A 144,179-nucleotide genomic window follows, 5' to 3' on the forward strand; every position below is an offset into this window, starting at 1 on the left:
CTCTCGCCTGAACTATTGCAATGCAATCTACAGTAGATAGGGCTACACTTGACGTCCATTGGGATGCTTCAGCTAGAGCAGTTTTGGGGTGGGGAGCTAAAACTAGTGATGGGCTCCTATGGGTACAGTTAGGTATGCAGAATTGGTAGAAAAAAATTGAATTTTTTTCTTTTTCCCCCCTTCCGGGTTCTGGGTATGTTTTTCCTACTGCAGTAAATGAGGTTTGAATATGTATAATTTTAGAAGAGCTGTGCGTGTGTGTACATACACATATAGTTTATATAGTAGATAATGTATATTTTTGTGTGCTTATGTGTAACATGTATGTACATATATTCAATGGTGGGCTGCCGCCCAGATAGGGGAGAACGCAGTGGAGTAGTGAAAAGGGAGCTCCACCCCAGAGCACCCAATTTGTACTGAAATTGTTGAAAGAAAATGCAGGGCATCCTGCATAAGCCACGGCCACAGTGTGGTAGTAAAAATTTTGGTAGCCCTTCAGTCTGTAGGCATATATGTCTACGGAGTCTACAGAGAGGGGCAGCATACAAATCTAATTAATAATAATAATAATAATAATAATAATAATAATAATAATAATATGGCATATATACATAGAATTAAATAGTATATTTTGGATGTTCAGTAATAGTAAAGAGATAGGGAAATTGTATGTCTTTGAGGCGAGGAAAGGCCAGGCACCCTAACCCTAATCCAAACCCTTGGTGTGAGGGATGTCAAGTTGACCACCTTTAAGCCAGTCACATGACCTTTAAGCCACCCCGGTCACATGATTATGAAACCACTCCCGGCCTGGTCACATGGTTAGCAAGCCACACCCAAAAAGGAAGTCATGCCCCAGTGTGCTAGTAAAATCTTTTGTAGCCCTTCACTGTATAGAACAGCCCATATTATACCTCTGCTCTGCAAACTTCACTGGCTACCAGTGTCCTTTCAAGTGCAAGGTGTTGATTATGAACCTTAAATCCCTTCAGGGCATTGGGCTACCTGATGAACTCCCTTGTTCTGCCAGAACAAACCCATCCTACTCATGCTGGCAGAGAGAGCCTACTTCAGATCCAGTCGATCAAAGAAATCTGACTATCAAGATCCAGAAGACCCTTTTCTGTTACAGCACCCACTGTTTTGTTGGGAGAAGAAAAAGATATATTTACACCACTCCATTTTTACTCATGTCTGAAACAGGATCAATAGAGAGTTTTTATCTTTATCTCAGGAACTCTGTTTTCTTCACTGCAATGCTCTAAAAATAATGAGAGTTGTGCAGCTAGGCTTTTCTTCATTATTAACCATTTTCCTTCTGTATAAATTTATTATTTTATTTATTTTATTTATTCATTTGTCCAATACACAAATACATAGGAAGAAAAATAGACATGTAGTAATATATATAAAGGTAAAGTGAACTTAGAGGAGAGGATATATGAAAGAAAGAAAATATATATGATAAGTGAGAGAAAGGAAAGACAATTGGACAGGGGACGAAAGGCACACCAGTGCACTTATGTACGCCCCTTACTGGCCTCTTAGGAACCTGGAGAGGTCAATCGTGGAGAGTCTAAGGGAGAAATGTTGGGGGTTAGGGGTTGACACAATTGAGTCCAGTAATGAGTTCCATGCTTCGATAACTCGATTGTTGAAATCATATTTTTTACAGTCAAGTTTGGAGCGGTTCGTATTAAGTTTGAATGTGTTGCGTGCTCTTGTGTTGTTGCGGTTGAAGCTGAAGTAGTCATTGACCAGTAGGACGTTGCAGCATATGATCTTGTGGGCAATACTCAAATCGTGTTTTAGGCACTGTAGGTAGAATAAAGGTAGAATTCAACTTACAGTCATTCATTTAGCAACCATTTGAAGTTATAACGGCATTGAAAAATGTGACTTGCAACCAGTCCTTGCACATAAAGCTGTTGCAGCATGCCCGTCATCACATAATCAAAATTCAGGTGCTTGGCAACGGGAATGTCTTCAAAACAGTTGAAACATTCCAGGGTCAGCTGGTTGCCATTTATGAGGTTCCCAGCTGGCTTCCAACAAACAAAGTCAGTGGGGAAAATTCAGATTTGCTTAACGACTGACTGATTTACTTAACCGCAGTGATTGACTTAACAATCATGACAAAAACAGTCATAAAATCAGGTTCAACTGATTTTTAACAAAAAGTATGGTCTAAATTTTAAGTCAAGAATGACCTATACCAGTGATGGCGAATCTATGGCATATGTGCCAGAGGTGGCATGTTGCCCTATATCAGGTCCAGTGTGTGTTTGTGCACACTGGTCAGCTGAATTTCAGTCTTCTAGAGCAGTGTTTCCCAACCTTGGCAACTTGAAGATATCTGGACTTCAGCTCCTAGAATTCCCCAGCCAGCATTTGGGAAACACTGTTCTAGAGGGTGGGGTAAAGTCATTTTTGCCTTCTCCAGGCTTCAGGAAAGCCTCCAGAGCCTGTGGATGGTGAAAAGGGGACCCAACAGGGGTACCTACAATATTGATTGTTTCTTCATTGCTTATTTGACCCCTATAACAATCATTAAGTGTTATACCACATTATTCTTGACAAATGTATCTTTTTCTTTTATGCATGTTGAGAGCATATGCACCAAGATAAATTCCTTGTGTGTCCAATCACACTTGGCCAATAAAATTCTATTCTATTCTATTCTACAAGAAGTTCATTTCTGAACTTCCAATAGCCCATTGGGTCATTTTTTTTGCCATCCACAGGCTCTGCAGGCTTTCCTAAAGCTTGGGGTGGATGAAAAATGGCCCAACAGGCCAACCAGAAGTATAGAGGCTTCAATGAACCCTGTGTGAACGTGTGGGAGGAACAGTGCAGGAAGGTTGTGCAAGCATGCACAGGGGGAGGGCACTGCATTATGGGTGTGGGCACTCACGTATGCGCTATCATGCGCACACCTTTTTGGCACCTGAGCAAAAAAAGGTTTACCATCACTGACATATACTATAGTCCCATCCCCTTCGTCCAGTCTGATAAAATTAGGTATGAGATTGCATGGTGGCTACTCAGTTACAGATACCCAACTTTAACTACCACAAATTGTTGTATCTTAAGTGATGTATAGTGAAATGTTTTTATAGAGATATTTTTATGACTGAGATGCATCTTCCTATATTCCTCCCTTATTTATATTACACATTATTTTGAACTATTATTATTATTCTTTATTCTTTATTAGATTTGTATGCCGCCCCTCTACGTAGACTCGGGGCGGCTCACAACAACAATAAAACAATGTATAACAAATCTAATAATTTAAAAGTCACTAAAAACCGCTTATTAAAAAAACAAAAACATACAAACAAACATACCATGCATTAACTGTATAGGCCCGGGAGAGATGTCTCAATTCCCCCATGCCTGATGGCAGAGGTGGGTTTTTAAGAAGTTTATGAAAGGCAAGGAGGGTGGGGACAATTCTAATCTCTGGGGGGAGCTGGTTCCAGAGGGTCAGGGCCGCCACAGAGAAGGCTCTCCCCCTGGGTCCCACCAGATGACATTGTTTAGTCGACGGGACCCGGAGAAGGCCTACTCTGTGGGACTTAACTGGTCGCTGGATTCATGCGGCAGAAGGCACCAACCTAGACAAATCCAAGGAAAGTTCTAAAATTATGGAATTACATAATAAAACCACCCAATTCATTGGACAGTGTCCTGACTAATAAATATTTTCCTATTGAGTATGAGCAAAGGAAAAAAACCAATGACTTCATCTCTAAAAGTTTTCATTCTCATAAGTCAGGCAGGGAGTTGCAACAAACACACCAGAGAGCTAGGGATTATCGATACATCCGTTGTCTTGCCTGTCATACACCTTATTTAACCAATTGAAAGTAAATGTCAATTCTTTAAAAAATGTCAACTCCAGTCACAACTGAAAAAGCTTCTTGGATGAGAAACAAAAAGTCTTCAGTGAAAAACAAAAAATGTCCAGTTGCCTCTTGACCTTTGGGTCAATTCTTAATAGCACCAATTTTTTTTCTAATTACTTAAATATCTAGGAAATGTACACAAGATTACTTTAATTACGAGTCAGCATGACTAATAATGCCTTCATTTTCTTTTTAAATGCAAGTGATCAAACTATGATATGGTTACCATACCATATTGGCAAGCTATTACCTATTTGAATAGTTTTTTGACACTACACTTTTATTTCAAGAAGGCTATCCTATGACAGGTGTTCCTTGTTTAATTATGACTCATTTAGTGACTGTTTAAAATTATGATGGTACTGAATGAATAGTACTCAAGACCACCTCAAAATTCCAACCATTACAATGACAGGATTACAATCCAGGCATTCATGCCCAGTTTGTCTTTACAACAGTGGAGTGTCCTATATTCACATGATCGCTATTTTGCAACTTCTTTGCCAGCTTCCTACAAGCAAAGCCAATGAGGAAGCCAGCAGGAACTGTAAAAGTGATCAGGTGACATTCTCATTTAACTACCTGTGGTGATTCCCTTAACAATAGCAACTGTTGTGGTGCAGGCATGAAATTGTGCTTGATGACCGCATTGCTTTCCAAAGAAAATCCCAATAACAATTCCTGTTGCTAAACAAGGATTGCATGAAATATTTTTGTTCAGTATTCCCTTGTGTCACAAAGTGGCTTACAGTGGTAAAATCCTATGCAATCAAATAAGAAATATATAAAATCCAAGCATTTATAAACCTTCAGATCTAAAATCACCAGTTAACTATTTCTAAAATAAAAAAGGTTAAGATGCCCCAAGTTGAATTCAGCTTATGCTGACTATTTATTATTTATTGATTTGATTTGATTTGATTTGATTTGATTTGATTTGATTTGATTTGATTTGATTTGAATGCCACCCTGTCCAAAGACTCGGGGCGGCTCACAACAACAGAAACAGTACAAATCCAAAATTAAAACAATTTAAAACACATTAATATAAAAAGAATCATACATCTCATACAAACCATACATAAAGTGGAAACGGCCCAGGGGAATCAATTTCCCCATGCCTGACGACAGAGGTGAATTTTAAGGAGTTTGCGTAAGGCAAGGAGGGTGGGGGCAGTTCTAATCTCCAGGGGGAGTTGATTCCAGAGTGTTGGGACTGCCACAGAGAAGGCTCTTCCCCTGGAGCTTGCCAGACGACATTGTTTCGTCGGCGGGACCCAGAGAAGGTCAACTCTGTGGGACCTAACCGGTCGCTGGGATTCGTGAGGCAGAAGGCAGTCCCGAAGATCTGACTATAGACTATATGGACACAAACAGGGTTGGGCTACTGCCCGGATGGAGGGAACGCAGTGCGGTAGTGAAAATGGAGCTCCACCCCAGAGCACCCAATTTTCACTGAAAGATGTTGAAAGAAAATGTAGGGTGTCCTGCATAAGCCACGCCCACAGTGTGGTAGTAAAAAAAATTGGTAGTTCTTCACTGGACACAACCATGCAATAAAGATAAGACATAAATGCAACTTTGAAGAATTCAATAAAATCAACTCAGGGAAAAGCTTGAAAGAAAAAAAAATCGATCTTCCGAGTGCATATATTTTGGGGATCGTGCAACAATTAGCACTAGGAGGAGGAGGATACTTAGAAGGAAAAGGGAATAACCGTAATTTTGTTATGCACAAAACTTAATACTGAATGCCATTTCTTTTAAAGCATCTTGTGCTTTCCATATTGGAATGAAAGTTTAAAAAATGAAAAGAACAGCGTCCATTCACTAGTGACTTGAATGCACCAGTTTTCCAAAGACAGAGTTGTACATCTGTGGAGACGTTGCTGGCAACGGTCAAACTCTTCCTCCTTTTCCCCTTTGCCCACCCCCTTCCATACTAAGCCCAAGAATGTGGCTCTCTCACTCTTGTAGGCTGTCACCTGTCTAAATCTGTCCTTGTGTCAGAGGCATATATGGAGAAAGTGAGTCTGGCAGCCAATTGCCTTCTGCTTCTAAAATAAACTCCGCTCCTTTTGCTCTCTGTTAAAACAATGTCCTCCAGGGAAAGATTCTTCAAAGGACATTTGATCTTGCCAGTTTTGGAATTCTTTTGAGTGACCTAACCCGGAAGCAGCCTGATTCTGAGCTTATGAGCTTTGCTATCGCCAGGAGATGAGCGCCACTCTGAATTATAATACTTTTTCTAAAGAGCAGCAAACTATGGATAACTTGGAGAAGCAGCTTATTTGTCCCATCTGTTTAGAAATGTTTACTAAACCAGTGGTTATCCTTCCATGTCAGCACAATCTCTGTAGAAAATGTGCCAGCGATATCTTCCAGGTACATTGATTTAAACATTTAAGCCGTCAGTTAATATTATATGCTGGTCTGTTCTGTTGTTGGGGTAGATCAGGGTGGGGAATTTGGCGAGTGGGGCATGTTTTGGGGATTGTTTTGCGTGAAGAGTCTAGTCTTTAGGTGTTATGTGAATTTCATTGCATGGGTATACTGTGTATATACATACAAAGACAATAATAAAGTATAAAGTATTTATTATATCTAGCTTAGTGATCTCATGCTATAAAATCAAGAGAATATTACAGGGTTGGTATAATTGCCAGGATTTTATTTCTATAAGGAGAAAATTAATTAGAGGAAAAGTTGTTTGTTATTTATCTTATGTGCAATTTTGGATCCCTTGCATTTGGAAATGTCCCTTTTATTTATATGAACTGAACTGTTATTTCAAGTATTTAGAGCTATTAACACATAAACTCATTCCTGTTGTTCCTCAACACCTCTAAAAATGGCAAATTTCTCTCTAGCTTACTTTGTCGTATTATTAGCTTCCAAGCATTGAACAAAATGATACTGAAACTTCTTTATCTTTTTTTCCCTACCTTTTCGAGATCCGACCTCATGTGAAGTCCACTAATACCCTAACAGTGACTACATTAAAACATTAGATCATGCCTTAAGTAGATGGTGTGATAGGTATCTTGTGATGTGCAGAATGATTGAGAAATACAATTACAACTTTGTTTTACTGCTTGGCAAGAACAGGCCTCCAATCCATACCTGCCAATCAGAGGAGGCACCACTGTGGCTTCAGGAGGTCGATTTCGCTGCCCCTCCTGTAGACATGAAGTAATTCTCGACAGGCATGGAGTATATGGCCTTCAAAGAAACCTGCTGGTGGAAAATATAATTGATATATACAAACAGGAATCTTTCAGGTAATTAACCATTTTTATCTTTGGAAGATCATTTGCCAATCCCATTAAACTTAGTGATGTTTGCCTTTGAAATGCATGGAATTAGATTTCTCAAGAGTTAAAAGCAGAGAATTCTGGAAAATTCAGGCTCGGCAAGTTTAATGTTAAGCAGTTGCAAAGGGAAATTGTAATAAGTATGAATAGCAGTCTTCATCAGGTCTTTCTAACTGCCCAAGAAGTAATTCTAGACACTATGTTTTGTTTGCTATCATTATGTGTCCTGTAGGCCTATCTTGCCTGTTCTGTCTGGGTCCCCCCAGACGCCAACACCAACCAAGAAGAGTAGCCAGACACACTGGTAAAAAGCAAAGGCAGTTTATATAATTGAAAGCAAACACAGGTAACAAAAACTGTTCTTACAGACAGGAACACTATGAAGCTTCACAGAGGTTTCACGAAGGCCAGGCAATAAAACAGGATTCTTGCTGGCAAAAAACAACGCTGGAGATAATAAAACCCACGCCTCCCCCAAGTCTTCCAGACTTCTAGGCCACAAGCCAAGATCAGAGACGCCAAGAATCGAAGCAAGGTCACAGGACTCCCAGTTGATAACTCTCCACAAAACTGTAAGGGCGGGCCTGCCTTTTCAACCCTGCTGAGGAGAAGCACACCCAAACCCAGCTGTTGCCAATTCAGGGATGGAAATACCTTTCTAATTGGCCCTGTCTTTGAGCTGCACGTTGCTGCCTCATGTCTATTATAGCCTGTGCGTCTTCATCCAATGAATCCAGGCTACTAGCTGGGGAGAGTCCCCCCCGGGGGTCTCAGGCTGCTCTCCCTCCTCCTCTTCCTGACGTTCCTCTCCCCCGTCTGCCTGGTCCTCCCCCTCCTGTTCACTGTCCTCCTCCTCTGGGCATGGATCCGGCAGAGCTCCAGCCGGTCCCTGAGGAGCCTCAGGCTGAATCACAGCATTGCCCAGCATTACTTTTTAGAGCAGAGGTCTTCGAACCTGGCAACATTATTTATTTATTTTTTATTTTTATTTTTTATTTTTTATTTATTGTTAGAGTTGGAAGGGACCATGCAGGTCATCAAGTCCAACCCCCTGCCTAAGCAGGAACCCTATAGCATCCCAGCCAAATGGCAGTCCAATTTCCTCTTAAAAATGTCCAGAGTATTGGAGTTCACAACGTCCACTGGTAGGTTGTTCCACTGGTTGATCGTTCTGACCGTCAGGAAGTTCTTCCTTATTTCCAGGTTGAATTAAGACTTGTGAACTTCAACTCCCAGAATTCTCCAGCCAGCCCGCAAAAAGAGGCCTAATAATTGCTTCTGTGCTCTTCCCCCCCCCCACACACTGATTGACATCTATCTCTTAAATATATAATAATATATAGTGATGTGATGGTTGTATATTACGTTATAGTTCATTCAAAGCAATATAATAGGCATTACATGAAATACCTATTCTGAATGAATTCTATCATGAAAACAAGGTCTATTTGTTCTTCCACAAAAAATTATCTTTGTGCCTTTTATTAACTACATTATAAAATGATTTATTGAAATGAGTCACACCGTTGCAAATGATTAAAGTTTCATAAAACTAAACAGTTGGCTTAATTTCAGAATGTGCTTTTAGGACAGTTTGTTTAATATGCATGTCTAATATAGTAAGGAGATGTGATGGAATGTATTCTGGATTCCCAAGAGAGACGGGTTGAGAGAAAGAAAGAAAAGGCAGCTCCACCCTAGCAATTTTCAGAGCATATCTTTAATTATGTGAGTTGTTGCTTTAGTTTGGCAAGATTTGTGTCTGTAAGTGAGGAACAATAAAGGAAACTGCTTATTTATTTATTTTTATTTGTTTGTTTGTTCTGTCAAGTATGTATTGGTGGTATACAAAGATGTAACTATATTTATATACATGATACTAGTAAGAGAGAAACATTAGGACAGGGGACACAAGGCACACTGGTGCACTTATACCAAAGTGACCAGATTTAAAGATTGGGAAAGAGGGACACCATTGAGCGCAGGGGGCGGGGGAGGCTAAAAAAAGTTTAGCGAAAAAAATTAGCAAAAAAAATATTTTTCTCTCTCTCTCTCTCTTCCTCCCCCCTTTCTCTCTATCTCTCTCTCTCCCTCCCTCTTTCTCTCTCCTTTCATTCATCTCTTTCTTTCTTTCTCTCTCTCTTTCTCCCTCCCTCTTTCTTTCTCCCTTCCTCTCCTTTTTTCTCTCTCTCTTTTTTCCTTCCTCCCTTTCTCTCTCTTTCTCTCTCTCTCTTGCTCTCTCTCTTGCTCTTTCCCTTTCTCTTTCTCGCACTCTCTCTCTCTCTCTTTCTTTCTTTCTCTCTCTTTCTCTCTCTCTCTCTCTCTGCTACACACCTCTCCTTTCCGTTCCCCTCCCTCCATCCTCCCTTTCTCTGTGTCACCTGCCTCCGGTTGTCGTGGGCATGGCCTGGCCATTTCCAAGAGAGCCACTTCAGGAACCGTTCATCCTCCGCTGGCGCAGTGCGTCTTTTGCACCTGGAGTAAGCGGCGACCCTTCCTAAAAGCCAGACAGGTTCAGCCCAGCTTGGCTCAGCCCGTGCATCCTACCCACCCACCGCTTTCCCAGCTTCTCTCCCGCATCAGCAGCTACCTGCTGGAGAAAGAGAGCCCCTCCTCCATGTACCCCGGTTCTGTGCGCCACACGGGGGGGGCTGAACTTGAGCGCCTCGCAGAACTTTGTGGGTGCCCTGCAGTATACGGATTACAGTCCCTACCATGTGCCCGCCGGGCTCGGGCTGGACAATTCGGCTCAGTCTCCGGGCTTGCCCTGGCCGGTCACTTACAGGGTGCCCCTGCAAGACGACTGGAATGGCTAACAAAACATTGTGAGACCGGAAGCAGAGCTTCCTTTCTCACAGTTTCCAATTTTTTTCTGGGCACCGGATAGAATCTGCTGGAGGAAAAACTTGGAAGCCACAAAAAAATCGGGACTTTTAAAAAATTTCCCGGGATGCAGGACAAATGGCTAAAAAGCGTGACTGTCCTGCTGATCACGTTAACTTATGCATGCCCCTTACTGACTTCTTAGGAATTAGGAGAGATCAACAGTGGATAGTCTAAGGGTAAAATTTTGGGGGGATAGGTGATGATACTAAAGAATCGGGTAGTGAGTTCCATGCATCAGCTACTCGGTTACTAAAGTCGTATTTCCTGCAGTTTTTAAGTTTCTATCTGTTTTGTGCATGTGTGTTGTTGTGGTTGAAGCTGAAGTAGTCATTGTCAGGAAACATATTGTAGCAGATGATTTTATGGGCTATGCTTAGGTCGTGTTTAGGACGACGTAGTTCTAAGCTTTCTAAACCTAGGATTGTAAGTCTAGTTGCATAAGGCAGTGATGGTGAACCTTTTTTCCCTCGGGTGCCGAAAGCGTGTGTGTACACACTATCTCACCTGCGTGAGTGCCCACACCCATAATTCAATGCCTGGAGAGGGCAAAAATTGCCTCCCCTGCCCCCCCCCCCCCCAGAGGCCCTCTGGAGGCCAGAAACAGCCCATTTCCCAACTTCTGGTAAGCCTGGTAGGCCTATTTTTCATCCTCCCCAGGCTTCAGAGGCTTCCCTGGAGCCCAGGGAGGGCAAAAACACCCTCTGGAAGCCGAAAGTGCCCTCCCAGAGCCTCTGTATGAACCAAAAATCAGCTGGACAGTGCGCATATTCATGCTGGAGCTGAGCTAGGGCAACAATATGCGTGGTAGCAGATATACACGTGCCACCTGTGCCACCTGTGCCATAGGTTCGCCATCACTGGCATAGGGTATTCTGTTGCGAGTGGAGGAGTGGAGAGGACTTCTAGTAAAGCATCTTTGAACATTTTCTAGAGTGTTTGTTTGAAATGCAGTTTAGGGTTCAGACAGATGAGCTGTATTCAAGTATTGGTCTGACAATTGTTTTGTATGCTTTGGTTAGTAGTGTGAGATTACTGGAGCAGAAGCTACGTAGGATTAGCTTAATAACTCTTGAAGCCTTTTTGGCAATGTTGTTGCAGTGGGCTTTGGCACTTAGGTCATTTGATATGAGTATTCCAAGGTCTTTAACGGAGTGAGGGTTGTCTGTAAGGTTTTGTTTGTTCATCTTACATTTGGTGTTCTGATTCTTTTTGCCAATGTGTAGGACACAGAATTTTTTTGGTCGAGATTTGGAGTTGCCAGATGTTTGACCATTCAGACACAAAGTCAAGGACTTTTTGGAGAGTAGCTGTGTTATCGGTGGTGTTGAAAATTTATTTTACAGCCGATAGATGACATCCATCAGTTGGTAATGGCTCAGGGAGATGGGCACTCACCAGATATTAATGTATTCTTTGCATTCTACTATTAATCTGACAGAAAGAAAGATTGTGAAGTCTGATTGGTTTATGGCATCCAAGATCTTTGTCTGAATATGAACCTCTTCCCTGTTGAAATTGAGATAATTGCTTTGTGACTGATGGGGAATACGATGGAACTGCTTGTGGCATTGAACTGGTCTTAGACTTCCCTTAGGTGGAAGATGCTTTAAGATTGTTCTGCCGGGCTCTCAGGTAGGAGCCTCCCAAAAATTCAAGAGCACAAATTGCAGACACACAGACATTTGAAAATTCAAAACAATGTTCATCACAAAATTCAAAATAAACTAAGCACTCTTTTTGTATTGCAAAGAGTACTCGTCCCAAAACAACCGGACAGTCTGTACAATTTCCCTTAAACAGTCATTAAGTACTTAGCTAGCAGCTGTGAAAAAACTTCACACCCCTTCTTCTTCCAACAAAGTGACACACACATACATACACACACACACACACGTTGCTCTGCTTTGGTTTCAAAGGCGTGAAAAATCAACAAACAAAAGTCCAGAAAACAGCAACACACGATTCCTGAAGAACTGCAATCAGATACTCTTTCACAATGGCCAAACCCACACACTGCTATTTATAGCAGCAGCCCTAATTACTGGATCCCCACCCAACCACAGGTGGCCTCATTTTCTCTTGTAATAATCCTTCAGTTGTTTTCTCCTATGCATCATTCTACACATGCGTGGATGTGTCATTAATTCTTGTTCAGAATCCAAGGATGATACAGATGATTGATCTGCTCCTGGGCTGTCTGCCAAACTCCCCTCTTCCCTGTGACTCACGCTTCCTTGGTCAGAGGAGGCTTCATCGGAAGATTCCATCGGGAGCAAAACAGGCCTGACGCATGTGGATGTCTCCCCCACATCCACCTGCACATTCCTTGGAGCAGGAGCTGGGCCAGAGCTAACCACAACAAAGATACTGCCCACAACTATATTAAAAATGTTTTATATTGGTGCTTTAGCATAAAGGGGCAAATTATTGTGGAAATAAATAGGAGGAGGAAGGAATATTATATATAATTGCCATCTTGAGTTATAACAAAAGCAGAATGAATACTTAGTAAATAAATTTAAAAATAGGCATTTCTTTGCTCCTCCTATGAACCCAGATAGCTACTGTCAGTCTCACAGTTACTTTCTAATCTAAATGGAGAAATATTATCTGCCTCTTTGATTTGATCTTTAGTTTTTAAATCATTTTGGTTTGGATTTGCCTTTTTTCTCCTAAATTTAATTCCATTCATAGGCCTGAAAGAAAAACGGAGCAGCCAATGTGTGAAGAACACGAAGATGAGAAAATTAATATTTATTGCCTGAATTGTGAAGTGCCCACCTGTTCCATGTGCAAAGTTTTTGGTGCTCATAAGGACTGCCAGGTTGCTCCTCTCTTGAATGTGTACCAAAGGCAAAAGGTATAAAAACAAACCAAATCTTTCTTTCTTTTTGAATCCTCAGTCTGCGTATTGTATTGGCAGTTCTGTGTTAGCAAAAACTTCAGAAGAGAAGGATTTAAGGGTAGTGATTTCTGACAGTCTCAAAATGGGTGAGCAGTGTGGTTGGGCGGTAGGAAAAGCAAGTAGGATGCTTGGCTGCATAGCTAGAGGCGTAACAAGCAGGAAGAGCGAGATTGTGATCCCGCTTTATAGAGCGCTGGTGAGACCACATTTGGAATACTGTGTACAGTTCTGGAGACCTCACCTACAAAAAGATATTGACAAAATGGAACGGGTCCAAAGACGGGCTACAAGAATGGTGGAAGGTCTTAAGCATAAAACGTATCAGGAAAGACTTAATGAACTCAATCTGTATAGTCTGGAGGACAGAAGGAAAAGGGAGGACATGATCGAAACATTTAAATATGTTAAAGGGTTAAATAAGGTTCAGGAGGGAAGTGTTTTTAATAGGAAAGTGAACACAAGAACAAGGGGACACAATCTGAAGTTAGTTGGGGGAAAGATCAAAAGCAACATGAGAAAATATTATTTTACTGAAAGAGTAGTAGATCCTTGGAACAAACTTCCAGCAGACTTGGTTGGTAAATCCACAGTAACTGAATTTAAACATGCCTGGGATAAACATATATCCACTGTAAGATAAAACACAGGAAATAGTATAAGGGCAGACTAGATGGACCATGAGGTCTTTTTCTGCCTTCAGTCTTCTATGTTTCTATGTTTCTTTTTAATGGCTTCTCATTTAGAGAATTAATAACTCTCCTGTTTATAAAATTGAAGTTATCTCGTTTAGATCTTAGGTCCTTGAAGGATTGTTTTTTTAATCTATTCAATCTGTTGCTCCAGCTGGCAGGCACACAATTACAATTAATATGAAATATTTGATCCCTATGCTGCTGTTCCAAATATGGTGCCTTGAAGAGGTAATAGACTGAAATTCTCAATATCACAAATAATCATGATGGGGGAAAGTGAAGTTTTGTTTGAGGAATTTCCAAACTAATTCAATTTTTTTGCCAGAACAACCACTGTATGTTATTGGTGTACAGATGTCCCATGCCATCTAATGAATCCAAATGGTTACTGGAGAAATGTTCTAATTTCATGGCTTCCAAATTGGTCTGGTATCATAGAAGCATTACTTTATGTTTTTCACAAAGTTGCCATCATATAACATCCTTATAACAAATACCTAATTTCTTCCACATTTGTTCCCTATGAGACTAAATTATTTACATCAGTTTCATTTCCATATTTAATGCAACTTCCCATAAGCATCTATTCTTAACCCTAACAGCATCAAACTGATGAAATATGTATCATATCATCAAGAAGGAGACCTTTACACACCCTTTTTGTGTTTGTATTGCAATATCACATACAATACAAATAATGTGCATAATGGACAGTGTAACAATGTCATGTCATGCATTTTACCACTTTCCCCAACTACACATCCCTTCCAATGGATGCCCATACAACCCAGCACAAAATATCTTCTGGAGGGTTTCTTCAGATGGCCAAAATCTGCAATATGGTGGGCACAGCATTGCAATAAAAGCTTACCCTATTTGCAGCAGCATTGAATTTGTATACAAAAAGGGCAGATTTTAATCATACCCCAAAGATGCACACAACTCCTCCATCAATGAGTTTCCCTGACATTTCACACTAACATAGTCTGCATCAGTGGAACTGCTTTTTATCTTTTCACAGTGTTCCTAAATGTGACATGAAAGCAGTATAAATAGTAGGTTGCAGATGCTGTAAAATTTTCACTGATAGCCTCAAGCAAGAGCAATATACATGTACAATATACAGTCTTCATCAGATTGAAGTCTGGATGCCACAGGGAAAGCTGAAACACTTGTTCCACCCACTCCGGGTTTCTGTTGACCGCAGTCTTTCTAATTATATTTGATTATATTTCTTCTCCTCTGAAATATTATTAGTCTGAATCTAGCATTCTTTTAAAAAGTTATATCCAAATATCTTCAGTCTTTGAATTCAGATTCTGGCTTTTATTCTGAAGGTGCCGCTATCTGTCGACCAATATATTTCTGTCTATCTGATTGACCGACTGTTATTGTTTTTTAGTCATTAAGAATTTTTTTTATTTTGCTAATAATTTTTTGGACATGGAATAGAAAAGTTCAGTGATGCTCCCAGACTCCTTTGCTGCCATCTGTTAAAGGTCTATTTATTTTTAACACAGCATTCATGAAACAGCTGTTTATATGGAATATCCTCATGAGAAATGCAACACAATTTCTTGAAAGCCTTGGTGAGGCTGCTATGATACAGAGCCAGTTTATAAGCAGAGATTTTGGAAGAAGCCCATTATTATATTTGTCAATATTAAAGCTGAGTACAACTTTATCCGATCGGGAAAAAAAATGTGCTTTTTTTCAACCTGCTAAACATTATGTTTTCCTATTCTGAAATAACACATGAAAAATAGTGCTTAGAAAAAGTGTCTAAATAGAAAGTGTTGTGCTTATCAATCACTAGATTCCCTACCACAGATTTCAAGAAATATAACTACATTGTAAATATATAGAAGCTATGGTTGTTGTAAGTTTATAGTAAAATTTAACGTTGTATGCTTGTTTCCAAAATCACAGGAAGCAATATCAAAAGATCAGAGGACAGAATAATTAACAAGAAACTAAAGTATTTTAGTGGGAGAATTAAATCAGGCAAATCTGATTTCAATATGAAAAAAAAACTTCAGTTAAATAAATTTGTTATACTAACTTCATCTTTTGCAAAAAAATATATATATTCAGCCATTTTATTTACGAGAAATTTTATAAACTCCTTACTAACTAAATAAAATATACATTTTTTCAGTACCCTTTTAGAAAAGTTTTAATAATTGTAAAAAATGCTTTATATCTTTTCAAAGTATATGTTTATTTTATATCGCAGTCTGAACTTAGTGATGGGATCGCTGTGCTTGTGGGAAGTAATGACAGAGTACAAGGAATTGTAACTCAGCTGGAGGAAACCTGCAGAACAGTTGAAGTAAGCAAACATTATTTTGATACAATTAATGCAAGTTACTTTTATCTCCACAACAATTTGAAGTCATAGCTGCCAATTCTTTTAACTGGTGTTGACCTTCATATGCATCAAAATCTCCCCAAGAACCTATGACACTGTACTATATAATAATATATTTACAGTATTTACAGGTAATAAGAGCTTTGTGACTATGCAGCTTAAAAGTAGTGTTTTGGTTTTTTGTTCCAATGTGGTCATCTATATCAGACCTGGGCAAGATGCGGCCCACGGGCCGGATGTGGCCCGCCTGCTGTCAGTGACCGGCCCACAGAGGTCGGTCCAACTTTTCTAGATAAGAACCGGGTGTTCAAGATATAATATATAATATATAATATGTAATGTGTAATGTGTAATATCTAATATGTAATGTGTAATGTGTAATATCTAATATCTAATAATCTATAATCTAATATCTAATATCTAATATCTAATATCTAATATCTAATATACAATATACAATATACAATATACAATATACAATATACAATATACAATATACAATATACAATATACAATATACAATATACAATATACAATATACAATATATAATATAATTAACCCAGTTCTACCCAATAATATAAAGTATTGGGTAGAACTGAGTTAATTATATTAGTCCGGCCCTCTAAAACCATTCCAATTTCTCATGTGGCCCTATGGCAAAATTAATTGCCCAGCCCTGATCTATATGGTGTGTAGATGAGGAATTCCACAGTTTTAGGTTGCATAGATCTGTCTTTCTGAGAAAGAGTTCTTACTGCTCAAAACCCACTCTATGCAACTTCTACAAATGTTGTCTAGAGCAGTGATTTTCAACCTTTTTTGAGCCGCGGCACATTTTTTACATTTACGAAACCCTGGGGCACATTGAGCGGGGAGGGGGGCGCTAAAAAAAGTTTGGACAAAAAAATTCTCTCTCTTCTTCCCCTTCGCTCTATTTCTTTCTCCCTCCCTCTTTCTCTCCCTTCCTTCCTCTTTCTTTCTCTCTCTCTCCATCCCTCTTTCTTTCTCTTCCTTCCTTCCTCTCTTTTTTGCTTTCTTTCTCTCTCCCTCCCTATGTCCCTCTGTCTTTCTCTCTCTCCCTTGCTTTCTTTCTCTCTCTTTTTCTCTCTCTCTCTTTCTCTCTTTCTTTTTCTTGTTCTTTCTCTCTCTCTTTCTTTCTTTCTCTCTAGTTCTTTTTCTCTCTTTCTCTCACTCTTTCTCTCTCTTGCTTGCTTTCTCTCTCTCTTGCTTTCTTTCTCTCTGAGCTTCGCGGCACACTGACCATGTCTCGCGGCACACTAGTGTGCCACAGCACACTGGTTGAAAAACACTGGTCTAGAGGTGCTAGCCTTCTGGAACCAGTAGGCATTTTTGAAATTTTTAGTTGCTGTAGTAGTAAAACAGGTCAGGAAATAAACACCACAGGAGGGCTAAAACTACTTTTATGGAGACCTTGCAAGTTGGATTTTGCTGTACCTCTTCCCCCTCCTTATATTTTAATGAATCAAGATAACCTCTGATTCACTGGAAATGTTCTTTTGTTTCTCACAACTTGAAAAATGTTTCAATCCTATTTGTTGATCTGAAGAACTAAGATCCATAAACCTATCTTCCTTGCTCTCTATAATACAGTATGTGCTCTCACAAAAAGCTACCAAGGATAGGGATCTGCTGCTTTCATCATAATGACAAAGACAGCACTGCTTTGCAAAACTCTTTTGGATGTGAAAGCAACATCAGAACCTGTTTTTCTCAAACTGACCACTTGCCTAGTAAGCCCACAGACAAGAATGCTTCCAAGGGGATTGGACCACTTCCCTGTCACAAAATAGCTGACATAGAGGAGATAACCAGTTACAGGGTATTGTTAAAGAGAATGCTATTTGACATCCATTTAGTACTTCCCCATTTTCGTTTGTTTAACTTTCTGTCTGTAGTTTTTTGGGGGCAAACAGGCCAAGCACAAGACCACAATTGCCCATAATTACGGGGGGGGGGGGGGGGTTTCTTGTAAAAATGCATTGGGTTTGGTTCCAAGAATATTTTTTTAAAAAATAGCAAAAAAACACATTTATGCAAATTTTATCCCCAAATGCAAGATTTAAAGGGAACAAAATGAGGTAAAGAATATTTACATCTCAATATGTCATTCTAATTTGCAAAAAAAAATCCATCAGAATCCTTTCCGTAATCAAAACCTACGAGAGGAAATAATATATAAATAATGGTTCAAAATTGTTCAAATTTCTAAGCCAAGGAACATCTGGGGAAAAAATTAGCACTTAAAAGTTAAGACGTCACATATTGCAAGTATGCATAAAGGAAGTCTACATATTGCAAAGATGAAATGTGTTGGTATCAGGAGTTTGCAGACCACAGCAAGCCTTTCAAGTACCTTCACGGTAAGAATTAAACTCTCTCCAAAGGAGAGATACTGTAATATTGAAGTTTTAGCAACTTAGGACTCTTCATTACAGTCAAGCTTAATCCCTGAGATGGTAGAAACCTATTTGGACATAAAACTATATTGACATAAAAATAGCTACCCCTGGTGATGACCCTTACTACCATAGAAACAATGCCAACAAATTGTGTTGTCTATTTACAGTGTACCAGGCATGTTAAGGATGGACCTCGCCATATTTCACTGCTTTGTTTTTCTCTCTTCCTACCAAATGTCAGTAGCTGGCAGGCAAACATATATCCTTCATTTTCCTTAACATGGAACAGAATGTGGAGGGAAGAAATGAAAGACAAGTTTTATCAGACGGCTAAACTGCTAGGTTTAGCTGTTTGCCAAAACATGGTCTGGCTTTCTACAAGTTCTTTCCGTGGCTGAGTTCAAAGCAGCCCAATTCCCAGCTGATGTTCAGAAGAGCACTAAGTAACCCAAGCAAAGATGACATTGGGATGGAAGTTGTGCTGGAAAGCAACAGAGAGCGAACCAGGTCTGCCTCTACCATTTACTGTGATGGGAGGCCTGACAGGTGAATCTAAATAACCAATAGCTGTTGGGCTGATTCACCTTTTAGAGATCACCATATTGCACTACTGATAGCATGCATGGTAATAAAAATGCAAAACTTGTATCAGAATAAGGCAAAAAGAGAGAGGCAGTGATAGATTTAAGGAGACTTAATGCCATTTTATATGTGGTCTAAGAATCCAATGAACACAACAGTTAATTATGCATAGATGCAAACAAAGAAAGATTCTTAAACAAATTCAAAGCCTTTGCTCAATGCTTAGCATTTTACAAAACAATCCATTAGGAAGTAGAAGCAATCACCAAGACTGATATTATATATTTTCAATAATGACTTACATATAATTCCCACTTTTTCCAAATGCTTTCCAGATCTAATCTGAGAAATGCAGATCCTCATAAATCCATAGCATTCAATAGATTTAGCATCCATATATAATGCGTAGTATTTTGGGAAACAGTCTTCCTTATGTTTTTCATATTTTGTTTTCTTTATTTTTGTAATTTTTTTTTTAATTTAGAAAGGCAATACCCCAAACTTCCAAAGTGTTCACACAACAGAATGATTTTACCAATTAAAAATTCCCAAGTGCAAGACTGTTTAAATATAATTAATGTAAAACTGAAAACATGAATATAAGAAGGTTATATTTAAAAACATCAGATCAACAAGAAACACATTTTTCTGCTCAACAAAAAAGCAATACAGTTGTTCTGCCCCAGCACCAGAGCACCAAATAATTATGCAACACACAAACTTACCAACACAGTCAGTAGCAAAATCGCATAATAACTTCCCATAAATGCATACAGAATAAAATAAGCAGAAACTGTTCAAAAAACCCTAGTTGTTAATTCATTATCTTAACAGCTGGCCAAAATCCAAGAGATAATTGGCAAGTCTTACTGTGTTTGGCACAAGTTGCAAAACTAGCAAATGCAAGACACAAAAACCCATACTGGACTGCAAAATGGTAACATAGAAGTCAAGAGTCAGAAACTCTGACTCTCTGCAAGAAACTAGAACTGGACTGGAATGCAAACTGGCCACACAGGACTCAAGATTCAGAAACCACGAGGTAAGAAACAAGATCTAGGCTAGAGTGCAAACTGGAACCATGGTAGCCAAGATTCAGTAATGATGATGCAAAGTGGACCCACAGGAGTTAAGATTCAGGAGGCAAGACTCAGGAGTCACGATGCAAGATTCAGGAATGGTGTTGTTCCCTGCAACCTAAGTACTAAAGCCCACTGCAACAATATCGCCAAAAAGGCTTCTAGAGTTGTTAACCTGATCCTACGTAGCTTCTGCTCCGGCAATCTCACACTACTCACCAGAGCCTACAAAACTTGTGCCAGACCCATCTGTCTGGAACCCATACCACATCTCAGACATTAACATCCTTGAAAACGTCCAAAGATATTTCACCAGAAGAGCCCTTCATTCCTCCACTCGAAACAGAATATCCTACGAAAATAGACTAACAACCCTGCGTCTAGAAAGCCTAGAACTACGGCGCCTAAAACACGATTTAAGTATTGCCCACAAGATCATATGCTGCAACGTCCTACCGGTCAATGACTACTTCAGCTTCAACCGCAACAACACAAGAGCACGCAACAGATTCAAACTTAATACGAACCGCTCCAAACTTGACTGTAAAAAATATAACTTTAACAATCAAGTTGTCGAAGCGTGGAACTCATTACCAGACTCAATAGTGTCAACCCCTAACCCCCAACATTTTTCCCTTAGACTATCCATGATTGACCTCTCCAGGTTCCTAAGAGGCCAGTAAGGGTCGTACATAAGTGCACTAGTGTGCCTTTCGTCCCCTGTCCAATTGTCTTTCCTTTATCTCATATATCATATATATTTTCTTCCCTTCATATATCTTCTCCTCTTTCTTCACATTTATCTTTATATATATTACTACATGTCTATTCTCTTCCTATGTATTTGTGTATTGGACAAATGGATAAATAAATGAATGAATGAATGAATGAATGAATGAATGAATGAATGAATGAATAAATAAACAAACAAACAAACAAACAAACAAACAAACAAACAAACTAGGCTTAAATAGTCTCAGGGTGTGGCCAATTAGCCTGCAGCTTTACTCTCAAGGAGACCTCCTCCCAAGTAAACCTTTCCCCCTCTTTGAAGCCCTGCATGCTCTTGCATTCAGGAAAGGAGTAGCCCCACCTTTCCCATCACTGCCAAGAGGTGCTGGAGGTTCCAAAGGCTTTGGCTGCACAGGTTGCTAGGTGGTTCACAACAACCGTAAAGGAAGATCCAAAACAATCTAACAAGGACACATCTTTCATAGTCTGTGTGACCAAAGAAGCTCTTTTTCATAATTCTAACTAACTTTGTGTGTCTCGGTAGTAGAACATAAAGACCACACCCTTCCTTCTCTCTATGGTAGTAGCTGAAATATTTTTCTTAACTTCATATTAGAGGTGAGTTTTTCCTGATTCAGACCAGTTTGCCTGAACAGGTAGGAACCCGCTGCTGATGTCATGATGATGTCATGGAACCAGTTCAGTCAATACTAGTCTGTGGACACTACCATCTTTTTTTAATTTAAAAAAAGGGGGGGGATTTTTCCCACTTTTTTTCTTCTGAGCATGTGCAGAAGCTGAATTTCCAGCACTGTACATGTGTCGCCATCTTGTTTTTGTCTTGGGGAGGGGAGGGGGGTTAATTTTTTTGGGTCACTACACATGCATGCGAAGCGGGCAGGAGCACCCATGATGTGCACCCACGCAGTGCAGGAGGAAGCCAACCGGCAGCGAGGTATGTGAGAACGCAAACCTGCTTCATATAATGTTTCTGGCAGTGGTGTGTTGTTGCCAGTTTGGACTGGTTCGCCTGAACCAGTGGCGGGAATTGGCTTCCGTTCACCAAACCAGCAGCGATGGCTGGCTGTGCACGCCCCTAAAATGGCTTTTGCACATGAGCAGAGGGTAATTTGTGCGATGCGATGGGGCGCAAAACGCACACTTCTGATGCGATGCAAACCACTAGGGGAGGTAAGTAGAACCCACCCCTGGTTTATGCCCATCAGACACCAATGTGATCTTGAAATCAAGTAGTCACTTGGAACTTAAATACAATCTTTTTCCTACTGAGTAAAAATACAACCTTTCTTTTCCTATCCGGAACAGATAGCATATTTTATGACCTTGCTTAAATTGGCTTTCGAAAACCTTAAATAAGGCATAGCTATTAAAATAGTCTGATTATTCCCTTGCAAGAGAAAAATATATCTTACTAAACTATATTTAGTTCTGGAAATTTTCGCAGGGTTTTTGACTGTTCAATTTGTGGAAAGGAAAAACTTATTTCAGGGTATTTAAAGTGGCAAAACTGTATGACGTACCTGAAAAGTTATCATATTTCAAAAGAGATAGCCAGGGCAAAGTCATCTTTGGAGCCTAAGGAAAAATAAATTTTGGCTTAGTTTAACAGTATGTAATTACATTGTATTAAATTAGTTAAATACAATTACTAGAATTACTTCTCAAGATTTCAATATCTTCTATTACATTTATAATATAATAGAAGATATTGGAATCTAGGGATGTAATTCCAAAGTAATTTTAATAATTTACAAATTACATTACATTATTTATTATTTATAATGCAATGTAATATAATTGTAAATGCCAATGTTTTGAGGTTTGGCAGAATTTGCAAGTCACCCTGAACATTTTTAGTATAAACAGTTCTTATAAAAGCTATTACAGTTCACAGTTTTAGAATATTTATTCTAAAATTAAAATGATCTTGATACTTAAATAGAAATTTTTAGAGCTCTAACATCAGCATTTGAAAAAGTTTCATCATTATTATGACAGAAGGAAAAGGGGGGACATGATTGAAACATTTAAATATGTCAAAGGGTTGAATAAGGTTCAGGAGGGAAGTGTTTTTAATAGGAAAGTGAACACAAGAACAAGGGGATACAATCTGAAGTTAGTTGGGGGAAAGATCAAAAGCAACATGAGAAAATATTATTTTACTGAAAGAGTAGTAGATCCTTGGAACAAACTTCCAGCAGACATGGTTGGTAAATCCACAGTAACTGAATTTAAACATGCCTGGGATAAACATATCCATCCTAAGATAAAATACAGGAAATAGTATAAGGGCAGACTAGATGGACCATGAGGTCTTTTTCTGCCATCAGTCTTCTATGTTTCTATTATTACTTATTATGAGCAAACTTAGTTGGGTGTTTGCTTGAAATGTTCAAAACTCAAAATTCCCTCTTTGTTCATATAACCTTCGTGATTTGTCTCAATCGATGAAGTTTGTTGGCTTCTACAAGATACTATAAAAGGTTAAAAAAAGAAAAAGCTTTTTCAATGCAGAGGCATTTCCCTCAATTTATAGAAATAAAAACAGACGCAGTCGACATAATCCTTTTAACACAAAGTTAATGATTCATTCACAGGAATGCTGCAAAAGGCAGAAGGAGCAACTATGTGAAAAATTTGATTATTTGTATGCAATATTGGAAGAACGAAAAAGTGAGATGACACAAATAATCACTCGGAGCCAAGAGGAGAAATTGGAACATGTCCGGTCTCTGATAAAAAAGTATGCAGATCACTTAGAGACAGTAGCAAAACTGGTGGAATCAGGCATCCAATTTATGGAAGAGCCAGAAATGGCTTTATTTTTACAGGTATGTGGCAGAAAAAAGTTGTTTTAAAATGAGAATACATTTGTCTAATTAAACCTTCCCTTGTGTTAAATCTCTCAGAGGAAAATGTCTTTTCCTTAGCATTTTTCTTAGCACTATGGAAAGTACCACTTGAGTGTTCATCGTGTACTTCTCAAATGTAAGTTTTATAGAATATCTACCTGTGTAGTAAGGTTCCATATTCAATCTAAAAATTATATTTTTGCCCATCCCATGTACAATGTATGGTACTTTCTTAAAGTAGGAGAAAATGGTTAAATAAACAGCTGCCTTGAGTCTTCAGACGGAACGGTATCGAAATCCAGGAAATAAATAAATACATTTACAGAGAAAGATGTTTTTCAAAGTGAAAAACCAAAGAGTCATTTGAGAGGCCATTAATCCTAGGGTTATTAAATGAAGATAAAATAAAAACCCTTTGGAATGCAATACAGCATACTGTATAGAGAAATAATTAGATTATACTATGTTTTATGTCAAAGTGACCCAAAATTCCCCTCCAAATTAAGTTTAAATTTAAGTTTGAATTGATAATAGAATTTTCTTCGGAACAGTTTATATTCCAAACTGCAGAATTAGATGGTTCTTATTTAATTAGAATTTCCAACTTTGTGAAGATCATTTTCAAGTTTCTTCAGATTTTGCAAGGAGGTGACAGTGTAGCATATTAGAGCGTGTATCTTTATTTTTAGTTGGGAGTTCTCCCAAGTGAGAAAGTTAGAATTTGATAATTTATTCAGTTAAGTAGATCAGGTAAATTGAATATAAATAGTCTGGTATTTCCTAATATGGAAAATTCACTAATGCTATACTCCTGTCAGCTTATATTGATGCATATCTTCGTCATTACTCTATAGTGCAAAAGAAGCAAGAATCATAGCTACAGAGCAATTTATGAAATTAGTTGGCCTACATTATTCATTAACCCAAGGAACAAAATTACTATATTTTTCGGAATATAAGACGCACCGGAATATAAGATGCGCCTTAGTTTTTGGTAGGAAAATAGGGGAAAGAATCTGCTTACCAGGTATTCAGCTGGCTAGCGTTCTTTGCCTAATCAGCTTCAGCACATTATTTTATCCCCTGGTTAAGGGCTTAAAAAATTATTCTGAGAGAGTAACAATGAAATACCTTGCAAGCCAGTAATAGCTGGGAACATCATTATAACCTAGAAAGAACCAGTCTGAACAAGTAGAGCAAAGGAAAAAAATCCCTGCCAAGACTTAGGGCTTGGAAACCATTCTTCTTGGCAGAGAGCAACAATGAAAGAGCTTGCAAGCTGGTAAGAGCTGGGAATATTGTTAGCACCTGGTTAGGGCTGGAAAGAAACTTACTCAGAGCAAGTTAGAGCAATGAAAAAAAAAACCTACAAAGATTTAGGGCTTGGAAAACATTCTTTACAGAGAGAAACAATGAAAGACTCTGCAAGGAAAGAGCTGGGAAGATCGTTAGCAGCTAGTTAGGGCTGGGGGGGGAAGCTACATTCAGAGTATAAGATGCACCCAAATTATCAGCCTCTTTTAGGGAGGAAAAAGGTGTGTCTTATACACCGAAAATATGGTATTTGCTGTTTTGTATTGAACTAAATGTTCAGGCTGTGATGTAGCAGGACAAACCTTAAGAGCTCGTAATTTTTTCAGCATGATTTTAGAAATGTGTACATCAGTGTGTAACAGGGTTGGGGAATATGTAACTGCTTATATATTGTCAAGTTATACGTCTTATAACTCTTGACATCCATTGAGGCTATGCTAACTGTAGTGCTGGAAGTTTTAATTTAACATTCAGAGGGTATCTTGTTTCCCAAAGTGAGCTAAAGAAATTAACACTCAAAATATCTTTCTGGATCAAAATATACTTTCTGGTTTGGTTTACCTCAAAAGGTTCACTTTCTCATTGCAGCAGAGGTGGAGTAACGGCACGGACACAGAGCTGGATTTAAACTGGGTCATTTTTATTAATTAAATTAGCATAATTTATTAATTAAATTAGCATAAATTTAATTAAACCTAACAAGGACCCGCAGGGTCAAACAATTACTTCCAGGGCGGAAAATGACATCATAAAAACTTCCGGGGCAACATATGGGCATAGCTCCATGCTGATCCAAGTGAAGGACCACGCCCTCACCTGGATCCCAGCCATGCACCTGCATGTGGGAGGTCTCGCCGTCTAACCCCTGCAAGGGGATAGAAATGGGTGAGACCCAAAGGCAGGTTCCCCCCAATTGCCCAGATCGAACTAAAGGTACCATGAGCCCTTGGAGAGAACCTGCCAATCATCCCCAAACATGCCCAATGGAGAACACGCAGTTGATAAACACCATCCAATTTCTGCCCCTAACCTGCCAACCCAAATGACCAAAGGTAAGCCAATTAAACTGATCGGGGAGCGAAGCACCCCCTAACCATCCATCCATCACCACAGTGTGGACTAGGCGAAAAAACGGTCGCAGAAAATACCGAGACTGCCCAAAATTCCTATTCGGCCCCCTAAAGGCGACCCACAGTAGCACACTGAAAGATAGGGAGGGCGGGCGGGTGTTCGCCTGCTCGTCGTCGGGGCGAAAAGGAGGCTCCAAGCCTGCGCAGCCTCTTTTATAGAGTTGGCAGGCTCCACCCCTGATGACATCATCGGCCTGGGCCAATGACCCAAAATGACAGGGATCTCACGAAATCTCGCGAGATCCCAGCCTTCCAACATGGCGGCTACGCCAGGAGCCGTGTCTCCCTGGCCCTGCTGCAAATCCAGGCCGGGGATTAGTCACGGGCCGTGCATTATCTTGGTGCAATATCTTGTCGTTTGAATTCCAGATAGCATTGATTAAATATATATTCTAATATGTTTATACATGAATTAACTTTAAATCTGTATGCTGAAAAGAAACGTAATAAGTTATTAAATAATGTATTTTACTGACTGTATTTTGTTTTTCACAGAATGCTAAAGCATTGCTACAAAAGTAAGTAAAGATGTGTTACCATTTTCATCGCAGGCCAACACTTTCTAACTGTTCAGTTGCGAAATAATGCAATGGTGTTTCTATTTTAGAATTACTGAAGCTTCTAAAGCCTTTCAGATGGAAAAAATAGAGAAAGGCTATGAAAATATGACCCACTTCACAGTCAATCTTAATAGAGAAGAAAAGATAATTAGAGAAATTTACTTTTACAGAGGTAGGTTTCCCTTTTTAAAAAAGCTTGTTTTTCTTTTCGCTGTAAAGTGTTCCGTTTTCGTGAAGACATCCTGTCACAAAAATAATTGAAAGACCTTTTTGACATTCCACAAAAGTGAAAGATATATTTTACAAGTCTAATAATCAAAAGTAAACTCATGAAGACTAAGATGATGTGCTGAAATATATGGGTTTTTTTCATAGAATCTGAGCTTTAGCATTAGTGTTGTAAATCTTTCAAGATTCCAACATTTGGTATACATCAAAGCTATTAACCTTTGTCTGATCTGTTTATGTGACTATCAGAACCTTAGCAATAATTAACAATAGTGATTCATGATAGAACATTTCCTTGAATAAAGGTAGTTATCAAGCTTGGTTATGTGTATTTATGTACCCAAAGGATGTTAATTACTACCAATGTTATACTGAAAAATATTGACAGGTTATTTATATGGGTGCACATGTGTATCTATGAGCATGTGTATGAATTTATATACAACAGCCAATAGTATTTATCCAGTGTTTACAGCCATTGTAAAGAAAGAATGTCAATTTTATTGATAGTCAAGGTTCCTGGAATCTTATTGAAAAAGTGATAATTGAAAACTTCTCATTCTCTAGTTTTACCATGTTGTATTCATAAATGTAGTGGTAAGTGAAGAGTGAGGAAAAAACAACTGTTTTCAATAAAATATTTTCAGAGTTTGTTGTGAAATTAAATCCAGAAGGTATACACAGGTAAACCGATTCAGCAAGATTCATTAACTTCTTTATACAGTGGTACCTCTACTTACGAACTTAATTTGTTCTGTGAGCAGGTTCTTAAGAAGAAAATTTTGTAAGCAATATTTCCCATAGGAATCAATGTAAAAGCAAATAGTTTGTGCGATTGATACCCTTGGCAACCCCGTATGTCTAATGTATTCTTATTGTTCCACTGGAGACCTTTTTATTTTAAGTAACATACAATTGCAATGATTAATAATTTATCCATGGATATTCTGACCAATGACTATATCCTGGCCATAATTACATTTCCCACTTTTCCTAGAAAGAAAGGATGCAGTGACAAACATCAAAGGACTCAGGAGTGAAAGTCAAAAGCCTGCTATGATAGTTCGTCCACTGTCTGCACAAGCTTCTTCCTCTTATTCTGTTCTGATACTTTCTGCTTCTAAAAAAACCCAATGTGCTAACCATTCTAGGAAATCTCAAAGTCCTTTGGGAAGGTTTCACAGAAAAACAAGTTGCTAATTTTATTATGTGTTGAGAGAAACAACTATGAACAGGAACTGATGCAAAAATACTATTCTGCTGGCTGTGTTGGGTTTTTTTAATGCAATTCCTTTAATAGGGCCAGAGACAAATATTCCTTCCTAGAAAAGGATAAACTAGAACCTTTAGAACCAAAGATTTTTATTAACAAAATTTATTTTAGAGGAAACTAATTAAGTGTATGTTCCCTTTTATGTTACAAAAGAGGAAGAGGAGGAAGAGGAGGAAGATGCTACAGAAGGGAAAACATCAGATGAAATTCACACTGAATCATCAGGTGAAGAAGATGAAATATCTGAGCAAGCAACATCTCAGCAACCTCAACAGGAGATGGCATTGAAAGATACACTAGCAGTATCTCAGTGTAATCCGGCACTGTCATTACCTTCTAACCCATTAGTTAATACTCCTACTACAGGAAAACAGGTAACCAATATTCTCATAACAGTTATGTTAAATATTTTATCACTTTGTTAATCCCTTTATTAATTAAATATGCTAATTCATTAGGTCAGTCTTCCCCAATTTTGGGTACTTTGAGTGTGTTGGTCTATAACTCCTAGAATTTTCTTGCTGTTTGGTAAATCTGGGAATTGCCAATCAACATATTCTAACCCTAAAGAGATCAGTGAAAACCTGGACACTTCATCTCCAGCAATTGGAGTGGTTTTCTGCATACAAAAGGCCACCGTTGGATGCAGCCCTTACATTTTTACTTAGAACAGACTAAAAGAAATCCAATAGCAATAGAAAATAAACCTCACCTAGCCTACCTTTTCTCTTCTGATACAGTACTCTTAAAACTATAATTCCTGCTAATGTCATCTTAAAGTAAAGCCATAATCTAGAAGAAATAAAAACCAAGACCATCAAAAAAGTAATATTATGTAAAATAAACATAATAATAAATAAATAAATAGTAAATAAATAATAAAACAACTAGTAGAATTCAGAATGTAAAAAAGATTTAAAACCTACTAAGTGTTCCTTTTTGACTTTGGCTGCAGAGGGTGTATTTAACAAGCAACTACAAAGCTGAGTTTACATTTCCTTAGTATGACCTTTAATTATCCACTGCTGAGTTAAAATTGTTGTTCCTAATCCTTGAATGGGCAGAAAATTATACTGGTTTGACCTTGATTGTTCCCATTACTGATTCCTGTCTTGTCTCTGTTTCGGTTGTTTCAAATCACTGAAGTCACCTGCATTCTTTCATGTAATGAGAAGTGATAGTTATCAAATTTTATGTTTTTTTTAATGTCTTTATTAAATTTCAAAGCCAAACATTAAATTATAAACTAACATAAAAAGAAAAAAATTTAGATATAATAACAGGACAAGTTAAAAAGTGACAAAAAAACCCTGATTAAATAAATATATAACAATAATGACCCCCAACTTTTTTTCGGTAGCGATAATAATACAATACAACAATCTCTAAGTTTAAATAAATAATACCAAGTCTTAAAATATCCTAAAATATACTGATCAAGAAAATAAAGGGAACACTTAAACGACACAATATAACTCCAAGTAAATCAAACTTCTGTGAAATCAAACTGTCCACTTAGGAAGCAACACTGATTGACAATCAATTTCACATGTCAGCACATTCAACTTTGTACAGAACAAAGTAGGCAATGAGAGTACAGTGTTCCCTCGCTTTTCGCGGAGGATGCGTTCCGAGACCGCCCGCAAAAGTCAAATTTCCATGAAGTAGAGATGTGGAAGTAAATACACTATTTTTGGCTATGAACAGTGATCATAAGCCTTCCCTTAACACTTTAAACCCCTAAATTGCAATTTCCCATTCCCTTAGCAACCATTCAGATTATTACTTACCATGTTTATTTATTAAAGTTTATTTTTAAAAAATTATTAAAGGCAGACGAAAGTTTGGTGACGACATATGATGTCATTGAGTGGGAAAAACCTTGGTAAAAGGAAAAAACCCGCAAAGTATTTTTTAATTAATATTTTTGAAAAACCGTGGTATAGACTTTCCACGAAGTTTGAACCCGCGAAAATCGAGGGAACACTGTATTTCATTCATTCAGATCTAGGATGTGTTCTTTGAGTGTTCCCTTTATTTTTTGAGCAGTGTACTAACACAACATTCTAAAGAACCAGTACTCATGATACTTAATAATACTTATTATTCACTTAATTTTAATCTAAGATATTGTTTATTGTCAATAAGAATAACCCTATAATTATAAATCCACAATATTTCTCTGGTCAAAAATTTTATACTCTTGAGACTGCCCTTTTGTGGTGTTGGACTAAGGTAGAAAGCACTCATGGATAAAGCCAATATGAAGCAAAAAGATATTGCCAGGACATGTTAATGTCATATGTTGTGTTTTGTTATGGTTGGGGATAAGTATGGAAAACCCCTAAGATCTGCTGCACTTTTCAGTAATCAATAAGTATAGTTTAGAACAGGGGTCCCCAAACTTGGCAACTTTAAGATTTGTAGACTTCAAATCCCAGAATTCTCCAGCCCAAACAGCTAGCTGGAGAATTCTGAGAGTTGAAGTCCACCAGTCTTAAAATTGCCAAGTTTGGGGACCTCTGGTTTAGAATATCAAGTATAGAAAACTAAATTATAAATATTTATGATGCTGCCTTTTCAGAGAGAAAGATGAAAAGAGATGGAGGTCGAAAAAAACACCTCAAATAATTTGCATTCTATTTTTTTCTTTTTTTAAAAAATATTTTCTACTTAGGATGAAATTGTACATACTAGTACAGCACAGCCTGCAGGACTAGTAGAGACTGGACTACAGTCAAATGGAGAGTCCTTCGATCCCTTGTTCTACCCTAGTTGGTATAAAGCATCACCACGACAAACAAGCAGTTCAAATCCAGCTCCATTGACCGAGACTAGGCAGGTAGGGCCTTCCATTCCTGTAGAAGTGAATGGCAAGAAGACAGAGGCTCCCGAAGCAGCTTCTGCAAATACAAACTCTGCTGTGTGTGGTAAGGAAGTTAACCCATCTACAGATATTTCACAGGTTAGTATAATTCTTTGAAGGTGTTGCATTCAACCGCAATTTTCTATGAAGTAGTACCTCTAAGAGGGAAATGATGTTAGTTCCTCGTTAACTCTAAGATATGCCAGTTCAGTCCTATAGAATCCCAATGAAATCTTAAAAGAAAATTGGAGAAGGAAAGCTACATTCTACATTCTACATACAGAGACCGTTTTGTAAATTTTTACATCAAGTGCAGTATATATAGTACTTATATATACAGTGGTACCTCATCTTACGAATGCCTCTTCTAACAAACTTTTCAAGATACGAACCCGGTGTTTAAGATTTTTTTGCCTCTTCTTCCGAACTATTTTCACCTTACGAACCCAAGCCGCTGCTGCTGGGATGAAGGGGTTTCTTTTTCCCCCCCCTTTTTTGAAGAAAGAAAAGGGAGGGATGGCTTGGAGGGGGAAAAGACTCCATTTAAATAACTAGGAGAATAGCGTGTTTGCAGGCACTGAAAGGGTGTCTTTTGAAGAAAGAAAACGGAGGGGCGCCCCCCTTGCCTTTCTTCCTTCCCACTCACCCCTTAGCCTAGCCTTGCTTCTTCGAACCTGCCCCCTTTAGCTGCTCCTCCCTGCCCTCTGTTCGCTTCCCTTCTAAAGTTTGGGATTTTCCTGAAGGATTTGCACGCATTATTTGCTTTTACATTGATTTCTATGGGAAACATTGTTTCATCTTACGAACTTTTCACCTTACGAACCTCCTCCTGGAACCAATTAAGTTCGTATCATGAGGTACCACTGTACTGGCTTTTAAAACCTAGTGCAGCCTTTCTTGATGTAATATTCCTAAAAATACCAAGAGATACTAGGAACTGTCATTTGACACCTCTAGAAGACAGGGGCATTCACAAGATGGGGCAGTGACATCAGATGTATCATGATATCAGTGTGCAATTGATGCCAGCAATGTGATTTGTGTCTTTCATACCATGATGCATATGACATTCTTGCTTATTGTGCAATACCTTTACCAGACAGCATTATTTTGGGATTAGCTGACTAGGCAATTTCCTCACTCATAATTTGTAGTGCCATTGAAATACCTCTGTGCATATATATAAGTAGTAAACACAGCACTACTGAGTGACACTGGCCAATGCTACAAAGTTTTAATAAAGAAGTGTCCACAGTTAAACACTTTAAAAATTATATATATTAGCGTCACTCTCCAAGGCACATTATTAGCAACCATCACTGCCTAGCTCTTTTGCATAGCTGTCGTCAATCAAACTCCAGATTAGGGGAATTTATAGATAAGTAACTATATCCACCCCCAGTACCAAAGAAGCTTGCCTTTCCAATGTCACTCTTATGTCTCTGGTTTCCTTTATCATGTTGGACCAGTTTGCATCACTTTTAGAAAGGATGATAGTTTTAAGCTATTGTTTTATAGTTTTATGCTTAGGCAAGAACTGAAGTTACAACAGCAAGTAGGAAGATCAAGACTATGTCTTGATTATGAGGTCTCCATTGAAATGCTTCCCTTGTGAGTTGCTTGATAGTTCTGACTACAGCTTTATTGGCTGTACAGATATATATATGATGCTATCAATCAAGGTAACATGTATTGTAGACTAAAACCTGGCTGAGATCTCAAGGATGTGCAAATGGTTCTATGAATCAACAGATCTTTAAATATAAATTTGAAAAAGCGCTGAGTTCTAGGCAGCCATCCTCTCTCCAGAAAATCTTATGGGAAAATCTTACAGGAAAAATTATGGGAATTTTAGAAAAAATTATCTCTCTGTTGAGGAGCTGTGGTAGTGCAGTCGTTAGAGTGAAGCATTCTAACTCTGTTCATGGCCAGGAGTTTGATCCTGGATAGCTTAGCCTTCCATACTTTCGAGGTCAGTTAAATGAAGATCAAATAGTTGGGGACAATGTACTTGTAAACCACTTAAGAGAGTGCTGTAAAGCACTATAAAGCAGTATATTGGCTAGATGCTATGGCTATATCAATAAAAGTTATCTCAATAAAAGCTTTGAAAACAGTTCTAATATTATGCAAAAAGACGGGTGAAAAATGAAGGTATGTAATTCAAATGTATGGTATTCATGAAAATACCAAAACAAATTTTCATCTGAATTATTATGTTTAAATTAGGCAAATTAAGTAACTTTGCCCTGGTGAATATGTATCATGAATTCCAGTTGCATTGTCTTCACACAACTGGAAGAATACTTGCTTAATTCTTTCCACATTTTATATTATTTATATCATGATGGTTGAAACCTCATTTTCAATAAGCTTTAAATTATATATACAGTATTTATATATGTATGACACATATATATGTCACATGTTTTTGCTGAATTGAAAATTAAGGGAGACTAGGATAGATCTATTTCGGCCTTATTTTGGCCTCATCAGCTAGCCATACCCTCACTGGGACTTGAACCTGCAACCTTTGCCTTGTAAGGCAGAGAATTAACCTCTAGGCTACAGTATCCAGTCCTTTCAGCTCTGTACCAGGGAAGGCTTACATTTTGTGTCGAATCACCCTGGTATATTGAAGGAACATCACAGCTCCTTTTTTGCCTCTCAGCCCAACCCAGGGCCATTTTCAAGGCAGTTAATTTTATTGATAGCCGTATATACATGTAGATTGTTCTGAGTTCGGGTTTTGCCCCATGTAATATTTTGAATGTGTATGCGACGTTTCGGTGAAATCACATTCACCATCATCAGGCTGAAGTTGTTAGCTTCGTGCTGCTGTAAATATAGTTAAATATAAACTATATTTATAGCAGCACGAAGCTAACAACTTCAGCCTGATGATGGTGAATGTGATTTCACCGAAACGTCGCATACACATTCAAAATATTACAGGGGGCAAAACCCGAACTCAGAACAAATATCAGAAAGCAGTAAGTACATAGGTGGGATCTGGATATGTGCTTAACTGCATATATCAATAGTAATAGCATTTAGACTTATATAAGTCTATATAGACTTATATAAGTCTATTTAGTCTATTTAGACTTATATAAGTCTAAATGCTATTACTATTGCTATATACCGCTTCAAAGTGCTTTTACAGCCCTCTCTAAGTGGTTTGCAGAATCAGCATATTGCCCCCAACAACCTGGGTCCTCATTTTACCCACCTTGGAAGGATGGAAGGATGAGTCAACCTTGAGCAGGGGGTGAGATTTGAACTGCTGAACTGCAGCTAGCAATTAGCTGAAGTAGCCTGCAGTGCTGCACTCTAACCACTGTGCCACGCTGACTCTATCACTCCACAAGAAGAAGAGGAAGATAAGGATGTAGCTTTCACCAGTTCCTTTTAGTTTTTGCAATTCACAGCCCTACTAAAATACTGCTCTGGAGCTTTGCAGTCTGAGGAACTCTGGGAGTTGAAGTCCATAAATCTTAAAGTCACCAAGGTTGGAGACCCTTGCTCTTAAACACTATTGAAAGTACTTCTGGAACTAAACAGAACTTTAACAGATCCTGGATTAAGCAGGGGATTGGATATTATGTCCTCTGATATACTATTCCATTTCAGTACATGGTTCTGTTAAAAATTTTTTTAGCAAAACATGCTTCCCCACCATTTTTTTCAAATGGACAGCCTCCCTTGGATTCAATTGGCTCTTTAGCTGGAAGGAATAATTTTCATTGTCAAATTGGCATGTTTGGATCTAACCTCATGAAATAACTAATGATATTAAGAGAAAATCACACTGAGTTCAAATGGGTTTGTCGCAGAAAAGAAATTATTGGATTGGAGTGTAATTTAGCACATTTGCAAATGTACGGTAATGCCTGTGACACTGATGGTACCTGAAAATCATGACTTAATAAAATCAGCTGCATTTCTAATCGAAAGTTAACATTTCATCTTTGCTAATTCCAAACAAATCCTCTTATGTAGTTCTCAGAGAAGAGAGTTATGCTGAGGCAAAATTCCAAAGTCCATATGCAGTTTCTAAAGTATCATGAACTCATTTTTGTATGGGTGAAGATCTTGAGATCTATTGCTTTAAATGATTTGCTAACAGTTCATTTATGTCAGTGTTTCCCAACCTTGGCAACTTGAAGATATTTGGACTTCAACTCCCAGAATTCCCCAGCCAGTGAATGCTGGCTGGGGAATTCTGGGAGTTGAAGTCCAGATATCTTCCAGTTGCCAAGGTTGGGAAACACTGATTTATGTAGTGCAGATAAAGATTAAGTTAAAATAAGGGGATCACCCTAAAAAGTAAACCATATTTTTTTCCTCTGCCTACAGTAATGGTATGAATGCGAAACTTTAGATATACATTATTTGAATTGTCAGGAGTGTGTGTGTAAATTTTGCGTTTCTTCAGACATATAGCTTAGCTGCAGCAGTGTTTCAAAATAATGTCTTTAAGTGATGTATGTTACGAGGCTTGCCCAGAAAGTAATGTACCACATTTTTTTTCTTTAACAATTATTTATTGAACACAATGAAACTTACACACAAGAAAGAATTATGTTTCTTCTACACTCCCTATTTTTCCATGTAATCTCCATCCCGTTCTATGGCCTTCCTCCAGCGAGACACAAGGGCTTGTGTCTTGTTCTGGTCACAAAGCCATTTCTGCACTGCAAATCACCTCTTCCTCACTTCTTTTGCTGATTGACAGCTTCAGTGCCAACTGCCGAGTCCTTATGTGTCAGTCCTTGCGAATGAGCACATCAGCAATCTGCATCATGTCAAGTGTGACAGATGTAGCTGGCTGCCCCGAACGCAGCAAATTTTGGAGCTCTGCCAAACCATCTTCTAATGGCCTCACCCTCTGTGCCCAGCGACTAACCGTACTTCTATCGACTGCAGATTCTCCATAAATTGTACACAAACGTTTGTGAATGTTCCCAACAGTTTCTTTCTCCGCAGTGAAAAATTCAATGACAACACACTTTTTGTAACGTACATCACTTACAGACACTATTTCAAAACACTGCTGCACCTACGCTATCTCTCTGAAGAAATGCAAAAAATTACACACGCACTCCTGACAATTCAAATAATGTACAGTGTTCCCTCGATTTTCGCGGGTTCAAACTTCACGAATAGCCTATGCCACGGTTTTTCAAAAAATATTAATTAAAAAATACTTCGCGGTTTTTTTCCTATACCACGTTTTTCCCACCCAATGACGTCATATGTCATTGCCAAACTAATAATTTTTGCAAATAAATAACAAAAATAATAATTATTATTAATAGATAATTATGTTTATAAATTTCAGGATCGCTAAGTGTTTTATTAAATGGTGAGTACCAGTAATAATGGTGAGTAAATGGTTGTTAAGGGAATGGGAAATGGAAATTTAGGGGTTTAAAGTGTTAAGGGAAGGCTTGTGATACTGTCCATAGCCAAAAATGGTGTATTTACTTCCGCATCTCTACTTCGTAGAAATTCGACTTTCGCAGGTGGTCTCGGAACGCATCCCCCGTGGAAATCGAGGGAACACTGTATATCTAAAGTTTCACATTCATACAATTACTGTAGGAAGAGGGGAAAAATGTAGTGCATTACTTTCTGGGTGACCCTCTTATTTTAACTTACTGAGGTCAGAACTGGCAATCACACAGAGATAGGAGGAACTTTTTCTCAGGGAGGAAGCCTTTTTTAGGGATACCTGTTCAGAAGGCCCAAATTATCAGTTTGGGTGAGTGGATTCAGACTATAAACCAAAGTCAAGTAAACCACAATAAGTATTATTTCAGTTAACTTGAGGTTCTGTCAATGGTATGTCCCCTACTGAGTCAATTCACTCCTATTAAGAAAGCTCATCACTGCTGGGCGCCACAGTTTGAGCCAGCATTTTTTTTTCTTTAGCTTAAAATTGGGGCAGGCAAAGACTGAATAAGATATTCGGGGGTCTTTATTGTTGGCTGACATTTTAGTTTGTACATGCTTCTTACAAGGACTAATCTGGCACAAAGTTTACTTGATATTGCTTGTTTAACCACCTGACATTTTAAAAACATGACTAAATGTATACTGAGAGTGGAATGTCTCCTTCACCTGGCTCAACCGTTATGAGCAGATTATTTTGGTGGCATTGATAAAATCATGTTTTATTATTTCCTCACAGGGGTTGACATTCTGCCTATCAGTTTTGGCTTTTCTTATCTTACTGCACCATATCTGGAATCAGATTCAGTACATGGTTTTTACTTTGAGGGGTAGGAACTGTTTTGTTTTATCTCAACTAACAGCACCAGGTTTTTTTTCTCTAGCAATGCCTGCAGGTAGTTTAAGATACAAAGATCCCATTTTTTTCATCTAAAAGGTCCATATCATGGCATTAATGCTATAAAGCTTTTCCTCCTCATCTTTCCCTCCTCTGAAATGTTATCCTGGATGTTACACCGCATGATTTTAAAAATGAGAGCTTGTAGTGAAAGAAAGAAAAAAAAAGATCTTTGAGATCCCATATTAATCCCACGGACATATATTTCAGCATTTCTGGAGATGTTTAAAATGGTGGATACCTTTCTTCTATCCCTATATCTCTTCTTCTATTCTTTCATTGATATATTCTATTAGTATATCTTCTTTTCTATTATTTCTTAGATATATTTTACTATGAGTATCTCCTCTATAAATTTCATCATGTATTTTACTAGGTGTATATAGATATATACCCACTAAAACCCTCATTGTGTATTGGACTAAATAATAAATAAATAAATAAACAAACAAACAAACAAACAAACTTTGCAATTAAGTGTATTTATGGCATACATAAGTTCACCAGAGTGCCTATTTCCCCTGTCCTATAGTCTATATCTCATATTTTTTCTATCTCTTCTATCCATTATATCTCTTCTATCTCTTTTATCTCTTATATTTTCTGCTATTCTCTCTAGTTATATTTTACTCCTATATTTCTCTCCTATACTCTTTTTGATTCATTGTACTCGTATATATCGTCTATTATTATTGTGTATTATTTGTATATATCCTCTATTATTGTTGTGTATTGGACAAAACGAACAAATAAATAAAATAAAATAAATAAATGTAGCAAGGTGCGATTTCCACATAAATAAGCACCTTAATCATGATTGCCCATCCCAAAATTATGCAAATTATTTTCAGCAAAGAAGGTCCAAGAAGCAACATTATTTGTCCTTATAACCAGCTACTTCTGTATTTTTTCTTGTCGTGAACAAAATATATATTTCAAAATAGAAAGGAATTAAAATTATGACTGGGTTCACACATCACACTAACTACATTATGGCTTAGCATGTTAAGTGAACTAACCAACATGTCCTTGCTCCCTGACTTTAAACCAAATCTTCTCATTAGTACACACATTTACTATAAGTAGGAGGTTTCCTATCAAGGGGAAGTATTAAAACATGTTATCTTTTGCATGCATTTCACATTCCCATATGTGTGCCACCTGAATTCCCTCCAAATTTTATAGTTCAGCTTTTTGTTATATTAACCATGAGACACTAACGTTCTGTTTTATGGCAAGAATTGAGTAGAATCAATTCCTTTGGATGCTTTTTGATGCTGACATTTGGTGGCTTTGGTCCATTTTAAAAAAGATTAGGAAATCTAGATGGAGGGTTTTTTTCTACTGTGCACTTTATTTTTTTTAAACCCTCATGCATTTAATTAACTAGTTTTGTCCCAAAGGTGTTTTTCCAAGAGGCAACTGGTCTTTCTGGTTTTTCTTTGAAGTCATTTTACTTAGAAACATAGAAACATAGAAGTCTGACGGCAGAAAAAGACCTCATGGTCCATCTAGTCTGCCCTTATACTATTTTCTGTATTTTATCTTAGGATGGATATATGTTTATCCCAGGCATGTTTAAATTCAGTTACTGTGGATTTACCAACCACGTCTGCTGGAAGTTTGTTCCAAGGATCTACTACTCTTTCAGTAAAATAATATTTTCTCATGTTGCTTTTGATCTTTCCCCCAACGAACTTCAGATTGTGTCCCCTTGTTCTTGTGTTCACTTTCTCATCCAAGAAGCTTCTTCAGCTCTGACTTCTTCAGTTACCTCTTGAAAAAGTACCTTTGGGATAACCATGACCTGGAGGACTGAGAATCTCCATAGACATTTAATAATAATAATTATTATTATTATTATTATTATTATTATTATTATTATTATTATTTATTAGATTTGTGTGCCGCCCCGCTCCGAAGACTTGGGGCGACTCACAACAATAATCAAAGACAATATAACATTGCAACAAATCTAATATTAAAAGAGAAAGATATATAAAGCCCCAACAATTAAAAACCATGCAACACATACATACCAAAACATAAAATATAAATATAAAATTTAACTAGTTTTGCTTAATAATCTTTGCAGGGCTGCTAAATATTTATCACTATTTGGTAGTCTTTTGTCTAGTCCTAACAATGGTATTATTTTATTGTTACCAAATGATTTTCATGTAGCTGAGCAACAAAATATTTTGAAATGTGTATAGCATTTTAGAATTTTAATGTGCTACGGTATTGCTATTGTGGACTCAGTTCAACTTACATTAATATTTGTGCTTCTTTTCATTTCCCCCCCAATTTTGGACTTTCTAAAAATAGATGGAGAATGGAGAGGGAGGGAAGGAGGGAGAGGGGAGAGAGAGAGATGAAGTGGGGGAGAGAGATCTTCCAAAATGCAATGCAACTTTTGTGGTTCTGATACTATTCTGAAAACCAATGAAGCTTAATAGCTGATGATGACTCCACAGTTCAACCCTATATATTTACATAGTTTTGCTGATATGTGAAAAGGACATGATTGTTCAACAGAAAAACAACCATATATCTATATCCATGTCCATGTCCATGTTCGTATCCGTATCCATATCCATATCTATATCTATTTATCTATGTTTTCGTAGATTTTCACAGGTGTAGGTATGTAGGTCTAGACATGTTTGGGTCTTTTCCCATGCAAGGTTATTGACTCCTGGCGACTTTTTGACAAGGTCCCACTCAGCATCTTCAGGCTGTTGTCTTCAGCTTTGTGCTCGGGCAAATGTGTGTGTGTGTGTGTATTATTTTCTATTGGAGCTATGTGTTTTCAGGTTTATTTCAAGCATGAGATGGCTATACATAAAGCTACATCTCTAGGACTTTATTATTCTATGTGTCGTAGTGATATAATCAAGTCTAATTGATTGTTTGACTTGTTAAGAGCAATGGAAATGCTAGTTGTAAAACTCACATATACAGGCAGGGGTGAGCTACTGCCTGGACAGGGAGGGTAGCAAAAATGGAGCTCCACCCCAGAACACCCAATTTGCACTGAAAGAGGTTGAAAGAAAATGTAGGGTGTCCTGCATAAGCTACAGCCACAGTGTGGTAGTAAAAATTTTGGTAGCCCTTCACTGGATACAGCTGTCTGCATAGTTAACAATATTCGATGCATTTAATAGCATGTTGGTTAAGCTCTTATGTCAACTGTTGGAAGAGGTCAAATTTATGATATGGAGGTTTTAAACATGTGTTTTGTAAAGACCATATCTCTATATAAGTGCTTCCAAACCTACTAAAATTATAAAGCAAATTATACATTCATTTAAAAATCAATATGAAGCAGTTACAGTAGTTCCTCACCTATCGCTGGTGTTACGTTCCAGACCTGGCCGCGATAGGTGAAATCCGCGATGGGGAATTTATCGACTGATAGTACTTATTTAAGTATTTATATTGTAATTGTTTGGTAAGTTTTCATTGTTTTAAGTGTTTATAAACCCTTCCCACACAGTATTTATTTTAGATACAGTATTTAAATACAGTATTTACAATTTTAGATTTTTATTTATTTATTTTTGAAAAACCTGCCGATCAAGTTCGGCGGGCTGTTTAAATCTGCCAATCGACTTCCTCAGAAACCCGCGATGAAGTGAAGCCGCAGTAGGTGAAGCGCGGTATAGCGAGGGACTACTGTAATTCTATTAGAGCCATGGTTCTATTTATGGCTCACATCACTTTTTTTCTTCTAAACAACCACTTTTTTGTTACAATTAACTGTCCAGCAATGAAACTAATCTGTTTTGTTACTGTTGTTTTCCATTTTACTGTAAATGTTCTCCACTCTAATCCCATCTTTCAATTATCATTTTTCTCCTTGGTCATACAGCATAGTAAATATTTACCGCAGTTGCAAAATGGATATTTTATTTCGAATTAACATTTTTAAAATGTATGACTAAGAGATGAAGCATGCCAAATGTCAAAGGAATCAACTTTATGCTAAATCTCCGACAACTGCTAACCATGGGCTTGTACTTCAAGTGCATGCTGGCTAATAAGATCATTAAAAGAAAGGACTGAAAGATCAGACAGTAAATTAACACCATGCTACATTTGAGTTTCAAGAGATAAATTGTGATTATATTTTTTTAAAATTTTTCTAAATTGCAGGCTGTCGATTCCAGAGTGAGCTCAACTGTTTTAATGAACATGTTAGGGTTCAATTTTAAAAGAAGCTTTTAGTATTTCAATCTTTCCAGACTTAATCCATCAAAAGTGTTTTATGAACGCTTCATCTTTTTGCATATAAAATATATATATATAAGGAACCCTTTTAAAACCTTGATTGCTTTTAAGAGTCTCAGCAGGAGTAAAACTCCATGAAAGTCTGTTTTAAAATAAATAACAAAGTAATGCCATGCTGAATGGTTTTGAAGTTAAGCCATAAATTTTGTGGCAATTAAGTATAGCAGGATCCCTACCAGTGCTTTATAGCTTGTTCAGTATCACTGAACCATCAATGTGCTGATCTAACAATGACAAGCTTTATATTCCCTTGGCAATATTTTGGTGATTCAAGGAAACACTCTAAAGTTAGTAGAGAAACAGTCTAAAGTAACATTGTGTTTTTCTTCAGTAGATACTTAAATCAAAAATCTGGTTCCCTCTTTAAAATTAAGCTGCCCTTTTATTTTCAATTTTCTTCTTATCTACAGAGGCAGAGATGGTCATTCCATGATGGAATGGAATACCTTATTTCAATCTTTAAGGCAGGGGTGAAAATCATTTTTTTCCTTACTGGTTCTGTGGGCCTGACGTGGTGGGCATGGCAGGGGAAGGATACTGCAAAATCTCCATTCCCTCTGAACTCCTGGGGGAAGGATATTGCAAAATCTCCATTCCTACCCCACTCTGGGGCCAGCCAGAAGTGGTATTTTCTGGCTGTCCGAACTACTCAAAATTTCCGCTATTGGTTCTCCAGAACCTGTCAGAACCTGCTGAATTTCACTCCTGCTTTAAAATACATGGTACATATTACGTAAAATCTATTTAGCTATATAGTGGTACCTCTACCTGTGAACGTCTCTACTTACGAACTTTTCTAGATAAGAACCTGGTGTTCAAGACTTTTTTGTCTCTTGTCAAGAACCATTTTTCACTTACGAATCCGAGCCTCCAAAACTGTAACAGGAAAAGACAGGGAGAAGCCTCCATGGGGCCTCTCTAGGAATCTCCTGGGAGGAAACAGGGCCTCCACCCTCCCTGTGGTTTCCCTAATCACACACATTATTTGCTTTTACATTGATTCCTATGGGGAAAATTGCTTCTTCTTACAAACTTTTCTATTCAAGAACCTGGTCACGAATTAAGTTCCTAAGTAGTGGTACCACTGTAATTATCTTTAGTCAATCTGTAAAAGAGCAACGTAAAGAGGTAACTATGGCCTATTCCCCACAACAAGCAGAGGAGAGATAATGTATAGAGTTCATTTTTCATTTGCTTGCTTTATTTGCCTTCTGAGCTTTTTTAAATTTCCGCAAGGAATTTGAAAGTTGAGCTTGTTCTGGTTATAGTTGGTAAGGGAAATAATAGGAAAGAAGATACTTCAGAGAATAACTTTTCTTTTCTATCTCTCTAATCCAATTGCCCCTTTGAAGGTTTTCTGTTTTTGAAAAAATAGTCAGATGTTGGTGTTTCAAATATATAGTACTTTTCAACATAATGTAGCATGTTTTTTAAATCTGAAAGTGTGTTCTTGAGTTTTTCCTTTTTTAAAAATTAAGTCTTCACCTCTGATTTCTGGAAATTGCTCATATGATTCAATAACACCACGAAAAGCTGTTGCAAAGACAAAGAATTTTGTAACAGTTCAAAGCAATGGTGTTGCTGTAATTAATTTTGTCAGTGATTCCTACCTTTAGCTTTTAATAGTTACCTCCACAGACTATGAGTCACAACATACCTTCCGGCATCTGAGTTTAGAACTTTTTTAGTAATTTTATCCAGTATAATGGAAGAAAGGGATTTCCTCCTAAAATGAAATTGCAGCCGGGCTGACCTTACCTTATTATTTTATCTCATTGAAATCTGAAAAATGTCGAATTCTGGTCTCTGTTAAATTGCTTCCTTAAAATAGCCTGTCATCTCCTAAATTGCTTGTAAAAATAATATAATGTAACAATGACAAGTCTCCTTTTTAAAGTCTCTTTCCCTCAGAAATGTCGACTTCTACATTTTGCCTTAAAATATATGTATTCCTTGTGGCTACAAGGAATGTACATTGTCCCCCTTTGTCCTATGCTCCACTTTTTATGTCATCCCTCAGGCAGATGTTTTATTGTGGTACACTTATATTTTCAAGTATTCCAGGCTTTTTTATTCATTGGTCATTTCCTTTGGGATGTCCCTGCTCCGTTTTCATCCACATCTGCTGGATATTGTCTGTGACATTTCCTTCCTTCCTTCCTTCCTTCCTTCCTTCCTTCCTTCCTTCCTTCCTTCCTTCCTTCCTTCCTTGTTATCCTCCTTCCCCCTCTAGGTACATATAATACAACTTGGTGTAGAAAACAAAAGTCAATTAGACCAGTTTGTTTTTTAGGAATACATTAATAATCAGTACTTATAATTAATCTATTGGCACATTTTTTTATTTCACTATTTTTATATTTGAATGCAAGTCTGTTGTCTCTTTATATTCACTCAAATGTTTATAAAGACTTAGGGCATCCTTTGCTCTGATCACAAAGAGCTTTCATATATTAAAGCTGTTCCTTTCTATAGGACAAATCTTGTCATTTTTAGACTGTTTCACATTATTTGTACACTGATTGGTGATTGTGTCTCTAATATCCCGCTTATTCCTCCTGTTCACAATAGATTGCAATTAGACATTTTGGTTTGTTTATTTGTTTATTTCATATATATGTCTACCTACATCAACATATGATTCAGGATGGCTAATAATCGAAACAATAATGAAACAAACAAACAAACTATCATCACAGTGGATTTGAAACACTCACTTGAAAACCTCTGAAGTAGACGTCACAAAAAAACCAAGCTTTTAGCAAATGGAGGGAAATGTACAGGAGGCATGAGAAGGGATCTTTTATGCTTAATTTTGCCCCTCGTTCATCAGTGGTATTGAAAAGAGAAAAATCAGTTCATCCTGAGCATGTTTCCCAATTCCTTTATTATATAGACATCCGCAACGATCCAAGTATAGCTATTAAGTACAACTACTCTTCAATTTCCAACTATTTGTTTAGTGGCCATTGAAAGTTACAATAGCACTGAAAGAAAGTGACTTATGACCATTTTTTACACTTACAACCATTGCAGGATCCTCGTGGTCACTAAATTCAAACCCTTGGTGTTACATACGGATATAGGTCAGAGTATTTGCATATTAGCCACTGATTGGCTGATCAAGCGACAGGAAATTAAAACAACTGTCAGTGGTTGGCAGCCTCCAGGGAAACCCTTAAAAGCGGCTTCCCTGGAGCCTGCCAGCAGTTCTGCTACTGCTACAGCTTGGTGAAAAATAAAATGCTGCATTATTATTGCAGCTCACATCTTCAATTATGTGCAAATCTAACACTTGGCAACTGATTAATATTTAGGACAGTTGCAGTATCTGGAGTCATGTCATCACCTTTTGCAAGCCAAGTCAATGGGGAAGCCAGATTCACTTAACAACCATGTTACTTACTTACTTACTTACTTACTTACTTACTTACTTACTTACTTACTTACTTACTTACTTACTTACTTACTTATTAGATTTGTATGCCACCCCTCTCCGAAGACTCGGGCCGGCTCACAGGATACCATATAAAACAGTGCTTACAAAACGAATCTAACTAGTTAAAAACTACAAAGCTAAAACCCCAGTATATTAAAATAAACCAGCCAATTCAATCACAGCCATACATCACATTTATTGGTCAGGGGGTCTAGATCTAGTTGCCCCGGGCCTGGTGACATAAGTGAGTCTTTTTTAACCTAACAACTGCACCGATTCACTTAAGAACTGTGGTAAGAAAGGTTTTTAAATGGGGCAAAACTCAGGTTACAAACGTTTTGCGCTCAATTGTGGTCCCAGGTTGAGAGCTACCTGTATGTGTTTCTGCAAGGAGAGTAGGAGAGAAGAGTCCAAAATTAGAGGAGACCCCCCCCATTCCAAAGCTTTGGCACCTTTGTGGAACAGGAGAAGGAATAGTTTACTTTGTTTCCCTTTTAACTGCTTGTCTCTCCTTGGTTGTGGTATATATTTCAGGAGTTGTAGAAGTCATAGATGCTGTAGATCAGGGGGCTCCATCCTTGGCAACTTTAAAACTTGTGGACTTCAACTCCCAGAATTTTCTGGCTGAGGAATTCTGGGAGTTGAAGTTCACAAGTCTTTTGCCAAGTTGCCAAGGTTGGAGACCCCTGCTGTAGATTCAAGACGTTCTTAACTCCTCCAGTAACCTGAATGACTTCTCCTTATCTCTTTTGACAAGAACTTGAGAGCAAAATAAACTTCTCAGGCATTTGGCAGGAAGTTGTCCATTAAGATAGAAATTATTTTCTCTCTTCCTCCACGCCCTCATTCTTTAATGGGGAATTTGGACATTTCAGAAAGTTCATGGAACATCTCCCTGGGGCCTTTAGACCACAAGACTGCAGCCTTAATCAACCATTTTACGTTATTATCCATTCTGAACATAACTGCTGAGCAAAGGTACAGTTCTAATCTAGCAATACCCATATCAGAATCAGAGAGGGCAGAGAGCACATCTCAGACAAATGAGATCAAAAGTTGCAATTGGAAATTAGAGAAATCAATGTAACGATGTACGGTGAACTCTTTCCAATTATTATGTGACTTCAAGAAATAAGAATGGGATTGAAGCCTCAACAAGATGCTCTATTTACAGAGCTCTGACAAAGTTGGGCTGATTTCCACAGCATATACAGTGTCTCTGTGGTTGTTATGTGTCCCTCCTAGAATATTTTAAACATCTCAACTCAGTCATTCATTCATTCATGATCAAATGATCCCTGCATCCAAACGCAACAAATTATTCAGTCTTTGTTATTTGATCCAATGAATCCATGGTGCAAACTCTGCTATGAGTCATAATCTGAAATGGTAATGGGTCTCATTCATCAGGCCCTTTCAGAGAGCAATCTATATTTTAAAGTGCTGTCTGCTTCCTAAGTGGCAGGCTTAGACTTTGTTCTGCGTCACTGCAGGAATATCTGCCCTTCTTTTCTTCAATGAGAGAAAGTTTCTTCTGGTCGCTCTTTGCAGTTTACTTCCTACAATACAAAACCCTACATTACACAATCAGCTAGTAATCCACCAATTAGTTCACATTATTTTTATGGCAATTGCTTTGACAATAGTATCTTATGCCAGGAGTCTCCAAACTTGGCAACTTTAAGACTTGTGGACTTCAACTCCCAGAATTCTCCAGCTATCTAAGCTGGCTGGAGAATTCTGGGGGTTGAAGTCCACAAGTCTTAAAGTTGCCAAATTTGAAGAACTCTGTCTAGGCATGTTCTGTAAAATAATTAATGAGCCTGAACAATAATTCAGTTTTAATTTGTCCAAAATCAAATTATTATTATATAAATTATTGCAGTGCTAAATAATTAACTTTTATCGGCGTCGATTTATCAGTAGAATTAAATATACCCAACTAAGTTTATTTCTAGACATTTTGTTGGACTAAAAATATGAATAAGTGCGGGTAGTCCTTGACTTACAACCACAATTAAGACGAAAATTTCTGTTGCTACACAAGATAGTTGCTAAGTGACTTTTTCTCCCATTTCACAACCTTTCTTGCCACAATTATTAAGTGAATCAGTACTTTTGTTAAGTTGGTAACATGATTGTTAAATGTATCTGGCTTCCCCATTGACTGTGCTTGTCAGAAGGTTTCAAAGGTGATCACATGACCCCAGGACACTGCTGTTGTGGCTCGTCAGCAGCCCATGAAGCTGGTAGAGGATCCCACCAGAGAAGAGACTGATTTGGTGATGTGCCAGTGGCCTTTGAAGCTGACACCTGAGTCAGACAGAGAAGAGGCTGAGAGGACTCAGTGCCAGAGGCAAAGATTCAGTCAGAATCTTCTGGAACATCCCATCACTGACGAGGAAGAAGAGGAGGAGCCTATTCTTAATGCACGGCCACACAGAGCTTCCAAAAGGCTGGAGTGGTTCCTCAGGAGGAGGTCTCCTCGTGAGTAGGCTTGCAGCTTACTGGCCACTCCCCTAACCTATTTAAAGGATGACAATGCAGGCAGCAATTTGCAAGGAACAATGTTTGCTCATATGCCTTTGTGTTTTCAATTCTGAAACGTCTGCTCAACTCTTGTTCTTTCTCTTGGCATTCTTCCTGCAAATGGCTTCGAGGCATTTTGCCAACTATTGTAAGCTTCCTGATATCTCCAAGACTGTTTTCTGAGACTTGATTTATTATTTCATAGACTCGTGCTGGCTGTTAATGAAGTTGAATTAATAGCCAGTGTTCATCAAAGACTGTTTTACCCTCTACTTTTGTTTGCTGACAATTAAGAAAGTTCCTTAGTAGCCTTTAATTTAGTAAACGAAGGTTTGGACAGAATTTGTGTTTGCTGCATTCTTTATGGTTCATAGCTGGGGTAGGAAAACTGCAACAATGCACCAGTTGCCAAGCATTTGGATTTTGATCATGTGACCACAGAGCTGCTGCAATAATTGTAAGTGTGAAAAATTGTCATGCCACCTTTTTAAAAAAATACCGTTGTAACTTCAAATGGTCATTAAAGCAACGGTTGTAAGTCAAGGACAACCTAATATAAAATTATACTCCCTGTCTCTTTCCACAATGTATCAAAAGCATATGATTTAGTCTTTTACTTAATTCTGGATGGGATTATCTTGCAATTGAGGGGTTTATTTGTTTCATCTGAAGTTGTTTAGAGAGCACATCAACCAACTAGAGACGGATCCTCTCCTATCTGGTTTCCTTTGGATGCAGTGTGCAAAGAGTAAGGCAGTGGAAAGAAACAGTGTATAATGGCAAACTACAACATGGTCATGGGAACAATTCAACTCCTTTCCCAAAGGGAAGTCATCCCTGTGTGGCAAGATGCCCCTGGGACATCAGTATATTAGACTTTCATAGATATAATACCGGATACAATATGATTATTAGCAGAAATATTCAACATTTCATTTTTTAATGACTATATAGAACACTGGATTTGGGATGCAATAAATTGTACAATTTTCAGGTGACCTCCAAGGGATTTTTCGCATTATGCAGTCTTTCTTAAGAATTCTCTTCCATGAAAAGAAAAGAAAAGAAAAAGATTTCTCCAATAGTTTAAGTTTCCCAAAGAATGCTTGACATTATATCCTTCAGGGAACTTACCCAGCCTACACACAAAGAGGAACACTGAATTCATTTGCTCTGAACTATTTTTGGAATTGTTAAGGTTGTGTGAAATAAACAGCATTACATTATCCTTTTGCCACATGGCTCTAATTGTAATAGAATGAAAATCTATTTTGGTGAGACAGTCAGTCCCCATGGGTGCAAGAAGTTCACGACCAACCACCTTGCTGAGAATTGAACAGCTAATCTCATGATGGATGGAGTTTGCTGGTGCATATTTTACCTGCCTACAGTTATGTAGTTGAACAATTTATTTCATAAGAAAAGAATTTCAGTTGGCTTCTAGAGAATTAAAAATAGGCATAAGGAAAGAAATCTTTGAGGCTCTAACTATGTTGTTTCGATAAAAAGTTGAGAGCTATAGAAAGTTCTGCTGAAGCAAGGATAGTACATTGCACTATAAACAGAAACTATATAAAACTTTGAAACTATTTCAAAATAACTTCTACAGATACTCCTTGTGAAAGGTCTGCTTGCCCAGCAATTGTTTGAACTTACAATAGCACTGGACAAAGATAATTACAACAACAGATCCTTGTATTGTAGTTGTGACTGGCACAGTATCCTTGTGGTCATGTGATCATGGTTTAGGTGCTCAGCAACCTGCTCATAATTATAACATTGCAGAATCCCACGATTTTTATTTGCAACCTTCACTGCTGGCTTCCAATAAGCAAAGTCAATAGAGAAGATAGCGGGGGGTCGCAAATGGTAATCATGTGATCACAACTAATGCTGACAATTATAACTGCCAAAACTGGTTACATAAGTTGGCATGGTTATGTGGCATTGCATCTGATGACTGCATCCTTTAGAAATAGAGTTCTCAATCTCCATTACTGTCAGTAAGTGAGGACTACCTATAGCTCAGGTTTTCACATCATTCCATTGCCTGCAAAATGTTCAGTAGCCAGAAAGCAGTTCATTGCTATCAAGAATAAACTGTTATATGCACAATAAACCATTAGTAGATAATTTATATTATAATGCTGAGATGTACATTTAGAAGAGAAGTGAGAAGACAGAAGAGAACAGAATAGAATAGAAAAGTTGGAAGGGACCTTGGAGGTTTTCAAGTCCAACCATGCTTAGGCAGGAGATTCTATACCATTTCAGATAAATGATTGTCCAATCTCTTCTTCCAGTATTGGAGCCTTCGCAAATGTGACAGATAAGATTTGATTTCATAGCTCGGTCTTCACATAACGTGCTTGAAGTAAATTAATTTGAGCCTTAAGAACTTAAAATCAAGAACTCTGGGTTGATTTGTTTGATGATGATACATTAGTTTGGTTTTTTTGGCTCCCCATTGTATCTTCAGGATTTTTCTCCAACATCAAAGTTTAAAGGTGTCAATATTCAGGAAGAGTCTTGCTTCTTCGAAGTCCAACTTTTGCTCCCGTAATGTCACAGGGAGGGAATACTACAATTTGTGTGATTCCGATATTTGTAGGTATGGGCACATCATAGCTTTTTCCAAGACTTTTCCAAGGCTACTCTACCAAGCGTTATCCTGCAGCATATTCCCATGACTGCTTATTTCTTTACTGTTGTGGGTTGATTCTAAAAGGCATGAGCTATCTTCCACTTCAATATTTTAATTGCCAAATCTGGTTATTCCATTTGTTCCTATTAGTTTGGTCGTCTTTATATTTAATTTTACTCCATTGTTTTTCACTTTTCTCCTTGATGTACAGACTCAAGCTCAACCCGGGTAAGACGGAGTGGCTGTGGGTTATGCCTCCCAAGGACAATCCCATCTGTCCGTCCATCAACCTGGGGGGGGGAATCATTGCCCCCCTCAGAGAGGGTCCGCAACTTGGGCGTCCTCCTCGATCCACAGCTCACATTAGAAAACCATCTCTCAGCTGTGGCGAGGGGGGCATTTGCCCAGGTTCACCTGGTGCACCAATTGCGGCCCTATCTGGACCGGGACTCATTGCTCACAGTCACTCATGCCCTCATCACCTTGAGGTTCGACTACTGTAATGCTCTCTACATGGGGCTACCTCTGAAAAGTGTTCGGAAACTTCAGATCGTGCAGAATGCAGCTGCGAGAGCAGTCATGGGCTTACCTAGGTATGCCCATGTTTCACCATCACTCCGCAGTCTGCATTGGCTGCCGATCAATTTCCGGTCACAATTCAAAGTGTTGGTTATGACCTTTAAAGCCCTTCATGGCATCGGACCAGAATACCTCCGAGACCGCCTCCTGCCGCACGAATCCCAGCGACCGATTAGGTCCCACAGAGTGGGCCTTCTCCGGGTCCCTTCAACTAAACAGTGTCGGTTGGCGGGCCCCAGGGGAAGAGCCTTCTCTGTGGCGGCACCGGCTCTCTGGAACCAACTCCCCCCGGAGATTAGAACTGCCCCTACTCTTCCTGCCTTCCGTAAACTCCTTAAAACCCACCTTTGCCGTCAGGCATGGGGGAATTAAGACATCTCCCCCTGGGCATGTTTAAATTGTGTATGGTATACTTGTGAGTGTGTCTGTTAGTATATGGGGTTTTCTTTTAAATCTTAAATGTTTTAAACTTGCTCGGATTATTTATGATTTGTTTTCTCTGCTGTGAGCCGCCCCGAGTCCTCGGAGAGGGGCGGCATACAAATCTAAATAATAAATAAATAAATAAATAAATAAATAAATAAATAAATAAATAAATAAATAAATAAATAAATACTAGAGCTTGTAGATCGCTTGTATTTTCAACTATCAGCATATATTATCAGCCTAGCATAGGTTACTGATATTTCTTCCTTCAGTTTTAAAACCCTACTCATCTTCCAATCCAGCTACCCTTAATTTATATTCAACATATAAATTTACAGATATCACACTCCTTTGCCAACCTGTTTTGCCATGTTCTGTTTATGCTGTGCCTTCCTAACCAGCATTTAAGGATGGTGAGATCTTCTGCAATTCCCATTTTTCTGAACATCTCCACAATTTGACACGATTGACATAATCAGAGACCTTTCACTGATTGATAAAGTCCATAATCACTTCTCTATGGCATTTTTTGATTTTGTCAATTATCCAGGAGGTATCAGCATTAATGTCCCATGCTCCTCAGACTGTTCTAAGGCCAGCTTGAACACCTGGCATTTCCTTCTCTATGTAGGATTCTAATAAGCATTATTTTGTTATAATTAAGTCGCCCTCTTTCATTCTCCACATACTGGTACTTGATAGATAAAATTCAAATCAAAGTAGCAAATTTTACTATTTTTTCATCTCTGAATTGAGTTTGACACCAATACTTTTGTAATATTTGAATTCTTTAATTCATTTGTAACATTTTTAATGTAGTAAAATAGTCCCTGGACACATATTCAAGATTTGGCATTCTGTTTCTCCTTGTTAATACAAAACATGAATTTAAAAATACTGATCTATGTGGCTCATCAGCATGTACAGTTTACATTCTTAATTAAGAATGGATTATGGATGATTTTCTAAAATAACGTTGTAGTGCACTTACCAATTCAGTATGCTTCAAATGAGGCTACAGCTCTCAGATTTCCCAATCATTGGCTCAGGCAGTGAAAATTCTAGATGTTTAATTCGTAATACAATTTAGAAGACACCAGGTCAGGGAAGACGCTTAATATAATCCAAGCGACAGTTCTGTATAGACTTGAATATATGCTTATTATGCTGATATCTCCCTTATGCCAGAAACACAGAGCTTGTTGAATATCAGAGTCAAGATGCACATTTATCCAAAGTGATGTGATAATGCTTTTGATGGTCTGATAAAAGATTGTGTGTTTCATATTACTTATATCAAAACATTATGTGAAAATAAGCCCATTGAAATAAAAATAAATCCTGAAACTCTTCAAACTAATGCATAGTGCAAATGTATGTGATAAGTGGTATCTGTATATTTCTGCTTTATTGGTTATTGAGACAATTTCCTATTAACCTAACTTTAAGCACTAATTCTGACTTCTAAAAAGCTTTTGGTTTTGTTATGTGTAAATAAGATTGAAGAAGTAGAAGGCTGTAGGATTGGTGGGGAATGAATTGTTCGGGGGGGTTTCTCCCTGGCACTGAGATGAACAGAACTTACCGTATTTTTCAAAGTATAAGAAACACCATAGGTTTTTGGGGGGGGGAATGGGGGGGGGAATTTTGGGGGGGGGGAATAGGGGGGGGAAATAGGGGGGGAGGTATTCATCTGGCTAGTGTCCTTAACCTGGTCAACTTCAGCATATTATTTTATCCCCTGGTTAGGGCTTTAAAAAACCTTATTCTGAGTGAGTAGCAATGAAAAAAAGCCTGAAAAGACTTAGGGCTGGAAAAAAAACTTCTTCTGAAAGAGTAGCAATGAAAAAGCCTGCAAACCGGAAAGATTGTTAGCACCTTGTTAGGGCTGGAGGTAAAAAACTTCAATAAAGCTACATTCAGAGTATAAGACACACCCACATTTTCAGCCTCTTTTAGAGAACATAAAGATGCATCTTGTACTCGAAAAATATGGTACATTAGCCATAAATAACTTATGCTGTTACATTTAAAACATGGTCTCAGTCTGGATCAAACCCAGCATTTTCTTGACTATTGTCTGAGGACAGAGTGCCTTCTGCTTTTATTCTTAAAAATAAATAATGTAATAAATCATCCCAAAATATCCCTTTGGTCATTTGATTATTATCAATCTCAACTAAACTGCAGATAAATCTCTGGCAGTGAGATGAATTAAGTATGAAACTAGCAATACAGTTGTTCAGCTTTACATTCTTCGCACCTATATGTTTTTAAATAAAATTTACTATTAATTAAAAGTATATTTTGCTGAACAGTCTATAAATAGTTCTGATTTTTAGCTCTTTGTGGCTTGCAACATCATCCCTCCCAACCAGATTTTCCTTATGCCGTGCATTCAATTGCAAATTGGTTCTTCCAGAATTCCATCCCACATGAGCTCAAAGAGATGAAAACCCGGAGTTGTGTCTTCCTATTGACAGTCCCCATATTCTACCCCTTGAGCTAAGAGACACTTGACCTCACATGTTGAAAAGCAGTAGTTTTGTTCAACTGGACATTTGATGTAGACAATGGATCTGGGATGGATCTGTAATTTATTTGATATTGTGTTATAATTATGAGTTATGATGGCTTTAATTTTTCTATTATTTAAATCACCTTGACCTTGTAGAAATAGAAAGATAAAAGTTTCTTGTTTATCAATGAACTGCAACTAATAATTGGCCAGCAGGAATCAGCATATTCCTGGGCTGTCATCTAATGAAATTACCATATTTTTCGGAGTATAAGACACACCTTTTTACACCACCACGCCCAAAAGAGGTTGAAAATGTGGGTGCATCTTATACATAAAATGTAGCCGCACCTAGCCACCCTCACCCTTTGATCTCTGACTCCCAGCAATTTACCTCCTTGCAGCAAACGTCTCAGATCCTGATTAGCACAAGCCACTGATTATCTGCCTTCCAACCCTCAGCTGATTGATTGAAGCTGCAGGCAGGCCCACATGCTAAAATGAAAGTGAAACTAAAGTTAGATGGAGGCAAATTGCTGGCAGGGAAAGGCAAGGCAGAATTTTATTTTATTTTGCTAATCAGACTGTACTGAAACTGGCTGTTTGTTGTTTGCTGTAAGGAGGTAAGTCAACTATAAATGCCTATAGAATGTTCAAATTATTAGACTTATTTTTAAAGATTCATTATTATTGTTCTAGGCAACTTAACAAACTGAAGAAGTTTTTTAAAATAAATGCTTAATAAATGTAGCATTGGTCCTGTTTATTATTAAGATAAGGCAGCTGAATTAAACCCTGACTTAGTCATGTTTGGAGTAGATCTATTTAAATAATTGGGAGGAGTTAGTGTGACTACATTTAAGAAAACTTTCTGGCATTAATATACTGCCATAATGTACATTTCTTTAATTCTTTGCTATTTCTATGGGTCAGAAACACATGCAAAGAAATACAAAACAAATATTGAATATCACGTTTGCTGGTTGCTGGGAGGCAAATTGCTGGGAGACAGAGGCAGATTTGTTTTTTACTTGTTTTCCTCCTCCAAAACTAAGGTGTGTCTTATACTCCAGTGCATCTTATATTCCAAAAATACTGCACCATTCAACTTCCCAGTGGCATGACATAGAAGTAGGAGGATATACAGTATATATGGTGTGTTTACAGGGGTACCATAGGAATCTGAAAGTACATGATGGGCTTATTGGGGTGGAGTGGGGGAGAAGGCTGTCAAACAAGATAGAAACCATAGTCATGCAATTTAAAAAAAAAAAAACCTTTAAAAATATATTTATATCATGCATGTAGCACATGCTAAAAATTATTGCACAGTAGTGGCTATGGTCTTGATTTTTTTTTTATCTTCTTGCAGACACTCCTTTATAGCATTCTTATCAAAATGAAATAAATAAATCTGGGTTGGTCAGTGCCTGGATGGGAGACTGCCTATTAACTTATGTACTTTACTTTGGTTTCAAATCAGTGCTATAATAATAAATGTAATTAATAAATAAAATAGCAAATATAGTCACAAAGGGACCTGAACAGAAGCCAAATTCTAAAGCTAGCGACTAATTAACATTAGGGCACCAAAATGCAATATTTAGGACAAGTGACCTGGTATGAATATGGGAACATTTTAAATGCCCCAATTCCAACTTTTTCCATGTTAAAAATTACTTCCCTTTGTAAGAATCCTATACTTGCTATGTTTTATTAAGAGAACATCGGAAAGAAACTCACCATATTGACCTTTGCTGTTTTTTGTTACAGACTTTTCACGATCAAATTGAGTTAGTTATATTATAAGGCTGAGTTAAAAACAAACACGTAGAAAGTAATAGGAAATTTCAGGTTCAGAAATAATGGATATGGGTCAGGAGATAAAAACAATGCACTCAAAATTCCCAGTTTGTCTTTTCTTTTTACTGCTATTTGTTTCAACTGAGATTCATCTCAGCACCTGAAATTTCTACTTGTACACTCACCCTACTGCAAGATGTTAGATCAGAAAAATAAAAATAACATTATCAAAGAGCTTCTAAAGAAAACAATGCTGAATGCGTAGTGGGCAGTATTAGTATTACCATTAATTTCAGCTCCATTTCATTTCCTAATCTTGGTAACAGGGCAATAATTTTTTCTCCGCCTAATCTTCCTCAATAAAAATAAGAACATATTTATTATTTAATAACTCTCTGATGACGCCTTATTTTCTTGATCAATTTGAATGAATAAAAACTGTCTTGTCAATGAAGGTGAATTCCAAAACTCAGCCTTGGTGCTGAAAAAGAGTGTATAGGATTCCGTAGTAATAAGAGTATAATTCTAAAAATCTTGTCTGTAAGTGTATACAAAATGTGTACACCAACTCTTTTATTACCAATAATTTCACCACCGCAAAAGAATAATCCACATTACGATACATAGCCCCAAATGACAAAGTTGCATAATGCAGCAACTCAAATAGAAAAGCTCAGATTAGACAGAAACATTTCTATCTATCTTTTTACAACCATGGACCTGTCATATCGTAATATGGCTTTGTCCATTCAGCATGCAAATTAATTAATATCTAACATCTCATCATTCCTCACTAATTCACTTTTGAATTTTAACATAATGCATTTACAAAAAATGCTTGGAGTATGCCAGATCATTTTCTATTTCATGTAGCAGTTCTTTGCAAGCATCTGTGACAGTTCATAGCTGTATATTTTATGATTTGTGATTATGGATGCTTTTGGTAATTGTGCATTTCTTCCTAAAATAAGCATGTAATCTCAATTCATGGGGAAATTAAAAAGATATTTCTTTTGACTTTATATTGTTTAAGGAAAAAAATTGTATCATAGTTAGCAGTTTTATTACAATCTGCCAAAGCAAAGTAAAAGACACATTTATTTATTTTATTTTATTTTAACTTATTTATTTTTATCTTGCCTTTATTATTTTCATAAATGACTCAAGCTGATGAACATACTTAATTAATATTTCTTTCTCCTATTTCCACCATAACCACAACTTTATTAGAGAAATTGGTCTGAGAAAGAATGAGTTGCTCAAAGTCACCTTCCTGCCTTTCGTGCCTAAGAAGGGACTAGAACTCACAGTCTCCTAGTTTCTAGTTGATGTCCTAACCACTACTCCAAACTTGCTGTCATTCAATTATATATATTAATCAAATATGTTTAAGAGGTCCAGGGCTGTCCTGGTGTCCTAGAAATTTTCATCTTATTATGACACCTTCTAAAGAAAATGGGAATTTTTATCACCTTAGAGAAAAGTAAGGTGATAGGCACAGGAGGAAAATAGAGGCAATAGGATAGGGATCAACAATGGGCATCTGAATTTCATACTTATTTTTGATTTGATTTGATTTGATTTGATTTGATTTGATTTGATTTGATTTGATTTGATTTGATTTGATTTGATTTGATTTGATTTGATTTGATTTGATTTGATTTGATTTGATTTGATTTGATTTGATTTGATTTGATTTGATTTGATTTGATTTGATTTGATTTGATTTGATTTGATTTGATTTGATTTGATTTGATTTGATTTGATTTGATTTGATTTGATTTGATTTGATTTGATTGCCGCCCCTCTCTGCAGTGTCTTCTAGCTCAAGAATAAGCAACTTAAGCCAGCGTGGAGGAAAGACCTATATAGTACTCAAAAGTTTAAATTAACTGGCAATATCCCATTCTAGATGTATTTATGAATATGTGGGATTTGTCCCTAAAATATATAACTTAGGACAGTTCTGTGCAAGCCCTTTTGAAATGAATCAAGTAGTATGTAAGATCAGGTAGTCCAATGTACTGTTTCACCTGAGCAATCTTGTAGACAGATACTTTCTACTGTTTTCTAAATATTTTATGTTCTCACCTGTAAAATATAATGATCAAACTACATGGATATAAAATATTTCAATTTACTTTTTTTCTTCAGACTGGGTCTGAGTCCTTACAAGGACATGTGGAAGGACAGCCTGGGAGCATTGAAAGAGTTGATGAGCCAGCTCGTCATGTTTTCTCTTTCTCCTGGTTGAACTCATTGAATGAATGATGACTCCTAGTCCAGATGGCATCTGGTGAACTTGATAGCAAGAAATAACAACAAGGAACACATTGAAAATAATAGCGGATCGGATTTGATTTAAGGACATCGTTTTGAAAATCAGCACATTGGATCTGACTTTTGTACAATATGAGCAGGGTGGTAGTGGGGAAGGAAGAGTAGGAGTTAATACCTTGTCATGAACCATTCGAATGCCAAATGTATACACATTTTTTAACTCGTGGCAAATATCAAATGGTAACATTACTTGTCCAGTTTACTTCTAGGCACTGGGATTTGGACATAAGGCTCTACAGTATTTCTAACAGTAGATCTGGGTTATGCCCAAATTATTATATGAATGTGGTAAATGCCCCTACTTAAGTTCAAATAAAATTAAAATCAGAAGGAAGGAAGGAATTGAAAAGAATAAATAATTTACAAGTAAACTAAAAACTAAACTAAACTAAAAGTAAACATTCATTATGCATATTTGTAAATGCCTTAGGCATACTCTTAGTTTTATGTTTGTACTTTATCATTTCTTCACTAAAGACATTGTTAATAAATTTCTCATTATTTGGAAGCTTCTTGACTTGCCTGTTTTTATAATTGAATTCTGTAACCCTAAAATTAAAATATTTATTAAAATATTCATAGATTGTTTTGCTCATAGAATATTACTACATAGATATATAATTAAGAAACTTTACAAATAGTTTAAGCAGATCTAAAAAGGCAACTATTGGAAGCAATAACAAAAGAAAAAGATAATTAAAATGGATGAAAAGCATAATGAAACAGAAATATTTTTACCTGTTACTTCAAAATGAGCTTTGACAAAATTAGTGTGAAGTTCTTCAGCAGAGAATTCAAAACTCAGAATGCTATCACAAGACCTATTGCACAAAAAGGTTGCATATGTAACTGGCTAATAACAGAATATTAAAGAATTAACATTTATAAGCAAAATCAACGAAATTAATGAGGCACTAATTTTCCTGATGACATTTGGATACCAGTTAGAGTTTTTTAAAATCAGAATGCTACATGCTATTGGAAAGCTGGTTTTGAATTTTTGGAATTTTAAAAGTATTTTTTTTCATATAGTATAAAGAATAACAATCTTTGCAACAATGTTAATGTATAATGGAGTATACTAAATTGTGACCTAACTGCTGGGATTCTGTTATTTTTAATTCATAGACTTTATGTTACAACTAAGTTGAATTCTCATTTTCTACTTTAACAATGAATTAAAATGTCCTACACTGAGAATCTATGACCCTCTAAATATTGGGTATCAACTCCCATCCTCTCTAGCTTGATTAAACGGTGGATTAAGTTTAAAATCAGCTACAGTGCAACAAGTGCCTATATGTATGCCACACCAATGATTCCTTAGAATTTAAAAAATGAATATCTTTTAAAGCTTCCATGACTTTTAGGGCAACATCATGGAACTTCTTTAGGGATTAGTAGCCCAAATACTTTTCATGTCTGTGTGCAACCTATTCGTCCATCAAGAAGAAAAAGAATAAATATTTGATTTGAATTTCCCTTTCCCTTTTGATAAAAAATAATGACTTCCTGCTGACAATTGCCTAGAACCTATCTCATACATTTATTCATTCATGCCACCTGTCAATCTCAATGTTGAATTTCATCTTAACAGTCACAGTGATGCTAAAAATCAAAAAGATTCACATTTCCTTTTGAGAACATCCAAATATATGGGGGAGAAGGTGAATTTGATGACGTACAAAGAAAAGAACATTTTGGCTCTTCCTGTGTCTTCTGCCAAATATTAGTGTATCTGTCTTACAGCATTCAGGCTAACTTAGAGTTAGATGTATTGAGGGATAAAAAAGAAGCAAGTGCTGGTATCAAGAAGAACTGTTACTTAGTGAAAAAATACACTGCTCAAAAAAATAAAGGGAACACTTAAACAACACAATATAACTCCAAGTAAATCAAACCTCTGTGAAATCAAACTGTCCACTTAGGAAGCAACACTGATTGACAATCAATTTCACATGCTGTTGTGCACATTCAACTTTGTACAGAACGTAGAAACATGGAAGACTGATGGCAGAAAAAGACCTCATGATCCATCTAGTCTGCCCTTATACTATTTTCTGTATTTTATCTTAGGATGGATATACAGTGGCACCTCAGTACTCGACCACAATTCATTCCAGAAGTGTGGTCGAGAACCGATTTGGTCGAGTACCGAATTTATTTATCCCATAGGAAATAATGGAAATGGATTTAATTGGTTCCCAGCCCCTGTTAACTCGCTGGGAACCAATTAAATCTATTTTCTTTATTTCCAATGGGATAAATAAATTCGCTACTCCAAGCTGCAGGAAAGGTGGGGGCTGCTGCAATCCCGGCAGCTTTGGGGGGCTCCTTTCCTCATTGCTTTGTTTTATTACCTGTAAGGAGCTTCAAAAACTTTTTTCCTGTGGCTGCAACAGCGGCGATTTCCCTTCCAGTAGCAAGAGCACCGGGAACGTCACGTGATGAAGGGAAGCTGGCGGAGCCATCTCAGCAATTGCTGCCGCTCCAGCAGCTTCTCTTCATTACGTGACTTCCCGGGGCTCTTGCTACTGGAAGGGAAATCGCCGCTGTTGCAGCCACAGGAAAAAAGTTTTTGAAGCTCCTTACAGGTAATAAAACGAAGCAATGAGGAAAGGAGCCCCCCAAAGCTGCCGGGATTGCAGCAGCCCCCACCTTTCCTGCAGCTTGGAGCTCTTAGAGAGCTCCTCAGCGCCCTGAAGCTGCCGGGATTACATTTCAGATAATGAACAAAAAATTTTCTGGCTGTTCGGTATCCGAATTTTTGTTCGGATACTGAAGCAAATTTTTGCAGAAAATTTTGTTCGATATCCGAAATGTACGAGAAGGGAAGTGTTCGAAAACCGAGGTACCACTGTATGTTTATCCCAGGCATGTTTAAATTCAGTTACTGTGGATTTATCTACCACATCTGCTGGAAGTTTGTTCCAAGGATCTACTACTCTTTCAGTAAAATAATATTTTCTCATGTTGCTTTTGATCTTTCCCCCAACTAACTTCAGATTGTGTCCCCTTGTTCTTGTATTCACTTTCCTATTAAAAACACTTCCCTCCTGAATCTTATTTAACCCTTTAACATATTTAAATGTTTCGATCATGTCCCCCCTTTTCCTTCTGTCCTCCAGACTATACAGATTGAGTTCATTAAGTCTTTCCTGATACGTTTTATGCTTAAGACCTTCCACCATTCTTGTAGCCCGCCTTTGGACCCGTTCAATTTTGTCAAAATCTTTTTGTAGATGAGGTCTCCAGAACAAATTATTCAATGAGACTACTTCATTCATTCAGAGCTAGGATGTGTTATTTGAGTGTTCCCTTTATTTATTTATTTTAGCAGTATATTTCTTTTTCATGCAAAAGTTCTCAAGTTCAACTCATAGCCTCTTTATATAGAACTGGGGCAAATTCCCATGGAAACTTTGCACAGTTACTGTCAAATAATGTAGAGTCGGTAATAAGTACATTTTGCAGGACACCAAGGCAGACTTGTAAAAAGCCCCTTCTGTTGTGCAAGGCATGCCCCATCCATAACAGTCATTTACATAGAATGGATTGGAGAAAGAGAAGAGGAAGGTCACACATATCTGCTTCTTCATTGCACTGTGTAATAATATGTGGGGATGACTTTAGAAAACAGGAGGAAGACCCACAGTCTAGTCAACAAAATGGAATCTGAGTCTGAACATACACTTTTCAAAATTAGGAAGGGCTCCTTCTCAAACATTTTCTTCACCCCACATCCATCCTTTGGATTCAGATTTTGTTCATCAGAGAGTTGTTGAGGCTGCATCTCTTCCCCTTATTTCCTGAAGTCATTCCAAATACCATTAGACACTGCTACAGTAGACTTCATGCCTAAAATGATCTCCCCTCCCCTCCTCTGTTGTGAGTGGTCCATGTCCAGCTCAGCTGGTCATGGATTTTGAGGACCAGGAGATGGAGGAATACTGGCATCGCAGGCCAATGTTCTTGCCATCTAGTCTGAGCATGAGTGTGAAGGGGAATTGGAGACTGGGGAACCACCAGAGACTGTAGAACCCCCAGTTAGGGTATTGTCTGAGTCAGAGGATGATGGGGACTTTGAGGACCCTTTCTTAGATGCAAGAGTCAGAAGAATGGGAACTAGGCATGAATATCTCTCTAGAAGGGGTTCTAGACATTGATTAGATCTATAAGACATTTAGCCACTTCTTGTCAGTATATATAGGATAGGCTGATGGGAGAATAGGTGTGGCAAGCCATGTTTATCATGAAGACAGTGCCTCGAGAGACTACTTCTGATTCCATGGATTTTGATTCCTGCTTTTACAGAAGCTGTTTAAGCCCTGAACAGTGAGTGAAGTGAAAGATACCAGAGACACCTCATTGGGGAAGATTTATGCCTCTAGCTGGTTTGCATCCATGACAGTTATCTATGCTCCTTAGATGGGAATGCTCAGCCTGAAATGCCTGAGAATTCACTTATTTCTTGCTGGACTTTGTGTAAATAATAATCCTTTTGCTTCGATCAATGTTTTCAGCATGTGCGGGTTTACTTTTTAATTAATTGATCCAGACAGACAGACAGAAGATCTTCAACCACCCAAATGTCCTTCCTCATCCTACTTGACTTTCTGCAATCATGCCCTTCTCACCGCAAGTCCCCCATGGACATACTAAGCCAGCAGAAATACATTCTTACAAGCATACAGTATCTACAAAAATCTAAAAAATTACTACCGGTATGTGCTTTTGTTGGAGTCATGAAGATGAGCTGCTGTTTCCGAGCTATAAAATATTAGTTATGTCAGCAAAGTGAATCAGAAAACTGACATTGCTGCTAGCTAGCGATTATCCAGATTTTTGTAGCACACATATAGTGGTTGTGAATTGTATAAAGCAGGGGTCTCCAACCTTAGCAACTGTAAGATTTGTAGACTTTAACTCTCAGAATTCCTCAGCCCACTTGCCCACTGGCTGAGGAATTCTGAGAGTTGAAGTCCACAAATCTTAAAGTTACCAAGTTTGGAGACCCCTAGCATAAAGTATGCTTACATATCCATGGGGCAAGGAGTTAGTGACAAGAAGAACCTGAATAGACCTCCTGTGTCTGCAGATCCCAAAGAATATGTTTCCAGTATTTTTATTATATTGGCACTACTGAATGTTGACTGTCATTCCAAAGGCATTGCTGGTTGTAAATATTTACTTTTTTATTTTAATTGGTTTGACGCCAAACAACTTTGTTTGGTTCACAATATACCAGAGAATGTAAAAAACAATATAATAAGAAACAACAAGCACAAAACCTTTGAAGTCCTACTTGTACTCCAGTACTTGAGTTAGGCTCCTTGGAACCCCTTTGTAAGTATGGTTAACCATCTTGTTTTTTACCTGCTTTATTCTTTATTTTCTGGTAACTTGCTTTTGGATTATAATCCATTTTATTCTTTATACTGTGAACTGCCCAGAGATATTTGGAATTAAGTGGAAAAAATTTAAACTGAATAAATTAAGCTGACAGAGCTTATGTTTTATATTTTTCTTTGCCTGCTGATACACACACCTATATAATACAGAAATTATAACTCATAGAAATTTGCGACAAAATTCTGAGAGTTGCAGTTCCATTCTTTCAAGGGGGCCCAATTTGGGGGAGGTTACTATACAAGAGACACAGTGTCAGAAGGAGATGGCCAGTCCCTGGGAATGAAAACCTCTTGTTGATTCAGAAGCGGATTATATATATGCTGGATCTTCTATTGAAAAAACATATTCAAGGCACATCAAGAAGTTTATTATTCAACAAGAGCACATGCGGACATCCGGAATCAATCTGTTTAACTTTTTTTAAAAAATCACTGACATTCTCTCCCAAAATTCAGTTTTGTCCCCCATCTTCACTACCACCACCATTTAATCTTCATCACAAATTGGTGATTTAAATAAAGCTGATAAACAGTAGACCAGTTGACACTTTCTTGTGGTCCCCATTCTACCTTTTAAAATGATTATACAGTGGTACCTCTACTTACGAACTTAATTTGTTCCATGACCAGGTTTTTAAGAAGAAAGGTTTGTAAGAAGAAGCAATGTTTCCCATATGAATCAAGGTAAAAGCAAATAACGTGTGTGATTGGGGAAACCACAGGGAAGGTGGAGGCCCTGTTTCCTCCAGGAGATTCCTAAAGAGGCCCCATGGAGGCTTCTCCCCGCCTTTTCGGGCCCTGTTTCCTCCCAGGAGATTCCTAGACAGGCACCATGGAGGCTCCCTGCCTTTTCCAGTTACAGTTTCATAGGCTCAGGTTTGTAAGTGGAAAATGGTTCTTGACAAGAGGCAAAAAATTCTTGAACACCCAGTTCTTATCTAGAAAAGTTCGTAAGTAGAGGCGTTCATAGATAGAGGTACCAATGTATCTCACTGGCTTAAATGTTGGGGTGGAAGAAAACATTCTCCGTAATGGATGGATGTCTTTAAAAGATGACAGTTGTTCATTTGGGCTGATTTTGAATTAGCCACCATCTTGGCCACCACTATGGTTTCCAAAGAATTATTTCACTTTCAAAAATGTCTGAGAATTGTGAAAGGAGTTCTGTTCTATTATCTTGGTTTTCTCTTCTAAATATTCTCGAGAGGTCTTTCCCCTTGTCTAAATATGACACTTTGCAAATTCTTTGATGTGAGAAATAACCTAGCCGTTCACACAAACACCTATATTTTAGCTACCAGTCTCTTTGGGGAGTATTTCTAATGAAAAAGCCTATTCTCATCCCACTCCAGGCCAAAAAATATGCCACGTTTCTTTCATAGTTTGCTTTCACTCTATCCTAAAAAAACCTGTCAGCAAAACTCCAATGAAGAAAGATGGAAAAAGTTTGGAGGCTGTTTGCCGTATTATTAACAAGAATGGAGTTTTGCTCTTTTTTCTTTACATGATTTGAAAGGTAGATCTAAGAATATACGGCATCTTTTTTTTTTAATTATCTGAGGTGACAACAAACACTGCTTGTATTCCTGTAATGCCAAAATATACTGACAAGAAGGGGGGAGCACTGCAACTTGAATAATATATTTCACCTGCAAATCCACCTTTTGGTTGGATTGTAGTTAACTGGGTTACGTGGGACAGAGCACCAAAACAGTTAATGCCTGGCGAAAGGATAAGCAGGTGGATCCACCAAATGGCAATTTTGCATATATTTTTACCTGGTAGCAAATGTAAGATGCAAAGAATTCCTTGAAATGTAAGACAAGCTGAACAACCAGAAATTCTCTCTTATCGACTTCAAGACAACATGCAAGGCAAAAGTGCCAGCTTTCTCTTGGGAATAATTTTGTTGAACCTGGAGCCTTTATCTTTTTACCCAAAATCTATATTGCACCTGCCCAATGCAGCTCCTCATTTTTAATTATGTATATCTGAGCTAATCTGGAGTTGATATTTTAACAGATGTCAGGCAGATTAAAAAATTCAGACAGGCTGGTTCATATCTCCCATTGTTCTCAACTACCTATGGTCAATGGGAGTTGTATTATTTTGTTCCCTGGTGGGCACACTTATTTTCCAAAGCACCTGAAAGCCAGACAAGGAATAATGGATGAAAACTGATCAAGGAGAGATTCAACCTAGACATAAGGAGGAACTTTCTGATGGTGAGAACAATCAACCAATGGAACAGCTTGCCTTCCAAGGTTGTGAGAGCTTCATCACTTCAGACTTTCAAGGAGAGTTTGGACTGCCATTTGTCAGAAGTGGTTTAGGGTCTGCTGCTTGAGGGTGGGGTTGGATTAGATGACCTATAAGGTCCCTTCCAACTCTGTTAATCTTTTAAAACCAGTTTGGAGAGTTATATTCCCCTTTCTCATACCTTTCCTCATTTCAACATCATTTCTTCCCTAAGGCAAACTGAACCTTGGCTGGATGGATGCACAACCATTGTGCCCTTCCAACCCCCCCCCCCACTAGGATTCTGCGCATGTCAATGTGTTTTTCTACCCCCATTTTCCACCGTTGATCCATTAACAGCCACCCCACCCCATCCCCCGTCGAAGATCCCCAACCCTCCATTTTCCTGAAATTTGACGTACCCGGCAGGCAAGGAAAGTGTATGCAAGCCAACGTTCCTTTGCAGCTTTTATTAAAAATATAGAGAGATATTATATAGATATATAGATATTAAACGTTCTCTTACACAACCAAGTTGACCGAGCGCTGAAAATACGTTTTATTTGTGGAAATGTTTACAAAGAAAAGACAAAGAAGGACTGAAATCGAAATAGCTGAGTACAGAGAGGCTCCGGCCCCCTTTTGCCCGCCCACCAACCCCAGAAGACGTTTCTGGTCCTTCGCCTCCTTCCCATGGCCAGATCAAACGGACCCCCACCCTGGAACGCCTAAAAGCTGACTCTTGCTTGGGACAGGACGGGTGAGAAAAGGTTTTTTTTAAAAAAAAAAAAAAAAAGAAGAAGAAGAAGAGGAAGAAGTTACAAACGACGACACTTGGGTACGACGCCGGACATGCTATTCAAGGCTACTTCGATAAAGCTTTCGAATAAAAAGAACGAGGAAGGGATGGGAAGGGCGCGAGGGAGCGGTGTGAGTAGATCTATCAGAGGTCTTCAAGCTTGGCAACTTGAAGGCTGGTGGAGAATTCTGGGAGTTGAAGTCCACCAGCCTTCAAATTGCCAAGTTTGGGGGACCCCCCGACAGGTCGAAGGTCTGTGCTAACTAGAGGAGCTCTTTGGTCGGGAACCAGGCAAGCCAAAGGAGAGCGCTTCATTTCCCGATGATCTCCATCAGTTTCCTGTTGCTGTGAGCCTGCTGGGCCAACTGCTCCGCTCGGGCCATCTCCAAGACTTCCCGGAGGAGATGGAAAGTCAGATCCAAGGAGATGGGCGGCTCCTCGGATCGCTTCTCCTTCTCCGGGGCCGGCGGCGGGCGGGCGCCGTCGTCTTCGCCGTCCCAGGAGTCGGGCGCGCCCTCCAACGAGCGTTCTTGGAAGCGCTGCAGCTGCTGCAGCTGTTGAACGACGGCTCGGAAAAAGTTGCCCGCGGACGGCCCGGACGCGGCTAGGTGGCTGCTGCTGGTGCTGGTGGTGGAGGAGAAGGATCCGGCGGCGGCGGGAGCAGCGGGGTTCTTACGAAGGCTACCCAAGCGCAGGAAATACTCTTCTCCCATGCGGAGCAATATGGGCAGCGATTGGGGTGATTCTTGGAGATCTAGCTGCTGCAGAGCGCTACTGGCGGCGGGAGTGGCCGGGGCTCCCTTGCTGAGGGTTCTGCACTCATGGCAGGGCTGGAGAGCAAGCAATAAGATCCCGGTTGAGAGAGCCAGAAGCTGGATCTTCATGATTCAGGACGGCCGGATCTGCAAACGTAACAGGAGGGATGGTGGGAGAAGGCACAGCTGTCTATCAAAAGAACTGGGGATTTTAAAAATTATTATTATTATTGTATTTTGCTGTCAGCGCAAATTCGCTGTCCGGGGTGCTGAAACTTGTCCAAGCGACCCTCGCGGAGACTCTTAAATCGAGCCGAGAACGCAATCGGACTGTTTTGCCTCCCCACCCCGGAACGATCAACCCAACTGGAATTAATTTTTTTTCTCGTGAACTTAAGGGAGGGAAGGATTCCTATTCTTTCTCACCCGCTCTTCCTTATTAAAGGTCAGGAGAGACAGAGAAGTCCCCGATTTATACAGCCAGATCGCGAGATTGGTGGGGGGCTTCCTATAAATCACCACATTGAATCTTTTTTAAAAAAAAAAAATAGCGGACCTTGCCGTATCGAACAATGTCTTTTCCCTCCTCCTCCTCTTCATTTTCCTCCTCCTCATCACCACACTTATGACATGATCTCAGGGATACCGATGTTTCTTAGACCATACTACATGCTTCCACCACAACCCACCAACAGGCACACGCATGCACACGCTTCCGGACAAAAGTTTGCGACCCGTGCTGGCATCTGTCTCTTCCCCTACCTTAAGAGATACCGACGGAGCAGTCTGTGGAGAAGTAGAGTCTATCAGGGCTCGGTGCCCACTTTTCCTCTCTCCGTCCTTCTTGGGATGGGTACCTAAACGTCTCCTGCCTGTCCTGGTGATCCGCTGGTGTCCTAATCAGAGTCTGGCTGTGTGATTTTTATAGGTTAGACCCTGTTCTGGAATCACGCAGTCCTCGCCTAATAAGCTGACGCTTCCTTGACAGCTCGCTTGCGTGCCCCGATCCACTGCTGAATCAATCATGGGGGCCGCTCCATAGCAGCGGTGGGCAACGTCCTGCAATCACAACCCCAAGTCTCACATCCAATTATAACAAGAGATATTTATTGCTTCGTTAGTGACGTCAGCAAAGCCTGTGGTGGGGAATTGTCAGCGGGACACTCTTTCCCATTGACAAAAACCCTTGAATGAAGAGTTCCCAAAATGGGGTGTGGGGGGGGGAGGACAGGACAGAACATCAGCAAGCACCACCTCCTACTATCCCCAGTCAAGGTGGTCAAAACTTTCCACTTTGTTTGTTCTAAGGAAACGGTAACTCCAGGAAATCAAAGCACCAAGTCGTTTCTTAGGAGAACTTCTGAAAGTAAGCCCGGTTTATTTGCCAACAAAGCCATTCTTTCTACTTTTATCATTTGCAGGGTAAAGTGTGTCCACAGAATTTCTATTATTCACGGGTGTAAGTAATATCTTAAAAATAGCTTTCCACTGGATTTTTCTATTAGCATAGAAGAATTCAAATGAAAAACTGAAATCGGGGTAAAGAATCAGGTAAAGCAAGCATTTACAATACCCCTTTCTCTCCTGCTTTGTTTCTAATAGTTGAGGAGGTGGGTAAAGAGTAATAGCCTCTTAAAATAGATGGTGAAGTTGACACGTTTGCTAGTCCTACCCTTCTTATGGAGCATAAAATCCCATGAATTGCAATTGAACTTTCTCTGCTGGAGTGTGGCATGAAAAAGTTCCAAAGACATTATAGGGAGGTTAAAGTCCAGCCTATGCACAGCCCATCTGTCTAGCTAAAACACACATAGAGGGGAAGAAAGGAGAAATCAGATTGTTGTTGGGTTTTTTCCCAACAACTGTTATTATGCTATGCTTCCATACATAGATGATCCAATTTAAAATGTACTCTTAGGCTTTTTGGAGCTAGACATGATGGCCTTTTCTTCCTTTTCAGCAACTGAGAGTCTTGGATATACAGTATACAGCTGAATCTACACAGGGCTACCCAAGCTGTTCTTTCTACACCTCTGATAGCCATTGAAATGATCACAGGCTTTTATCTCCGACATGCAGGAAAACAGTAATGTTGGGGGGTAATGCTACTTCTAATTTTCTTTGATCTGGATAATTTGACATAGCTGAATGGCCCTTTTAATTTTATTGGCCCCTCGCTTTGCTTGCTTGTGTCTGTAAAGTTAAGTCTTCTTCAAGGACACTTGAACTCCTGTTGACTTCATGGGACAACCAAGTAATTTTCTTGTTACCAATAAAGGAGAATATTTGTAGCTCAGGGTTGAAATGAATGGATAATGAAAAGTCTGAAAGAAAGCAAGTAAGCTCAAAGAGCAACAAGGACCCTTCAGTTTTCTTGTTAGGAATATAGAAATGGTTTCCTATTAATTTCTGAGGGTTTTGTTTCTGTGTTAGAACCTCAATGTTTTTTTCACCTTCACAGTCTAATTGTTACCCATAGAATTCCTTGGTCTCCCACCAAAAACTAGCCAGGCATTTATTTTGTATATCCTCGCTATATGGAGTTAGGAAGCAAGCTGATCTGAATTAGTTCTTTGATTTTAAATTTTTATTTTCGCTTGATTCTACTTTATGTCACTTGCCATTTCTGTCCTTAGTCTTACAAGCATAGAATAGTTTTAACACATCCTATGACCAATTAGCATTTTTTTCCTTGGTCCAATCCAAGAGCGTCAATATCAGAGATGAAATACACACAAACTTACATACTCTACTGGGTTTTTTTTTTCCTCACCCCCAATCGATGAGCCTGTTGAACTTGGACCCCAGAACAGATGCGGTTGTGAATACCATCATCAATCCAGCTTGCTTACTCAATAGGAAAGAGGTCCCTCAGTCAAAAGGACTACAGTGTTCCCTCAATTTTCGCGGGGGATGCGTTCCAAGACCGCCCACAAAAGTCGAATTTCCGCAAAGTAGAGATGCGGAAGTAAATACATTATTTTTGGCTATGAACAGTATCACAAGCCTTCCCTTAACACTTTAAACCCCTAAACTGCAATTTCTCATTCCCTTAGCAACCATTTAGATTATTACTCACCATGTTTATTTATTAAAGTTTATTTAAAAAAATATTTATTAAAGGCGGACGAAAGTTTGGCGATGACGTATAACGTCATCGGCCGGGAAAAACCATGATATAGGGAAAAAACAGCAAAGTATTTTTTTACTTAATATTTTTGAAAAACCGTGGTATAGCCATTTCGCGAAGTTCGAAACCGCGAAAATCAAGGGACCACTGTATTTAATTCCCTATTCTCCAGGTGCTCTCAGCCCAAGTTAAGAAGTTGGGCTGTGAACATATTTACCTCTCTATGGCTGATAAGGAAAGACTAAGGGAGGACAGGGTAAGATAGCAGAGGAGAGAGGCAGTGAAGAAACGAGAGGAAGAATGGAGAGGAGAGAGGACAGGGAGGAGAGGAGACGGACAAGATGGGAGAGAAAGGAGGGAAGAGAAAGAAGGAAAGAGAGGAAAGACGAGAGGTGGGATAAGGGGGAGGGGCCGGTAAAAAAAGGGATGGGAAAGAGGAAGTAAACATAGAGGAGGGGAAGAGAGGAGTGGATAGTATAGTAGAGGGAAAGGAAAGAAAAGGGGAGGGAGGAGAGGGGAGAAACTTGATCATCACAAACCAAGTGGACTAACATTTTGTATATAGCACACGAGTTGAAATTAATACTAAGGAAGGGATATGGACAGTTTGAGGATGGGATAATTGTTGTTTGCTATGTTCAGATTAGTATCATGAGAAACTATTCTGATGAAACATTCAGAATTGCATAGTTCTCCAATTTATCTTGTTGGACCACAGAAAAGAGCAATTTGGGTGTGGGGTTCCTCTGGGAATAATTTGATCTGTTCTTGTTTCTAGTCTACTCTTCCAACCCAATGCATGTTAGTGCTATAATATATCCGGTGGGAATCATATTAGGGAAACCCATTCCTTGGTTAATGATAAAGCAACAAAACTATGGGACATGTGTTACGTGTTTGTTAGTACAGGGATACCTTTACCTAAGAACGCCTTTACTTATGAACTTTTATAGAGCGTGCCAAAAGAGCGTGCAGGCATGCCATCGCACATGCATGAGTGCCTAAACCTATAATTCAGTGCCTGGGGAGAGCAAAAACAGCTTCTCCCACCACCCAGGGGGCCTCTGGAGGCTGAAAACAGAGGGCTAGAAACAACTTTTGGTGGGCCCCACAGGCTTGTGTTTTGCCCTTCCCAGGCTCCAAAGCCTTCCCTGGAGCTGGGGTAGGGTAAAAATGCCCTACCCCACCCACCCCTGGAGGGTCTCTGGAAGCCAAAAATGCTCTCCCAGAGCCTCTGTGCGAGCCAAAAATCAGATGGCCAGAGCACGCATGCATGTTGGAGCTCAGCTCGGGCAATGGTTTGTGTGCCAGCAGATATGGCTCTGCATGCCACCGGTGGCAGTTGTGCCATAGGTTCGCCATCACTGCCCTATACCATCCCAGACATATGGCAGTCCAATCTCTTCTTGAAATTCTCCAGTGTTGGGGCATTCACAACTTCCATGGGCAGGCCATTCCACCAGTTGAGCGCTCTCACCATCAGAAAGTTCTTCCTTATTTCCAGGTTCAATGGTCAGCTTCCATCCATTGCTTCTGGTCTGGCCCTCTGATGCCTTGGAAAATAGGTTGACTGCCTTCTCTACGTGGCAACCCCTCAAGTACCTGTATACTGCTATCATGTTCCCCACTGGCCCTCCTCTTCATTAGACTATCCATGCCCTGTTCCTGCAACCTTTCCTGATATGTTTTGGTTTCTAGACCCTTCATCATTCTGCTTGCTCTCTTCTATACTTTTTCCTGAGTATTGATGTCTTTTTTGTAGTGTGGGGTCCAAAATTGAATACAGTACTCCAAGTGTGGTCTGACTAGAGCATTATAGAGTGGTATTATTACCTCCTTCGTCCTAGATCCTTCTGTTGATGCAGCTCAAGATTGTATTGGCTCTTTTAGCCGCTGCTGCACATTGCTGGCTCATATTTAGTTGGTTATCTACCAAGACTTCTAGATCTCCTCACAGTCACTTGTATTGAGTACGGTTTCACCCAGTTTGTATGTATGTTTAGGAGTTTTTTTACCTAGGTGTAGGATTTTACTTTTCTCTACGTTGAACTTCATTTTGTTGGTTTGGGCTCACTGTACAAGTCTGTCTAGATCTTTCTGTATTCTGAGTCGATCCTCTGGGATATTGGTCACTCCCGCCAGCTTGGTGTCATCTATGAATTTAATTAATTCCCCCTCTATTCCCTCATCTAGGTCATTGATAAATATGTTAAAGAGTACTGGGCGTAGGATTGATCCCTGTGATACCTACCTCTCTCCATGTGGACATAGACCCATTGAGGACTATTTGTTAGGTGCAGTTGGTCAGCCAGTTTTCAATCCATCTTGTTGTGTTACTGTCTATCCCACTTTATGTCCAAACACTAGTCCTAAAGTTACTATTCTACCACTATTGCAATTTCAAACTGTCTCTAAACAGGGCAGCTGTTTACTAAGGAGGTATCATTATTTCAGCTAGCAAATGTGTTGAGCCAACAATGTTACTGAAGTCCTCCCTATGGTTCTCCTTTCTGAGGTGTAGTTGACATCATTAAGGAGAACATTTTGGTTATATTCCAAATGTCCCCAAGAATTGAAACTCTTCTCAAAGTGGTATGTTAATATTTTTAAATAAACAAATGAAAATCTGAACACTTAGTTGTTGAGCTATTATGCTCTTTTATTAATTATTTTCTCTCTTTGGTATATGTTTTATTGATTTATACTTAGGTTTTGTAACATCACAATAAGGGTAGCACATAAGGTTACATAAAACACAATCTTGAAAGACTAAAAGTATTTCCCCCTCCTTTTTTAGTCTCCAGAGAATTAGGGGGAATGCTTTCCATGACTTTCCACCATCTGCAGACTGAGTTATCTCTTATCAGATTGTTGCCAAGGTTACAGCTCTTACTCCCATCTCTCAGGACTTTCCTAAATATCATCAAAGTTTCAGAGGACCTTGGATGAATGTGGATTATTTTGACCTTTTCAGTTGAATTTTAAGCTGGGTTTTAATACTGTTTGGTTGCACTTCTAGATATTATACACAGGGTTTGGTATGGGGATTGTGTGCCCATCCTGACTCTCCTGGATCTTTCAATGGCTTTCAATACCATTAACCATAATATCCTTCTAGAATCGTTCAGAGTTGGGAGTGGGGGGAATGTTGTTTTCATGGTGAGGCTAATAAGTCCTTCCCTAGGGCCATCTCTTATGGGGTTCATCAAGGTCTCTCATCTCACCAATTTAACATCTACAGGAGGCTTCTGGGGAGGCCCCTCAACACCATGGCATGTGATAACATCCATATCAGAATGATGTTCAGCTATACAGTACATCTCCATCTCAGGTGGGAAAGATGATGCCATGACTACCTAGTACAGAGTTCCTCAAACTTTTAAAACAGGGGACCAATTCACAGTCCTTCAGACTGTTGGGAGGCAAGGTGGGTGGGGCTAAGGCCATTAAACAATGCCCCTGACTGTGTTTTATTTGCTTTTGTTTGCGTGTTGTTATTTTGGTTGACTTTTCTTTTTACTAGATCAATTTTTTCAGTTGTTTAAAAGTCTGGTGGTCCACTTCAGGAAACTCAGTTTTCCAGTAAATCTTCTTAGCCCTAAGGAGCTTGAGAAATCTCTCTCTGTCTCTCTTCTCTCTTTCTGTCTCTATTTCTATTTCTCTCTCTCTCTCTCTTTTTATTTGTTTCTCTCTCTCTCTCTCTTTCTCTCTGTCTCCTTTCTCTTCTTCTCTCTCTTTCTCTCTCTCTCTCTCTCTTTCTGTCTCTCTGTGTTTTTCTCTCTCTCTTTATCTATCTTCTGGAGGTGGGGGAAGTGAAAAACAGTTCTCTTTTGCCCATTTTTTCTTCCTAGGGTATCTGTACACTCCATTTTTCACCTCCCTTGCCTTCAACAGCATTCTGCAAGCCAAAATTGTTGGGCTTATTTTTCGGTTCCAGCCCGCGGGGCTCACGAAGGTAAGTCCTACGCTCGGGCAAAGGTTGGACGGAGTGATGTGGGTGGGGCAGCTTCATGGTCCCACATGGGCAGGACTAATGGTTTCAGCATATCGCTCGCAGGCCATAGTTTGACGATCTATGACCTAGTGGTTGGTGGCTGTGAAGACCTGCATATGGAAGAACCAACTATCATTCAACTCTGGAAAGACAGAGTGGCTTTGAGTTAAAAATAAGAATGATAAATATTTTGAAACTTTCAAACTCATTGGAAATTCCAATTGGACTGGTAATCTTACTTTTATTGTATTATCAACAGATCCACATCGCATTGGAGTGATGTGCATTTATCTTTGTTTAATTTTGGTTATATTTTATAATAAGAAATTACCAGCCATGTACTTACAAACTGGATAAGTCACAAAGCAATTAGACTTCGCCAACCCAATGTACCCAAGCGAATTAGCCCTTTGTCTTTTTTAAGCATTATCTCAATGTTGCTTACTTGGATCAATGCTCAAACATTAAAAACGCAGTTAGGAAAGCAGCATTTATTCAGAGCATGTTTGGAGTCTGAGAAAGAAGACAGGTGAAATAATTGGAAAAATCTAGACCGGAAATAAACAGCTGGTTAAATCAAAAACAAGTGTCCTATTGATGAATGATTACCCCACTAAATATAACCAATAAAAAACTGGTCTTAATTAGAAATATATTGAAGTATTACAATAAGAATGCCTACACTTAACCAAGATAATTCCATAACCATCATATACAATTTAATTTAAAGTTTGTCAATTCTATAGGAATCAATTATCTTAGGTGTGCTGTATTTACCAATAATGTTGATCTTTTCTTTAAAGAATTTACACTATGTAACACAGTTATTGCAAGCTATTGTTTAAGTTTCATGTACACAAATGCCATTGGGATAAACATGTTGCCTCCAAACATTGGATTGCAACTCCCATTATCACATCCCATGGCCTATGCTGGACAGCAATATCTGGAGAGTTATATATTACTTAAGTATGACAGATTAAGACTTGACAAAGTAGCTCATGAATTGAAACCATTCAAATGAATTCATGCAGACAAATTAAACACTCATAACTTAGTTTGGATTAATATTTTCTGTTCTGAAAATGTAACTGAACCTAATTATATAATTATCTTTTAGTGTGGGCCTTATTCACTTAACTGTGTTAATTAAGTCTTTGGGAGAGGGTTAAGAACATCGTATAAACAAGAAAACCCAATTAAAGTTACCCAGCCACAGATTTAAAAATACTTTCTATTTCTTTCTGTCTGGAAGACAAGATATCTCTATCTCTGTCTCTGTCTCTGTCTCTGTCCCTGTCCCTATCCCTATCCCTATCCCTATCCCTACCCCTACCCCTACCCCTACCCCTACATCTACCTACCTACCTACCCACCCACCCACCCACCCACCCTACCTACCTACCTACCTACCTACCTACCTACCTACCTACCTATCTATCTATCTATCTATCTATCTATCTATCTATCTATCTATCTATCTATCTATCTGTTGTGACTGATCCATGTCCGGCTGAGCTGGTCTTGGATTTTGAGGATGATGAGACAAATGTGTATTGGTATCCTAGGCCAGTGTTCTTGTCATCTAAGTCTGAGGGTGAGAGTGAGGGGGAGTCAGAGACTGAGGACCAACCAGAGACTGTAGCACCCCCAATTATGATCTTGAGTGAGTCAGAGGATGAGGGGGAATTGGAGGATGAGAAGGAGCCCCTGTTAGGTGCAAGGGTGAGGAGAACTATGTCCAGGCAAGAGTATTTGAAAAAGAATGGGTCTTGGTGTTAATAGCTCTAGGGAACATTTGGCCATGCCTTGTCACTATATAAGGGACAGTCTCACAAGAGCTGTTTGTGACAAACAATTTTTCTACCATGCCAAGGAGTCCGTTTATGCTGGATAATAATCCAGTTTGTTTCTTGAACACTATATTCAATATCCATCCTGTCTTCCCAGCACTTCTGCCAGAATGATGCAAGTCTGGAATGATAATAATTTCTTATCAGAGACTATAATGCACTGCTGGAATTCAGCTCAGACAACTAATTGAGACATGGCCAATTACCCAGCTCTTGAATAAGCTTCTCTCATTTGTAAATCTGAAATGCTATTTTTAATAAATCTATTTTATATGTACCCAGTCTGATTTCCTGGTTGTGTGGATGTTATTTTCTGAGTTTTGCTGAGCCTAGTCAGAACACTATCTATCCATCTATTCATCTATCCTATCTATCTATCCTCTCTCTCTCTCTCTCTCTCTCTCTCTTTCTGTCTCTATCTATCTATCCATCCATCTATCCAAATATGTTGTGGGAATGAATTCTAAAGGTTCTCCCGGTCAATCATTTTTTCCTCTTTGCCAGTCCCAAAGGAGGTAAAAAAGAGATCAAATTTGTAGGATAAGGGGGGGGGGAAATCCTGCTTTAGAGAGAAGAAATATTGTGTATTGTACAATGTTTGAGATTTTAGCAGATTTTCCCATCAGAATTGCCCAAGCGTGTTGGAATCCCACAATCATCTTTGGGAATTCTGGAATTATAAATCCACCCTTATAGCATTGTTTTTCAATCCCAACAACTTTATTATGTGTGGGCTTCAGTTCTCAGAATTCCCCAGCCAGCATGCTGATAGGGAATTCTGAGAATTGAAATGCACACTTGTTGAAGTTGGTAAAAGTTAAGAACCACTGTCCAGGCGGGACACTGAACTGTGTAAGTCTTATCAGATTAAATATCAAAAAAAGAAGTGTTAACACGTTTGTATCTAAAGTATCTAATATGGTTACAATCCTATTGTAAGAGAGGATTCTAAAAGCTTGTTTTATGAAGTTTTAGAAAAAAGGATTACTAAGTTCCGGATCTGCTTGTAAGAGCTAGCAAATTAAAGCAGTTCGTATTCACTGTGGACTAGTGGTTCCCACTCCCTGGGGTGGTTGGATGACTTTGGGGGGGGGGGGGCACTGAAAGGCAAGGGGGCAGCAGAGGGGTGCTAAGATGCCACATGGAAGACAGAAAAGCATGTCGGGATGGCCAGGAAGGGACGTAGCAGCCTATTCCCTTCCCCACAGCCCTGCCACCTTCCACCCAGCCTTCCCAGTGGTGCCTCATGCCCACTTGTCTTCTGAGGTCAACATCCAGCCTGGCCCAGCCGGTAGGTGGTCAGATGGCTCTTGGTAGAAATGCAAAGAGGCAGTGGAAGGGCAAGTTGATGTCTTGGAGCTGCTGCACATGTGCCCGCCCCATTTCTGCAAAGACAGAGCCCCCCCCCCTTGCAGGGCTATCCAAAGAGAGAAGGGGGAAAAGGCTGCCTTCCACCCATGCTGGCTCTGTGGTGCTTGGGGCTCAAAAGCAGACCACTGGTTCACACCCAGCTACCTGCCTGCTCTTTTTGCAGATCAGCCCAGCAGGTCCCTGGCGCCACTCTGGGAACTGGGCCCATGGTGCCAGGTTGAAAGCCAGTGGGCTGCTTCAGAGCCCCAAGTCCCGCAGAGCTGGCATGGGAGGCATGGGTAGAAGCATTACTGCAGCATTCCCCTCCCCTCTTTAGACCGCCCTGCAGGACTCAGCCTTTGCAGAAATGGGGCGAGTAGTTTATATGGAGGATTGGCGGGGGGAAAGCATGGCCCTCCAGGATGGAGAGCAGGGCAAGAGAAGGCACAATAGGCTGCGCTGCCTTGGCCCTGCTCAACTGTGCTTCTTCCAGCCCATCTGCCCCATGGTGCCGTGAATGAGACAATTGGCTGCACCTCCACACCTGACCTTCCTCACCGGGTACTGCTGCACTGGCGGCTCCACCCTGCCCTGCCCAGCTCTGCCTACTGCCATTTCCAGCGAACTTCCTAGGAGACAGCCGGAGTTAGAAGCGGGTGGGAGCACATGGGCTCAGCCAGGGCTCAGTTTACCTTCATGGCAGTCATGGAATCGTTTTACAAGCCATAAACTCTATGTATTTATTTATTTATTTATTTATTTATTTATTTATTTATTTATTTATTTATTTATTTATTTATTTATTTATTTATTTATTTATTTATTTATTTATTTATTTATTTATTTATTTATTTATTTATTTATTTATTGGATTTATATGCTGCCTTTCTCCAAGGTTGCTTTCTACTGCGAGAGAAAGAAAGAAAGAAAGAGAAAGAGAGAGAAAGAAAGAAAGAAAGAAAGAGTTTCACTACATTTTAAAAGCTGACCATGCCTATCCAGTCACCTGACTACCAAGCCATGCCCACCTGAAGGGATTGGGGGTGGGGGTCACTGAGGATGATTTTGTAGCATCCTGGGGGGGTAGACTGAAAAAGGTTGGGAGCTACTGGTGTGGACTGTCAAATGGCTAAATCTTCCAACACCAGAATCACAATTTTTGTCAACTCTCATCCAGGCCACAATACCCATGACTTAATTTATCTTTTCTAAGCATTAATTTCTTTAATAATATCCTCATTTATCACTTTGTCATACAAGGAACCCAGTTTGCTAATTATAAGTGTATAGAATCAGGCTGTGGTTATTCAGAACTTGGCTTTAGTTGCTTAATATTAAATTTCCTTAGCATTATGATTACAGTCACCATTAAGTGATCTTAGCAAAGAAGACAGTATTAATGGCACTTTTGTATTTCATATAAATAATATTGTTAAAATCAAAAAGCAAACAAATGAGATAGCAACAGCCAATAAAAACCCACATTCAATTATTTCAGACACAGCAGTATTTATCCCAGCCCTGAATAAAGCTTTTGTCAGAAGATACTATTGGTGTGTGTGAGAGAGAGAGGAGGGGAGAGATAGAGAGATGGGAGGGAGGGAGGGAGGGAGGGAGAAGGGGATAGCATGGAAAGAGAATTTCTGCCTGGTGAAGTAATAAGGGATTTCTCACACACACGGTCTGAGGATCACATCACAAAAGGAAAGGATTAAATTCCTCCATACATCTAATGCAACGTCAAGATTGTGATGAATACTGTTGGCATTTTAAAAATATTGCAGTTAAATGCATTTTATGTCAAGTGTTCCTTAATTTATCAAAAGTTGTCAGCCTTGGATTTCCAACAAGTTCTATGGCAATGGGAGAAAAATTGACTTTCTCCCACTACTTTGGGTTTATTTTATTTATTTGTTTGTCAAAACATGTACAAGATAATAAGTATGGTATAAATATGCACAAAAGCAAAGTAGGTATAAGAAAATTTGGACAATAGGACAGTAGGACAGAGACGGTAGGCACAATGGTGCCTACCATTAAAATATATATACATACAGTGACAATACATACATACATACAATACATACATACATACATATATACCGTAAAGGGCCACTCATCTTTGGCGCTGCCGGTGTGCCCTCCGAGGCCATTGCGGGTGCGGTTGCAACCACCGGAAACCCATTTACCCCTTGGTGCGGGATTTGGCTTCTGCCCATGTGCAGAAAGCAAAATTTCATGTGAGAATGCACATGTGAGTGAGATTTCAGCAATTTTCACCGATATTATTTGCTTCTGTGCATGCGCGGAAGCAAAAAAATCGCTGAAAATGTCCGAAATCTCCCTTGTGCGAGCATCACACGAGATTTCACTTGCTGCGCATGCGCAGTAGCCAAATCTCATGCAGGGGCGCACACACACATGTCGGGGACATGCAGCTGTGTGCACATCTCCTAATTTCCTACTGGGACGGAGCGCCTGATGGCACTGGCTGCTGCCCATCACTGCATACATACATACATATAGTGACAGTAGTTATCTTCTATTGCTGTTGTTCAGTTGCTAAGTCATGTCCAACCCTTCACGACCCCATGGACCACAGCCTGCCAGGTCACCCTTTCCTCCACTGTCTGCCCAAAGTTGTCTTCACCGAGACAATGACACTATCATGTCATCCTCTGCTGTCCCCTTTCCTGCTTGCCTTCAATGTTTCCAACATCAAGATCTTTTCCAATTAGTCCTCTCCTCCCATTTGGTAGTCAGAGTATTTGAGCTTTGGCTTCAACGTCTGTCCTTCCAAAGAACAATTAGGGTTGTTTTTTTCCTTTAGGATTGACTGAGCTTCTATTCCAGTGATGGCGAACCTATGGCACTGGCGCCATAAGTGGCATGTGGAGCCATATCTGCTGGCACCTGAGCTGTTGCCCTAGTTCAGCCCCAACGTGCATGTGTGTGCCTGCCAGCTGATTTTTGGCTCTCACAGAGGCTCTATGAGGATGTTTTTGGCTTCCACAGAGCCTCTGGCTCGAGGGAAGCTTTTGGAGCCTGGGGAGGGCAAAACACAAGCCAACTAGGCCCACCAGAAGTTGGGAAACAGGCCATTTCCAGCCTCCAGAGGGCCTCCAGGAAGTGGGGGAAGCTGTTTTTGGCCATCCCCAGGCATTGAATTATGGGTGCTAGCACTCATGTGTGCACAATAGCACATGCTCGTGCTTTTTCAGAACCCAAGGGAAAAAAAGGTTTGCCATCACTGTCTATTCTTGATGCCAGATAAGAGCAAGAAGCCAAAGTATATGGAGGTTCAATTCAAGTGTGGATAGAAAAAGTATTGAAACAATATATAGAATTAAAACCAGAGATATTCTTTTTAGGTATATTATCAGTAAGAAATATACATATTTAATTATTCATATAATTACAGCAGCAAGAATTGCACTTGCACAAAAATGGAAAGCAACAAAAGCCCTTCTGAAAGAAAGATAATTTTAAAAATATTGGATTGTGCACCAATAGATTGACAATGAAAATTAAAGATAAGGAAGATTCTGAATACTATAATGTATGGGGGGAAATTTATGATTGGTTAGAAAATGAAAATGTAACCAATACAATGGTCTGTTGACTTTCGCGGGTCCAACTGTTACCACAGGTTTTCCAAAAATATTAATAAAAAAAATACTCCACGTTTTTTTTGAACATTTGAATGTTTTCCCGCGGCCACCCAATGTACAATACTGTGCATTTTAACCCCCCCACCCCAACCCCAGCCATCTTGCTTCTTTAAATAAAAGCTCTGCTTCCACCCCAGTCTCTCAATCCCTCCCCTTTAATTCTCAGAGCATTGGTATGCTCTACTTGAAGCTGAGCCTTACTGCTGCCCACCGCCACTACCTCTTCTTTCCCCACCTACCTAAGCCATCTCTCTTAGTGGTAGCATCCAACCTCCCAGCTGACCGGCCTGGAATCCCAGCTTCAAGTCCTGCCTAGATCCCTCTTGCCTTGAGCTTCTCTTTCCCCTGCCCTGACCCCGAGTACCGGTGCTGCCACCGCCACCATAGGAGATGCTGGCAGCGAGCACAGCAAAGCCCCCAGCTTGCCATCCTGTTGCCTCTGCGGGTTCTGGGGGTAAGTAAAATCAGGAATGGAGGGAGGGGGAGGAATAAAGGAAGGGAGTGTCTCTACTTCACGGAAATTTGACTATTGCAGGTGGTCTTGGAACGTATCCCCTGCGAAAGTCAAATTGGAGGAAAATAAAAATTTGAAGGTGGTAGATCTAGGTGACAAAATTAGGTTGTTGAGGAGGCAGTATTAGGTTAGTAGTTAATACACCTAGGAAAATATAAGAATTAAGCATAGATATGGGTATAGGAGATTAGTTATCTGGATCAGGAGATTAGTTATCTGGATCAGGAGATTAGTTATCTGGATCAGGAGATTAGTTATCTGGATCAGGAGATTAGTTATCTGGATCAGGAGATTAGTTATCTGGATCAGGAGATTAGTTATCTGTCTGTTAACTATAGGATGTATTGTGAACAAATACAGTATACTCATGGAAAGGCTAAGAGGGTGAAAAGGAAGTAGAGAAGGAAGGCAAGAAGGGGAGAGGAGGGAAGTAAGGAAGTGGGAGAGAAGGAGAAAGAAATTAGAGGGGAAAGAGTGATATAGAGGGAGGGTATAATAAAAGGGGAAACAGGTGGGTAATTAACCAAAAAGGTTGCAAATTAAGATATTGGTCCATGTACTGATAAATAGAAACATACATCTGCATGTATTTTTTTAAGAATTAAGTTGTATGTCGTGGAGAAAAACAATAAAAACTCTATTTAAAAAAAGAATGGGAACTTTAAAAAAGATAGATGGCTCTTCCCTTAGGAAAAAGTGATACTATTCCTCCACTTCCATTCTATTTTCATGATGGAGTTAACTGTTCTTACAGAATATTTCTCTCCAACTGTTCATATCCTTATATTTGATGTTTGTTATCATGATCTCATTTACTGTGAATTGGAACACCACTGAGATTTTAGGTACAGTATACTTTGCCATCCAATTTGCTATTAAATAACTTGATTGCCTTAAATTAATACTAACACTGTCACTGATGAAGTGTTCATGTGCTTTCTTGACTTTTACTAATTCAGCCTTACTGTGATTAAGGAGGAGGTTGGCTCCAGATCCATCTCTGCCCATTAGTGGGATTTTTATTCCTAAACCTCTCTGCTTCTTAAGTCATGTAAATATATTTCAGAATCAAATCATATCCAAACGTTGTCTAAAATCTGAACTTACAGTCTTTTACTTAGTCATATAATATATGTTGTACTACATAACAGAACTATACATAAAGTATACAGTGGTATCTCTACTTAAAAACTTAATTCATTCCGTGGCCAGGTTCTTAGGTAGAAAAGTTTGTAAGAAGAAGCAACTTTTCCCATAGGAATCAATGTAAAAGCAAATCATGTGTGCAATTGGGGAAACCACAGGGAGGGGGGAGGTCCTGTTTCTTCCCAGGAGATTCCTAGAGAGGCCCCACGGAGGCTTTACACCACCTTTTCCATCCCTGTTTCCTCCCAGGAGATTCCTAGAGAGGCCCCACAGAGGCTTCTCACTGCCTTTTCTGGCCCTGTTTCCTCCCAGGAGATTCCTAGAGAGGCCCCACAGAGGCCTCTCCCTGTCTTTTCCGGTTACAGTTTCGGAGGCTCAGGTTTGTAAGTAGAAAATGGTTCTTGACAAGAGGCAAAAAAAAATCTTGAACACCCGGTTCTTATCTAGAAAAGTTTGTACATAGAGGTGTTCTTAGGTAGAGATACCACTGTATATTGTAGTCTCACATAATTAGCTAGAGAAAATAATGCATTTTATTAAATAATAGAAAGATAATCTGCCCAGAGATCTGCTCAGCTGGACAAAATAACAGTAGGGGAGCTGAAAAAAACATTGAAAGATGAAAGCAACAGGAAAAAAACTGCTATGAAGCTTCCTTCATATTAGTAACTTGCCCACATCGGCAGTGCAAACCTGAAGCCAGTCATAATTTTCAACACATTGGCCACATTCATATAAAGGTCTCAATTAGGACGTGTTTATTTGGTTAAGAAAAACAAGTGGGTTTGCTTTCATATAATTTTAAAACCTAGTCAAAATATTTTATTAAGAAAATAGTCACTTAGAGTTGGTCATGAGTGAATAAGCCTATAAGCCTAAATAAATGTATACCATATCACACCATAGTATAAAATTTTACCAACACCAATTAATCAATCAGCTCTAAACATAAACACTATTTCCTGGGCAAAATGTTAAAAAGCTGCCAATGCTACTTCAACCAGCCTAATACAGGGCTGTCAGACTTGCTGCAGACTTGCTTCCCCTTGGGCACATCCACACCTAGTTTAGCAAAGGGAGGAGGGAGGCACAATACAACAGATGATGCCATCATGATGGCATGAATTCCATATCCCTAGCCTAATATCACCTTGGCTAGTCATAGGTCAGTTTGAAATTGGCTATTCAAAGATTCATAATCCCAAACTCAAATATACTCTTGTATATTCTGGTGAAATATGGGATGAGGAAGCATGAAAACAGGCATCAAGAAACTGATCCTCAGACTGCAAAGAAAATATCTGAATCATATGGGAGTGAAATTCCACATCCCAAGACATGCTCTGTCCTTCATTATTGCTATCACACTGTAGCATATCTTCTGCTGTCTTTCAGAGTAAGAAAGGGGAAACACCCCATCCCATTTTAGAAATTATTCATAGCATGGAGCCAGATGGAAGATAGGAATAGTACAGCTTTGAGATAGAATTAATTTTACAATACTTTTATTATTGAGATTGTATTTATGTGTATATACACAAGGTTCATTAGTTGCTTGCGTGATTGATTGGATTATATTCTTAAAAAATCACATACCTCCACTTATACATTATTCTTACATTGCAAAAGGGGGGGGGGGAAATCCTTTTTCAGAATCCCTGCTGGTTCAGAAAATCTTGTTTCTCTCATTATAGTTTAAAAGTTTGGTTTAGTGGTGCTTTCTTCCAGTTAAAATTCAACATTGGAGCAATGTGCTTATCATGTCTGGGCTTCTCCTTAGATTTCATATTGGGCATAGTATTGTCTATATTGAGCTCATTCATTTGCAGTATTAGAAATAGTATTGAGATAAACAGGTTTTTTAAAATATTTAGAGTGACAGCTGCAGAACTTCATTTCTCATCTGTTCTGTCTGATTAAATACTGAAACTGGTTAGTTTAAAAATAGTTCTTTGATTATTTACGGCAATACCTTCATTATGAAGACTGATGGAACTATTCCATTTCTCTGTATACCTGCTCTCTTTTAACAGCCTTTCGACTCATTTGATATTTGGCAATACAAGCAGTCTCATAACTAGCTTCCTGCTTTGCATTTGTAGTGTAATGTTTTATATGCTGTTGAGAAATATGTTTCTATATGAGCTCACTCCCAATAAGTTGAAACACACACACAATGAGAAATATATATTCATTGATTGTAACTTAGTCACATACTCTTCAATCCATTTTAACCTCCCTTATTGTCAGTTTTGTCAGAATTAATTTGAATTTCCTCATTCAGCTAATCTTATATTTTTATCTATATTGTGTCGCTTTTGAAAGAATCATCTGTAAAAATACAGGAAGTAACTGCTTTGAGCTGAATGCTAATCAGCACAGGTTTCTTCCCTTCTTCTTAATTTCCCAAAGATTTTTCTTTCAACTCTTAATTCTAGTTCCCAATGTATATGCATATATATATATATATGATGGTCTTGGTACATTCGGGTTTCTTCCCGTGTAGGATTTGGAAATTTCTAGCGACATTTCGACGAGGTCCCACTCGTCATCTTCAGGCTGGTGTTTCTGTCCTTGTTCTAGGGCGAACACAGCGAGATCTGAGCTGCCTTCCATCTATAAATACTGGTGGCTGGGTGTGGTTTGATGGCTCAGCAATTGCCTGCTGTGTAGAAACCTCCTGGTGAGTCAGTGGGGTAACACCTCGGGTTGTTGATGTAACTGAGGTATGCTGATTAGTTAATGGTTGTAGATTAGGCGTGATATCCTGAGTAGTTGGAGCTTGCAGGCTACTTGATTGTTTCGCAATGTGTGTTCTGAGTCTGGTTTCAGTTTCTATGGCTGGGATACGTTTGAGGGCTGGTTTCCAGATGTCTGGTAGGTGGGAGGTATCATCCCGCTTGTTTATATTTTGGGGATGTTTTTCTATCTTGATGGCTTCAATGATTATTCTTTTGCTGTAGTGTTCTGTTTTGGAAATTAATTTGGTACTGTCAAAATCAATTTCATGTCCTGTAGATTTGAAGTGTTGGAAAAGGGAGGAGGTTTTTTCTTTTTTCCTTAATGCATTCTTATGTGTTACCCCACTGATTCACCAGGAAGTTTCTACACAGCAGGCAATTGCTGAGCCATCAAACCACACCCAGCCAGCAGTATTTATAGAAGGAAGGCAGCTCAGGTCTCGCTGTGTTCGCCCTAGAACAAGGACAGAAACACCAGCCTGAAGATGACGAGTGGAACCTCGTCGAAACGTCACCAGAAATTTCCAAATCCTACACGGGAAGAAACCCGAATATACCAAGACCATCATACCTGTAACCATGAAAATCTACGAAAACAAATATATATATATGTATTCATATAAACATACCTCAAGCATTTTCTCCCCATGGTTTATTGTTACATTTTGAACCCCTCTCTAAACTCAATTCAATGAGTTTGTCTATTCAAGGCTGATAGAATTTCAACCGAAAACCTCTTGCGTATCTATCCCAATGGGTTTATTATCAATGCTTCATTACAAACTGTGTCACAGATTATGTCAATCTGGACTAGTCTTTCTTGCCAAAAAGTAAAGACTTTCAAGCTGTGCATTTCTTGCCTTCAACTTTCCAATCTGTTTTTGGAATCTCAATCAGTTCTTTAAGGAATGCAAATGATACTTCTCCCTTTAGCCCTGTAACAAGCTACTGGGAAATTCACTTGCATAATCTCTGCCTGTTCATGCATGTATTGTAATAATAATTGGTACCAAACGGATAGGAAACTTATAGATATATTTTCAAAAACACATAGCTCTTTCCTGGCCTTTCAATCAATTATCTCCAAAACAACCAATAACATAAATGTAATTAAATTAGCATTAATATATGTCAGTGGTTTTTAGTTTTTAACTGTAAGTGGGTCCTACATCATCAGTTATAGATGCACACTGTGCCATGATTTGTTAAACCAACTAACATTGGTTAGTCATTTGTAATATTAATTGTACACTGTGGTTATAAGTGTAAGTTCACAATACATTTCATACCATTTTGGCCTATCAAACACCTATGGAGTCTGTCCCATAGATTAATCCTGTGCTTTGTACTTCCTTTGTGTTTTAAAGCTCTTTCTAGTAGTTAAATGATAATCATCCTTATTACTACCCTTATTACTGCTGATTCAAGCCATTCTGATACAGCGGCCGATAAGGTCCCACAGAGTTGGCCTTCTCCAGGTCCCATCGACTAAACAATGTCATTTGACGGGCCCCAGGGGAAGAGCCTTCTCCGTGGAGGCCCCGGCCCTCTGGAATCAACTCCCCCCGGAGATTAGAACTGCCCCCACCCTCCCTGTCTTTCGTAAACTACTCAAGACTCACTTATACCGCCAGGCATGGGGGAGTTGAGACACCTTTCCCCCTGGCTTTTTTATATTTTGTTTTATGTTTGGTATGAATGTGTTGTTTGGTTTTTTAAATATGATAGGGTTTTATATCCTTTTTTAATATTAGATTTGTTCTACTATAATATTGTTTTTATTATTGTTGTGAGCCGGCCAGAGTCTTCGGAGAGGGGCGGCATACAAATCTAATAAATTATTATTAATATTATTATTATTTTAGTAAATCCGTTTATTATTTTTAGAAGTTATGTATAGTGCATAGAATATGTATTCTTGCCACTCACATCCTCAGCCATCATTTGTCCAGAAGCACCCAATTTTATTTTGGAACATATTTAATAAGAAGTAATGGTCAGCACTAATGCAGTCTTTAAAGAATGGCTCATTATTCTTATAGTATATAGATAATATCTGGAAGAAGTCTTAGTATCTATATAATATTATGTTATCTCACGGGCTTGTGGTAGAGCAAAATTACTATTTATTTATTTGTTTGTTTGTTTGTTTGTTTGTTTGTTTGTTTGTTTGTTTATTTATCTATTATTCATTTATTTATTGTTTGTTTGTTTGTTTGTTTGTTTGTTTGTTTGTTTATTTGTTTATTTATTTATTTATTTATTTATTTATTTATTTATTTATTTATTATTTATTTATTTATTTATTTATTTATTTATTTATTTATTTATTTATTTATTTATTTATTTATTTATTTATTTATTTATTTATTTATTTATTTATTTATTTATTTATTTATTGGATTTGTATGCCGCCCCTCTCCGAAGACTCGGGGCGGCTAACAACAGTAATAAAACAATGTACAATAATAATCCAATAAATACTAAAAATGATTTAAAAACCCATTAATATAAAAAACCAAACATACATACAGACATACCACACATGAAATTGTAAAGGCCCAGGCGGAAAGAGCATTTCAATTCCCCCATGTCTGGCGGCAGAGGTGGCTTTTAAGGAGCCTACGAAAGGGCAGGAGGGTGGGGGCAATTCTAATCTCTGGGGGGAGTTGGTTCCAGAGGGCTGGAGCCGCCACAGAGAAGGCTCTTCCCCTGGGTCCCGCCAAGCGGCATTGTTTAGTTGACGGGACCCGGAGAAGACTCACTCTGTGGGACCTAACTGGTTGCTGGGATTCGTGCAGCAGAAAGCGGTCCTGAGATATACTATAATATACTATAAGGGGAAGAGCCTTCCCTGTGGCGGCCCCGACCCTCTGGAACCAGCTCCCCCCTGAGATTAGATCTGCCCCCACCCTCCTTTCCTTTCGTAAACTCCTTAAAACCCACCTCTGTCGTCAGGCATGGGGAAACTGAGATAACTTCCCCAGGCCTATACTGTCTATGTATGGTATGTTGTGTGCATGTTTTTTTAAAATTATGGGTTTTTAGCTTCTTAATTATTGAATTTGTATTATATATTGTTTTCTGTTGCTGTGAGCCGTCCCTAGTCTGCGGAGAGGGACGGCATACAAATTTAATAAATAAATAAATAATTTTTCTCTATGTATGTATGATGACTTAATGCTTTTTTTTAAGTATGCATGTATGCTGTGGGTCAATTATCTTGTGTTTACAGTAGCCATAGGAATCGGATGATGAATCTTCAGTGCTGTGATTTTCCTATGACTGCCCATGACCTTTCTCCCAATTAACACCCACTCCCAGCTCCTGTTTGCTTTTTTGCTTAGAGGACTAAGGGGCAAAAGCTTTTTTTCCCCTGTTTCTTTTTTCATAGAAACATAGAAGTCTGACGGCAGAAAAAGACCTCATGGTCCATCTAGTCTGCCCTTATACTATTATCTGTATTTTATCTTAGAATGGATATATGTTTATCCCAGGCTTGTTTAAATTCAGTTACTGTGGATTTATTTTTTTTTGCTCCATCTTTTACCTTATGAGGCAAATAGGAAATTATAAGAGTGATTTTTATCAGTAAAATTATCTGGATTAAAGATTAAAAAAACCTTTCCTTCGGGCTCTGTCCATGTTGCTATTCCATTTATGCCAGAACGTTCTGAATGCATTGGAATTCTATTCACATCCGACGTTTTCTCCTGCATCACATAAAATTTGGCCCCAAATTAATCATCAAAGTCTTGAAATGCTACCAGAAAAGCTGCTTATTTCCCAACCTGTCTGAATTCTTTTTAAAGAACACTTAAAATGGATGTGTGTTGACTACCTTCTGATGTAGAACAAGAAACAAACACATCTCTTTGACGAAGTGACATGCTTCTTTCCTCCCTTCCTATCTGAAACATACATTTCCAAGGCATGAGCAAAAAGGAAAAGGAAGGCAAATATTTGAGGGATTCTAAAGCTTCCAGAATTCTCTGCATTCATGACTAATAGTATCAGGTTGACATTACTTCCACCACCCCACACATTTACTTTTTTAATTTCCAAACTCCAAGTCAGTGGAACTGGATATTCCTAGGAGCAAAGTTTCTTGCTGCAGGGACGACTTTAACTCTGCCAGAAATCTATTTTTTCTGAATTCTTGAATACTTAAATTCTTGAATACAGCTCACTTGTATGGAACCCACACTGCATAACAGACATTAATACAATTGAAGAAGTCCAGAAAAACTTCACAAGAAGAGTCCTCCACTCCTCCTCACGCAACAAATTACCTTACTCTTCCAGACTTCAATTACTATGTTTAGAAAATTTACAGCTACGTTGGCTCCGAATTGATTTAACTGTTGTTCATAAAATCATACATCACAATGTACTCTCTGTTAGTGACTACTTCACCTTTAACAACAACAACAACACAAGAGCACGCAATAGATACAAACTTAATGTAAATCACTCCAAACTAGACTGCAGAAAATATGATTTCAATAATAGAGTGGTCAACGCCTGGAATTCACTACCGGACTCTGTTGTTTCTTCCCCCAATCCCAAAATCTTCAACCTTACATTATCTACAATAGACCTCTCCCCTTTTCTAAGAGGTCTGTAAGGGGCGTGCACAAGTGCGCCTTTGTGCCTACCGTTCCTGTCCCAATGTCTTTTTATCTTTTCTATCTCTACTTTATACTTATATTATGTTAAATATACTACAATACAATACCATATTTCTATGATAAATAAATAAATAAACATAAAATAAATAAATAAATATTTTCGTTGGCTGACTTGAAACAGCATTAATAGTGCTATTGAAGGAAACAAATAGGTTTTATCATATTTGTTAGCAAAGTCATGTCCCATATTACCACACCATCATATCATCAAGGGCTTATTTTACACCAAACCAGAATATACCTTCAAAAGTACCTTCATCTGGAAATGTTCTATGGCCAGGACAATCAATCATAGGGAAAGACTGTAATGTAGATTCAATTCAATTCAATTTATTAGATTTGTATGGCCCCCCCTCTCCGAAGACTTGGGGCGGCTCACAACAATGGTAAAAACAATATTATAGTGGTACAAATCTAATATTAAAAGAAATAACTAAAATCCTATCATATTAAAACCAGACAACACATACATACCAAACATAAATTATAAGGAGCCTGGGAGAAAGATGTCTCAAATTCCCCATGCCTGGCAGTATAGGTGGGTCTTGAGTAGTTTACGGAAGACAAGGAGGGTGGGAGCAATTCTAATCTCCGGGGGGAATTGGTTCCAGAGGGCTGGGGCCACCACAGAGAAGGCTCTTCCCTTGGGGCCCGCCAGATGACATTGTTTAGTCGACGGGACCCAGAGAAGGCAGCATGTATTTAAACAGTAAGAAAGACCAAATTTCAGTCCCTGACAATTTTATTTCAGAAGAATCCTGGTACCAGTAAAATGAACTACCCTGGCTGGAAACGGAAGAGACATGTTACTTGACAAAGCCTGGGGTAGTCATTGAATGGGTATAAAATTTAATGTATACACTTAGAGCTCTATAGTCCTGGATTTTATTCTGGAAACAAATTTCAGTTGTTTGTTGGACTGTATTATGTATTAACTGTTATTGGGATTGAGCATCACATTAAACTACCATGAAGTTTGTTTGGTTTTGATACTTATATTGCATTAAACCAGCCATTGTGATTCGAACAGCATGATTTATGATTACCATGTTATACAAACTCATCTGATTGATTAATTACATTCTGTTAAATAAAGCACAATGCTGTTGTGTGATATATGAACAAAAACTGTATGTTGTTATTCCACAATGAATCACTGTCTATAGCCAAAGATGTTATTCATAAACTCATATAAATAATATTGACTTAATATCTATTGCCTCTGAACCAAATAAAATAGTGTGTTAAAAAATTATTCTCTATTTTCTCTCCAGGCTAACTCAATTTAATGACCAAAACATTTTGATGAGATTTGCATAATACGAGCCTCCACTTATGGAGTAAACAAGGAATGTGTGAATATAGTCTTCTAATGGTTATTTTCTTCATTCTCCCAAGCTTCTACTCTTCCAGTGTATTTCATAAGGAGACACCATGTTGGAAGTATAGGAAACCAGGGAAGCATCACAACGAAGGAATAATGTCCAACAAGCAAAAACATTGAAACACCCTACACCATTCTTTAACAACAAAGTAAGCTAAATATCACTAAAAGAAATTCTAAAGAGATTTCAAAGAGCCTGAGAATAGGATAGATAAAAATATTTTTCTGCAGCAAAAGAACACTACTGAAAACCTCAGGACACATTTCAACATAGCAATAATTTCATGTATTTTTATATTTCTAAGCAATTTGAAAAGTTATTTGCATGACCAGATTTCTTATCCAACTAGAACAATACGTAGGAATCAATATCGAACATCTTTCTGGATAATAGCTGCAAGAAATACTCATTTTTCTCCTTTTAATATCTAGCAAACTATTTCTTATAATGTTGTTAACCCACAGCCATATTTGACCTAACCATTAAATATTCCATCTTCAACAAATGATTATAAGGTACACAGACACACACACACACCACTAAAAGTAACATTTCAAACATCTTCTTTTAAACCATTTACACATACTTAATTAATGCAAATTGAAGAGAAATGTAATTGCTTCATTAGCTATATGGGAACAATTCACCCTTGTTAAGAGAAGCCTGCTGGTTCAAAATGATTTGTTAATTGGCTTATCAGTCAGCTGTGAATTAATTTTTCATATCAGTTATAACAATAAACCTTTCTTTCTCTTCTTTCTCCAAAGGAACATATAAAAGGGCAGTTTTATACCTTTCAGAGAGGCATGAGAAATGTGGTTTAAAATCAGATTCAGAATTTCTGATGAGCACTTGGTTAACATTTGGAATAGGTTTAAAAATAGGTTGCAGAGATAGATTTAGTTTCTTTTATAGTATGTCTCAACTTGTTTGCACAATGACTGTATTGACACATGGACTATAGTTTATTTTTTTCACTATTAGGAGATATTAAGCTCATCCCTAATGCTAAGAAGATTGGGCTTATTCTTTGTCACCCTGGATGGCAGGACGAGAACGGGAAATATATTCAGGTTAGATATAAGAGGGAAAATTCTTACAGTAGGAACCCATCAACTAGTGTACTAGGTTACCTCATAAAATGGTAAGTTCCCTTTTATTGCAGGGCTTCAGACAAGAAGCTGGAAAGCCATATGTTCAAAACCCAGATCAGGGACTTGGATGAGACTTACATTGTTTTCCTATAGCACATTACTCTTTCAGTATAATTTGTTTCATGTGGTACATATTTTGTAAACTCAGCCACTGGAATCTGTGAATCATGAGCAAAAGCTTAGCCTATGTGAACTCAGCCAGTTGTGGTTTATTCAATAAGGCATAGCAGTGCACGATGTTAAGTTATAATGTGGCTTTTGAACCATTAAAAAAAATTAAATTGTCCAAGATACCCATACCAAAGAGATACTCTCTGGAGGTCCTTATCCAAAATGTCAAAATGTTAAAAATTATTTGTACACAAAGCAGAAATCTGGCTTTTCTGGAGAGGAGGATATAAACCAGCTTGTTATTGTTTGAGATCTTGAGCCTATTGAGTCTGTTTGTTCCTAGAGAAATTTTAAAACAGAAGGTTCACTTGTGGGATTGAACTGAAGATATTTCCATTAAACATCTTATACTGAACATTAAAAAATAGTCATATCAAAAGATTATTTATTGCCTGCAGGATAACTCCAAGAGATCAAGAAATACTGAGCTTTCAAATTCTATTTGTTTTAGCTTAACACATATACCATAAACAAGTTACATTATGTACTTCACTTGCCAATACTTACTCCTAAGTAAACTCCAGGGAATCCAGTGAAAGTAATGACTTGGTACTCTGCTAGCTATGTTCTGTGGAAGGCAGGCAGCATGATTCATCTCACTTAGAGAAGTTGGCATGTATCCACTCAAGTCCTGACATTCCATCTTACTTTAATGCATTTCTTTTTATACTTAAAGGTTTCACTTTATCTGCTACAATTTGTAACAACTGGGAACCACTTTGTCCATTTACTGTATATTATTTTCTGCTTGACCACTGGACCAAATGGACCATCTTTCAAATGGTTTACTTACCATAAACTGAAATTCATCATCTTCCAACAACAACATGAATATAATATAAATCAACGCTGTTTAAAAATACTGGAAATGTTTTGTGACTTTGTGTGATACCCATTGTATTCTACAAAAGATGGTGCCGTATCACATCACATGCATATAAATTTGGGACTGATCCTCCAGTCTTCGGATAAGCTTAACATTCTCACCACTCACAAACCATATTACCCATCTTCTTCATATTAAAATTGTGTTTGTGACCTCCGTGAGCAATTTCAACCAAACTTGGTACACAGATGATTTATTATCTGGAAACAAATATTGTGGGGGTAAGACACCTTTGTTGTGTTTGTGTGTGTCTGTGCGTATGTGTTCCAGAATAACTCTCAAATGCCTAGGCCACTGAAATGAAAAGTAAGTATCTGTAGTGTCAAATCACAGTACTTTTGACAGTGATAGTGCGTATTTTGGATTCAAGTTCTGTTAAGATACAGCCTATTGTGCTTAAAATGGCTTCAGTGCAGTTGCTATGGTAACAGCTTCACAGTACTCCACAAGGGGGCTCCCTCTGGTTATTTATTTATTTATTTTATTTATTCGATTTTTATGCCGCCCTTCTCCTTAGAGTCAGGGCGGCTTACAGCATGTTAGCAATAGTACTTTGTAACAGAGCCAGCATATTGCCCCCACAATCCAGGTCCTCATTTTACCCACTTGAGAAGGATGGAAGGCTGAGTCAACCTTGAGCCGGTGATGAGATTTGAACCGCTGACCTACAGATCTATAGTCAGCTTCAGTGGCCTGCAGTACAGCACTCTACCTGCTGCGCCACCCCGGCTCTTCTAAGGGAGATTGCAACCCCGTAGGGTTAGGGAGATTGATAACCCCCTAGGCCCATGATGGCGAACCTATGGCACGCGTGTTGTGATATCAGAGGGCACGGGAGACTTTGCCATGTTTCAGCTCCAGCACATCTGATTTTCGGCCTTGGGAAAGGCCGTTTCATTCTCTTGACGCTTCAGGGAAGCTTCCCTGGAGCCCCCGGGGCCAAAACAATCCCCCAACGGACAAACTAGGAGTTGGGAAAACTACACTTCTGGTTTGATGTTGTGCTGTTTTTTGCACTCCAGAGCTTCAGGAAGTTTCCCTGAACCCTCCAGAGTGCAGAAATGGCACAACAGCAAACTGGAAGTGTGTTTTCCCAAACTTCCATTTAGCCCGTTTGGGCTTTTTTTTTCACCTACCAGGCTTAAGAAAGGCATTCAGAGAGGGGCAGCATACAAATCTAATAAATAATAATAATAACACAGGTGTGTGTGTGCATGTGGGGGGGAAGGAAGGGGTGTGGGTATATGCACGCATGCTAGTACACCCACACAAACCCTTTTAGCAAATGAACCAAAAAAGCTTTGCCATCACTGCCCTAGGCCCTCAGCTTCAAGCAACCTTGGGGGAGGTGTCTGCTAAAGCAAATAATCACCTCAAAGGCTGTAGAATTTTTCCCATGCTGTTAGCCAGGGCAATTATTTGACACTATAGATATAATTCCTTTTCCTATCTAATACAGGATTGGAATAAATAAACCCAGGCAACCCCCGGTTATCAGATAGTATATGATAATGATAATAAAGCAGGGATAGGCAGCAGGCAGGATGGGGTGGAACACAGTTCCACCAGCGGAAATGAAGATGCGTGCGCAGCTCCAGCTGATCGGCGATTGTCACTTCCTGGATTACTGGTGTCGGCTCGGCCCTCCTTTTTTTCCCCTGCTGCTGCTGCATCTGTGCTCCTTGCTTTTTTCCTCTTTCCCCTTCCTGGCCTCAGACGAGCTTCCCTCTCTCCTGCCTGGCTTCCCTCCAGCCTCACGCGGCCACCTCCTGCCTGAGGTGCAAGTAGAAGGCGTGGGTAGAAGTGGCACTGGCAGTATTTATGCTTCTGGCAGCACCCATTCGCCTAGCTACCCAGCCTGAGGCAGGGGGGGCGACCCAGGAAGAAGAGCGCAGGAAACACAAAGCAAATTGTCACCCCAGCGAGCAATACTGATAAGGTTGTAAATCGAGGACTTAACAGTTCACTTGAACGATGATGAACGTTCAAGTCATTACCACTGATCACATGGCTGGCAAGCCACTCCTAGCCAGTCACATGACCATTAAGCCATACCCACAAAATAAACCACACCTGCAGTGTGGCAGTAAAAATTTTGGCTGCCCATTACTGCCATAAAGGTATTTTAATTGTAAACAAAATGAAACTCAACTCTGAGCAATTTCATGCAGTTATTTTGGAATCGGTATGGATGTAGCTAATAATCATTGCCTTTTTTCAGCTTTTTTGTTTTATTCCCCAGTATTTTCTGCAGCCCTGTTATTTCCTGATGCTGTCCTATTCAAGTAATAACTTTTTCTCACAACTAACTCCAGTGGCGAGTAGGATCCGAGACCAAGCTATAAGAAACAAGTTGGAATCACTCTATAATATGTAAAGAAATATTTCACTCTTGGGTTTAAATGATTTATACAAGAAATACCCCCAATTGGTGGTGGGGTATGATCGATTGTCTGGTGGTGGGATCACTGAGCACATGTTATATGTTATATGTTGTGTGTGTGTTTTATATTATAAAAATCAATAAAAATATTAATTATAAAAAAAATTAACTCCAGTGTACTAGTACAGCATCTTCATTCCAATTTTTCAGATCTTGTAGATAAATGGCATTGTACCAGAGTACCTCCGGAACCGCCTGCTACCGCACAAATCCCAGCAACTGATAAGGTCCTACAGAGTTGGCCTTCTCTGGGTCCCGTCGACTAAACAATGTCGTTTGGCGGGCCCCAGGGGAAGAGCCTTCTCTGTGGCGGCCCCGGCCCTCTGGAATCAACTCCCACCAGAGGTTAGAACTACCCCCACCCTCCTTGTCTTTCATAAATTACTCAAGACCCATCTATACCGCCAGGCATGGGGAGTTGAGACACTTTTCCCCCAAGCTCTTTATATTTTATGTTTGGTATGTATGCGTTGTTTGGTTTTTAAATATGATAGGGTTTTAAATGCTTCTTTTTTAATATTAGATTTGTTTCGCTATAGTATTGTTTTTATTATTGTTGTGAGCCGCCCCGAGTCTTCGGAGAGGGGCGGCATACAAATCTAATAAATTATTATTATTACTATTATTATTATTATTATTATTATTATTATATGTCCAATAATTAAATGATTATCGCAAAATTCTGAACAAGGGTTGAAGTCCCAAGTATCGGTCAATTTCCAGATTAGGAAATTAAAGTTAAAAGCATGTCTCTGTAGAATTCTCCTACTGTTTTAATTAATGAAATTATATTTCACTTCCTTTCCTATTAAGTATGAAAGAGTAGAAGAAAAATGAAGGAGCAGGTTACGATCACTTCAGTAGAAAGACTGTTAGGTTTCATCTCTGATTCTGCTTAGTTTTGGCAAAGTATGAGAAATAGTGCTCTTGCCCCTAAACGTTATGGGAAACAGATATCATCAGGGAGAAATCATTTAAGAAGTAAAAGTAAAAATCACCCATACAAATAAGTGAATTTTTATTTTTATTTCTGATTTTATCAATTATTTATAAACATTTTACTTAAGATGCATTGAGAAATTTAATTTTATTTAATGTCACTCAGTAGAAAGTACTTTACATAGTTTCAGGGCTTACCTTTAACAGGCACCGATAAAACAGGGATTTTCCATTGGAACCAAAAGAAAAACATTTGTTCAAAGCCTTTCCTTTCCATAAAAATATACGCAGTCATTTAAACAGTTAAAACCAATTTTAAACTTGGCCTGCCAAATGTCAAGGAGCAGATACGATACACCATACCTTTGGCATATTTCACTAGGTAGGTTGTACTCCTGACATCACATTGCTTTATAAGAATGCACCCAGTGTGGCTTCCTCAAGTGAGTCACCACCATGATGCATTGGCCAGGATATTTATGGAGTCACTTTACTTAGGATCTGTGATTAAAGAAATTGAATTTTTCAAGCTGAGAAGCTAAAATATGAAAATATTACTTAAAACTAAATCACATTTTTCTTTCCTTTTCAATCTTTTTATTGTTGTTGTTGTTGTTGTTGTTTGTTGTTGTTGTTGTTGTTGTTGTTGTTGTTGTTATTATTATTTATTAGATTTGTATGCCGTCCCTCTCCGGAGACTCGGGGCGGCTCACAACAGTGATAAAAACAATACATGGTAACAAATCTAATAATTAAAATCTAAAATAACAGTTTTACATTAAAAAGTCTAAAAAGAAAAAAACCCAATACAGTTGTTGTGGTTCCGTCTGAGGCCCCTCAGGGAACGGATGATCTTCTGTCGGTTTCCAGCTCAGAGGGAGAGGATGAGGAACAGGAGGTGCAGGCAGACGAGGAGGAGGAATCCCAGGCTGAAGACGAGGGAGGACAGCCAGAGTCCCCCCAGAGGGAGCTCTCCCCAGCAAGCAGCCTGGATTCCTTAGAGGAAAATGCACAAGCCATAATTGATCTGCGACAGAGAAGAGCTACACAGCGAAGGGACCAATTGGCTACTTTCAGCATTAAAGAGGCAACAGCTGGGTTTTGGGTGTGTTGCTCTTTGGAAAGGCTAAAAGGCAGACCCACCCTTCCTGGCTTGTGGAGTTTTATCTTTGAGAGTCTTGGGACCTGGCTGTGAACTTTGGCATCTTGGAATCCTGGTTTGTGCCTTTGACTACTGAAACCTTGGGGTGGGTGTGCCAGTAAGAAGCTTGCTGTATTGTCTGGACATCAGGACTCTGTTGTAAAGTATTATAGCCTGTCTGTTGGGAAGAACAGGTTTTCCTCTGTGTTTATTTTTTCCAGCTATAAAGTACTTTTGCTTTTACCAGAGTGTCTGGCTGTTTTTTCCAGTTGGTGTTGAGGTCTGGGGGAACCCAGACAGAACAACAGTGATACCTTGTCTTACAAACTTAATTGGTTCCAGGACGAGGTTCTTAAGGTGAAAAGTTTGTAAGACAAAACAATGTTTCCCATAGGAATCAATGGAAAATTGATTAATGCGTGCAAGCCCAAAATTCACCCCTTTTGCCAGCCGAAGCGCCCGTTTTTGTGCTGCTGGGATTCCCCTGAGACTCCCCTCCAAGGGAAACCCCACCTCTGGACTTCAGTGTTTTTGTGATGCTGCAGGGGAATCCCAGCAGGGGAATCCCAGCATCGCAAAAACGAGCACTTCGCTGGCAACGGAAGTCTGGAGGTGGGGTTTCCCAGCAAAGGGAGCATCAGTGAAATCACAGCATCGCATAAACACCGAAGTCCTCGAACCCCACCTCCGGATCTCTGTGTTTTTGCAATGCTGCGATTTCCCTGAGGCTCCCCTCGCTGGGAAACCCTACCTCTGGACTTTCATTGCCAGCGAAGCGCCCATTTTTGCACTGCTGGGATTCCCCTGTTGGGATTCCCCTGCAACATCACAAAAACACGGAAGTCCGGAGGTGGGGTTTCCCATGGAGGGGAGCCTCAGGGAAATCCCAGCAGTGCAAAAACGGTTGCTTCGCTGGCAACAGAAGTCTGGAGGCGGGGCATCCCAGTGGCGGTGGTGGGTTTGTAAGGTGAAAATAGTTTGTAAGATGAGGCAAAAAAAATTTAAACCCCGGGTTTGTATCTCGAAAAGTTTGTATGACGAGGGGTTTGTAAGACGAGGTATCACTGTATGTAAAATACATAAACACAGTCATATCATGCACAAAACTACACAGGCAAGGGGGGGATGCCTCAGTTCCCCCAAGCCTGATGACAGAGGTGGGTTTTAAGGAGTTTACGAAAGGCAAGGAGGGTGGGGGCAGTCCTAATCTCTGGGGAGAGTTGATTCCAGAGGGTCGGAGCTGCCACAGAGAAGGCTCTTCCCCTGGGTCCCACCAGATGACATTGTTTAGTCAACGGGACCCGGAGAAGATCAACTCTGTGGGACCTAACAGGCCGCTGGGATTCGTGCGGCAGAAGGCGGTCTCACAGATATCCCTTTTCCCTTTTGTTTCCCTGTGTGAAATTAGCAATTCTTTCATTCTATCAATTATTAAAATAAGCAATCTTTATAAAAGAAATACATAAATTAAATATATCCTTGGAGCTGCAGTTATCAACTGATTTGTCACTACAACTTCTATCTTGCCTTCACTGATACCTGCTTTTTAAAGGGCTGCAACACAAGGGCTTGTGTACTATGTGAATATCTTAGTAGGATGTCTGCAGCTGCACAATGCATACACTTCATTTTGGAGTATTGCATTATCAAAGTAGCAAAGATTAAATGCTACCATTGTGTTGAATCACAATATTGTTTGATTGCTTCACATACCGAACACAACCATTGTGGTTGGTAAAGCACAGTTAAAGACTTAGCAAAATCTATGAATCTAATTTTTTTTTAAAACACATTTCAGAACTCATGAATCATATTTTCACCTCAACTAAATAATATAACTCACTCGAAATTGCCCTAAATATATTTTTATTCTGTAAAAGTTTTGTCATTGGTTTATTGAATAAACAGCATTGCATCTCTATGCTGAAATAAGCAAGTTTTGATTATTTAGCTTTCCCATGCAATTAATGAGCCCAAGTTAAACAACAGTAACTATCATACTCTATGTATCTATCTATATGTCTGTCAAGAATTGACAATGATGGCACAGAATCAATCAACCAGCTGTCATTGTCAATCAGTGAAATCCTGTCTGAAAGTCCCTAACATTGGCTATCTCTATTGATCGATGAATGACTCCACCTTAATGGCCCTTCTTGACTCCCCTATGCTCACCTTTAATTTGTTCTTGCTTAAGGGGCAGCATTTTGCTGCTGGCAAAAGTTGCCTTGCCTTCCTCAGTCAAGGGAAGAACCAAAGAAACAACCAAAAGTGCTTTTTTAAAAGACATTGCACTGAACTGAACTGAAAAAGTTTCTCAGATGAGAAACTGAAACATTTTCAAAGAGAAAAAGCCCGGAGGAAATCTAATTGCCTTTTGAAAAAAACATATTTGGGACAATCATGACTTGGATGATTGAGAATCTCCATAAGCAACCAAACACAGAGATTTTATTTATACTTTGTTTCATCTTGTAAACAACCTCCTACCAGAGATTTGAGTTATACCTACCTTATCCTTCAGAATAAGGATGGACCCTCAGGGCATTTGGAACTAGATGGTTGACTGGTTGGTTTTCAAACAGGATGGTATTTATGGTTTTATAAATTTACAGCATTATTCTGTTGTTCCCTTATTATTCTTAATGTACAGGATTATTTGGCAAACAATCAGGATTCAGTTGAACCCAGCAGTGTAAACCTTTAATAAATAACTATATACATAGATGCATCCACCAAAGGGGGCTGAGCAGTGTGGAACTAACCAGGAAAAATGGTATTCAAGTCATAATGGAGAGTCAATTTAAGAGCATGTCAATTCAGTATGTGGTAGCTGTGAAAAAGCAAATGCCATGCCTCAAGTCATTAGGAAAAGAACTAAAAATAAACTGCCAACACTGTAATCCAGATTAAGGAATGCGGGGGCTCACATATATAGGACATTGGGCTGACAACTATCAGGCTTGTATTTGAGACCCAGCTACTGCTGCAGGAAGGTGTAAGCTCCCATCAACTTGTTTCAACTCCTGCCGAATTTGAAAGTGGGCAACTGTGAGTAAATAGATGGGCATCATTTCAGTGGGCAGCTTAAAGGGGACATGAAAGGAGCCCACAAATGGGCATCCCCGGGAAACCATGATGTCACTGGCAATTCCTTTCAACCAGGAAACCCTTCAGTGCTCCCAACATGACTGTAGCAGTATCCAGATTACGGAAAGAATAGAATAGAATAGAATAGAATAGAGAATAGAATAGAGAATAGAATAGAGTAGAATTTTATTGGCCAAGTGTGATTAGACACAGAAAGAATTTGTCTTGGTGCATATGCTCTCAGCGTACATAAAAGAAAAAGATACATTTGTCAAGAATCATGTGGTACAACACTTAATGATTCTGGAAACCAGAAGTTTGAACCCATCTTATTGAAACTAAAAGAGATGAAATGGTCGATATCCTTTCACTTGGGAGAAAAGGCATGATATAACCAAAGTGTGATTATATTACTTTCAAAAGAACTGCATAAATTCAGGACGCATAGTTCTATTAAAAACAATTACTCTCACATTACTTTCAGGTAGTGACACAGCATGCTCCAATATAGCACCAGTTGCAGGAGAACCGTGGCAAGAAAAGGTTCAAGGTTCAAAGTCCCCAGAAGGACCACAGCACATCCAGTAGGTCACTGTGGAAAAGAAAATGTTGGGATAAAATGAACATTGCTTTAATCCACTAAAACTATTCTTAAAGCAAACTAGACCTAGACCCTGATGTTAAGCATGAATTTGGGCAAACTCCAGGAAACAGTGGAGAATAGGAAGGATCTGGCATGCCATGGGATTGAAAAGAGTCGGACATATCTTAGTGAGAACAAGAACAAAGTAGTTAAAGTCTAAACTTTAGACGTTTTAGGAATGTTAAACTAAAGTTGAAGTCTAATATTCCTAAAACAATGTGGCATTATATGGATAGGTTGCTGTGTTCAATAAAAAAGGCAAGAACCAGGAATACATAAAGAATCCCAGTGACCAGTTAGGTCCCACAGAGTGGGTCTTCTCCGGGTCCCGTCAACTAAACAATGCCGCTTGGCGGGACCCAGGGGAAGAGCCTTCTCTGTGGCGGTCCCGGCCCTCTGGAACCAATTCCCCCCAGAAATTAGACTTGCCCCCACCCTCCTTGCCTTTCGTAAACTACTTAAAACCCACCTCTGCTGCCAGGCATGGGGAATTGAGATACTCTTTCCCCCTAGGCCTTTAGAATTTTATGCATGGTATGTCTGTATGTATGTTTGGTTTTTATATTAATGGGTTTTTAATCGTTTTTAGTATTGGATTATTATTGTACACTGTGTTATTATTGTTGTTAGCCACCCCGAGTCTCCGGAGAGGGGCAGCATACAAATAAATAAATAAATAAATAAAGAAATAAATAAATAAATAAATAAATAAATAAATAAATAAATAAATAAATAAATAAATAAATAAATAAATAAATAAATAAATAAATAAATAAATAAATAAATAAATAAATAAATAAATAAATAAATAAATAAATAAATAGTTGCTTTCTACTGAGAGAAGGTTAACTATGAAGCATTGGTTCTGCATACTTATTGTTAACAAACACTTCATGCTTAATGGTTTAGCTTGTAGGCTTAGAATGACTCTTTACCAATTTACTCTGAACCAAAATATTTAAGTGCTGTGAAATTATTTGCTCAAGGATTATCAAAATGTTGGGTCTCACAGTTGACTCACTATAAACCTATAGAAGCTTTGCACTAGAGGAGTGACATCACTGGATGCAACTCAAATTCAAAATTCAAAACTGTGCATATTCCTTGTCTGATACTCATTGGAGATTATTACATCTGTGCGTGTTTTCTACCCATATCTGGAGAACACACTGTTAGGAAACTACAACTATAAATACTTGAAATGTCTCACTACCAGACTCTGTAGTATCATCACCTAACCCCCAAAACTTTACCCTTAGACTATCCACTCTTGATCTTTCCGATTCCTAAGAGGTCAGTAAAGGGTGTGAATAAGTGCACAAGAGTGCCTTCCATCTCCTGTCCTGATGTTTCTCTTTTACTAGTATCGTGTATATAAACATTGTTATATCTTTATATATCACCAATACGTACTTGACAAAAAACCTCAAATAAATAAATAAATAAAATGTTCATCAAACATGAGTATTGCCCACAAGATCATATGCTGCAACGTCCTACCGGTCAATGACTACTTCAGCTTCAACCGCAACAACACAAGAGCACGCAACAGATTCAAACTTAATACGAACTGCTCCAAACTTGACTGTAAAAAATATGATTTCAACCATCGAGTTATCAAAGCGTGGAACTCATTACCGGACTCAATTGTGTCAACCCCTAATCCCCAACATTTCTCCCTTAGACTCTCCACGATTGACCTCTCCAGGTTCCTAAGAGGCCAGTAAGGGACGTACATAAGTGCACTGGTGTGCCTTTCGTCCCCTGTCCAATTGTCTTTCCTTTCTCTCACTTATCATATATATTTTCTTTCTTTCATATATTCTCTCCTCTAAGTTCACTTTACCCTTATATATATTACTACATGTCTATTTTTCTTCCTATGTATTTGTATATTGGACAAATGAATGAATGAATGAATGAATGAATGAATGAATGAATGAATGAATGAATGAATAATAAAATTTCCTAGCAGAAATATATCCATAGTTAACTCATGAGGTTTCCTATGTATTTGTATTACAAATAGGGAGAACACTCTACAATATGAAATTACATTTAGATTCTATTTACATCTCAAAAGCCTACATTGCAGTTTACTAGGGAAAAAAAGTACAGTTAACAACTATATAGTCAACTAGCAGGTGTTAATTCTAAATTAAGCTTTTAGAATTATTTTAAAAGTAAGATACAAAACCCAGAAGCTCTACATAAAAGAAATGGGGTTTTTTAAAATTACAATTTAAAATATGAGTGAATTAACCAGGTTTATGTTCCTGGTACAAAAAATAAAAGGAAATTAATATCAATCTGTCCTTCTCTACGTCTCCTTGAGTAAAGAAACCACAATACCTCTCCTCTGAGAAACACAAAGCCTGTGGAAATGTACCTCGCTTCAATAGCTTGTGTATAAAATTACTGCCCAAAGGGTAGATATGTATGGTAGTTGACTCTTCTTTTATTCAACATTTCAACAGGCTTTCTTTTTTTGAGAAAAATGCTGTTACAAGAGGTGATTCTGTCTGTTGTGTCTAGAGGACAGTTTTGATATGGGTACCCGCCCCTATGTTTGGGGGCGGGAAAATACAGGGTTTGGATTGGTTGACTCAGCCTGCCAGCAAGGGTATAAATAGCTGCCAGGCACGGCCATATTGTTGTTATTTGTTAGCAGTTCCAGTTACCGGTTATCATTATTAAAGTGAAATAAACCTTACGAGTTCCTTGGCCTAAGGTGTCCTTATTTTACAGACATAATACTGGCGACGAAGGAGCAACCAACCACGCTGGGGGGGTTTTCCCTGCATCAAGCTACCTGTTAAATCAGAGGCTAGAGGCCGATGAAGAGGATAACAGGATAATCAGGAACATCTAAAGTGACAGGTAGCGACTTAAAAAACAAGCGGCCAAAACCGCACCTTATATACATTGTTACTAGCGCAGGGATTGGTGACAATGTTTCAAGACTTCGCGCTGGAGCTCCCTATTGGTTGAGCCCGGAGGCTCCTTATTGGTCACACCCAGGCTTCCCATTGGTTGAGCCCGGAGGCTTTTTATTGGTCGCCCTGCTCCAATCAGCGATCACCTTTATTCTAGCAACTTGCAAACATAACACCACCTTTCAATCCTTCTTGATCGTCTGTCACTGTTCCGCCTCTGCCATCACCGCCGGGATTTCCCCACCAACGCATTTGAACTGCTACCGCTGGGGGAAGCCCTACAAGGCCACTGGGATTTTCCATTGCCGGGGGAAAACCCTGATAACCGAAGACTGCCGCCGCCCACTGCCACTAGTGCCGCCGAGCCTTCCTACCAGTGATGGCGAAACTTTTTTGGCTCAGGTGCCAAACAGATGTGCACACACATGATAGCGTGCAATGCCCTCTACATGGGGCTACCTTTGAAGAGTGTTCGGAAACTCCAGATTGTGCAGAATGCCTGAATTCACTGAATTTGCTCTGCTGTATAGGCAGTGCAGTTACTATCAAGCATATTTTGGGACTAACTTGAAAATTTGATTTTAATTTTTTCACTGGTTCCAAACACAGCAGATAGAGTAAATGGGCCATCTTTATCGAATATATCTTACCAATTCTACAACCATTTTATTCATTACCAATGTCCACTGGAGTACAACACAAAATGATGGGTTTAAACCCCACATGGCATACAACACAACCATGTAAAAATTGTATAATCTATATGATCTTTATTCTTTAATGGTCAGGTCATTCTCCAAAGCCTTTCTCTATAAATTTCCTAAAATTAGGTCAATGAGAACAGAAGGGTTTTTTCCTCTTATGATGAATGGAATGGTATCCTTATGGGTGGACTTGGTATCACATAATGATCTACAATGCCAATTTTCACATATTTTAATGTATTTTATCTCATTATTCAAATGAATATTTTAAGTATTAGCTTCTTAGTTTAATCTTTGAATAGCAGTCTGCCTGACTCATAAATCTAGGATATAATATTCAATACTTCACATAAATATATAATTAGAACAGAGGTCGGCAACCTTAAACATTCAAATAACCACTTGGACCCATTTTCTACAGAAAAAAATACCACTGGAAGCAACAAAAACTGGATTAGCATGTCCAAATTGATGTCACTCACGCTTACCAAATCACATGACCCCCCAGGCATGCATACCCAGCCACAAAACCATTCTGTGTGCCTCTCTCCCCCCCCCCGCTCCCTCTCTCCTCCTCTCTTCCCCACTTTCTGTATTTCTGTATTTCTGTCTCTCTCTCTCTCTATCTTCCCCTCTCTCCCTCCCTGTGTCTCTCTCCCTCTGTTCCTCTCCTTCCCTCTTCCCTATCTCTCTCTCACCCCTTCTCTGTGTATCACTTTATATGTGTCTCTCTATATCTCTCTCTCACCCCCTCTCTGTGAATCACTGTGTGTGTGTGTGTGTGTGTGTGTGTCTCTCTCTCTCTCTCTCTGCCCCCCCTCTGTGTTTGTGGGTGTATATCTCTCCTCCCTCCCTTCAGGTGACGGTCCTCCTCCTCCCAGCCTCCTCTTGTGACACCCTGATCTGCTCAAGAGACCGCCAAAATGTAGCAAAGGCACGCACAGGGTGGGCAGCCACTTGTTTAAGGAGGGTCTTAAAGCATGTGGCTTCTCTCCTGCACGAATGCTCCAACCACCCACAATTGCAGAGGGCACGAATTCCAGCCCAAAGTGGCAGGAAATGAAGGATGCCTTATGTGCAACAAAGGCAGGTCCACGTCCGCTTCACTCCTGCATTTTCCAGTGACCCTTCTCGACTTCCTCCCACTCGCCTGATACTGTGGGGCGGGCAGTGGTTCACTTAAGGAGGGTCTCCCCACGCATGCACATGCTCCCAGCTCAGCCACAGCTAGCCAAACGGTCATGAGAGGAGGATGGTGGAGGAGAGTGCAGAAGCAAAGCGGTCCTGTACTGCCTTTTTGCCATGTTTGTGCGTAAGGCAGCCTTTGCTTCCTGCTGCTTTGGGCTGGAGTCCAAAAAAGAAATAAGAGGGGTAAGGGGTGGGGGCAACCCATTAAGGGGCAGAGAGCCACAGCAGAGGGCCCAAAGAGCTTCATGTGGCTCCAGAGCCATGGGTTGCCGACTCCTGGATTAGAAGAACAAATATTTTGAGATACATAACGTTATAGAGGCATAAAATTACAATAAAAAGATCTAAATGTAATCATTTCAGAAAGTTCTAAGTTTAAAGTATTTGCCAGAGACGTTAGCTCCACCTCATGACATTTGAAGAGAGAACTATTAGTCAACTGATGTCGTTAACTAAACCTCATTATGTTTTTGGATGACACCAAAAATCTAATCGATCAGCTTTATTAAGCTAGCATCCATCATCTTAAAGACAAAAGGCAACCTTCAGAAAGAAAAATCATCTATTCTAATCTAAGAAGCATTTCTTAAGTCAAAAGTGATGGTTTCCTACATTTAAATTCCTTTGCTCACTCAAAATTGTTCTGAGTTCACCACTATGGACTAGAATACTTTTAATAATTGGAAACGTTTGGATGTAAAAAGGCTTGGTAATATTCCAGGAACTTGAAATTTTGTTTGCACATCTACTGATTCAAATAATGAAATGATTGGCTGCCTCAAATTTGATAAGAGGGGTGCTTGGTGCTCTATGAGCTTGGTTGTTTTTCAAACTTTAAATATGCCTAATTCACAAATAACTTTGCAGACACAGAGCTTGTAGATAAAAAGGATTCACGAGCCCAAAATTGGTCTCAATAAATGCAGTTGGAGGAAATTTTTATTACAAGGTTTACAATCAATTCTTGCATTTCATCATCTGGGACAGAAGACCATGATAAAGCATAACTAAGTCCAAGGGATAATATATTAAACTCCTTTTATATAGCAATAATGTGAAGGAAGAAAGAAGATTAGAATCTATTGATAGAACTCTGGGTGATTTGCAGTAATTGCTAGGAGCTTTCAAATTTTCAGCAGTTAACAAGAGCAGTTAAAATAATGATTTCTCTACAGAAATAGAACTGTTGAAATAATGAGTATATAACATATCTCTATATAATATTGAAATAAAGGATGTTTGGAATATCCAGAGAAATTTTAATTCAAGGGCAGTGAGATTAGTTCAGTTCAAGAATTTATATGTGTGGAATGTGCATTGAGCCACCGCCCATTGCTTCATTCTATATGTTCTGCCTGACTGGCTCAGGCAATGCGTAATAGTCCAAGGAAAAGAAATCAAACACACACATGCTCTGCTAATCAGGAAACTTGTATTCAATAAACAAAAAAGGGTTACTCAAAACAGTTCTTAGTGTCCGAAAACAATGATAGTGCAAGGCTTACTTCAGCCGCATACAAAAACACAGGAAAAAAACAAACAAAGACAACCTGGAATGAGCAAACACGTTTCAGGAGTCCTTTTGAATCTTTGAAGCAAACAGCAAGTCCCAGAGTTTTCACCTCCCACTTGTCTGAAAAAAGCTGGGTTGAAAACTCCAATGGCATGGAACAGAAACTTAAGAGCAGGAACCACAAAATAACACAGATAAACAGCCACAGTTTGCCTTGGGCCTCTGTTTCCTTTTATCCCTTTAGCCCTCATTAAGGAAACCACACCCAGTCCAGGTGCTACTATGATGACTTGTAATACTCCTTCAGTCGATACCTTCTCTGCATAGCTCTTCTGCTATGCATATCAATATATTGATCTGCAGAAGAATCCAGAGACGAAAGACTATCTGAGGGACTGCATGCCAAATACCCTGGGCTGCAATGTTCCCTCTAATTTTTTTTTGGGGGGGGCGGAAAAGTATAGTGTCTGAGCGGCAGTCCCTTTGGGACTGGGCAGCACAGAAATAATAAATAAATAAATAAATAAATAAATAAACAAACAAACAAATAAAAAACCCACCCTGTTTTGCCTCAGAGAATTTCAAAATAAAATACTGCACTGTGTGTCTATAACAGTGAGCTCATAATAGGGCAACTCTATCAATATCAAAATGCCACTTAAATAGTTGAGCTAGTTTCAAACTAGATTTTGATTTTCTTTCTCTCTTCGTTACTCCCATTCTTTTTCTTTCTCTTTTCCTTCCTCTCTTTTTTCTATCTGTTTCTCTCTCTTCTTCTCTTCCTCTCCTTCCCTCTCACTCTTTCCCTCTCGGCTTCTGGGCAGGTTTGGAAAACTCTGAGTTGATGATGATTTTTAAGTGAGCGATTGCTCACTGCTCAGCTTAGACACTGCTGGGCTGTCTGCTGAATCCTGCGTACCAGTGGCCTCGTCCTCCTGGCTGTCTGCCACGTCTTCCTGGCTGTCTGCCACATCTTCCTGGCTGTCAGCCAGGCTTTTGCATTCAGTTTGTGCCACGTCTCTCCCATCTGTGGGAGCAACAGCTGGCCCAGGCCCAAACACAACACTATATATTTGCCTTTTATAACTTATGTATCCTTGTATCAGTGGTGGGTTCCAACTTACCTCGCTGTCAGTTTGCTTTCTCCTGTGCCATGTGGTCACGCCTCACGGGTGCGTGCATGCACAGTGCAAAAATCCCTGAATTATTTTTTTAAAGCTGAAAACAAAATGGCGATGGATACCTAGTGCTAGAAACTCAGCTTCTGCTCATGGGTAGAAGAAATTTAAATTTTAAAAAATCTCAAAAAAAGATGACAATGCCCACGGACTGGCACCAATCGATCTGGTTCAGTGACATCATCATGATATCACTAGCGAGTCACTACCAGTTCAGGCAAACCAGTCCAAACTGGGATGAACCCACCTCTGGCATGTATGTATTATGCACGTATACAGTATGTATGTGGGTGTACTAGTTAATATCATGCAAAGTATGGCGTGAGTATGGGGAGAGGAAGGAAGACAGGTGACACCAACTTTGCTTCTATTTTTTTTAAGAATTTTATACAACATTGTAAAATATTGTAAAAAATGTAGAAAAAAAAATAAGAGCATCAGAAAATATAGGACTATTTTATATCAGCACTTTTTGCTCTTTTGTGCATTTTCCTTGGTTTGTATTAATTTTTTATCCTTGTATTTTAAACTTCAATAAAATTATTTATTACTTAAAACACTATTAGCATTTTTACTAAAGCACACAAATGCATGCACTTGCTCTTAAGTTTTACAATTAATGCTCAACTTTCAATAATTTGCTTCATTTTCTCTCCCCAACAGATCTTAGATACATTAAATTTTAGACCCGTACTTGTTTCTGATCATATAATTTATTTATTGCATATCATTCAATTTCTCAATCATAATACCAAATACAAGCTGAGTGTATATGACCCTCATTCTGTCAATGACCTAGGGGTACTGTTGCTGATGAGGGGCAGTGATCGCTCGGCCAGGGTGGCCTTGGCAGGGGCTGCATCAGGTTTTCCACCCACACCATGTTCCAGTCTGGTCGGCCACGCGACTACAAGTGTGGTGACCTGGTCTTCAGCAAGATGAAGAGCTACTCGCACTGGCCTGCCTGGATAAGCACCACTGCCCAGGCCGAAGGAAAAGCTCCATGATGGTGCAGATTGGCCTGGCCCTCTCCCCACATGGCAGGCTACTGCCACACTGTTCACTGCCAGCTTCTGCCCCTTTCACTCTATTTCTTTGCCAGGGGGAAGCAGCACCACAGCTGAGCCTCCTTCCTCCGGAATGCCAGACTCCATGGGCCAATTTCCCAGAGTGGCCGGATGGGAACCAGTGGACTGCTTCAGAGCCCCAAGCCCTGTAGAGCCAGGTCAGGAGCCCTGGGTGGAAGGCAGCCTTTTCTGCAGCATCCACCTTCCCTATTTGGATTGCCCTGTAGAGGGGTCATCTGCCTTTGCAGAAATGGGATGGGCGGGATGAGCAAGGGGTGACTGGGGGACTGGTTTGGGGACATGGTAAGCCAGTGGTTGCTACCAGTTCTGCGATCCAGGCCACATGTCCATTACCAGTTCTCCCGAACCGATCTGAACCAATAGCATTTCACCCCTGCTCCACTCTGCTCACAATAGAATACCTTATACCACCAGGCTTGAAATTATGGACTTGGGAAACCTAGAACTACACCACCTATGGTCTGACCTAAATGTGGTACACAAAATTGTCTGCTACAATGTGCTACCTGTCAATGACTATTTCAGCTTCAACTGCAATAATACACAGGCAAACAATAGATGCAAATTCAAGGTAAATCGCTCCAAACTCAACTGCAAAATCTGACTTCTATTCCACTAGTTTTTCTCATCATTCCTATCACCCATTTCCTCCCATGTTGACTGTATGACTGTAACTTGTTGCTTATATCCTAAGATTTTTATTAATATTGCTCCTTCATTGCTTATTTGACCCCTATGACAATCATTAAGTGTCATACCACATGATTCTTGACAAATGCATATTTTATTTTATGTATGCTGAGATCATATGCACCAAGACAAATTCCTTGTGTGTCCAATCACACTTGGCCAATAAAATTCTATTCTATTAAAAAAAATCAGGGTGGATGAATGGATGGATGGATAGATAGATAGATAGATAGATAGATAGATAGATAGATAGATAGATAGATAGATAGATAGATGGTTGTATGTATGAATGTACCAGCATAGACCTCCATCACACAGTAGGCCTATGAAGGGAGCCTGATTAGGCTAGTACAGAGGTCTTTGATTGAGCATGGCATGGCCTAAGTGGATCGCTCGCCCCCACCTCACTGGAGTGGCTCAATCTCACAGGATACAGCTTTGTCCAGTATTCCCAGGATCATCGTTTGCCCCAATTCAGGCATAGGCTCCCTCATACAGTAGGCCTACAAAGTAAAGGGAACCTGATTGAGCATGCCATGGCCTAAGCAGATCGTCCACCTCACATCTTTGGCCCATGTTCCTAGGATTGTCCTTTGTCCCAACTCATTGTGCAAAGAATGGGACCACACCAACCAAGGTGAAACAGGTATGGAGGCCAGAGAGGAGACCCAGCCTATTTCATCGGGGTGGAGTAGGCACAGCATGGGCTAGCTCAGGGATTTATCTTCCAATCCCAGGTCCAATTTGAGAAAAAGGTAAAACGGGTTTTGGCAGAGGCAGCAGGTGGTGCTTCTAAATCCCCCAGTTGTCCACAGTTTCCGTAGTTAGGATTTGAACACTGTCCTTATACTTTTAAAACCCTGTAAATAAAATTGCTTTTATCTGACAATATAGCTCTAATTCATTCCTTTCCCTGTCTAATACAAGAATGGGATGAATAAATACTGGGGCAACACTGGGTAATCAGCTGGTATCTAACAATTCTCAAGTTCTGTTGTTGTCATGGCCATCTCATTTTTTGTGCAGAGGGAGATAAATGCAGGAAGGAACACTATTGGCTGTAGAGTTTATTCAAAGACATCTTCCTACAATATAATTTGGACTTAGTGTTAGATATTGAGACTGCCTGGTTATTCCAAAGCCTGCTGTTCAAGTGGGAAAATGGAGACTGCTAATTGGTTGAGCCATCTGTATATAAAAGTGGAAGCTATCAGTCTGGCACTCTGCTGGATCTTGTACATAGTTGCAATAAAGAGCTCTGCCTCAAACCTCAGGACTGTCTCAAGCTTCAGGACTCAACACATAGCTTTACAGCCAGCCCATCTTGGGGCAAAGATTATACTGTCCCTGTTGAATCAAATGTCCTGGAAGCGAACCTAAAAAAAAATAACTAGGTTAAATAGGGGCAGCTTTTGATAAGAGCAGAAATTATTGTTAATCAGTTTCCAAATTTTCTAGATATCTTTAGTTTTGAGGGCTAAACTGTTATACAAGAAACCTTGGTCATTTGATTTTCACTTTCAAAAAGAAATGTATAAAACTTTTGATTTTTATTTTGAACAGAAAGCTAATATGCCATAAAAGTAATATTTAATCTTCATAGCAGATTGGTTCGGGTTTTTTATATCTACACTTTTAATCTTTCAATAGGTGGCTATTGCTGTTGGAACTGAGTGTGCTAACCATCTGTTCGATGTTGTGTGCGTACTTCTAGTTTAAAAGAATAGTCGTAATCATGTGGGGATGTAGCCCTGAAAGTGACTCATATGGTTTCTAACCCAGCAGGCAATCTGTATGTAGATTACCCTCACTGCAATTCAAAGTATGGTGTAAGAACAAAAGGCTAGGAAAAAGTCACCTATATAAATTTAGACTTGAGTTCAGTTTACAATAAATAAATGCATCACAGGTGTAAAATACTTTAACACAAACACCCCTTTGAGTTGATTATGGACTTTGGTTCATTTATGAAAGTTAGTTTCTAATTTTTAACATGGAAACATGTGTTGTGTTGGCGAAAGAATTCAAAGATAGACGAAGATCATTGCAGGAGTGAAAAAAGCCAAAGGCCTTACTTTACTACTGGAAAAAGCCAAGAAGACAAAGGAACCAAAAGAATCAACTTATCCTAACTTATCCTTAACTTGTCACAGAGATGTCACAGAGAGGAGAGGATCACTTTATTCTTCAGGGCACCAGAGGGCCGGGCGAGGAACAACGGCTGGAAGCTGACCAAGGAGAGATTCAACATGGAGATAAGGAGGAACTTCCTGACAGTCAGAGCGATCAACCAATGGAACAACCTACCAGCAGACGTTGTGAACTCCAACACTCTGGACATTTTTAAGAGAAGATTGAACTGCCATTTGACTGGTGTACTATAGGGTTCCTGCTTGGGCAGGGAGTTGAACTCGATGGCCTTCATGGTCCCTTTCAACAATAAATAAATAAATAAATGAATGAATGAATGAATGAATGAATGAATGAATGAATGAATGAATGAATGAATGAATAAATAAACAAACAAACAAACAAACAAACAAACAAACTTATTTCACACACAGCACTCTTTTATAATTCTCTATGCCTAATCCAGCAAACCCTTCCTTATCTTATGGGACCAGCAGGCAGAAGAAAAAGTGGTTTAGGATTCTGAGCCCCTAGCCAGATGCAGTCAATTTTCAAGCTCCATCTTCCTTTTGCAAGCTTTTGCCACCATCCCAAATTTGCATTCTCTTCTGTTTTCGGGAGATTATTCTATTTGGTAGACAGATGGATAGAGATCCAAGTTCCTTTGCACAACTTCTTTTCAACACTGTGGTAGGTTATAAATTGTAGAGAAAGTGTTATAACTTTTTTTGAGTATTGACTTTGGTATGCAGGCTACTGAATGTAAAAGCATTTGTTACTCTAAACAAAAGAATAATCAAATCAGTGACCTTTTGCTTAAAAAGAACTACCATGTCTACTAATGATTTAAAAAAAATTGTTTTACTTGACCTTCCTACTTAGTAACTTTGGAGCTAAAGACTTTACTTTTGGGCATAAAGATTTTCAATAGTTATTTTGAAAAACTTTAAATGTTTTATTTCCAGCTGTTATGGCCAGCAATATATTGGTTTACAAAGTGGGCTCCAGATTAAGAGGTCCTGGTTTATAGGTGTGTAAGATGTGCATCTGTTTGGGAGAAATTTGAACTTTAATTGTCTTTATGGAAGGATCAAATTGTGTCAATGTTGTCTTGCTAGCAAGGAATATTGTATGTGCACAGATTAATATAATTATGTCTGGTAATCTAAATCTGTATTTTCTTATTTTACTAAAACTAAAAGATTTGATCAACCAAAGGCATGGCAGATCATGATGTTAATGTATATGAGCCCATCCAATAACAATTATGGCATACAATTAGAATTTGTAATATAAGAAAAATAAAGTATATAAATTAATCCAGGAAAGAAAATAATTGTGTTATGTGTTCTTTGAAAACATCTACACTGAATAGTGATAATATAATAAAGGGGGGGACTAAAAAAATCCTAAATACGTTAGTTATGATATGATGATTAAATGAACTAAACATAACAAGAAATTAACAGAAAGAAAAGAGCTATATGATAAATGTAGCTATCTTCAGAAATTTAATTCAGTTATTGAGCTTATTATTAATGGACAACTAACCTGATTTATCACATATGTAATGCAGACTAGGTATCTCTGTTAGTCAAAAAAAAAAAAATAACATTTATTTGCAAACCTTGTAATCTGCCAGTCCAACTGTTCTGGTTCATCAAAGTGCTAGACACTTCAATTATTCTCCTGCAGACCACTTTGGCTCCCAACAGTAAGACATTAATGCCAATTGCCAGTTTATAAATTGCAACTTGTAAGATCAAGCTTTGAAATAACAACTCACACACTGATATTGATTCTCCTTCCTCTTACAATTCAACCACGTACATCTACCAATCCAGTTTACCTTATACAAAGTGATCAGAGGCTCAAATTATTATTCAGATCTCCAACTATCAGGTTTGCCCGAAGAACATATTCACCCTTATCCTTCTACCTCTCTTCTGACTAATAATTCTGCCTCTGCATAGTAAAAGCAACCACTTTATAAGAGTTAGATATGCAACAGAATCTTTGAATCTGGGTGCAAATAAACACCTTTGTATGTGGATAGTCACAATTTACTCTGGCTCTTATACCAAAAAAATATTTCAATTTGTATAGATATTAATTTCTCCATACTTCTCCATAATTCCCCCTGTTAATAAATTGGCTACTCTCCAGAATTTTGATGACTAGTCCTAGTCAACTCTCATCTGGATTACTGTAGTGTGCTTTACCTGGGACCATCCCTGAAGTGCATTCAGGAGCTTCAAGTGGTATCAAGTGTGGCAGCAAAAGCAGTCTGTGGGGCCTGTGGAAAAGCCCCTGTCACATCATTGCTTCGCGAGCTGCACTGGCTGCTGGTTTTCTCCCAAGTGCAGTCCAAAGTGTTGGCTATGACTAGTGTTGGGTGAACCGAACCCACACAATTCGGGTCCGTACTGAATTTTATGGTGTTCGGCATGCCGGACCCAAATGCCAATTTTTTTCAAAATTCGTGATTTACTTCAGCGTTCGTGCTGAACGCCGCAAAAGCCACCGCCCGGCTGTCATCTTCTGAGAAGAGGAGGAGGAGCCAGGCACCAGTGGAGGTGGAGGAAGGCGAACACCGGGGAGCTGTCAGCCGGTTGGGAGGCTGGGAGGGAGGCACAAAAGGAGCTGGGGAATCCCACGAAGAGATTCCGGGAGCGGAACTTTGACATCACGTATACCGGCAGGTTGCTAAGGATGCCAAAGTGATCACTTGGCGTCCTTAGCATGGAATCCAGGAAGTGATCACTTTGGCGTCCTTAGCAACCTGCCGGTATATGTGATGTCAAAGCTCCACCCCCGGAATCTATTCATAGGACGGATTTCCCAGCTCCTTCAAAGGGAGGTCTTTTCATGTAAAAAAAATATATACATTTTTACGAAAAAGAACGCTGCAGCGGCGCTGCAAGCAAAGGGAGGTCTTTTCATGTAAAAATAAATGTTTTTATTTTCATGTAAAAGGACCTCCCTTTGCTTGTGGCGCCACTGCAGCATCCTTTTTTGTAAAAATAATATTTTTTTATATGAAAAGACCTCCCTTTGAAGGAACTGGGGAATCCCTCCCATGAAGAGATTCTGGGGGCGAAGCTTTGGTGCCACAAACCATTCGGGTTCGGCCGAATTTTGCACGAAGTTCATCCGAAGTTGCTATGACCTTTAAATCTCTCCATGTTATAGGTCCAGATTATTTGATGATGTGTCTCATACCACTAAGATAAGTCCACCTTACTTGGGCCAGCGGAAAAAGCTTACTGAGGATCAAGGTCAAGGAACTCCAACTGGCAGACTCCAAGAGAAAAGCCTTCTCTGCTATAATGTTGACCTTCTGGAACATCTTGTCCTCCAGGATGAGATTTGCCTCTATCTTCCTATCATTCTGCAAGGACCTTGAAGTCCTGGCTCTGCTGATTGGTCTGGGGACCCAACAGGGAAGTACCACATTGGAAGTGCCTAACACCACCTCCTCTAATTCCTGATCCCACTCCAGCCATCTTTTAATTCATATGATTGTACTTTAATTGTTTATTTTTATTGTTTAATTGCTTTACTACTGTTATACTTATAATTTTTAGCAATTGTTTTCCATTTTACTGTTGTAAGCTGCCCAGAGTAGTGGCACAGCAAGATGGGCAACAAATTTGTTTGTTTGTTTTTCTGTCTATCTGGGTGTTTGTGTCTGTGTGTATTTTTATCTTGCTGCATTCTTGTGAAATCATACAATTAATAACTAACTTGTCTAATGAAATTGGACTCTAAAAAAGAAAAAGATTATATAATACGATACTAGCACTGGAATTCTCTCCAAAAACCCTCCATTTTTAACAAACTTTTCAAAGCCATCAAGGAAATGGCTAGCCCATCCTCTACATGGAAAACCTTTCATAGCATCAGCACTGCCACTGAGGAGTGCCTTCTAGCTTTGACTCCCTCACTTCCTGGAAATGTGGAAGTGCAAAAATGTGTCCCTCAAAGATCTAGCAGAACAAGACAATACAGATTGGAAAAGGCAGATACCCAACTATCAAATTATAAAGGGATTTATGCAGTGAAGGGCTACCAAAAAATTTTACTACCACACTGTGGGTGTGGCTTATGCAGGACAACCTGCATTTTCTTTCAGTGCAAATTGGGTACTCTGGGGTGGAGCTCCATTTTCGCTACCCCACTGCATTTCCCCCCCTCTCTCCGCGCAGCAGCCCACCCCTGGATTTATGGATTAAAACAGCATTTTATATTGGACTTGGAACTGAATTGACAACCAGAGCATCTTAGTCTTGTTGAGTTGTAGTGCCCCATCTAGACCCATAAGGCTTCCAAGCCCCAAGAAAGAACTTCAACAAGAAGTTCCCCTACAACCAAGATAATGATATATAATTAGGTATTATCATCATATATAGATAATGCCACCTCCCACCACCAGGATGGCCTGTCCCCAAAGCTTCATATAGATGTTAAAGAAAGGGAATCAATTAATGCAAGATAGTTAATTGTTCACAGGGGAAGGAGCAGGATCACTGCAAGACTGTGATTCTTACATCTGAAAGTTTTTAAAATAGCAGTTTCAAATGCACCGACAAGAATGTTGACAGTCATAACAGATATTATTTAAAAATGTCATCCAGTATTTTTTTAAGACACTGAAGCAATGAAATACTGCCATTCTCCATTAATAGAGTTTACTTGCAGGTAATTGAATTCAATGAATCTAATAAGATGGAATTAAACCTAAGAGGCTTCAAATCTTATAATTTCATTTTGCTGTGATGGAAAAAAAAGATATTTACAGAGGAATTATGAAAGGTCTACACCCTAATCATTATCTCTTATTAAGAAAGAAGCATATATTTTATTACGGTATTCTTTTCTTTATTATAAATGAATAAATGCAAAAAAATCAACATTCCATTTGGATAAGTAAATTGTTAAAATCCCAATTCCTGATTTTAAATGTTAATACTTATCACATCTTGAGTGATCATAATACTGAACACATTCATAACCAAGTTGGAAAAATAGATACGAATGTTTTCTATACTCCAAACTCAGGCCAACAGTTTATTTATTTATTATTTATTTATTAATCAGATTTGTATGCCGCCCCTCTCCGCAGACTCGGGGGGGCTCACAGCAATAACAATACAATGTAAACAAATCTAATATTTAAGTTAATTTAAAACCCCAATTTAGAAACCAATCATACATACTAGCATACCATGCATAAATTTTATAAGCCTAGGGGGAGGGAAAGTATCAATTCACAATCCTTCAATATTCTATCCAGTATCTTTCTGGCAGTGTCATTTCTTCCCAAATAAAATAGGAGAAATGGATAGTGGTCAGTGGGAAAGTCAATCTCTTCGTCGCAGTGACGAAGTTGGGAAGTGACCAAGTTGCCCTACATTTCAATCTGTCGCAGAGAAAACCTGAGAAGAAGTTTAATATCTATCAACAGCATCTACTGATCAGTAAGAAATTCAACTCATTTATAAACAGACATGAATCTATGGCTATTAATGTTCCATTGTGAGTTGAGCAACATATAGTGAAAAAAGCAAGATTCTAATGAGCCTTATTGCATCATGAAATAAGATGAACATAATAAAACAGACATTGAAAAAAAATATGCAAAAAATCTAAGAATGAAAATAAAAGACGTTCAAGGATAGAAAGTACAAGTATGAATAACTATTAGAAGACGGAATGAATGAACAGTTGACAAAAGAAAAGAATAACATTATTTGGAACCAAATGAAAAGGATTATTTTATGAAATGCTACCAAAGTGTCATTAATGGTGAGAATGAAAAATAATGCTCAGTGAAATAGTGAAATGAAAGAGGCTGTGGATGAAGAAAAGTACTTATAAGAGAAAAATTACTGAAAAAATGACATTGACCTTCCTCCTCCTACGTACTCCATAACTACCACCCTGTGAGGTGAATTGGACTCAGAGACAGTAACTGGTCCACTTAACTGGGTTTCATGCCGAAGGTGGGACTAGAATTCACAGTCTCCTAAGTTGCTAGCACGGTGCCTTAAACACTAGCCCAAACTGCCCTCGTCATAGGTCCAGGCTACCTATATATACCTTAATAATCCAAAGAAGTATTAGAATATTAGAAAGGTTTTTTTCAGAAGTGAAAAATGAAAGGGATGCAGTGATGTGCTCCTACAGGTACGGTCAGGTATGCAGAACCAGTAGAAAAAAATGATTTTTTTTCTTTTTCTCCTTCTGGGCTCTGGGTATGTTTTTCCTATCACAGTAAATGAGTTGAATGTGTATAATTTTAGAAGAGCTATGTGCGTGTGCATGTGCGGGTGTGTCTGTACATACACATACAGTTTATATAGTAGATAATGTATATTTTTGTGTGCCTGTGTGTAATATGTATGTACATATATGGCATATATATATAGAATTAAATAGTATATTTTGGATGTTCAGTAATAGTAAAAAGATAGGGAAATTGTATCTCTTTGAGGCGAGGAGAGGCCAGGCACTCTAACCCTAACCCTTGACATGAGCAATGTCACCTTGGCCACTTTTAAGCCAGTCACATGATCGTCAAGCCATCCCACCTCGTCACATGGCTGGCATGCCACACACACTGTTCTGCCGGCATGAAAAAAAACCAGGATAATGCACTTATCCAAACAAGAGGGTTGCAAAGTATACAGCCCAAAAGAGCAAGGAATAGTTAAGAGTGCAAGGAAAAGAGAAATGCTGATCAATTTTGTTAGAAATAAAAAAACATGTTTTAGAAATGAGCGAAGAGTTTAAATCAGGAATTCCCACAGAACAAATTAAAAATAAAAGTAATGAAATAATAATGAACTAAAGTAGAGGAATGATAGAGGATTTTTTAAGAATTTGTATAGGAATAAATACTGATACATTAAATGCTATAAATGTTAACTCACCTCCCCCACAAAAAAAATCAATGAAGTAAGGAAATTATAACTGCTATGAGAACATTGAAATATGGTAAAGCTAAATGAGTAGACAACATAATTGAAAAATTTTACAAATGGACTTGATTTCCTTGTGGAGTGGCTGTCTGATTTGATTTAGTATGTGTGTGAAGACTGCCTTTGTGTGTCAATTGGAAAAATGTTGTTATAGTTGTCCAATAAAAAGAGAAATATGGCAAAAGTAAATGAGAATTTTATGGTGTATTAGTTTGTTAAGATTCCCTGGGAAGGTACGTGGCAGGTTTCTGTTATAGCATATAAATATAACAAATTTTATTGTATATTTCTTGATTCAGAGAAATTTATAAAATAAAATGAAGATACTTGAATTATGGAATGTTATGCAAGAATATGGAGTCAAAGATTAGTTCCATAATGCAGTGGAAGTGGCATAGAATGAACATAATATGTAGAATATGTGAAAATAAACAGGTTACTTTGCAAATACTTCAACATTGAGCAAGCTGTAACACAAATAATATATATATGAATAAAAGTAAAACAAATGTTTGTGCTGACATTGAAGTAGTATGGATGGCAGTTATGTTTATATGCAAGTGATTCCATATTTTTGACTGAACCTCAATTATAATCTAAAATCCAAATCTAACAAAAATTAGATTGCTTGATACAATGAGAAGCATAGATTCGAAAATGTCAAACACCAAAGAGGTTATATCTGATAGGGAAACTCAAGTTAATGAATTGCAATGAAGTAATATACAGTATAGATGGTGAATAACCAGAAAAATAGATGAACTTGTGTAACTTGTTGGAAAGTTTTCTAAAGATATAAAATGGAGAAAATTAAGTTGTGCAAATAATAATAATAATAATAATAATAATAATAATAATAACAACAACAACAACAACAACAACTGCAACGACTCTGGCATAAGCCAGTGAAGGTGGTCCCAGTGGTACTTGGCACGCTGGACACAGTACCAAAGGATCTCAGCAGACATTTGAAAACCATCAGAATTGACAAAATCTCCATCTGTCAATTGCAAAAGGCTGCTTTACTGGGATCAGCAAATATAATTCGCTGCTACATCACGCAGTCCTAGGTGCTTGGGAAGCGCCCGACTGGTGATGAAATACGAAATCCAGCATAGTGATCTCGTTTGCTGTGTTGTACTGACATAATAATAATAATAATAATAACAATGACAATAACAATGACAATAACAATGACAATGACAATAACAATGACAATGACAATGACAATGACAATAACAATAACAACAGTAACAGTAACAACAGTAACAACAATAACAATAACAACAACAACAATAATAATAATAATAATAATAATAATAATAATAATAATAATAATAATAATAATAATAATATATTAGATTTGTATGCCGCCCCTCTCCAAAGACAAATGCTAGTAGAAAGTAGAAAGCTAATGGGTACTAAGTATACTAACTGCTGAAAGGAATGAATGCTTCTTGAAGGGAGTTATTCTGTTCTTCTACTACATGCAAGGAAAAACAAATTCTGTTCTTCTACTACATGCAAGGAAAAACAAAAATAAATTTGCTGCAGGGTTTTTAGGATGCAAGTGTGATAAAATAAAAAGCAATAAAATTAAGAATGGAAAGTACCAAATGAATGTTAATTTGAATACAAAAGTGAGTAACCAGTGTGAAAGTAGAACATTGAAGTGGTCTGATCATATAAAGAGAACAAATAAGGACTGAATTGCAGAACAAATATATGATGAAGGAATGATGGACAATATGTGCATCTGCAAAAAGGCAAGTGGGAAGTGTTGTCATGTATGTCATCCTGCAAATTAAGTACTGCATGTCATTTACATCATAATGCAGCTTGTGTAAATTATGCAAATCAATGCCAAGGAAGCATCATTGGCATGATAAAATTATGACATTTATGATGTACTCATAGCATCTGGCATATTCCAATGATTAAGAGGAAGAGAATGATAGAGATGTTGGATGGAATTGATAAGATCTTGAAAAAGAAAGGTGAATAGTTTAAAGAATCAAAAGGAAGATATGCACAGAAAAGTATGCCTTGCTTGCAAGCACAGAAAGATACAGAGACATATATAGAATTAGTGTAAATATTTAGCCATGTTCCATTTTAGTTTCTTTTAGTTCATGCCTTAATTTATTTGGATTACTATTTTTTACTCTTATACTCTGTACAGTGAAAGGAAATAGCATAAAAGATCTGTCTGTCTATAAGGAAATGATACAATTAACATAAAAGGGCAATTAGCATAAAGGGCATAAAGGACACTGGGCTTACAGTGATAAATGGGGTGTGATGATTTAATTAATTTCAGAATAAAAGAGATACATGGAAGAAGAGGGGGAAAGGGGTTTTGCTTTTTCTTTTTTTCTTTTTTCTTTTCTTCTTTTTTTCTTCTTTTCTTTTTAATTTTTTCTATTTTTTTATTTACTTACTAAAAGGGATTACGTATTATTAATTGGGCTAATTGAGACATTTATGATAAATTATTTGGATTTTCCTCCCCTTTTGAATTGATATATGTTAGATCCCTGTAATAGTTAGATAAAATTGAAGATTTAGTCGTTATAATTTTAATAATAATAATAATAATAATAATAATAATAATAATAATAATAATGTGATCGTGGAGAAAAAGAAAGTATGGATCATCGACATTGCAATCCCAGGAGACAGCAGAATTGAGGAGCAGCTGCTAGAGAAATTAGTGAAATACGAAGATCTAAAAATTGAGCTGCAACGACTCTGGCATAAGCCAGTGAAAGTGGTCCCAGTGGTACTTGGCACGCTGGGCGCAGTACCAAAGGATTTCACCATCGGAATTGACAAAATCTCCATCTGTCAATTGCAAAAGGCCGCTTTATTGGGATCGGCAAACTTAATTCACCGCTACATCACGCAGTCCTGGGTGCTTGGGAAGCGCCCGACTGGTGATGAAATACGAAATCCAGCATAGTGATCTCATTGGCTGTGTTGTACTGACATAATAATAATAATAATAATAATAATAATAATAATAATTTATTAGATTTGTATGCTGCCCCTCTCCGAAGACTCGGGGCAGCTCACAGCAATAATAAAAACAATGTTATAGCGAAACAAATCTAATATTAAAAAAGAAAGCATATAAAACCCTATCATATTTAAAAACCAAACAACACATACATACCAAACATAAAATATAAAAGCCTGGGGGAAGGTGTCTCAACTCCCCCATAATTATGGTCATGATTGGGAATTCTGGTTTTCCTTCTTCTTTTTCTTTTAAAGGGTGATTACAATAAAAGTAATGGTAAGAAATATATATGAAATTGATATTAAGGATATATCAAGGAGATTGAAGCATGACGGCCTAAATGATCAGATGTAATAAGAAGCAGCTAAAAGAAACTGTATTAGTTAATAGCTTTTAAAATGCATATAAGAAATTTGAATAATTATTTTTATCCAGATGTCAAATGTATAGGAGGTAGCACTGGATGGATTAGGAATACCCTAAAAATTTTAGTATTGTATTGTATTGTGATGGTACATTATATTGCAGATGTGATTGGTGTGGGAAAAAATGAAAAAAAAATTCCTGAAAAAAAACATAAAGAAAATATCCTGAGTTTCCCATAGATCAGTGGTTCTCATCTCAACCTTCCTATTGCCCCAATCCTTTAATACAGTTCTTCATGTTATGATGACCCCAACCATAAAATAATAAAATTATTAGGAAACTCGTGTGGGTTATAACTTACCTCGCTGCTGGTTTGCTTCCGCCTGCATTGCGTGGATGCGCAGTGCCAGATGTTCAGCTTCTGTGCATGCTCAAACATTCCCATGGTACAGATATTTTTTTTTTGCAGTAGTTTATTTCCATGTGGGTGGACCTACCTGGAGATGGATAGAGGAGCAGTGTCTCAGTTCCTTTGACCATCAGAAATATGTTTTCTGATGGTTTTAGATAACCCCTGTGAAAGGGTCATTTAACCCACAAAGGGTCAATTGACTTACCTTTGGGCAAGCTTATACTTGACCTGGCCTGATTTTATTTTGATTTTATTGCTTTCAGATGGATAATTTTGTATTAAAACAGAAACAGCATTCATCCAACTGAATGTTTCTGGGCTGTAAGTTATATTGTTTTACTTTAATTTTTGTATTTTAGTTTTTTCTTGTAAACTGCCGCAGAAAATTTTCTACATGTAGTACATAAATACTTTAAAATAAGCAAAGTTTTTACAAAAGAAGTCTACACAGTGCAGTTATATGACCATGGGATTTATTCCTCGTAGTTGGAGAAATTGTCTTCCAAATTCCACAAATCATGGAGGGACCACCAGAAAGGTCCTACTCTAGATATTTATTTATTTGTTTGTTTATTTGTTTGTTTATTTGTTTGTTTATTTATATTTGATTTGATTTGATTTGATTTGATTTGATTTGGTTTGGTTTGGTTTGGTTTGGTTTGGTTTGGTTTGGTTTGGTTTGGTTTGGTTTGATTTGATTTGATTTGATTTGATTTGATTTGATTTGATTTGATTTGATTTGATTTGATTTGATTTGATTTGATTTGATTTGATTTGATTTGATTTGATTTGATTTGATTTGATTTGATTTGATTTGATTTGATTTGATTTGATTTGATTTGATTTGATTTGATTTGATTTGATTTGATTTGAATGCCACCCCTCTCTGTAGACTTGGGGCAGCTAACAACAGTAATAAAAACAGCATATAACAATCCAATATTAAAACAGTTAAAACCCTTATTATAAAACCAAACATATGTACAAACATACCATGCATAAAATTGTAAAGGCCTAGGGGGAAAGAGTATCTCAGTTCCCCCATGCCTGGCGGCAGAGGTGGGTTTTAAGAAGCTTACAAAAGGCAAGGAGGGTGAGGACAATTCTAATCTCTGGGGGGAGTTGGTTCCAGAGGGCCGGGGCCGCCACAGAGAAGGCTCTTCCTCTGGGTCCTGCCAAGCAACATTGTTTAGTTGACGGGACCCGGAGAAGACCCACTCTGTGGGACCTAACTGGTTGCTGGGATTCGTGCAGCAGAAGGTGGTCCCTGAGATAATGTGGTCCGGTGCCATGAAGGGCTTTATAGATCATAACCAACATGGATAATCCACTCAAAGGTTTAGCAGAAACTATGCAAATCAAAGGTTGGAGTTTCATGGAGCTGCCTGTCGGCTCCTACAAAATTAATAATTATCAGGGCAAGAACAGAAAATAGAAGAGAATGAGAGTTTCCAGTTGTCCTTTTGATCAGTCTCACTCTGGCTATTACACTCCTGCTCCAAATGCAAGTAATGCCAAGCATAAACATAAATTATAACAAACACTAGCCAGTTGAGCAAGACATAACAAGAGTAGCAATGTAGCATTCTATGTCTGAATACAGAGTTGAAGCATTTTTAATTGTATGCTTTATTCCGGGCAATAGAAATCGGTTAATTAGACAAATGTCAAAACAACAAAATATTTTGTCATAGGAATATTCTAGGAAAGCAATTAATATACTTTTTGTTTTCTACACAGAGATACAATACAAGTACATTGCAAACTTTACCCTAAATATATTTCATTTTTTTTTAAAAGAGATTGTAATAGTTGATGATTCATATTATCTAAATTTAATATCAAAATGTAGCCAGTGTTTAGTTGACACCTCCTACACATCCACTGAAGCTTTGGATAACCTATAATATCCTAATTATTTTGAGAGCATCTTCATGAAGGAAAACACATTGGAAATTCTCCACTATTATAAAAACAGGAGGCACTTTTAAACTAATTTAAATTCTAAGCATAACTTTCTTATAAAGGCTGAAGTAAGCCTACGTGAAACAAAAATTGCAGTATATTTTTTTCTCTCTTTAGTTCACATATAAATTTATCATGAATATATGCAGAAATTTCTCAAATAACATAAAAAGGAATGCACAAAATAATTTGAAACAGAAGTGCCATTCAAATTTTGCCACTTGGTTCTCTTTTTGCCAAGTTCATCCAAGTTCAGGACTAGTTAAAGAGTAAAAACCCATCTATAAATAAATTCAAATTCTGTAGAGTTGAAAGAAATCTGTGATATTCCACTGTGACATTTAATTTAGTAGCACAGAAAAATCCAGGTGTAAGAGTTGCTAAAAGACCAAATTAGAAAAGATACCATTTTAATATATAATCTCAGAATGAAACAGGGCAAGAAAATGGAAAAATCCCTCATAACTTTTCATATTTATCCGCTCATAACTTTGATTATAACTACACTGGATTGAACTAAGTCTGACTGTCTTGTTTCCATTTCATGATTTGACTTCATTATTCTTACTAAGGTTACCAGATAGGCCAGTTGCAACTTTTAAATCCTCCTTCTGCATTTAACTGAACCATGAGCACTCAAACTGTAGAGAGAAATGGACTTGCTATCCTCATGTTCAGCAGCCAAAATTTGGAGTATTCTTTGATCACAAATTCTGACAAGATTGGGCTGATTGTTGCCTGCACTTCACATAACTGTCTCTCTTCGGCTCCCCACCTTATTTTCAAAAGAACAAAAAGGCAGTTATTCCACCAAAATGCCTTTGATACCAAACTTGTACTAGTCCTGAAAGAGAAAAGTTTATTTTCAGATGAATTGACTCCATCTCTCTGATTTGGTTTCGTTTTTACCCAGGGCTATTTGTATGCATCTTCAGCAATACTTCGCTAAATCCCTTATTTTGCCAAAAATGGAACACAGCAGCATTATAGGAAAGAAGACCTTATGAAATAAAAATAAATAATTATTTGCAAGCACATCATATTTTCATATGCTGAAGAAAAATGTTAGGAAAAGGTCACAGGATCAATTTATTTTTCACCTTTTTTAAACTTTAGAGGAAAGAAAACTATATGGTGGGCAACATAGCTTTGCTTCAAGCCATTACAATTTCAGCTAGCAAAAGCTAACTATTCTGTCAAGTTTAAGAAGACATTCTTTTGCTGGAAAGAGAATATGTTTGAATTTAGAATCATAGTGTTTCACATACGAAGGAAGGTTGCCTTAAAAGATGCCAAAATATTAAGATTTGAAAATATGAATATTTTATTACAATTTTGTAGAGTAGGATGCTATTTGCATTAGAAGTACAAATGAACAGATCTAGTAACATGTGAAATTCATGTGTGAAGGGTTTTAAGGAAATTAACGTTAAATAATCTCCTCTGTTCTTCTGAAGTACAATCATCACTGTAATTTTATAATTAACTAACATCAAATAGACAACAATATTAGGGAACACATATAGAAATAGTGTTAAAGGCAAAAGGGAAAGCCCAACAGCAAAAAGTGATAAATAGTCATAATTCTTATTAGATATATTTTATGCCAGAAAGAATAGGAAAACATTCAGAAAAGAAAATTTTGAGGACAATATTCTTGTAAAACTTCTGAATTGGCTGAAAGATTTTTCCTGCTCTCCCAGGGATGAACAATATATCTGTAGAGCAGTGTTTCCCAACCTTGGCAACTTGAAGATATTTGGACTTCAACTCCCAGAATTCCCCAGCCAGCAAATGCTGGCTGGGGAATTCTAGGAGTTGAAGTCCAGATATCTTCAAGTTGCCAAGGTTGGGAAACACTGCTGTAGAGCATCAGTCAGTCACCAAACTCTAATCACATAATAGCTTGACCACTGTAACCTGCTCTATGTGGACTTGTCTTTGAAGACCACTCAGAAGCTTCAAATGATTCAAAATGAAAGGCCTTGAAGGCCTAGTACAGTGATGGTGAATCCTTTTTTCCTCGGGTGCAGAAAGAGTGTGGTCGTGCGCTATCACACATGCGCGAGTGCCCACACCCATAATTTAATGCCTGGGAAGGGTGAAAACAGCTTCCCCCACCTCCCAGAGGCCCTCTAGTGAAAGCATGCAGCCCTCCTTCAGTGGGTCGACCTCTAGGGAGGCACTGCATGCCATGATTGCCACATCAGAATGAAGCGACAGAGAAAGTTTTCTCGATGAGGCGACCTCGAATGAATCAAGATCTCTCCTTTTTATTGTGTTTCACTTCTGACATATGGTACAGAATAACCAATTCGTGAACGCCACATACATTAAGCCATCCTCCAGCTACTATTATTCACTTTTGCACCTTATAAGGCAAGCTTCTTTTGTGGCTTCCCTTTAGGTAATTAACGAAAGCTACATTCCTTGCCTTTTCCCTGGATTTTGTGTTTGCAAAGGAATATCAGTAATGCATACCATATATTTCCTTATATGGAAGTTAGCTATAGGTTTTTCTTCATATTGCATACTAAGTCCATACATGGTCTGCAGCTTGCTTACTCAGCCTGGACTTTGCTGCCTGCCTTTCCATAGAGGAAGAATTAAGGTTTTATTCAGCACACAATTGGGCTAAAATATCACTCTCCAGTAATATCTTATTTCCAAATTTCAGTGCTTATAAACCTATGATTACAACACTCTAGATGCAGGAAATGGCCTGTTTGCCAACATCTGGTGGACCCAGTAGGGTTGTGTTTCACCCTCCCCAGGCTCCAAAGACATCCCTGGAGCTGGAAGAAAGTAAAAATGCCTTCCCCATCCCCTCAGAGGATCTCTTGAAGCCAAAAACACCCTCTCAGGGCCTCTGCTAGCCAAAACTCAGCTGGCCAGCACACACATGTATATTGGAGCTAAGCAAGGGCAACAGCTTATGTGCCAGCAGATATGGCTCCGTGTACCACCTGTGACACCCGTGCCATAGGTTCGCCATCACTGGCCTAGTGATTCTTTCAGGTCTTTGGTTAGGGTGATTGTTAAACGTGTTTCTCTTGCTTTAAATGATCAAATCCCATTTTCTTTATCTATTTTCTGTGGTGCTTTTATCTTGCTTTCTATTATACTGTGAGCCGTCCAGAATCATTTTAGAGTCAGGCAGCACCAAAGTAATGTTTAAAATATTTTTAAATTATTATTCTATATTAAGACTTTTCCTTGAAGAAACTTTTGTTTGAAAAATGAGACAAACGACTTCAGTGAAACATTAGTAGAAAATGATGTAATTAAAAAGGAACACATTTCAACAGTCTCTAAATATTCATAATTAGAGCTGTCATCTTGCTAAGTAATTCACCTTTGACTTTTGCAGCTTTTTTTCAAACTGTATGTCAGGAACAATGAATTCAACCAAACCAGGTATGTGACAGACCTAAATCTTTCAGAAACAATTGCAAGCAAGTCAGGTAAGCTCCATCCAAGCTATCAATAGTGCGAAAACTCCAAACACAACCCACTGAAAAAGATGTGCAAGAATTAACTCGTTATTTAATGTAGGTTGCTGGAAATATTTTTTTATGGATTGTGCAATACATCTCTGTGATTATGCCAAGATAGTATATAGCATATTGGCCCAGAATTTGCTGCTTTAATTCAGAAAAAAAAGAGAGAAAAACGAGAAAAGAATTTCAATTTTGTTCTTGAAGTGTAGGCGTGCTCTCAGGAGGGCTGATGAGCTGATTATCAGGCCCAAACAGTCATTTGAGTAGAGACTTTGTCCTGCCACAACTAGAGTAGTTTTGTGGGAATGGGGAGGGATGGTTGCATGAAAGGGGAAAGTTACTGGCTGCAATACATTCCTTCCAGAAGATTCAAGGTCATCCTTTGTTCAACACCAGCTGGAAGTACGGGGGTGGACCATGGATGTTGAAAGGACTGGAATGTGATGAACTTGTGATGTGTGGGGAACTTGTGAGTGTGGAGATGAGGGATGTGCCTTAACCTGGGTGGGGAACTGTAGGAAAAGTTAGCATCAGTTAGCATTGGTTTGACCATAGCTCTGTTGATAAATTCGAATTTGGAAGAAAGCCAAGGTTTGCATTCTGATTGGTTTCTCTGATGTTTATTTGGATGCTGACACTGACCTGACTGCTAGCCAGGGTTCTTGTGAATCAAAAGGAGAGAACATTTCTGTTGGGTAGCCTTCTATAGAAGGGTGGGACCACAGACCTCAGGGTGACACTTCCTCAATTGCTGAAGGCTAAAGTTGGTGCTAGTGTGTGAACCAGTTATTGTTTCCTGGGTTGGAAACAGCAAAGAAAGGACAAGGCAACTTCTCTTGGGGGGGGGAAGAAATGAAGTCCCAGAGAGGCAGAATGTTTCTGTCAGGACTATCATTAGTGTTGTACCTTATGATTCTTGATGAACTTATCTTTTCTTTTATGTACATTGAGAGCATGTGCACCAAGACAAATTCTTGGTGTGTCCAATCACACTTGGCCAATCAAATATTCTATTCTATTATTCAAGGTCCAAAATGGGAAGCTCCAAAGAAGTACTGAAGTCTTCCAACAGGGTTCTACCCCCCCACAGATGAGATACGATCAATAATAAGAGCCATGGTGGCACAGCAGGTAGAGTGCTGTACTGCAGGCCACTGAAGCTGACTGTAGATCTGTAGGTCAGTGGTTCAAATCTCATCACCGGCTCAAGGTTGACTCATCCTTCCATCCTTCCAAGGTGGGTAAAATGAGGACTCGGATTGTGGGGGCAATATGCTGGCTCTATTAAAAAGTACTATTGCCAACATGTTGTAACCCACCCTGAGTCTAAGGAGAAGGGCAGCATAAAAATTGAATAAATAAAGAAAGAAATTGGTTGAGAAGATCCAAGGAAAGGAGAAGATCAAAGCTGAGCACACTTATCCATAAATCCAGCACATTCTTTTTTTTTTAACCTTCTCTTGATAATCTCCAAAACAGGGGCAGGAGATGGAGTGAAGGAAGAATATGTTGAGTATTTAGGAGAATAGTCTCACATAGCTAAACTTACTCTTCAAAGGTAACCAGGTTACTTGAAGCAAAATTCTTTCCCTTTCTTCAATATATCCCTCTGAAAAATGGTTACAATATATTTTACTCCACCTTAAGGTAGTACAGTCACTCAATACCTTTTAATAAAAAAACTATTACATTTCTTATTGACCAGTAATATCCCTTTGAAGACATCATCTTTTTTATGCTCCTATATTGTAGGAAGTTAAACTGCAGATCTGGTGGGTACTGTTTGTGCTAAAATCCTTGAAAATCATTTTGACCAAAGGCCTTGAGAGAAGTGAAAAACTAATGTACTATGCGGAACAACAATGAAAATCCATGCCTCTCCACAAGCCATTATTTTACATGATTTTACATTTGAATATGGAATCCTATGATAATGAGGGAGCTGCTCTCTGGCTTAGCAGTTACCATGGAGGACTCAAAACTGTTGGTTAAAACCAACTGTACCAATTTGTTTACTGATTCTAATGCCTAATGTCCTGGAGACTATGAAAGCAGCAGTGGGTCAATGGGTTGGCAAGAAAACTAAGCAGCCAAGGACGTCAGATTTCAAATGGGGTATTGGGGATTTCCCCATGTTTAACTTGTATTAGGACTACTCCAGGGCCGCCGATAGGCCGGTACTACCGGTAGTGGCGTGAGGGGCCCGGCCAAATTGAAAAATGGGGGGGCGGCACCCGCCAAAAACTCTCCAATCCCGATTGCGATGGGGAAAAGCATGCCAAGGCGAGCGAAAGGACCAGAGACACCTCGCCGACTGCGGCCCGCACCTTCCTTCCCACCCCCGCGAGGAAAGAAGACAGGGAGGCCAGCAGACAGGCAGGGAGCCCCGATGGCAGCCGCCGAAGTAGGAGCCACCGCGGGGGTGGCTCGGCCTCGGCCCTCCAGAAGCCAAGCCGCGCTGCTGGGGAAGCGCAATTGGGGAAGCCGGGAGAGGGCTGAGCCGGGCCGACTTCTCCGACGGCCTTGTGTCCCCCCGAGGATTGCGAGGGCAAGAGAGCCGCACCTTTCGGCCTCCGGAGGTGCTGGGCCGGGGTTTCAGGGGGCCCGTGAACACCGCGCGCCGCCCAGAGCCAATGGCTTCTTTTTGACAGGCGCCGGCTTACTGCTGCTAGCGCTGGGAGCAGGTAAGCGTGCGCGGGCGGCCGCCCTGAGGCGGAGGGTAGGAAGGGCGAGGTGCGAGGGGGAGGCAAGTGGAGATCCCGGTCCCTCTTTTCATGCATCTGCTCAGTGAGCCTTTCTTTGGAGTTGCCTTTCTTTCTTTCTTTCTTTCTTTCGTTTCTTTTTCTTTCTTTCTCTCTTTCTCTATTGCTCTTTCATTCTTTTTTCTTTCTCTTGCTTTCTTTCTTTCTCTTTCTTTCTCTCCTTCCGTCCCTCCCTCCATTTCTTTCATTCCCCTCTCTCTTTTTATTTCTCTTTCATTCTCTTTCTTTCTTTCTCTTTCTTGCTCTTTTTCTTTCTCTCTTTTACCTTCCCTCCCTACATTTCTTCTTTTCTTTCTCCTTCCTACCTTCTTTCCTCCCTCCCTTCCTTCAGTCCTTCCTCTCTTACTCTCCCCTTTCATAACTTTCCTTGCTTCCTTCCTCTGTTCCTGTCCCTTCCCCCTTTCTTTCTTTCTTTCCTTCCTTCCTTCCCTCCTTCCATTTCTTGCTTTCCTTCTCCTTCCTCCCATCTTTCCTCCATCACTCCCTTCTTTCACTCCTTCCTCTCTTCCTCTCCCCTTTCACACCTTTCCTTGCTTCTTTTGCGCCCTTCCTCTGTTCTGTCCCTTCCCTTTTTCCTTCCTTCCTTCCCACCCTCCGTCCATTCATTCACCCATTCCTCTCTTGATCACCCCTTTTACCATTCCTTCCTTCCTTCCTTCCTCCCTCCCTCCTTCCTTCCTTCATAAGTCGCCCTCGCCTTTCTTCCCTTCCTTCCAGATGGGAGTGCCCCCTCAAGACACCCGCCTGACTGCTGGTGCCCTGCTTTTTCTCTCCCCTCGGCCTTTCCAGCTCCTCGCCGGTGGCTGCTGGGTGTGGGATGCCCCTCCCCTCGCTAGAAAGCACATGGTTTTGTCAACAAGGCCTCTTCCAAGAAGGGAGAAGTGCCAAGGAGCCGTAAATAACCACGCTCCACCTGACCGATTCCAGGAGGCTTTCTTTCCCTTGCCGCTCCCGCTTCTTTCTTTCTCCTGGACGAGTCCACACAATCGGCTTAACCCAGTTCCTGAAATAGCCTATGGCAGTGCTTCCCAACCTTGACAACTTGAAGATATCTGGACTTCAACTCCCAGAATTTGCTGGCTGGGGAATTCTGGGAGTTGAAGTCCAGATATCTTCAAGTTGCCAAGGTTGGGAAACACTGGCCTATGGGACCGCCTCGCTTGGCGTAAAGCGGGAAATGATCCCCGGGGGATGGAGTGGCTCGGTGACTTAAAGTAGTTTTAAAATGGCAGGGGGAGGGGGCAGACACTTAGGCTGTATGGGGCCCCAAAATTTCTGATGGCGGCCCTGGACTACTCAATCTTATAGAATATTTTTCAGGAAATAAATGGTAATTGTGCTGCTGATGTTCAACACTAAGATTGCTGAAATTAAATGGCATTCACAAAATATTGGGAAAATCTTGAGGCCTGCGAGGGGCAGCATACAAATCCAATAAATAAATAAATAAATAAATGAGCAGCTGATTATCTTTTGAAATCACTTTTTCCTTGAGGCCATCAGCCTACAGTTCTATAAGATTACATGGTACAGTGTTCCCTCGATTTTCGCGGGGGATGCGTTCCGAGACCGCCCGCGAAAGTCGAATTTCCGCGAAGTAGAGATGCGGAAGTAAATACACTATTTTTGGCTATGAACTGTATCACAAGCCTTCCCTTAACACTTTAAACCCCTAAATTGCAATTTCCATTCCCTTAGAAACCATTTAGATTATTACTCACCATATTTATTTATTAAAGTTTTATTTAAAAAAAATTTTTTATTAAAGGCAGACAAAAGTTTGGCGATGACACATGACGTCATCGGGCAGGAAAAACCGTGGTAGTATAGGGCGAAAACCCCGCAAAGTATTCTTTTATTAATATTTTTGAAAAATCGTGGTATAGACTTTTCGCAAAGTTTGAACCCGCGAAAATCGAGGGAACACTGTATACCACATTCTAAGCAGGAAGAATTGACAGAAAACATATGGTGACCTCCTTCATGTATCGTTACTTAGAAATAATACTCTAAAAATGTCTTCCCAAAGTAGATTTGAGACACATAGCCGGATCCATTAAGAGAAATGATCGTTTTCAGCATTATAAATAATTGTCATCATTTTATGGTGACAGTTTGATGCTGACAGTTAGGCTAACAGCCAGAACTCTTGTTACATCACAAAACCTTGCACCTTAAAATACTTTAATCCACTGTAACTCTTCAGAAGCTCAAAGACCATCAGAGTAGACAGGCTACCTTCACCCAATGAACAGATGTATTTCTCTTATTAGGAAACTTAATGAAATCAACCTGAACAACGATGGCAAGCCACAGAAAGAGTTGTGCTTGTAGATCTAAGCGCCAAAAGTCTCGGCGTAAAAATCGGCGTAAAAAGGGTCAGAAGAAAAAGAAAACGTGCAAAAAGCAACTAATCAGTAAGAACAATGGTAACAACAGCATCCTTGTCCTTTATTTATACTACTTATTAACTTACTTTTGTATGATTTAGGTTATTTCCTCTGAATTGGCAGACTAGTTTGTGAGTCATATATTCTAAGGATAAGATGTTTTACATTGAAGTTGGGTCACAGGTGAATTGAAAAGATGCGCTATTATATCTCAAAGCACATTTCATTATCACCACCCTTAATAACTTTTAGAGTAGTTGCCAAAGATATTCCAGAGTGTCATCATTTTCTGACAAATCCAGATTTCCCTTCTTTGTTCTAGAACTCCAGTGTTCCAGAACATAATGCTCATTCCTCATTTCAGAATAGCATGGTACACTTAGAACACTAAAGAACATGGTCTGCCAAGCAAGATATAGCATGATATGCTAAAGGCACTTCCTGATGAATATATATTAATATATGTATACACCCAATTAATATATAGAAGCATAGAAACATAGAAGACTGACGGCAGAAAAAGACCTCATGGTCCATCTAGTCTGCCCTTATACTATTTCCTGTGTTTTATCTTAGAATGTATATATGTTTATCCCAGGCATGTTTAAATTCAGTTACTGTGGATTTACCAATCACGTCTGCTGGAAGTTTGTTCCAAGGATCTACTACTCTTTCAGTGAAATAATATTTTCCCACGTTGCTTTTGATCTTTCCCCCAACTAACTTCAGATTGTGTCCCCTTGTTCTTGTGTTCACTTTCCCATTAAAACACTTCCCTCCTGAACCTTATTTAACCCTTTAACATATTTAAATGTTTCGATCATGTCCCCCCTTTCCCTTCTGTTCTCCAGACTATACAGATTGAGTTCATTAAGTCTTTCCTGATACGTTTTATGCTTAAGACCTTCCACCATTCTTGTAGCCCGTCTTTGGACCCGTTCAATTTTGTCAATATCTTTTTGTAGTTGAGGACTAGATAATATGGATTAGATAATATAAATCCAATATAAATAAATAAATCCAATTAATATATGGATTTATAAATATAAACCCAATTAATATATGTATTAGATAAGACAGCCAGCTATAGTTCACTTCCTCCACCCACCTTTGTGAAGTTAACCCAGGATCTTTGCCATTGGATGGCTGGTAGTCATTTATTGTTATTTTGTGCAAGAAGTTAAGAATTTGCGCTGATGAAACAACCTCCCAAACTCAGGCCAAGCCATGATCAGAACTGTCATGACTAAGATGGAGAACAGTTATCCCTCCTTTACACTTTGTTTCTGAACAAAGGTTGATGCAAGGTCACAGGGAGTGAAAAAAAGTGAAGAGCCAGAAGAAGTTGCCTCTGCACAATTACACTTGCAGTTTTTCCTGTACCCTGTATTGTTTCCTGGGAGACTAATGGCTGCTTAACCATAAGCTAACCATTATTCCAGGTTCGGATGACATGCTAAGCCACGACCAGAACTGCTTAACCATGGACAAAGCAAGATTACAGATTGTGATTAATGGGGTCTCAACTGACTATGAAGTGCCCAAGCTTCCAGGTCCAGATGAAACGGTAAGCAAACTATAATATGGCTTAGCATGTCGTACGAATGTGGTCTATCACTACACATCAAAAGTTGTCTTGACTTGATATATGATAAGTGAATTCTCATCTCTGAGAATGAGATTTCTAGGGCAGAGCCTATAAGAAAAAAAGCTAATTTCAAGCATGTATACACATCCTAAAGTATAGATACACTCTATTCTTCCTGCTTTACCCTGCTTCCTATAAGCAACCTTGAACAATTAGAACACAAAGGGATGCTATGGAGCAGCAAGCAGGCTTTAAAACAAAATACCAGTTTCCCAAAATGCCAGTTGAGAAACTAAAAGTAACATGTCAAAGAATTGTCAAAAAAAAAAAAAGTACCAACTAGCCAACTGTCAAAATTCAGCCTTTCTTCATGCTATCCATGGAGAAACAATTATGATTTAACAATTATGATTTCTCCATTTAAAAATAAATTAAATTTAAATTTAAAAAGCTATCAACTAATATAAACATAAAAGGGTATATCCAGGTAATCCTGTTTAGAAAAAGGCACAGGTTTTTAATATACAACTGCATCTAACTACATTCTTCAGGATTCCTTAATTCAAGAAATAATATATTCTTATTTATTCATTCATTTACTCACTCAACACTCAGTCACTTACTTAATTTCTATAACTGCCCATCTCAGTCAATGCCTCTGGGTGGTTTATAATTCAAAGAATACCAGTAGATTACAATCAAAATACTCCGAATATTTTAATAGAAACAATAGAAACATGCAAATAAAATATACATGGCAGTTGAGATACTTGGCCAGTTAGCAATACAACCAGGAAATGGGACTCTTAACACATTCAGCACCTTAGGCTCAAGAATATAGACAGGCATTTAGGCTTTATGAAAGACTAACAGAGTTCGTATATTGTTCCCTCAATTTTGCATAGAGCATCATTCTGGCAGAATCTAAACCAGAGATGTGCAACATTTTCTAAGGACCACACCTGAAGGTCATGCAACAACTTAAAAGAAGTATACCTCCCTTCATATTATGAAAGCAGCTGTGGCTTTTAAAAAATGTGCTACAGAAGCTATTCCCAATTACGTATATTTCATGTGCATGTATGTACAGCTATTTATAAAGCAACTCTTTTGGACAATTTATAGAACATCTCTCGTGGTTTTGTCCTGGAAAGCCATGGGTTGTATTCCAAAAAAGGTAGTGCATGGAACTGTAAAGTTATCTATGTTGCATTAAGCCAAGAGGTTTCAGGATGTGCTCCTCTGTCCTACATTCTACACAGATCCAACGAGTAAAGTGGAAATAAGGTTTATGAGCATTTCTTGAAAAATGCCATATCCATATTAATAGCATTACCCTTCATGGATTATTTGACTGTTAACCAAAAGTTTCAGACGGTTGAGAATCAGTGTTTCATCTTACTATCAATACCCGAGAAGAAGCAAACGCCAAGGAGATGACATTGAGGAAGCAGCCTTAAATGGAGAACAAAGTCCAAGTGAAGTTGTGCTGAGACTGACCTTAAAAAATGGGTGAAATAATTTGCCTGGCCAAATTAGCCCCGCAGTCTCCCCTACAATGGGATGAACTATCAGCTGGCGTTGTTCCATTCCTCCTCCCACCAGGAAGCATAAATGGGCCAAAAAGCAAGACCACAAAGTTAAAAGAACAGCTTTTGAAATCCTTAAAATGTTACAATGCAAATTTTGGGCTAGCCATTTCTTTTTATTATTATTTTTGGAAAAAATCAAGCGGCAGGTATCTGAGCAGGCATTCCTGACTCTTAATAAGGGTGATATTTAAAAGCTGGGGGGAGGAGAAGTTGCCTTCTCCCCAGTGATGGGCTACCAAAACTTTTACTACCACACTGTGAACGTGACTTATGCATTTTGTTTCAACATCTTTCAGGGCAAATTGGGTGTTCTGGGGTAGAGCTCCATTTTCGCTACCCCACTGCGTTCCCCCACGTCCGGGCAGTAGCCCACCCCTGCTTGTCCCCCAGAAAATGGAAGAGATGGTAAAGAAGGAAGGAGATGGGAATAGAAAGGAGGGGAGGAGGAGGAGGTGGAAGTAGGGAGGGAGGGAAGAAGAAAGGAAGATTATAATGATAGTGAGAGATAAATCCTGCCTTAGCACTTGGCTACCAACAACCTTGCTGCCTTTTGACATGTGGCTTCTTGGGGGTCAATTTTGGAGAGGTGTCAAAATAAATGCTAAATAAATCATCTTGGGATTAAATTTCAAATGAATTTAATCAGCATAAGGAGACATGAAGAACTTTCAACTGTAGGTTTCTAACAATCTTATTAAAATAGATGTCTAGAAGTAGCTCAGCTCCAGAAGGAACAAAAGAGATAGGGTCTGAAATAGTCTTAGCTATTTAGTTCAGGAATAACAGGATAACAGATTTTAGAGGTCTTCTGGTCCAACCCCCTGCTCAGGCAGGGAAACCGAGGATGCCAAAATCTCAGCAGAAAAAGGTGTCAGAGTAATATAACACTTAAAAGGAACCTTGGGTGGTGGGGAAACCCTATAACAATGATGGCAAACTGTTTTTGGTTCGTGTGCTAAAAGTGTGTGTGTCTCTGTGTGTGCTAGCATGCATGCATATGCCCACACCCATTCCATCCCCACCACGCATGTGCCACCCCATGCTGCCCTGTGCATGCGCACAATACCCCTCCATCCCCACGCATGCACACAGGCCTCACTGAAGCCTGGGACTGTAAAGAATGGCCAAATGAGCAAACCGCAAGTTCAGAAAAACAGGCTTCCAGTTTGCCCGTTCTGCTGTTTTTTGCACTCCGGGGCCTCAGAAAGCTTCCCTGAAGCCTCCAGACTGCAAAAAACCAGCACAAATGCAAACTTCCAGTTTGCCCATTGGGCAGTTTGTTGCACTCTGGAGAACAAAACTGTCTTCCCTAAGGCCAAAAATCAGCTGGCTAGCATAAGCATGCTGCAGCTGACATAGGGCAATGCTTCGCGTGCCCGCCAATATGGCTTCGCGTGACACCTGTGGCACATGTGCCATAGGTACGCCATCACGGTTCTATATGCCGCTCTGAGTCTTTGGAGAGGAGTGGAGTACAAATCTATATTATTATTATTATTATTATTATTATTATTATTATTATTATTATTTAAATTTGTATGCCGCCCCTCTCCATAGACTCGGGCCGGCTCACAACAACAATAAAACAATTCATGACAAATCTAATAATTTAAAACCATTAAAACCCCATTATTAAAGCAGACATACACACAAACATACCATACATAAATTGTATAGGCCCAGGGCAGATGTCTCAATTCCCCCGTGCCTAACGGCAGAGGTGGGTTTTAAGGAGTTTATGAAAGGCAAGGAGGGTGGGGCAGTTCTAATCTCCGGGGGGAGCTGGTTCCAGAGAGTTGGGGCCGCCACAGAGAAGGCTCTCCCCCAGGGACCTGCCAAACGACATTGTTTAGTCGACAGGACCCGGAGAAGGCCAACTCTGTGGGACCTAATCGATCGCTGGGATTCGTGCAGCAGAAGGCGGTCCCAAAGATATTCTGGTCCGATGCCATGAAGGGCTTTATAGGTCATAACCAACACTTTGAATTGTGACCAGAAATTGATCAGCAACCAATGAAGACTGTGGAGTGTTGGTGTAACATGGGCATACCTTGGGAAGCCCATGATTGCTCTCGCAGCTGCATTCTGCACAATCTGAAGTTTCTGAACACTTTTCAAAGGTAGCCCCATGTAGAGAGCATTACAGTAGTCGAATCTCGAGGTGATGAGGGCATGAGTGACTGTGAGCAGTGAGTCCCGGTCCAGATAGGGCCGCAAGTGGTGCACCAGGCAAACCTGGGCAAACGTCTCCCTCACCACAGCTGAAAGATGGTTCTCTAATGTAAGCTGTGGATCGAGGAGGACGCCCAAGTTGCGGACCCTCTCCAACGGGGGTCAATAGTTCTCCCCCCAGGGTTATGGCCGGACAGATGGAATTGTCCTTGGGAGGCAGAACCCACAGCCACTCCGTCTTATCCGGGTTGAGTTTGAGTCTGTTGACACCAGACTCCAACAGCCTCCAGGCACCAGCACACCACTTCCACTGCTTCGTTGACTGGACATGTTGTTTTGTTATTGTTGTTGTTATTATTATTAATTATTATTATATCAGTTCAGAGAAATGGCTGTCCAGTCTCCTCTTGAAAACCTCCAGTGTTGGAGCACCCAGAACTTCTGGAGACAAGCAGTTCCACTAGTTAATTATTCTATCAGGAAGTTCCTCTTTAGTTTTCGGTTGCTTTTCTCTTTGTTCAGTTTCCATCCATTGCTTCTTGTTTTGCCTTCTGCTTCTTTAAAAAATACATTGCCACCCACCTTCTTTGTGGCACCATCTTAAAAGCCTGTTGCCTATTACACTCTTGGGCAAAGCATGTGAACCATTTCCTCCTTTCAATGGTCCATGAAAGTACATCTATAGTATGTAAATAATAAAGTTGAAAAAAAGATGAACAACATTTTTATACAACTATTGATATGTTGAGTCTGGGTGTGAGAAGGAATGGCTAGAAGCGGAGGGGCCAGGCAAGGCACCCCCTGACATGAGTGAAATTGAGTTGGCCATGCCCATCTGGTCACATGACCCTGAAGCCACTCCAACCTGGTCACATGACTGTCAAGCCACAAAAGTAAGCCATGCCCACAAAAGTAAGCCATGCCCACACATTGGTAGTAAAAAAAAATTGGAACCCACCCCTGGTTCAGATGATACAGGTGAAATCATTTTGCACACAAGAATCAAAACAAGGTATGTGGGTAACATGGGCTCAGTGATGTAGTTTGTCTCAACGTTTCTCATAGCATGTTTTCTTAATGATAAAGCATTGTACTCATGTGTCAACAGGGTACGTCCGTATCTCAACCACCTGCCATTACAAAAGAAAATAACACCTGCTTTGTGACCAGCCTTGAAAACATCTGTTTCATTGCCATACCACACACGAAAAATCCACCTCCTTCGTGAAAGTGAACAGCAACCATTGTGAGTCATCAACAGCAACATCTAAGGGACTAGAACATCAGAGAGTTGACAATGCAACAGCTGATTCCACTGACGGAAGTGATGGTAGCCTGTCAATACAATTGATAAATGCCTCTGTTCTGCAATATATTCCTCCAGATTATTGGGAAGAAGGGCATTTCATAGGACTAGCTCTATCATTAAGCATAACATCACCATCACTGTAGAGGCAGCTGATGTGGACTAGCAGAACATGTTATTTATTTACTGTTACTCACTGTGTATTCATTGTGTATTCACTGCAAGGAGGGAAGAAACTCTGGGAGTTTCTGTCACATGTGCTGTAATATTTTGACCAGTCTTTGGGTAGCATGAGCCTTGATCTAAAAGTCAGGGCCCGTGTAGGGCTGCACCTCAAGCAGCAGTTGCATTTATTGTATTGTTTTGAATACAATGAGTACATTTAAATATTAAATTTAATTACTTTAAATTAAGTATTTAATATAGAAAGTAGCTTTCTTTCAAGACAAGTTAAAGTTCAAAAATTAGCTTTCTGCCATTACTCCATTTATTGCAGCACCCCCAAAAAAGCTTTAGAGTCTTGTCTCTTTGGGGCATTCACAGCCTTCTTCTGCACTAAGAATATGAGATAGTCTCTACTTACAAGAAGGGAAGAAACATTCATGTTCCTTTCTTTCAGTTAGTGACCAGCATAAAACAAAACAAAACAAAAACAGTGAAGCAATAAAAAAGAAATACAAAGCGGATCCACATGAGCTCTTGAACAACATTTGTGTTTTGTATTGTAGAAGTATAATATGCTGTGGTAAAACAGAATATTGCCAAGACCTAAACTCAGAACTAAAACTAATATTCAGAATCTAACCACAAAGAGAGGGGAAATAGTGGAATTAGTGGATAGCACATCTTCATAGTAAGAAATATATGAGTTATGAGCTACATAGACAATTTAGGGGAAATATTTTTTCAAAGATCCGTGAGGAGAGTTAAAAATACAAATTTGAATAACACAGTTCCAGGAGAGGAAGAAAGGAAACCTACAATAGGTTATTAGTAATAGTAACAGTTACATGCAGTACAGTTATATATTACAGGGATTAAAGTAAATATATTAAGATGTTGAAGTTCAGTATTAAAAAAATAAACCTAGGAACTTAAAGCAAGAAAACAAGATTAACCTATATAATATCAACTTATCTGAAGGGGAATGAGGCTTCTCCCTGCCTTTTGGAGGCTCGGGTTTGTAAGTAGAAAATGGTTCTTGAGAAGAAGCAAAAAAATATTGAACACCCGGTTCTTATCTAGAAAAGTTCCTAAGTAGAGGCGTTCTTAGGTAGAGGTACCACTGTATTAGAAATACAGCTTGATTTCAAGGACCTTTGATACTTTTTTACTACAATAACTACTCTCCAGCTATTCATTTTCTCATGATTTCTCAACTCAAGGGGCTACTTAAAAGATTATACAAGTTTGTGCATGTGATTTAGGATTTTAATGATTACACAAGGTAGATTATAGAAAAAGCAAAATGATGCATATTTAAAGAGAGAGAGGTCAAAATATATTTGCACTTACACAGTAACTACTGTGGTAAATATTGGAAGCTACTTTATATTTTTCTTCAACTTCTTTTCTTTTATTGCATTGTTGGATTTTTCTTTGATTTTTTTTAAAATTCCTTACTGTGTGTTACTTTGTGTTAACTTTTTGCTTATTCAAAGTTTTAATAAAAATTCTATATTAAAAAGATTATGTAATTTTAAAAGAAAAATAAGCAATTCTAATTCTAATTCTTGAGCTATTGTTCTTTTTCACATTATGCAAGAATAATGCATGGTTGCTATTGAGTTGGCGTGATTCAAAAAAAGGTGAAAGAGAAAAAGGGGGAGAAGTTCAATTCTGGCTTGAAGTTTAGGCGCATTGTGAGGAGGGTGCTAGCCAGGGTTCCTGTGGGGCAGAGGGAGAGAGCTGCTGCTTGCCTTACCCCAAATTGGAAAGAAAAAAAGAGAGAGAAAAAAAGGATAAAATTTAAAAGACTGTTGTAAAAGAACAGAAGAAAAAATTGCAAACTAAGATTGATGCGCGTGTGAGAAAGAGAGAGAGGAGGGGGGAGGGAGGGGGGGAGGGAGGGGGGGAGGGAGAAGAAAAACTGACAGGTGGCTTTCCTGAAGGAAGAGAAGCAAATTCTCCACATGACAAAATTTTCACAAGACTGGAAAGAGGCTCTCTGACAAAATTCTAGTCTTTAGGGTAGACTGGGCAGAGAGGTTCTTTCCCTCAAGGAAGGAGACACAGGATTGCCAGCTAAATCAGGGGTCTCCAACTTTGGCAACTTTAAGACTTGTGGACTTCAACTCCCAGAATTCCTCAGCCACATTTACTAGCTGACGAATTCTGGGAGTTGAAGTCCACAAGTCTTAAAGTTGCCACGGTTGGAGACCCCTGAGCTAAATGGATCCCAAGGAAAGAAAAGAAGCAAGACTGAGTACAGTGTTCCCTCACTTTTCATTGGGGATGCGTTCTGAGACTGCCCGCGAAAGTCG

General features: G+C 38.8%; 2 protein-coding genes across 2 annotated transcripts; one reads left to right on the forward strand and one right to left on the reverse strand.

Moving 5' to 3' along the window:
• The first annotated feature begins 6,131 nt into the window (after nt 1–6,131).
• Nucleotides 6,132–58,292, forward strand: TRIM55 (tripartite motif containing 55). The gene is made up of 10 exons (XM_070749180.1): nt 6,132–6,299; nt 7,023–7,195; nt 12,809–12,974; nt 15,948–16,043; nt 23,515–23,748; nt 26,709–26,731; nt 26,821–26,945; nt 28,428–28,648; nt 30,952–31,239; nt 57,881–58,292. Exons 1-10 carry the CDS (start codon nt 6,132–6,134, stop codon nt 57,995–57,997), a joined length of 1,611 nt encoding a protein of 536 aa, XP_070605281.1. The 3' UTR covers nt 57,998–58,292.
• An 8,533-nt stretch (nt 58,293–66,825) lies between these two features.
• Nucleotides 66,826–67,398, reverse strand: CRH (corticotropin releasing hormone). Its single transcript, XM_070749181.1, has one exon. It carries the CDS (start codon nt 67,396–67,398, stop codon nt 66,826–66,828), a length of 573 nt encoding a protein of 190 aa, XP_070605282.1.
• Between the last annotated feature and the right edge of the window lie 76,781 nt (nt 67,399–144,179).

The sequence above is a fragment of the Erythrolamprus reginae genome, chromosome 3, assembly GCF_031021105.1.
Source record: "Erythrolamprus reginae isolate rEryReg1 chromosome 3, rEryReg1.hap1, whole genome shotgun sequence".
Taxonomy (NCBI): domain Eukaryota; kingdom Metazoa; phylum Chordata; class Lepidosauria; order Squamata; family Dipsadidae; genus Erythrolamprus; species Erythrolamprus reginae.

Excerpts from the sequence above, each read along its gene's own strand:
- TRIM55 (XM_070749180.1), top strand. The coding sequence starts at position 6,132 with ATGAGCGCCACTCTGAATTATAATACTTTTTCTAAAGAGCAGCAAACT. Across the intron at positions 12,975-15,947 it reads ATGTGTACCAAAGGCAAAAG|TCTGAACTTAGTGATGGGAT; the intron begins GTATAAAAACAA and ends TTTATATCGCAG. Across the intron at positions 26,732-26,820 it reads GCTAAAGCATTGCTACAAAA|AATTACTGAAGCTTCTAAAG; the intron begins GTAAGTAAAGAT and ends TTTCTATTTTAG.
- CRH (XM_070749181.1), bottom strand. The coding sequence starts at position 67,398 with ATGAAGATCCAGCTTCTGGCTCTCTCAACCGGGATCTTATTGCTTGCT.